Source organism: Leptodactylus fuscus, chromosome 7 (assembly GCF_031893055.1).
Source record: "Leptodactylus fuscus isolate aLepFus1 chromosome 7, aLepFus1.hap2, whole genome shotgun sequence".
Lineage (NCBI taxonomy): Eukaryota > Metazoa > Chordata > Amphibia > Anura > Leptodactylidae > Leptodactylus > Leptodactylus fuscus.
Genome location: NC_134271.1, coordinates 45,206,778 through 45,350,956, shown reverse-complemented (window position 1 = coordinate 45,350,956; position 144,179 = coordinate 45,206,778). Strand labels below are relative to the sequence as shown.

Below are 144,179 nucleotides of genomic sequence, written 5' to 3'. Positions count from 1 at the left end.
GGCAGCCAATGACTTTTTCCAATTTTTTTCAATGCCCCCGGTGTCGTAGTTCCTGTCCCACCTCCCCTGCACTGTTATTGGTGCAAAAAAGGCGCCAGGGAAGGTGGGAGGGGAATCGAATTTTGGCGCACTTTACCACGCGGTGTTCGATTCGATTCGAACATAGCGAACACCCTGATATCCGATCGAACATGTGTTCGATAGAACACTGTTCGCTCATCTCTAGTGGCATCATCTAGTGAGCATTCAGAGACATACAGATTCCTTCCTGTACTTTTAGTAAACTTGAGAACCCCTTTAAAATTAGCCCCTTTTCAAGTGTTGCTTGACAGCACTAAAAAGTATAGTCATGGTGTCCTAAACTGAATGACTAGTTTTCCAACATTCTACATGACAGTCTAAATGACAGTCTACATCTCTGTGAAGGTTCTAACCAATAATTTACATGTGGATTAGACCACACGATCTGCCTACAGTCCAATGAAAAAGTTTGGGCACCCCTATTAATCTTAATCATTTTTAGTTCTAAATATTTTGGTGTTTGCAGCAGCCATTTCAGTTTGATATATCTAATAACTGATGGACACAGTAATATTTCAGGATTGAAATGAGGCTTATTGTACTAACAGAAAATGTGCAATATGCATTAAACCAAAATTTGACCCGTGCAAAAGTATGGGCACCTCAACAGAAAAGTGACATTAATATTTAGTAGATCCTCCTTTTGCAAAGATAACAGCCTCTAGTCGCTTCATGTAGCTTTTAATCAGTTCCTGGATCCTGGATGAAGGTATTTTGGACCATCCCTCTTTACAAAACAATTCAAGTTCAGTTAAGTTTGATGGTCGTCGAGCATGGACAGCCCGCCCTCAAATGATCTGAAAACAAAGATTGTTCAACATAGTTGTTCAGGGGAAGGATACAAAAAGTTGTCTCAGAGATTTAACCTGTCAGTTTCCACTGTGAGGAACATAGTAAGGAAATGGAAGACCACAGGGACAGTTCTTGTTAAGCCCAGAAGTGGCAGGCCAAGAAAAATATCAGAAAGGCAGAGAAGAAGAATGGTGAGAACAGTCAAGGACAATCCACGGACCACCTCCAAAGAGCTGCAGCATCATCTTGTTGCCGATGGTGTCACTGTGCATCGGTCAATGATACAGCGCACTTTGCACAAGGAGAAGCTGTATAGGAGAGTGATGAGAAAGAAGCCGTTTCTGCAAGCACACCACAAACAGAGTTACCTGAGGTATGCAAAAGCACATTTGGACAAGCCAGCTTCATTTTGGAAGAAGGTCCTGTGGACTGATGAAAAAAAGAATGAGTTGTTTGGTCATACAAAAAGGCGTTATGCATGGTGTCCAAAAAAAACAGCATTCTAAGAAAAACACTTGCTACCCACTGTAAAATTTGGTGGAGGTTCCATCATGCTTTGGGGTTGTGTGGCCAATGCCGGCACCGGGAATCTTGTTAAAGTTAAGGGTCGCATGGATTCCACTCAGTATCAGCAGATTCTTCAGAATAATGTTCAAGAATCAGTGACGAAGTTGAAGTTACGCCGGGGATGGATATTTCAGCAAGACAATGATCCAAAACACCGCTCCAAATCGACTCAGGCATTCATGCAGAGGAACAATTACAATGTTCTGGAATGGCCATCCCAGTCCCCAGACCTGAATATCATTGAACATCTGTGGGATGATTTGAAGCGGGCTGTCCATGCTCGGCGACCATCAAACAACTGAACTTGAATTGTTTTGTAAAGAGAAATGGTCCAAAATCCCTTCATCCAGGATCCAGGAACTGATTAAAAGCTACAGGAAGCGACTAGAGGCAAAAGGAGGATCTACTAAATATTAATGTCACTTTTCTGTTGAGGTGCCCATACTTCTGCACTGGTCAAATTTTGGTTTAATGCATATTGCACATTTTTTTGTTAGTACAATAAACCTCATTTCAATCCTGAAATATTACTGTGTCCATCAGTTATTAGATATATCAAACTGAAATGGCTGTTGCAAACACCAAAATATTTAGAACTAAAAATGATTAAGATTAATAGGGGTGCCCAAACTTTTTCATAGGACTGTATGTGCTATTTCTATGATGACCATACAATTCCCAGCATCAATGATTTGTGATTTGGCTTCTCTGCTCCCATAAGCAGTCACCCATGTGGACAATGTGATTAAATAATACTCATAGCATTCAAATATTGGACAAATTCTTCAATTATTTAACAATAAATAAATAAATAATTGGGTGAGTCGGCAGCTCGGAGGTCTTCCTCACAGTAGTCACAATAATTAGGGCTTCCATATGTTACATCTTGGCCCGGAACAGTCTTTGTCTATGCCAAAGCAATTTTATTTTCTCTTTTGTCCTAAGACTTAAGAGATTTGCAGATGATAGATAAAGATACCCTTGGGCTCTAAGCACCTGCTACCTAAATATTACTCTTTAACATTTCTCATCTAGTGATAATTTCATATATCCTTACTTCAAACTTTCACTTGACGGCTTTTCATGCCAGGGAATGTAGGTTGAATATAGAATATCAGACCTTGTCATAATTTCTTCAGTGGTGCCAGTGGCATGACCAAGGTGACCAAAGTCATCTCATGGGCCTACCTTTAGATATGTCTTCTCTATAAAAGTGTGCAAGCATGAACATATCTTAACACTGTGGAGAATGCTGCAGATTTACTCCTTGCACTTCAAGGATTGAAACCAGTGGCATACATGGGCAATTCAAGGCAGCAGACTACTAACGGTGGCCCAGACTACTGACAGAGTCCCAGAATACTGACGGTGGCCCAGACTACTGACATGGGCCCAGACTACTGACAGTGGCCCAGACTACTGATATGGGCCCAGACTACTGACAGGGGCCCAGACTACTGACGGTGGCCCAGACTACTGACATGGGCCCAGACTACTGACAGTGGCTCAGACTACTGACAGGGGCCCAGACTACTGACGGTGGCCAAGACTACTGACATGGGCCCAGACTACTGACATGGGCCCAGACTACTGACAGTGGCCCAGACTACTGACGGGGGCCCAGACTACTGACGGGGGCCCAGACTACTGACAGTGGCCCAGATTACGGGTGGCGGCTCAGACTACTGACAGGGGCCTAGACTACTGACATGGGCCCAGACTACTGGCAGGGGCCAAGGACAAAAACAATCAGAAGCAAGGGCAAGGCATCAAGCTACTACTGAAAATATTTAGCAATTTGCAAATGAGTATCAGATAATATTTGCATGTAGCTTTTTGCAAAAGATGCTTTCAGAAAAACTTTCTGCTGAATTTCCATTAACAATTCTGCCATTTTCTGCAGTGGATTTTGTATGTGTCAGATTATACTATGCAAAACTGACAAGTGTGAACATGCTCTAACGTGTCAATGTCCTTGATTATTCCTATGTAATATAGTTGTCAGTCATGTCCTATTTAGAAGTCTGCCTGCTGACCTGGGAGTAAAGCCTGATTTCCAAATAGAAGCAGATGGCTAGATATATATCTTTGTGACGCTAGGTTCACACCTGCGTTCGGCACTCCGTTCTGTGGTTTCTGTCTTCTTCATGCAAAAAGATGGAAACTACAGACCGGGTCCGGCCGTGAGTGGCGGTGAGCGTTTTATGCTCTCCACCGTGAAACCGTTTTTTAAAATCCGGACACAGAGTACTGCATGTCCGACTCTGTGTCCGGATGAAAAAACCCGGTTTCACGGCAGAGAGCATAAAACTCTCACTACCGCTCACGGCCGGACAGCTTTCTCACCCATTCAAATGAATGGGTGAGAAAGAGTCCTGCAGGTTTCCGTCTCCTGCCTCTGTTTTATGCAGGAAACGGAAACCTGGAGAACGGAGACCGGGCGCAGATGTGAACGAGCGCTAACACTGGCACTGCAGGCCAAGCTATTCAGTTTAAAATATTTTAGGAAAGTTTGGCTGGCAGACTCTCTTTTTTTGTCCAGCTTTGTAGAATACAGGCCTCCATTATCATAAATTTAAGCCCTGGGTAATTGTTGATTGGTGTTTTCCCTAGTCTGAAACATAACATTCTGGCCATCTGCAGCTGCCACTAGAGGGAGCCTAGGAGATTACTGCATGCTATGAGTTCAGAGTATGACAGTGGTGGTTGCAGCCTGAATGCTGAATTTAAATCTATGTCCTTGCAGGCATTTTGAAGCTTTGAATTGGAAAGAAACCAGTAAACATGGACAAACCTCTCAAGATTTGTTTCGCTTTGGGTGGTTCGGCACCAGTATTTGTTTTGCACTTATCATTGTGGAAGGCACGATGTATCAACACAAGTATGCATCTATCCGTGCCGATCATGTTCACCCCTACATGTGAATTGTTGTTCCTCAGGATGATGGCATCTACCAGCAGGACAATGCGACGTGTCATAAAGCTCGCAGTGTATGTGTGTGGTTCGAGGAGCACCAGGATGAGTTTACCGTACTCCCTTGGTCAGCAAATTCCAATCAAGAATCTGTGGGACCACCTTGATCGGGTTGTTCGCGCCATGGATGCTCAACCATGTAACCTAGCACAACTGGCCACGGCACTGAAGTCGGCATGGCTCAACATCCCAGTGAACATCATCACAACATCCCCTCTCTTCCTGCACGTCTCGCAGCGGTCTGCTCTGCGAAGAGTGGTTATTCTAGATTTTGACAGGTGGTCACATTAATGTAACTGGACTGTGTATTACAAAGTTTCTTATATTTACTGGGTACTATTATTTCATGAAAAAATGTGTAACTAGCAGTAGTCTATAACATAACATATGGACAGAGGTCATTCGCCTTATTGTGCCCTGTTCTTACAAAACCTCACCAATAATGTCAGAATGTAGGCCAGTTGTATATAGGGCGCTCCCACATTTAGGGAATAATCACACATGACAGATTTCTAGTAGAAATTTTAAATAACCTGAATTGATTGTTTTTGGATGAATGCAGACTCCAGCAGATGAAATCCATATATGCCTCATGATAGTGTATATAATAAAGTCAGAGAGATGTCCCACACAAGAGATCCCAATGCATTTTCTCTCCAATTTTTAGGAGGTTCAACAGGAGATTAGAATAAAAATGACGCATAGATAAATGGATTAAGATATAATGCAGCCCTAGAGATAAAGGGCCAAAGTTATTAGCCCCTTCAACTATGGAACACTGAAATGGATTTGGGATAATTAATTTCTAGGGTGACCTTAAAGCTTTGGACTTCATTTCTTTAACCAAGAAATCCCCTGGACTGATTTCCGACTCATAAAACAGCAGACACCAGGCGGCTATGGCGGCCGCCCGCCTCCCGAGCAGCTGCCATAGTTAAACACCTGGCATCCGCTGTACTAGTACGATTAATGTCGGGAAGGGGTTAAGAACAAAGAAGCCCATGAAATGTGTTTTTCTTCTGAAAATATTAATATTCATCAAGAAGGAACATCCTTTGGGGGAAGGTCCCTTCTCAAATTTGAGATTACCATCGACAAAAATGCCTCCTATAGGAGACAGAACCCCCCCGGATGTGTTCCTCATGGTAGTGACTCTTGAAACCTAGCCTTTCTGACAATCTTTCCCATGATGAATCTCTAACACTTACTGTAGGTCTTTTACATTATTCTAAAGCCTTCTGACAAGGGGGGAAATGTGCTGGTTCTCAATAGGGACCAATATGTGTGGATGTGTAGAACCATCCTCAGGGATACCAGTGGTTGCAAACAATTACAGTCTAATTCTACAGCAGCATTTAGTGTGAAGTTATGAGACAACCTGTTAACAGCCAAATCCAACAGATTCATATCAGAGACTGAATTCCAGTTTCTTCTCCCTCAATATCCACAACTTGTCATACTGTGTTCTACTGTGTACTGAACTCATTTAAAGGCCGCCCAATCGTATCAGGTATCAGGAGTCTTACCCAAAATGCCTGCCTGTATTGCATTCAGATTCTGCGGCCATTCGTGGCCGAACGTCTATCATACGTCAGAGACAAAACTGATGTTCTGCTCAAGCTGATGGGAATCATCCGTGAACCTGGCACTTACCTGTCAAGCCTTGATGTCGAGGCACTCTGCAGCTCCTTCCAATATACCAGGGTATGTGAGGCTGTGGCTGTTGCCAGACATAACAAGTTTACAATTTCCCTCCTTAAGTTTGTGCTTGAACATAACTATTCAAAAGTTCTTTTAGCTCAGAGGAGTGGCCAGGAGGAGCCCATCTCTACCTCTCCCTGAGCTGGTGGGAGAAATCTGTGGTGTTCTCTGAACGTCTTGAGCCTTGAATGGCAACACCAGTGATCTGGTTGAGATCATTGATGACATACTGATTCTGTGGCAGGACACCGTAGAAGGATTCAGGCAGTTGGTCGATACCTTTAATGTGAATGACCTTGGTCTATATTCCACTTATGAGATTGACGAGTCCACAATATCTTTTCTCAATCTCAGATTTAGCAAATAGACTGATAATCATTCAGAAACAACTATCTACTGAAAAAAGACATTGACCAACAGCCTATTAAGTAGGTGTAGCTGGCGTCCCACTTCATTGTGCCGGAGTATCCCTAGAGGTCAATATCTTTTGGCCCAACTCAATTGCTCTCAAACAGCTGATTTTTAAAAAAGCAGTGAACAATCTAAGACATCGGTTCCAGATGAGGGGCTATCCAGACAACATTGTTAGAGATGCTATCACCATGCTAGAACACAGGATAGACAGTTACTGATAACACCAAGAGCCTGGGAGCAATCTATATAGACCTGCATCATTGGAACATATAACTGTTCATATCAACAAATGCAAGAAATCCTCCAAACATATTGGAGGATTCTCCACATAGATCCATGTGTTGGCCTCATTGGAGGAGACCACTCTTAGATTACATTTAGGAGGGGGTCTAACCTCTGTGACCAACTTGTGCACAGTAATATTTTACCTGTAACCTGTAACACCACATAGTTGGGAGCAACCAACCTCACTGGTATATCTAGATGTGGATTCTGTCATGTATGTGGCCTAGTGGATACATCCAAGACCTATAACAGGTGTATATAGGTGGATGGGGACCTGATACGGTAAAAGGCCAATTGTCGTACTAAGGTGGTGATATATCTGCTATCATGCTCTTGTGGTGCACAGTATGTGGGCAAGACCATCCACGGGTTTCAGATACTAGAACATGTTGCAGATATCAATAGTGAGGAAGACACCTCAGTGTCAAACCAAGTAATACAACAACATGGCAGCATAACATCTATTATCAAATTTCAAGTACTGGAGGTAATGACACCCTCACTTCGAGGTAGCAACTTTGATAGGAAGGTATTACAGAGAGAATCAAGATGGATATATTGTTTACAAGCAATAAAACCTTTCGGTCGTAATGACCAACTTTCATTCGTTTCCTTGATTCTCTCATATATATGCTAACATCACTAGCTCACCCAATTTTGTGATCAAGGAGGATTTTGGATAGACCCACACGATCTGCCCAAATACCGGGACCAAGTGATTCCTACTCCCCTTTGTCACTTTGGGTTTGAACAGGAATTCCATACATGATAAGTGTATGCATATCATCTTCACCTCTATTTGATGGCTATGTTTGGGGTATTATCCAATGGGCATGATATAAAAGATAGTTAGTATTAGGTTGTTGGGAGGTAAGCACAGATACCTGGGCCATCAGATAATCATCACAACAGCGTTACATATAAAAAGTTGGCTCTGATGTCTAGTTTTGAGATGGCTTCTAATATAACTTGTTTATTATGTGACATACAATACCCCATTTTTATACATTTTATTTTATTCATTGAACTGTCTTTTCATTTGGTAGTCATATCTATACCTACTATTCAAGAACTCAATACCCTGTGTGCAGACATGTACAACATACAACACAGTGTACATAAAAGTGTAGATTATGAATTGGATATGCAGTATGCATATTGACTCAGATATGTTGTATCATACAGATATGATTTTTGAACAGGATTATGTTTATCCATTTAATGTGTGCACATTATCAAGGGACAACACCATAACACCACTGATATGACAACATGGTTATCCATGGTCAGATAGAGAGGAGCAGATCTTATCAATTAATTTATTTATTTTTTTACTAATTAATTTCTACCAACTAGAAATGCTACTGTCTTATGCGTATATTTTAACGATGAGAATTTTCTATATACAATGAACTAACAAAGGAACCTTAGCAGACGGGCTACTCCCTGCACCAGGTCCATAGTGGTTATTTTTACCATAATAAAGTACTGTTACAATGTAGATGCTATAAATACATTTGTGAAACATCCATGATGAACTTGTATTGCAACCACTCAGGGTTGCAGACGGAGGACCTCATAGACATCCACTTTGCACCAAGGATAGATGAGATGTGGATGAAATTGTATATGTATGCCGCACCGCAATGAAGTGATTGCCACAGGTAGACATGTGTGGTATCTTTCCAGTATATGTGGTACCCTTCCAGTAAAGATATGATATGAATACCCCAAGATACACCCACCTGTGGGTTTTGATTCTGTGCCTGACATGTATTCCCTCTGTGCAGTATATACACAGCTCCAATCACCCTATGAGCATATGCAACACCACATTCACGTGAATGCTGCAGGTGGACACTCATGGTACTCATCCAGTAAGGAAGATTTGCCATATGAAAATGTACATATATATATATATATATATATATATATATATATATATATATATATATATCCATGCCCAATATGTCCCTCTGTGAAACACATACAGTGGCCCAATATATATGCTTATACAGCCTCTACATTGCTGGGTCACCCCATGTGCCTATGCCTATATACACAAACCCAACGTAGCTTTTAGATTCTCAGTGACTGTGCTCCAATTTCGGATAACATACTGCAGCTGTCTAACTCTTGTTACCCACTCTTCAGGGTTTAGTGATGTTTTGGTTGTCCGAGGGTGGTTACAATGATTATATTAGCAGTAGATTGTTATTTAGTGCAACCGACGCAATTTCCCATTTCTCACAGGTTGATTTTTTTTATTAGTATTTTTACTAGCATATTAAAAGTTACATTTTAGATGTTCACTACTTTCATGTCCTTTGGAAATTCAGTTTGTTGGTTTCCATCAATGTGTTCATCATTTTAGAATGTTGTATTTTGTTTGTCATTTTTTAAGGAATGCATGGCAAATGCTCCTTAAAGAGGACCTTTCACCCCCTGGAGCACATGCATCTATAGCGCTGTAGTGTGAGAGGTGGGTCTCCTTACCGGCCAGGGATGACGCTGAGAAGTGAGAAACGCCTCCCCTACTCCCGATAGTTCTTCAGCGGGGGCACAGAACAGAAAAGTCGATAGTGCTCTAAATTCAGCGCACTGTTGGCTTTCTAGTGGTGTATTATACCGCATGTGCCCCGAGGACGTGAAAGGTCCACTTTAAGGAACCTTCAATGCAGATGTGAACACCATTATCTGTAAGTCAAAACTAAGATGAGATCCAAAACACAACAGAGGTAGAAATCTATTATATGTTTTCTCTCTGTAGGTACCCTCCTGGTTTTGGCTTACAAATATTGATACTAGTCATTGACCCAAATATTGCCATGTGATAATAACCTTGAACAGAGTCTATGACTCTGTAATATGGACTTTTTGGGACTTGGTCAAGGCTCACTTACACCCTGTTAAATTTTAGCAAAGCAAATGGAACACAACTCTCTATGCAGCATCATCCCAACATCCTAGGGAAAAAAAGGTTAATCTTATCTATTTGGTGTGATCATAATGCTGTAATATCCCATTCTATGTTTTCCCAGCTAAAGGGCTTGTCCATATAGACACAGCCTTTGATTTTTCTTTGATTCGCTGTCCGTATGAACCTGCATCCACTCCTATGCCTGCTGTGGTTGAACATTTCAACATAAAGTTAAAATAAAATATATAGGTTGAATATTACAACACTTGCTGCTATATACTCATGAAGGCAATGACATAGATGTATTAAACAATGGATAGATCGATCGATCGATCGATCGATAGATCAATAGACAAATAGATCGATAGATAGATAGATAACATTATTTTATACTTTTACACTTATTCATTCTTGTTTTATTCCTAATCTCCCAGACCTGGTCTGAGTTTCAGTTTGAGGTTTGGAAACGTGTCCTCCAGCTGAGATCTCTCTTTTAGATATGCAAACTTCCATGTAGGACATTCGTTATCAAGGCTCCTGTTTGCCTTTTATGTAGCAACTCCGCGTTAGTGTTCAGCATAAACTACACGGACGCCCGCTAGATTGACATTTCTTCATTCATGCTCTACCTTAAACAGCATGCGAGGACTTCAAAGCAGAGCAGATGGCTTTGATGTAACAAAATGAAAAACGCCTTATGATTTGTAGAAACTGAGAGAACTTTGAATCTGCTAGGTTTTCCGCTCTTAAAGGGACACTCTCACCTTCCCAACGGACAATAGGAGAAAAAGGGTAAAAAGCAAAAGAAAAAAGAATTTTGTGCTCAGCTTTTATCCAACATAATGTATTACAAAACCTTTTATACATATAATGAAAGATTCTGATTGAAGAACTGAAGCGCTGACCCTGTTAAAGCACCATTCATCTGCTGAAAGGATCGGAGATGTAACAGGGTTTTCATGGATTGTATAACAGTAATAGATATTTGCTCCATATGATTGATATTATAAACATAATAAGAGGCCACTGCAGAGGATTATAGGACAAGACAAACTTTGAACTAAAGACGGAGAATCACCTTAGTCAATTAACTGACTTTTATAGCAATTTGCAGTCTGTTATTGGAACGTTTCCTTAATTCTGATAATATCTGTTTTATTAGTAATTCTGCTGTCCATTGCTGCAGGATCCCTAATAACAAGCCTTCTGCAACGAATGAGAGTTGTCCAGCAATATACCTATAAAAGACCCTTTATGTTTACCCAGTAGCATAGCAGTCATGGCCACAAGGTAGACCGCTCTAAAGCTAGTGTGAACATAACAATGATGGTGTCACATACATGTTCATGGATAATGAGGACATGGCTGTGCAGTTGTACATGTGGTGTAATGTATACCTGTATTGTGAAAATCATGTAAAATCCATTTAAAAGGGAAGGGGCACTGCCTACATATGGCAAAAAAAAGGGTTTACTCTCCAGAGGTGACAAGGCTTACTTACCTAGTGGAATAGGCCCTTCAGGAGTTGGTCACAATAGAAACAGAATACAAAAGGCTTTACATAAATGTATAGAATGGAAGTATTTCCTTTTGTGGTGCATTGGCCCATGCCTTATTATATTTTATTTATTATCAAGATTTATTTAATTTAAAAAAGTTCTAAAGTTAACTCTTCCTTTCATCCTCTGGTTTTTACACTGTATTAATTTTGTGGCTTTGCAGGGTATTGCGATTTTTCTGCAATATCTGGTGTTTTTACAGAAGAACTGCGGGCCTTGCAAACAAGGGTGATGGGGGTGCTGAAAGACAGTCCCCTGCCATTCTAATATTGATGGTTTATCCTAATGTCAAACCATCAACATTGTAATCTGAAAAACACCCATAAACCTCTTCCAGATTGCCCATAGGCTATATACGTAAAGGCGGTCCCTCTCTTGTTCTGCAAGGACATACTAGTATGACCTTGCAGTTTTCAGCAACTGCACAAAATCGTTCAGCTATTGAAATGAGGAGCCGGCTGTGACTACAGCCGGAGCTCCCCTAGAGAAGGCAGGGACGATTTATTACCATCCCTGCCAGCGCTCAAAGAGCGCTGTATACACAGCTATGGGGCGCCACCATGATGTGACTCCCCTCTGCTGTGATCTGCCGGGATCAGAGTTTGTTAGAGCTGATGGGTCCTACAAGACCCAGATCAGCTCTATAGTAACATGCAGAAGGCTGTATACCTCCTGCAACAGGGACTAAATGTAGCAGCCCACGTTACAGGGAGAATCTGCCCTCTTCCCCCCAAAAAAGTGTTCAGATGTTCCCAAAGGTCCTTATGGATCAACAAAAAAAAATAAAAAAAAATAGAAAACTAAAAAAAGAAATGTAATTAAAAAATGAATTCAATAAAATGCTGATAAAACTCTATTATTACAGGTTCTAGTTCCAGCCCCGACAACACCATAAAAAAATAAAATTAATGTAACAGTGTAAAAACTATTTTAAAAAGTTTTTTAGTAAAAGTGAAAAACAGGCACATTTCCCCTCACTTTTTGTTTATATTTCTCCAGATATAACAAAAATTAAAACACATGCAAAAATAAAAACAACATAAAAATAAAGACCTATGTGTCACTGAAAAAAGACAGAAACTAGTTGAATAACCCAAATGATATAGCCCTCAAAATGGAACACACACAAAAAAAAAAAAAAAAAAAAAAATGAGTCTGGTCCTGAACCACAAATTGGCCTGGTACAGAAGTGGTTAATTTCAGGCAAGTATGTGTTATTAATTTCTGGGACATTATGTGTGTTATAATTTCCTAGGTAGGATGATGACTTTGATGCCTTCTGCCCCATTATCTATTATAAGAAAAACAGGGGAAACATAAGATATCCTTGGGGTCCATTCACACGGAGGAAAATGGTGCGTTATTTGGCGCTGAATTTACAGTGCTGAAAAAAAGCCTCCCATTGATTTCAATGGGTTCCACTTGCTTTTTTTTCCACTAGCAGAATTTTCCGCTAGCAGAACCCATTGAAATCAATGTATGGCAGGCTTTTTTTTTAGCGCTGAAAATTCAGCACCAAATAACGCAACATTTTCCTCCGTGTGAATGGACCCTTATAGTCTGGTCTATCTTAGGTCTTAAGATGTTATCTTTTTTTCCATTGTTGAATTACAAATGTCATAACATCTTTATTTCTCCATTGACCAAGACATATGGGGGAATTTTGGTGAGATGAGTTGTTTTGTGATTTTGAGGTATTAATAATGTGCATTATTTTTTTCTTTTTTTAAAAAAAAAACAAAAAAAACATACACTATGCAATATAAATAATATGTTGATTTTATTCTTCAGGTCACGGTACAGTCGCCTGGATGTATTTACTCTCTGAATATAATAGCTTCACATAACTGTGCCCCTAAATAAAAACAACAAACTACTGTCCCCAATTTGAGAAATTCTCACGCTTTGACCTTAAATGCCCCCACTGTGCACCTAATAAAAGAAAATATCTATAGTGTATCCTTTAGTTAAAACTTTTTTCTCTGAATAAAAATACCCGCATTGTGCCCATGGTTTAGGAAAATGTCCACTTTGTACCCACTAATTAAGAAAATAAAGATAATGCCCCTATCTATCTATCTATCTATCTATCTATCTATCTATCTATCTATCTATCTAGCTATAGAAGCAGGGGTGTAACTACCGTAGAGGCAGCGGAGGCTGCTGCCACAGGGCCCGGGCCATTAGGGGGCCTATTTACTTGCTGATCCTGGCAGGGCCGGGATTGGTAAGTGACACCGCGGGCCCCACAAATACTATCATTATACTCAGGGGTCTTTGCAGACCCCCGAGTATAATGATCGGCGGTCCGGGAGAGGTAAGGGAACGTAAAAAATACTGTTACTTAACTCTCCACAATCCTGCCAGGCCTCTTTCCTGACGTCCTTTCTGACGTTTCTGATGTCACATGAACCCGGTCTGCGTCCCAGGTCATGTGACGTCTGACGTCATTTCAGAAGGACGGCAGCAGAGAAGGCAGCGTAGGAGCCGGGGACAGGTAAGAAACAGTAATTTTTTATGTTTTTATTCCCCCGGGTCTCCGATTATTATACTCTGGGGTCTCACACTTTGTCTCCTGAATCCCCCGACTATAACATTACCCCCACTGTGTTTCACTTTGTACCTTGAATGAAAAAAATATCCATATTACATCACGTACTGTACAATACTCATTATAGCTAAAATCCAGACATATTGAAAGGGTTCACTTATTTTCTCCACAACTGCTGCTTTGTAAGAATACAGATAGGAGAAATCTTCACAAGTCTTCTTCAATAATTTTAATCCTGGTGCGGATAGCTTGCCACTGTCTTCTGAAAGAGACATCATAGCTGTGGGGTCACTTGTTGTTTTGCATATATCTAGTAGCACTAATGCCACCAAAAAATGAGCACATTGTTTTGTGTCAATCCCTTATACAGTGTTATTATACTTCAGTCTTTGTGACAACTGTTTTTAAATAAACTTTAATTTAAATTTAAATCCTAGCGCTGTTATTATGTCACAGATGTGATGTCACTCAATGTTTTGCATATATTTAATAATTGCTAGCAGTGCTATCCAACTACAATTGGAACAGTTTTTTCATCCACTGTGCCAACCTGTCGCACATTATCAAATATCTATATTACTAACCTGATGAATACATCCATCATGTTACATATTGTACCGCTGTCTCTTCTGCCGCGCATCTACTGCCTTGTTTTCTTCACTTGTCAGGGCAATCAAACACATGCTCATTGGCAAATGTATTGGTGATGATGGTATATATTTTTGTTCTTTAACCACTTCCCACCATCTGCTGTACCATTAACGTGGATGTTGGTGTTTAAATATGGAGACCACTCAGGGGTTGAGCAGCTGCCATAGCTACCAGATCTCTTCTGTATCATTCAGCAAAGACACAGTGGCAATGCCCATGATCAGTGCCTGAAATGCCTTGGTTAAACCTCATGTGGGTGCCACCATTTTGATGTGAATTGTAGAGATGAGCGAGTAATATTCGATTGAATACCTCCCCTGCATAGTTATTGGTTTAAAAAAGTGCCAAGGAAGGTGGGAATTTTTGCTGTTTTTACTGCGTGGTATTCGATCGATTACACTAATAACTATGCAGGGGAGGTATTCGATCGAATACTACTCGCTCATCTCTAGGGAGTTGCCATCTCCTAGATCCAGGGACAGCAATCTGTTATTGTGACAGCCATGAGCCATTGGGGAGTATTATACTGTGTGGGGCCACTAGGTTGCATTATACTGAGAGGTGGTGTGGTCACCATGGAGCATTGTATTGCGTGAGGGCCACAGAAGAACATTATTCTATGTGGGTGCCACTTGGTAACATTATATATACTGTGTGGGGCCACTAAGCAGCATTATACTATGAGGAGGTCACCGTGAAGCAGACTTTGAAGCAGAAAATCTGCGGAGTAAACCTCTGAAAACTTTCTGTGCAAAGCACTGCAGGAAGAATCATGATGTGTTGCTGCTGCGGTTTTTGCCCCACCACTTTTTTTGCTGTGGGACGCCAAGTGGGGGCTTAGCCTTAAGGAGCGTTTCACTAAGTGGCGTCTTAGCCTCAGTACAAACTCTGAATTCTGAAAGGCTCTGCCGTTTCAAGAAATGCCTATATGAAGATTTGTTCTGGGAAGTGTCAGTGAAGCAGAAAAATAACCACAGGTCACACAGTACAGCATCACTTCCACATAATCATATTTTCTCATGTAATTATATAGCTATAATTACAATGTAATTCGCAGCACATTTTCAGTAGTTGTTTATAATATGCCCCAATGGTCTTACAACAGATAAAAGTGTGCTCTTAGTGGTATTGGAGGCTTTCATCAGACATTGAACTGACTTCTTCAGATCAATCTGTTCATTAAGGCTCTGACAATCCAGTATCCTTACACTTGTATTCCTTGTCACAGTCTCTTAAAGATATGCGATTTTCCCAGCAGTCCCTGATACGATAGACTGGTACTGATGCGTTAAACTCTGACTGATGTTTTCATTTAAAGTACAATTTGCTGAAAGGAGAGAGAAATATATCATGTACAGAAAGTCCAAGCAAAGTTCTTGCACAAAAAAAGGATACAAGACCACATTTCATTAAAAAAGAAAAATCAATTTTTGTAACATTCTTTTGCACGGCACATTAAAGGCTGTTGCATCAATTAGGCCTAATTCCTCTTTTTTCAGAACCTCTTTGTAGAAAAATCTTATATTTCAGCAATTTGCATTATCCACAAAATCTGCTTTGAAGTTCTAAGTTATGGCAAGAGAAGGATCCACTTATCAGCACATAAAAATGTTCAAAGCTTATAATTCCCTGAAACAGATGTACATTATCATAGGATTTTCTTGTGTGTCTTTTGGGCTGCATGGGTAATATTGTATCCTATCCCCATTCACACCCCCTTTTTACAATCTTCTCTTTACTGAAAGATTTAGCCTGCTGTGCCAATCCACACTTCAAAGATTTCTCCCTATCTATTAGAGACAAAGCACAAAGTGAGAACATATGGCCCTTTTTAAATTTCCCACATTTAAGTCAATATCATTTCTTTTCTTCTTCAGCAAAAAGAAACAGACATAAAAAGGTTTATCTCCTCCTACCCTAAAACTAGTGTCTATATCTAATGTCCGTACAGCAATTGCTTCATTTAAGCACATCACAAAAGAAAAGCAGGGGAGACATAGAATATTTACTGTGTAACCCATGAGCAATTTATAGGTTACTGCTGTTTTACTCACTCATCATGTATTACATGTTATGCTATTCCCACTGTTCACCTCTTAGCCCTGTGATAAAATATAACAGCAGAACTTTTTTATGTGGACTAGTTTTTATACTATTCTGGCTCTTTTTGGTAAAACATGGCTAGGGAAACAGACATTTACGTCGCAGACTTTAGATAGCTGTTGAATGACCGCTTACGTGATAGACAAATAGCTTCCCCAACTTCCCCATACACCTGCATGCACAACCTCCCAACAGCTGGGAAATGCATGGTGAGGAGAAAACCATTTCCCGACGCCTCTGGCAGCACTTTATCGCCCAAAATGATAGGGTTGTTGAAATCTGCCCAATCCTTATTTCTCATGACATCTGCTGTTGGAAAAGAATTGCCCATATACATATTAGATGGCCCATCAAAATGGGCAGGCTCGATTAATACATCTCTAATGTAGATGAGCTACTTAAAATGAATATATCTATGTCAAGTCCATACAGCAATAGTTTCATGTAAGCATGTAACACAAGAACATCTGTTAAATTACGTTGTATTGGTTCCACTGCTTATCTCATAGTCTTATGATAAAATGTACTGCTATAACAAGTGCACTTTTTGGAAAAAAAATAACGCACCAAAAAGGAGTTGTTGGAATCAAATGAAACTTTCTATGTGTGAATGATATGATGATATATGTAAGTGATTGCAATATTAGAGCAAAAGGATGAGTTTATTGGCGTCATTGGATCCCTAACAGAATCTGGATTTGTCAATAAAGACAATGTGGTTCACACAGCAGTCCAGCTGTGTGAACCACTTTTCTCCTTCACAAATCCGCTGCAAAGAAGGGCTGTGATGGCTGTTTGTAAATCGCAGGGCACAAGATAAGATAAGATCAGATAATCCTTTAATAGTCCCTCCATGGGGAAATTCAATGTGTTACAGCAGCATAGATAAAACAATATAGAGGCATTGTATAGACAGCATGGACACCATGTGGCATGGAGGAGAAACCTACATGGAAGTGTGGACTTCTTCTTTTCAAGGAGATGATTTTTGGAGTCTATTGCTGATGTGTTGTGAAGATGCCTACAGCTGACTGGTATCTCTTTCTTTTACTGTGGACATGTGGGACTCTGTTACAACCTGGGAACCTACCATCACCCACCTACCCATGTGTTTATGGAAGCTTGGCAAGAGAGCAGCACCCTGTCTACCTGGATGGCTTCAGACCTCTCTGGGCAGTAGAACACAGTGGTAAGAAGAAAGGAAGAGGAGGGCTTGAGATTAAGGATATTTGGGGCATTTTTTTGTGGTTAATGGACAATAGCGCTGATGCAAGATACTGAACTATCAGCTGTGAGCATGAGATCTCACCACCTACCAAAGGAACTGCCACATGTTATCATGATAGCTGCATATGTCCCCCACCTCTCCAAAAAAAGTTTTTTGCCTGTTATATCTACATGCTGTGACCCCCCCCCCCTCATGTCCTCCAACCACAGTCGGGCTGTATTATTATTATTAACATCACTTCACACAGAGAACTAAATGATCCTGCAGTGTGTCTGTGTTTCTTTCTTTTTAGTTGCTATGATTCCTAGGATTTCTCTATCTGCCATGAGCTTGTATGTGTTTTTCTCTCTTGTTATATACTACTGTACCATCTATGAAACTGTATTACTGAAATTTCCCCATTGTGGGATTATTAAAGGATTATCTTATCTTATCTCTTGTAGAGACAGTACGTACAGATAAAAAAAGTAAAGGTGAAAAAAGGTAATAGAAGGGATATCACAACTTAAAGATCTTTCAGTTCTCTGTATGGAATGATCTCCGCTTAGCCCAGTGTTGATTATACAGCCTAACTGCAGCGAGGAGGAAAGACTTCTAATAGCGTTTCTTCTCACCCTTGGGGTGAAGCAGTCAGTCACTAACAGTACTGCCCAGTGATATCACAATCCCATGTGTGGGATGTGAGTTATTCTCCCGCATGAAACTCACCATGGACAATATCCTTCTGTCTCCCACCACCTGTACTGGGTCCATGGGGCTCCCCAGGACAGAGCTGCCTGTCAAGTCTATTTCTGTCCCTGCCTGGTATGCTACTCCTCCAGCAGACCACTCTGAAGAAGATGGCTGATGCCACTACAGAGTTGAAAAAGGACCTAAGAAGTGCCCCCTGAACTCCAAAGGCCCTCAGCCTCGTGAGCAGGTAGAGCTTGCTGTGACCCTTTCTGTGCAGCATATCCAGGTGATCAGCCCAGTCCAGCTTATTATTGAGGAGTACACCCAGGTACTTATAGCTGTTGACTATTTCAATGCCCGTCCCCTGGATGTCCACTGTTTTTGGATAATAATAACTGCGCTTGCAAAAGTCCACCACCATCTCCTTGGTTGTCCCAGCATTAATCCTAAAGTGGTTCCGCTGACACCAATCCACACAATCCCAGTTCAATTCCCTGTACTCTGTCATCTCTATCTGTGATAAGGCCTACTATTGCAGAGTTATCAGAATACTTCTGTAAGTAACAGCTAGATGAGTTGCACCTAAAATCTGCAGTGTAAATAGTGAAGAAGAAAAGAGCAAGAACTGTACCTTGAGGTGCTCCTGTATACTGGTCAACACCTGACAATAGTGAGTGGCATTGTGAAAGAGCAAAACACAGAAATGACTTTCAAAAACTTCCCCAAGGAATGATGGTACCATGACCTGTATCAGCCCAAGTGACATCACTTAACCCCTTAGCGACCCTTGACGTAACTGTACGTCATGGGTCGCATGGGGATGTATGGAGCGAGCTCACACGCTGAGCTCGCTCCATACACGGCAGATGCCGGCTGTATAATACAGCCAGGACCTGCCACTAACAGCAGCGGTCGGTGCCCGAGCCGATCGCTGCTGTTAACCCTTTACACACTGCGGTCAAACGTGACCGCAGTGTGTAAACGGCGCCGGCGGCATGGGCGCCGCCATGTTTTGCCGATCGCCGCCCTCCTGAACGTCACAAGAGGGCGGTGATCGGTTGCTATGACAGCCGGAAGCCTATTGAAGGCTTCCAGGCTTGTCTCTGCACAAGATCTATTAGACGATGCCAGAGGCATCGTCTAATAGAAGTGCTGCGATTTTCCTATTCACTGCAATACTGTAGTATTGCAGTGAATAGTATGAGCGATCAGACTCCCTAGGTTTCAAGGTACCTAAGGGGTCTGATCATAAATGTAACAGAAGAAAAAAAAAAGTTTTTAAAAGTATTAAAAAAATAAAAAAAATATAAAAGTTCAAATCACCCCCCTTTCCCTAGATCAGCTATAAAAGTAATTAAAGAACATTAAACATAAACATATTAGGTATCCCTGCGCTCCAAAATGCCTGAACTATTAGAATATTAAAACATTTATCCCGTACTGCGAACGGCGTAGCGGCAAAAAAAATAAAAACAGCCAAAAAGCGTTTTTTTCAACACTTTGCCTCCTATAAAAAATTGAATAAAAAGTGATCAAACCATCGGATCTTTCCCCAAATGGTATCAATAGAAACGTCATCTTGTCCCGCATAAAAAGACACCACAACCAGCTCCATACATGGAAATATGAAAAAGTTACAGGTGTTAGAACATGATGACACAAATTTTTTTTTCTATTTTGCAAAGTTTATCATTTTTTTAAAAGTATCAAAAAATTTCAAATACTATATAAATTTGGAATCACCGCGTTTGTACTGACACGTAGAATACAGGTAACATGTCATTTGTACCAAACAGTGAATGCTGTAAAAATTAAACCCATAAGAAAATGGCGCAAATGCATTTTTTCTCCAATTGCGCCTCATTCTGAATTTTTTTCCAGCTTCCCAGTACATTGCACAGCATATTGAATGGTGCCATTACAAAGTACAATTTGTCCCGCAAACAATAAGCTATCATGTGACTCTGTGAACTGAAAAATGAAAAAGTTATGGCTCTTGAAATGTGAGGAGGGAAAAACGAAAATGCGAAACCAAAAAATGGCCTGGTCCTTAAGGGGTTAATATTTACACAATGCAAGGCATACATAGCCACATAGTACAAAATGCAAAACAACCTGAGTATCAATGGCTGGTGAGGCCAAGCCATGTCACCCTGCGATTAGGCCTCGCGTGGTCAAACCACTGATCAGCAGTTTATCTTATGGAAAGAGGATAGATGGTTGTTGTGATGACCCTTTTCAAAAGGAAACCCATAAATGAAAAGAAAATGACTGGGATGTTTCCAATGCCAGTACCCACAGCCATTGACCGAGTAAAGGGCACTTGTTTGGGAGACCGGATGAAGGATGGCTTCATTGCTATCAATGGGGAAGAATTATTATACTGAAGAATTATTAATAATTATTATTATCCTGTATGACAACTTTTTCGCAAATCAAGTTCCTCTAAAATTTGCTACTCTTTCCTTTCTGTGCCACCTTTGCCACTTTCCTGAAAAAGGTGGCTTGGAAAGGGTGTGCCATGAGCCCTTTTAGATTCATGATCATTTATGCTAGAATTTTGCTGGGCCATGTACTCTTCATTAATGAAGTGCACCCTCCAATGACTCAGGTGTTATGAAGACTGGCATTAATAAAGGTTGGATAAACGCGAAAGTCCATAGAATTCAAACTATAAAACTACCAATTTGTTCTAGACATTGTAAAAAAAAATAACCCATATATAGTTACATATATATAACCCTACAATCCCCTACAGTGTTGATCCAGGGGAAGGCAAAAAAACCCATAAGGCTCATGCCAATTGCCCTATTTCAGGGGAAAAAATTCCTTCCCGACTCCAAATCTGGCAGTCAGTATAAAACCCTGGATCAACGTGTCCTTAAAATCTAGAGACCATAACCCATTATATTTTTCTCTTCAAGAAAGGCATCCAGGCCCACTTTGAACTTGTTCAGTGAATCCACCATCACCACTTCCTGGGGCAGAGAGTTCCAGAGCCTCGTTGTTCTTACTGTGAAGAATCCCCTTCTATGTTTCTGGTGAAACCTTCTCTCCTCCATACGTAGTGGATGTCCTCTTGTCACTGTCACTGGCCTAGGAGTAAAAATATCCTTAGAAAGTTCTTTGTATTGTCCCTTCATGTACAGTCCTATGAAAAAGTTTGGGCACCCCTATTAATCTTAATCATTTTTAGTTCTAAATATTTTGGTGTTTGCAGCGGCCATTTCAGTTTGATATCTCTAATAACTGATGGACACAGTAATATTTCAGGATTGAAATGAGGTTTATTGTACTAACAGAAAATGTGCAATATGCATTAAACCAAAATTTGACCGGTGCAAAAGTATGGGCACCTCAACAGATAAGTGACCTTAATATTTAGTAGATCCTCCTTTTGCAAAGATAACAGCCTCTAGTCGCTTCCTGTAGCTTTTAATCAGTTCCTGGATCCTGGATGAAGGTATTTTGGACCATTCCTCTTTGCAAAACAATTCAAGTTCAGTTAAGTTTGATGGTCGCCAAGCATGGACAGCCCGCTTCAAATCATCCCACAAATGTTCAATGATATTCAGGTCTGGGAACTGGGATGGTCATTCCAGAACATTGTAATTGTTCCTCTGCATGAATGCCTGAGTCGATTTGGAGCGGTGTTTTGGATCATTGTCTTGCTGAAATATCCATCCCCGGCGTAACTTCAACTTCGTCACTGATTCTTGAACATTATTCTCAAGAATCTGCTGATACTGAGTGGAATCCATGCGACCCTCAACTTTAACAAGATTCCCGTTGCCGGCATTGGCCACACAGCCCCAAAGCATGATGGAACCTCCACCAAATTTTACAGTGGATAGCAAGTGTTTTTCTTGGAATGCTGTTTTTTTGGATGCCATGCATAACACCTTTTTGTATGACCAAACAACTCAATCTTTGTTTCATCAGTCCACAGGACCTTCTTCTGAAATGAAGCTGGCTTGTCCAAATGTGCTTTTGCATACCTCAGGCGACTCTGTTTGTGGCGTGCTTGCAGAAACGGCTTCTTTCTCATCACTCTCCCATACAGCTTCTCCTTGTTGACCGATGCACAGTGACACCATCTGCAGCAAGATAATGCTGCAGCTCTTTGGAGATGGTCTCTGGATTGTCCTTGACTGTTCTCACCATTCTTCTTCTCTGCCTTTCTGATATTTTTCTTGGCCTGCCACTTCTGGGCTTAACAAGAACTGTCCCTGTGATCTTCCATCTCCTTACTATGTTCCTCACAGTGGAAACTGACAGGTTAAATCTCTGAGACAACTTTGTGTATCCTTCCCCTGAACAACTATGTTGAATGATCTGTTTTCAGATAATTTGAGAGTTGTTTTGAGTAGCCCATGATGCCACTCTTCAGAGGAGATTCAAATAGGGGAACAACTTGCAATTGGCCACCTTAAATACCTTTTCTCATGATTGGATAGATCTGGCTATGAAGTTCAAAGCTCAGTGAGGTTACAAAACCAATTTTGTGCTTCAGTAAGTCAGTAAAAAGTAGTTAGGAGTATTCAAATCAATAAAATGATAAGGGTGCCCATACTTTTGCACCGGTCAAATTTTGGTTTAATGCATATTGCACATTTTCTGTTAGTACAATAAACCTCATTTCAATCCTGAAATATTACTGTGTCCATCAGTTATTAGAGATATCAAACTGAAATGGCCGCTGCAAACACCAAAATATTTAGAACTAAAAATGATTAAGATTAATAGGGGTGCCCAAACTTTTTCATAGGACTGTATTTGTACATTATTATTAGATCTCCCCGTAGACGTCTTTTCTCTAAACTGAATAACCCCAAGTTTGTTAATCTATCGTTGTACTCCAGTCCACCCATTCCCCTAATCATTTTGGTTGCCCGTCTTTGCACTTTTTCAAGTTCACTTATGTCTTTCTTGTATATCGGGGCCCAAAATTGTGCACAATATTCTAAGTGTGGCCGTACCAGTGATTTGTATAGAGGCATAACTATGTCCTTGTCATGAGAATCTAGACCTCTTTTGATGCATCCCATAATTTTATTTGCCTTGGCAGCAGCTGCCTGACACTGGTCATTAAAGGTAAGCTTGCTGTCCACCAAAATCCCTAAGTCTTTTTCATTGACAGTCTTACCCAGTAATTTACTATTTAGTACATAGTCATACATTTTATTACGTTGCCCAAAGTACATTACTTTACATTTGTCAACATTAAACTTCATTTGCCAAGTCTCCGCCCATGCTTCCAGTTTCCTTAGATCCCCTTGTAATATTCTACTATCCTCCTCATTATTGATTACCCTACAAAGTTTAGTATCATCTGCAAATATAGACACCCTGCTTTGTAAACCCTCTACCAGGTCATTAATAAAGATATTAAACAAGAGAGGACCTAATACTGACCCCTGCGGCACCCCACTGGTGACTGTGGCCCAATCTGAATATTTACCATTAACAAGTACCCTCTGTTTCCTATCAGTGAGCCAGTTGCTAACCCAAATGCATATGTTTTCCCCCAGTCCCAACAATCTCATTTTGCATACCAACCGTTTATGTAGAACAGTATCAAAAGCCTTTGAAAAGTCCAGGTACACCACGTCTACTGCATTACCCATGTCCAGTCTTGAACTGACCTCCTCATAGAAGCTGATCAGATTAGTCTGACAGGACCGATTCCTCATAAACCCATGCTGATTTGGTGTTATAAGATTATTTACATTGAGATACTCCAGGATAGCATCTCTTAGAAAGCCCTCAAATATCTTTCCCACCACAGAAGTTAAACTTACTGGCCTATAGTTTCCAGGTTCCCTTTTACACCCCTTTTTGAAAACTGCCACCACATTTGCTATTCGCCAATCCTGTGGAACAGACCCAGTCATTACTGAATCCTTAAATATTAGATACAAGGGTCTATCTATGACCATGCTTAATTCCCTCAGAACTCGCGGGTGTATACCATCTGGACCGGGCGATTTCTCTATTTTAGTGTTTTGCAGGTGGCGCTGCACTTCTTCCTGGGTTAAGCAGGTGACATTTAATTGAGAGTTAACATTAACCCTAATCATGTTGCCGGCCAATGGATTTTCTTGTGTAAACACTGTAGAGAAGAAGGCATTTAATACTTGTGCTTTTTCCTCATCCTCCTCCACCATTACACCCAGATTATTTTTGAGAGTGCTCACATTGTCAGTTTTTATTCTCTTATTATTTATGTAATTGAAGAATAATTTTGGATTACTTTTACTTTCCTTGGCAATTTTTCTCTCAGCCTCAATCTTCGCCTCCCTTATTTGTTTTTTGCACAATTTATTTTTCTCCTTATAGTTTTTTAATGCTGTGTCGCTACTCTCTTGTTTTAGTAATTTAAATGCTTCCTTTTTATCCCTCATTGCATTCTGTACTGTTTTAGTTAGCCATATTGGTTTTCTATGATTTCTAGCCCGCTTATTCCCATAGGGTATGTGTTTTCTAGTGCTCTTATTTAGTATATTTTTGAAGATGTCCCATTTAGTTTGTGTTCCCGTCACGTTGAGGACATTGTCCCAGTTTATGCTGCTAAGCTCCTCTCTCAGCTGGTTAAAATTTGCCTTCCTGAAGTTTAGTGTTTTTGTACCCCCTCTAATGAACGTCTTCTTAATGTGTACAAAAAAACTTATTATGTTATGGTCACTATTACCCGGATGTCCCCCAACCTCCACTTTTGATAGTGTGTCAGGTTCATTTGTTAAAATTAGGTCTAAAAGTGCCTCGCCTCTTGTTGGGTCCTGCACTAGTTGCGATAGGTAATTGTCTTTTATTACTGACAAGAACCTGTTCCCTTTGTTGGATCTGCAGGTTTCTGCTTCCCAGTTGATATCTGGGTAGTTGAAATCCCCCATAATAATGACTTTATTCTGCTTTGCGGCCTCATCTATTTGTTTTATTAGTACATTTTCAGCTTCTTCCATTATATTTGGAGATTTATAACAAACCCCTATCAGTATTTTATTATTTTTTGTTCCTCCCGTAATCTCCACCCATAAGGACTCCACATAATCATTTTCCTCCCAGATGTCCTCACGCGGGACTGGCTTAAGGCCAGTTTTTACGTATAAGCAAACCCCTCCCCCTTTCTTATTTGTACGCTCCTTTCTAAACATACTGTACCCTTGTATATTTATAGCCCAGTCATAGCTAGAGTCCAGCCATGTCTCACTTACCCCCACCATGTCATAATTGTCTTCCAACATCATCACTTCTAGTTCCTCCATCTTGTTAGTAAGACTTCGGGCATTCGTATACATACATTTCATAGATTTATCTTCCCTACTCTTCCACTGCCTACTGACTGCTCTAACTCCACCCCCTGCTCCACCCCCAGTTACAGTATCTAGCCCTCTTTCCATTTCTACACTATCTTGCCCTCTACATCTGTTACCCTCCCCCCCAGTACCTAGTTTAAACACTCCTCCAACCGTCTAGCCATCTTCTCCCCCAGCACAGCTGCACCTTCCCCATTGAGATGCAGCCCGTCCCTAGCATAGAACCTGTAGCCCACAGCAAAGTCGGCCCAGTTCTCCAGGAACCCAAACCCCTCCTTCCTACACCAACTCTTGAGCCACTTGTTTACCTCCCTAATCTCCCGCTGCCTTTCCTGTGTGGCTCGTGGAACAGGCAGTATTTCTGAGAATACTACCCTGGAGGTCCTTGCCTTCAACTTGCTCCCTAAATCCCTGAAATCATTTTTAAGGACCTTCCACCTACCGCTAACTTTGTCATTTGCGCCAACGTGCACCATGACCGCTGGATCCACACCAGCCCTACCCAGTAATCTGTCAACCCGATCCGCGATATGTCGAACTCGAGCGCCAGGAAGGCAACACACCGTACGACGATCCCGGTCTTTGTGACAGATTGCCCCATGAGACAGCCAAATGTCCTATCAGAGAAAAAAAAATATTTTGAGCTACAGTTATGACAATTGACCTAAGTCCCTGGATCAACATCCACCGTCTCACCACTCTTACTGTATAGAAGCCCTGCCTATGACTTTAAGGTATAAGATATCCACTTCTCATGGTTACAGGTCTAGGTGTAAAGATTTTTCAAATGTGATTTATATTTTCTGCCATTACATTCTGACATTACAATAAATACAATGCAGTAATAGTCATAGGAGATGTCTCCCCACATTTCCTGTCTCTTCCCTTTGGACCGCCATGACCACTTCTTTCAGCTGTGAGTTGACTCTGTAAAGTTTGAAACACAGAAATCTTTGACTCCTCACTTCTCCACACACCCAACCACTATATACATATATATATATATATATATATATATATATATATATATATATTTATATATCCCACAGCGGCCCCTGCAGCCTATATTGTGCCCCACAGTGGCACATTAGATTCTGGGGCATAATAGAGGTTGCAGGGGGGTCGCTGTGGGGCATAATAGAGGTTACAGGGGGCCACAGTGGACCCTTCAAGCTCTATTATTATACTCAGAATAGCAGAGTTGAGTGGGAGCTATTCCGGAGATGTAGCAGTGCTGTGCGGCAAACGCTGCTACATCTGAGATATAGCAGAGCTCTGTCAACATCTGAAATCGGACCATAATGGAGACTCCTTAGACTCCGCCTCCTCTGGCAGAACCAGCGTTGACTGGACGAATGCTGTACACTGTACGGCATTCGGCCAATCAACGCTGGCCAATGCTTTCCTATGGGGGAAAAGTCAGCTGCCGCATTATTAGTGGCATAATACAGGGACTTTAGCGTGTTAGATGCCCCCAGACATGCTTCCCCTGCTGTCCCAGTTGTATTCCCGAGGTGTTGTCATCATTTGCTGAGGTGTCATAGTGGACTTGGTGACCCTCCTGAGTCGAATATTGGTTTCCCCCTAAACGAGTATTTTTTCCCCATAGACTATAATGGGGTTCGATATTCGTTTGAACAGTCGAGTCTTGAGGGGCTACTCGAATCGAATATCGAACTTCGAACATTTTACTGTTCGCTCATCTCTAACTATCATATGTAAGTGGAGGCCCAAATGATGTTGGAGGCCCAAATACGCATTCAATAATTGACTAGTCCTGCTAAAATTGATGTATGGAGCCTTTAGACCTCTAAAGAAGATAACCATACTAGTTGAAGGCAGTGGCATAATTACCATGGTAGCAGTGGTAGCAGCTGCCACAAGACCAGGGACATTAGGGGCCCGGCGACAGCTGCTACCCCTGCGGGTTTTTTCTCCTTAATAGGCTCCTTAATATCCCCACTCCCTCAAGGGCCCTATACCTTCCCTACCGGCAGTAGACAAATCACTGATAGATGCAGGGCTGCAGATGCTTCTTGTAAAAGCTTCCGCACACCGCAGCTTCCTGTTCCGCCCCACCCCCTCCTCAGTATCGGAGTGTGAAGGGAGACATCCTGTGCGATGTATCTGCTCTCTTCACTGCTAGACAGAGCTGCACAGCCACATGTAAGTATATTTTTGGATAAAATATGTATAGATGTGTATATGTGTTTACATTATGTGTCTTATATACTGTGTGAGTCCTGTATGTGTGTAGATAGGTGTGTGTATATGTTGTATATGAATGTATGTGTGTGAGTAGATGTGTATATGTGTAAATATATACAGAATATCAATGTCTATCTATCTCCTATCTATCTATCTATCTATCTATCTATCTATCTATCTATCTATCTGGATTTGCTTCAATACATGTCTACCATTATACATACTAGAATTGTATTTTATAATTTGATGTTTAGGCCCGGTTCACATCTGCGTTCAGGTTTCCGTTCGTGTAGTCTGCTTGGGACGCCCCAAACAGAAACCTATACGCATTAAAGAGGACCTTTCATCAGATCGGGCACATGCAGTTTTATATACTGCTGGAAAGCTGACAGTGTGCTGAATTCAGCGCACTATCGGCTTTCCCGATCTGTGCCCGGTGTAAAGCGCTACCGGACCCGGTAAAGTAGCGCTTTACAGTCAGAAGGGCGTTTCTGACACTTAGCCAGGGACGCCCTTCTGCCCAGCAGCGCCTATCGCGCTATGCTCTAAGACTGGGGAGGAACGCCCCCTCCCCTCCTGATAACACTCGTCTATGGACGAGCTGTGTGAGCAGAGTGAGGGGGCGTTCCTCCCCGCTCCACAGTACAGCGCGATAGGCGCTGCTGGGCAGAAGGGCGTCCCTGGCTAAGTGTCAGAAACGCCCTTCTGACACTAAAGCGCTACGGTACTGGGGCCGATAGCGCTTTACACCGGGCACAGATCGGGAAAGCCGATAGTGCGCTGAATTCAGCGCACTGTCAGCTTCCCAGCAGTATATAGAACTGCATGTGCCTGATCTGATGAAAGGTCCTCTTTAAAAAGCGGTTACTTTCAGGGTCTTCAATTATTATACTCTGGGGTTTGAAAAGACCCCAGAGAATAATAATTGTTCATGGGTGTTCATTATGGGGCATAATGGTGTATGCATGGGCCAGTCGAGGTCTTTAGTGTCAGTCAGGAAGGGGGGGGGGGGCATGTCAAATCGCTACGGGGCCCTGCCATTCCTAGTTCCTAGTTACGCCACTGGTTGAAGGTTAGTTTCTGATAACTTACATTGCAATCCTCTTTTTTATATCTTTGCAGGTCTGTCTTGTAATGACTACATAAAAATATGCCCATACACTGTATACCTTGTTTCTCTCATTTCACAGTTTCATATGGAATCATAATCAGTAAGGAAAAAATTGTATATTATGCATGCAAATACATAGAGGTAGTCCTCCTATAAAAGAATGAGAGCCACAATACAGCTGCACATGATGTTTCTATGGCTTTCCCGATCTGTGCCCCGGGTAAAGCGCTATTGATCCCGATACTGTAGCGCTTTACAGTCAGAAGGGCGTTTCTGACAGTCAGTCAGGAACGGCCTTCTCCACAGCAGCGCCTATCGCGCTGTAGAGTGTGAGCGCGTAGAGTGTACCCGGGGTACAGATCGGGAAAGCCGATAAGAAAGTCGGCTTTCCAGCAGTATATAGAACTGCCTGTGCCCAATCTGAAGAAAGGTCCTCTTTAAGTATTCAACTTTGCGTCCCTACTGGATATGATTTATATAGTTAAAAGCTATTGATCAGTTCTGTGCGATAAGCTACTGCAGTAATTCATACATAAAATAAAAGCACTGCTGCATATAAAACACCAGGGGGCAATTTTCAAAGGTACATAAAGTCAAGGAAGTTCTAGATTTGGCCTTTAAAATCTTTCTCAATTTCAACTTTTAGGTTATTTTTTAATGTAATGAGCGGCAAAATGTTCCGTGGGAAGCCTGATCTGCATATCAATCACTTTCCATAATTGATATAAATTCTGGTATTCAAATATATTATTTAAGATAATAATCATGCGCAGCGACTCCGCTCATCTCATGTGTATTATTGCATCAGTTGCGTATTTTATTTAGTACATTTAAAGTGTTATAAAACGAAAAGAGGCAATTAACTAAAAGGAGGTTTTCTGGCCCCAAACCGATTATTCATAATGATGACCTATCCAAAAGATAGGTTATCAGTTTGTGATCTGTGGGGGGTCCGACTTCTGGCCCTGCACAGATCAGCTGTTCTAGCAGCCTCCAAGTGGCAAAAGCTTCTAGTGGATGTGGAGCACAGCCAATAAAAATTGCCCAGAAGCCCTGTTGAAACCAAAAGAGTGATTTTTTTTTTTTTTTTTTAGCTTTGCTCCTACTGCATCTGGCACTTGGAGATTGCTGAAACAGCTGAATTGTGCAGTGTCCAAGTGTCTTAGGCCTGGTTCACATCTGCGTTCGGTAATGCATTCGGGGAGTCTGCATGAGGTCCTCTTAAACGGGCAACTGAACGCACTGGCAAGCGGTGTGCAGTGAAAGCACGCGGACTCCATAGACTATAATGGGGTCTGTGTGCTTTCTGCGTGGTGTCCGCACGGAACATGAGGACAGAAAATTACTTCACAATCGACTTTCCTGTCCGCATGACCCATACGGATACCTCCCGGAAAGCACACAGATCCCATTATAGTCTATGGGCTCTGTGTGCTTTCACTGCTCACCGCTTGCCAATGCGTTCGGTAGTCTATTCGGGGGGGAGTCCCCATGCAGACTCCCGAAACGGATTACCGACAGAGATATGAACCAGGCCTTATCCTGTATAGTTCATCAGTAAGAAAAATCATTTTGGGGCTAGAAATATCCTTTAATATACAATTTGTGCATAGCCCTATGGATTATTTTGCTATATATTTTATTTATCTGGAATATTTCACCTTTGCCAAATGTGTTAATGGCTTAATCTCAGTATAGTTGTGTTAAAAAATTTACATAGCCTGGTAGATTTTTTGTTTTTTGGCCTTTTTACAGAGAATATGATCTCAATATCATTGAGCCACTCTGGGGAGATCTCAAGCATAAAGTACATGCAAAACAGCCCAGAAATTTACAGGAACTTCAGACTTTTTGCCAAGAAGAACGGGCAGCTTTCGGGTAAGTTCACATGGGGTTTTTTGGTCCGGAAACTGAGATGGAGGCAGCCTCAGGTTCCGGACCAAAAAACGAGTAGCCGCGACTGAATGCCAGTGCACTGCACCGGCATCCAGTCGTGCACTCCGCTCCGGATTAGGCCCAATGAATGAGTCTAGTCAGGAGGAGGGAGTGTCTTCAGGCTGAATCGCGAGGGAATCGGCCTGAAGAATGAGCATCTCGCTTCTTTTTCTGATTTCATTGGGACCCATCTTTTTGGTCAGGATTTTGAGGCCGTATCCACCTCAAAAAAACCAGTGTGAACTTACCCTTATCATCTGGGAAAATAAAGAGCCTCATCTGTCATTGATGTTAGAGGGGGCAATACATGGTATTAAGAACTGGAGTATGTGAACTTTTGAACAGGGTCATTTTAATGTTTTTGTTTGTCATTATGATTTAAAAAGAGAAAACTCAATAAATGTCTTCACCCAACTACTAACCATGAGTGGAGAAAAAGTTGTGTTATCATTCATATTCTCTGAAAAAAGGCCAAAAAAACTAAAGAAAACTGCTGGGGTAAGTAAACTCTTTAGCACAACTGTAAATTAGAATGTATTTGTCGTCTCACTTCTTTTGTTATTGCAATATATTTGTAATATACTTTATTAGCCTATTCTACTTTCTTTTAGCAGAAAATAAGTTCTAACATGCTTCCCAGCAACTAAGGCTGAATTCTCCATAGCAACTAAGACTAAATTCACACTGAGTTTCTCCGGTGCCGATTATAGTACAGTACGTCACTGGGAGGCAGGGACTCCAAGAAGCATAGATCACTATGATGCTAGAAGTCTTGCTCCTGGCATAAAGGTCAGGCCAGTAAATTTGGCAAATACATGGAATTTAGCCTTAGCATTGCTAGGACAGTCCTTCCCCTATATGTGTCTGTATAGACAATATATATATACATATAGCAAATGCCAAATGGGGTGTCACTTCAATTTGCTGAATCTCCGGTTTTACACTACCTAGGAAAGTGCTGTGTACTGTGAGCACACAGTAAGGCTCACAATGCTCTTTTCGTTAAAGCTCAGGCTACAGCCATGGACTGACACAAATACTCCGCACTGATGAGTGGTCCTGGTACTTGCTAAAAGAATTCTGGGCAGAAGACCTGAAATGCCCAGGATACGGGTGTGACTACAAGGTGCAGCACAGTAGCTCAGTGGTTAGCACTGCAGCTTTGCAGCACTTGAGTCCTAGGTTCAAATACTGCCAAGGGCAACATCTGCAAGGAGTTTGTATGTTCTCCCCGTGTTTGCGTGGGTTTTCTCCGGGTACTCTGGTTTCCTCCCACACACCAAAGACATACTGATAGGGAATGTAGATTGTGAGCCCTATGTGGGACAGTGACTGACAATATCTGTAAAGTGCTGTGGAATATGATGGCGCTATATAATTAAGCATAATAAATAAATGAAATAAGGTATCAGGCTGTAGTGTGCAAAGGTATGAAAAAGACACCACCCACTACACAGCCAATGGGCACAATCAGGATCTGCCAATTTGGAACAATCATCGCACCGCTCTCTTTCCAAAATATGCTAGATCAAAGAACGTCAGAAAGCATCATATGAAGCTATGCAATTGCGCATTTGCACTTCTGCACATCCTAGTAACATTACGTGCATAGATCACATGAGATTGCCTGTGTCTACTCATGCTCAGTAGTGAAACTAACACTGGCATATGTAGGAGGGAGCAGGAGACCAGAGGGAGGGCTGGAGGAGCCAATGGGTGTGAAGGGAGGTGGGGAAATGCTAAGGAGATCCAGGAGTATTAGAGATCAGTAGAACACTGTCCATTAAGAAAGAATAGAATTAGAATATGTAAATGGGGTAGCTTAACGTAACCTGTCAGTGGTGACATAAGCAGCTAAGTATAGGGGAGAGTGATAAAAATCAATCAATATAGAGATAAAAGCAAGACCAAGAACCAAAGGACCTTAAATTTGAAATTAAAGCCAATATTCATGCAGATATTCCAGGTCTTCCAGGCATCTAGAAGAAATAAAGTAAATAAATAAAGTATGAAATAAAGTTTTTTTTTGAGTTTTAACCTCCTCTGAGCTGCAGATCCTTCAAACTTTGTTTGAATCCTTTTATGGAATTTTTTCTCATCATTTTGCTCCAAGAGGTCAAGGAGAACAGGGTCGTGCACCACAGGAGGATAAGTGAACGGAAGATAGGTGAGCTACTTCTCTATTTTTTCTAAAAGTGTTGTTTTTTGAAGAAATAAAAGTATATTATTACAGAGAGTACATATTATCAAAACAATTCTATTATATCAAATACATGATGCTTTTTTGTGCTCTCTCTTAAGACCAAGGGGTTCCAGTATTTGGAGCCGATGAATCCAAAATGCTTCCCCTATGTTCTATCATTTGGATTTGGTCCCTGCCTCTATGGGGTATGGGAATGTGTTCCAGTACCTGCTATTTCAATAGGGCAATCGTGTGATATTGATGAAATGGGATAGTATTGGGAGAAGAAGGTTGCGGCAACCAATATTTGATTAATTCTGTTTTATGCAGTCTCACACATGCTGAGTAGTTTCCCCATCATATGCGAGACTGCACGGACATTTGACAAGTTAGACCACATAAGAGGAATTGCATGTGAAATAACTTTGTATTTTGATTCTCTGTCCTGTCTGTGGATTACAATGTCACCTTTCGTTACATTTGAGCATTGTAAGCATGAGAGACATGGAAATGTTCCGTGTTTGGGGATACTGAGGAATCTTTGTTTTGGTGTAGTAAATGTAGATCTGACATCTGATTTTACTAATCTGTCCCTTAGATTTTTTGGTCTCCTGTAAGAAAGGTAAAAAGGTGTTTTGAAATTCCTGTACACTAAGTAAAGTATTATGCAGTTAATGCATTTATTTTGCATTTCTTAGAATCTTTGTTCATGAATCAAAGATGAATCGACTTTCCTAGATACCCTAATAAACTGGAATTTGGGCAATGAATTTTTTTGTGGCCGGTGGATGGAAACTTTTATAATGTAATATACTATTTCTGTTGGTTTCCTTGGTGTACAAGTCAGAATGAAGTATATCATCATCTTTCTTGATGATTATTGTGTCCAAAAAAATTATTTTATGCTGATCCTGGTGTAGGGTGAACTGGAGTTCAGACCAGATATTGTTGAGATACTGGACAAATGACAATAATGACTCTATATCGCCCGTACATATACAAAGTATGTAATCTATAAATGTCTTCCAATTTAGGGCATGTGTCTGAAAGGCATTGTTGATAAACACATAAGTATCCTCAAAGTGGGCCATATAACAATTTGCGTAGGGTGACGCCACATTCGAGCCCATCATGATCCTCCACTTCTGGACATAGTACGTGTCTTCAAAGAGAAAGTAATTCTCTTCTAGCACACTTGTTAATAGGTCAGTACATAGATCTGTGACCTCCTGTTCTGTGTTTGAGTCGATAAGTGTGTTTCGGACTACCTTTATGCCCTTCTTGTAGTGGATGGATGTGTATAAGCTAACAACATCAAGAGTGACCAGGATGGATTCTGTAGGGATAGAACTATACTACGGATTAGAGAAAGAAACTTTTTTGTGTCAAGTAAGAATGATTTTGTCTTTTTCACTAGTTGTCAGAATCCTATCTACAAAAAGAAACAAAGGGGATACGATGAAGTCGGTAGATGTGACAATTGGTTGTCCAAGAGGTTTGTTAAGAGTCTTGTGTATTTTTGGTAAAGTGTAGAAAACTGGTGTGATCGGGTGTTGTTTCGTCAAGTAATTAATTGTGTCTGTAACATCTCTGCCTGTTCGGGTCACTGCACCACCCTCTGCTTGCATGCTGCGGCGCAGGAGGCGTGTGCAGTTTGAGAATCTGCTTAAAGTTTTTAGTTGCACTGTGTGAACACGGCTCTAGTCCTTAATTGGATTTGCACCACACCCGTCTTCTGCCAAGGTTGCCTCTGTCCATTAAGTGGTTAATCTGGCCTTGCCCTGTGATTGACAGCTGCCTTTCTGTGAACTCCATGGGCGGGTTCTTCCTCCCTATTTAGCCTTGGTTCCCATTCACACCAATGCTTGTTATTGCCGTGCGCATACCTGCTCTTACTGTCCCTGTTTGCTTATACTATTATACTTGACCTTTGGCTTTTCTCATTGACTATTCTCTTGACTCCGATTTGGCACTGCATCGCTCTCTTGTTACCGAACCCTGGCTACCTGACCTCCCTTTGTTGTTGTACGTCTTGTCTGCGTTTTGTGTTTCACATATTCAGGGAGGGATTGTCCTCGTGGTTGTCGCCTATTACCTAGGATAGGGCCTGGCAATAGGAAGGGAAAGCGGGGGTCTTCAGCTTAGGGCTCACTATCTATTGTGCCCCTCCCAGGGTTTAACAGTTCTGGGAATTGCTGTCTTAGCAATTCCCTTACATAATAACAAGCCCAAATACCTACATCCATTGCTTCCCTACAGACAGCATGGATCCTATTCAGTGCTTTGCAGCCAAGTTGGAAGGTTTGACCGGCCTGGTAGCTGAGCTAGCTAAACAGGTTCAGACCCTAACTGACGCTGCTGCATCATCCCCAGCTGTTTTGGCACCTTACAAGGTCAAGATGTTACTCCCGGATCGTTTCTCAGGGGACCGTGACAAATTTGAAACTTTCAGGGAGTCTTGTCGCTTGTATTTTCGGATTAATCCACATGTGACTCAGGCCCAAATGTTGGGAGTGGTTATATCTCTGCTACAGGGGGATCCACAAGCTTGGGCCCTTAAACTCCCTCCTGATGCTGATGAGTGGTCTGATGTGGAAAAAATTTTTAAGTCCCTGGGCTCTATCTATGCTGAGCCAGACCACATTGCGCTTGCGGAATCTCAACTCCTCACCATGCGGCAGGGCAAACGCTCTGCAGAGGAGTATTGCTCTGAGTTCCGTAAGTACAGTGTAACCGCAGGTTGGTGTGAGTCCGCGCTAAAGGCTCACTTTAAGCAAGGCTTGTGTGATCGTGTTAAGGAGCTCTGGGTTGGTCACCCAGATCCCCTGACTCTTGAGAAGGCCATGACTTTGGCGGTCCGTATTGACCGGACCGCAAGATCCGAGAAAATTTAAAAGAGAGAGTAGGGTCTGTTGCCTCCAAGTTTTCTGTCTCTTCCTCTCTCTCCTCTGAAAAACCTACCTTTCCTCCCATCACTTCTGGTGAGGAACCCATGCAACTGGGAGCTATGGACGCCAAGACACGACGAGAGCATCGTCTCAGGAATAACCTGTGCCTGTACTGTGGTTCCTCTGGTCATGTCATCCGAGACTGCACTATCAGACCCTTGTCACCTGCGCAAAGACTTCAGTGCCTGAGTGGTAATTGGAAGAACCACTCAGGCAACCAGGTATTTGGTGGAAATAACAATAAGATGATGTTATCTGTGTCTCTGTCCTCTGGGGACAGATCTGTTTCTGGCAAGGCCCTAGTTGACTCTGGGTCTGCAGCAAATTTTATTAAATATTCAGTTGTTGAATCTTTGGGCATTGAGCTTTTGCCACTTGATACACCTATGTCTGTTACTGGAGCGGATTCTACTCCACTGGCCAGGGGTAAAGTCAGGTTTAAAACCCCCTTGATCTCTTTGCAAGTGGGTTCTACACATTCAGAGGTCATAAGCCTTTTTGTTATGGAGAATCTCTCTGCTGATGTTATTTTGGGGTTCCCCTGGCTGAAGCTCCATAACCCTATTTTGGATTGGGGTAAAAGGGAGTTGGTAAAGTGGGGAGATCAGTGCTCATCTGACTGTATTGATTTACATTCTGTTGATTGTGTCACTGTGGAGAAGGTCTCAGCTACCAAAAGTTGGGAACGCTCCTCCGGTATTAAAACCTGGTGGTATCAGAAACGCCGGATGAATAAAAAATGTTTGCCTGGTTCTCAAGCGTCTGTGGTTCAAGCAGAACCAAAATACAAGGCAGGGAAAACTCAGAATCCCTCTAGAACTGGTTTGTCTGGTGAGGGTCCGGTGGCCCCTCATAAAAGGGGGGGTACTGTAATATCTCTGCCTGTTCGGGTCACTGCACCACTCTCTGCTCGCATGCTGCGGCGCAGGAGGCGTGTGCAGTTTGAGAATCTGCTTAAAGTTTTTAGTTGCACTGTGTGAACACGGCTCTAGTCCTTAATTGGATTTGCACCACACCCGTCTTCTGCCAAGGTTGCCTCTGTCCATTAAGTGGTTAATCTGGCCTTGCCCTGTGATTGACAGCTGCCTTTCTGTGAACTCCATGGGCGGGTTCTTCCTCCCTATTTAGCCTTGGTTCCCATTCACACCAGTGCTTGTTATTGCCGTGCGCATACCTGCTCTTACTGTCCCTGTTTGCTTATACTATTATACTTGACCTTTGGCTTTTCTCATTGACTATTCTCTTGACTCCGATTTGGCACTGCATCGCTCTCCTGTTACCGAACCATGGCTAGCTGACCTCCCTTTGTTGTTGTACGTCTTGTCTGCGTTTTGTGTTTCACGTATTCAGGGAGGGATTGTCCTCGTGGTTGTCGCCTATTACCTAGGATAGGGCCTGGCAATAGGAAGGGAAAGCGGGGGGCTTCAGCTTAGGGCTCACTGTCTCTTGTGCCCCTTCCAGGGTTTAACAGTTCTGGGAATTGCTGTCTTAGCAATTCCCTTACAGTGTCATTGTCTATGGTGTCCTGCTGTAAATGTGATTGGAGGGTGGTTTGGATACTATGTTAGATAGAGGATATGATTATGAGACACAATCTCATAGACATCCAGGTCTTGCAAATATATATATATATATATATATATATATATATATATATATATATATATATATATCTCTCAGAGATCTAATCAACCCTATCCATGACCACTAGGGCACCCCCTTTGTCAGCCGGGTTTATGACCAGGGAGGTGTCCTGTGTCAATGACAGCAATGCCTTGCAGAATTTGTCCACATCTTTACATATTACGGAGATGACTGTTCATCTACCTTCAGACATATATTATTGAATCAGTCATTTTATTACCTAAAATATGTATTTAATAACTTCATTTTTGAAACTATACAGTAACGTTATGACTGCAAGTGAGGAAGAGATTATAAAGTTACTTGTGTAGTGCGCACAGAACAAATAGACATGTTACATAAAAGTTCTGTACATGCTGTATATACAGTGATATGGGGTTATAGTCAATAATTTATTACGGGGAGTTTTATGTGGTTAATACCCATCCGAATATTCACACATTTTATGCAGAGCAAGAATTTCAGATCCTAATGGGGTGGAGATCAAAGTTAGAGCTTGTTCAAATGCAGACTGACTTGCTTTGAACTGACTTTAAACTTTACTGTTCCCAAAGGAATCTGCTCATCTGGCACTGATAGTGTTAAACTAAGCACTCCTTCATAAACGTGTGGAAATTGCTAAATTACATTTGATAAACTGAAACCAGGGATTTAAATATTTCTCCTTTCATTCTGACGGTTGTATCAATTGGAAATCCCATCCTGACTTTGACTATTTAGGAGAAATACATTATTAACGTTATTGCCCAGGAGTGATCAAAATTGTTTTTGGCCATAGGTAAAAGGGTATTTTTTGTTTTTATGCATAAAACTGTTTTTATAGCTGTGGGTCTACCTTCTAGCAAATACAGTTCCCTTACGTCCTACCAGCAGCACAATGTGGGGGTTTTCTGCCCCTGTGTGCTGGTAGGACAGGCGAGACTTTTAATTTAAATAATGAATTAGATATTACCCACCCTATAAGAGGACAAAGGAGACATCCTTCTTTCTCTCTTTTATCCTCTCTCTTTTTTTCTTTATTCATCCTTTGCTGTCTTCAGCTTACTTTTCTTTTTTTTCTCCTTCAACCTGTGAAGGGAGAGAAATATTTTTAATATTTAGGTTTGTTTGTAAGGAGTGCTATCTCCTTAGCTTCTCTTCTTGCATCTATCTTCTGTCTGCAACGGAGGCCTGATTTCTCTGCCACCGTACAGCTCCATTTTGATGGGGCTTTGTCTGGCTCTGCCATACTGTGTGTTTTTTCTGTTGGAGGGAGGAAAACTGCTGGGTTAAAGTGGTATTCCCACGTCGCATACTCACCAGTCTTCACTGCTGTAAAATCTTTTTTCTTCCTGGTTTCTTGCATCATTTGGTGGGCGGGGTTTCACATGCAACCTGCCATTTAGCTCCACCCCCAAATTAGCGTGTAGTTCCGCCCACCGCATAGCGTGATCCTATGGGGGGGCTGAAGGGCCTGTGATGTCATCAAAGGTCCTTAAACACGATATGCACAATATTGGACTATGAAGTACAGGCAGGAGTAACTCCATTCTGTGTTACATACAGAGACTGCCTGTCTCTGCCATAATGAACACAATTAAATTAGCTAGCCTGATAACTGGGAGAACAGAAGACGTTCAGAAATGAAAGCAGCTCCTCTCCCCTATCTGAGTGCAGGACCTATGTCACGTGGTGTAGACACAGGAATAGCTAGAAACACAGGCTCGCTCCCGTGCACTTAGCCCCTCCTCCCTCCCCCCTGAGAGCAGCAGATACATCACTTGACTTTTGAGCAGATAAGTCAAGGGCTGTGTCAACAATGAATTGAATAAAGTAAGATAGTGGACAAACAAAGCAGTTTTGCTGAAGCAGTGTATTTAGGAAAAGTCTTACATCCACATTAACAAGCAGTATAGATAGGATCCTTGTGATGGGACAACCCCTTTAAGCAGTGTGTTCTTCTCTCGACATATTCTGGTGCGTACGGCTCTGGTCACACGCTCCAGTGCCGGAAGCAACGTTGCTTCCCTTCCGGCGCTTGGAACTCCTTCCTTTACTGGAGCTTTTTCTCTTATGTTAAGGGAAGTCTTGCTGCTACTGACATAGCCTGGGTTGTCTTTGCTGCATTATTAGATTGCTGCATTATATATATATATATATATATATATATATATATATATATATATATATATATATATATATATATACAGTGCCTACAAGTAGTATTCAACCCTCTGCAGATTTAGCAGGTTTGATAAGATGCAAATAAGTTAGAGCCTTCAAACTTCAAACAAGAGCAGGATTTATTAACAGATGCATAAATCTTACAAACCAAAAAGTTATGTTGCTCAGTTAAATTTTAATAAATGTTAAACATAAAAGTGTGGGTCAATTATTATTCAACCCCTAGGCTTAATATTTTGTGGAATAACCCTTGTTTGCAATTACAGCTAATAATCGTCTTTTATAAGACCTGATCAGGCCGGCACAGGTCTCTGGAGTTATCTTGGCCCACTCCTCCATGCAGATCTTCTCCAAGTTATCTAGGTTCTTTGGGTGTCTCATGTGGACTTTGATCTTGAGCTCCTTCCACAAGTTTTCAATTGGGTTAAGGTCAGGAGACTGACTAGGCCACTGCAACACCTTGATTTTTTTCCCTCTTCAACCAGGCCTTGGTTTTCTTGGCTGTGTGCTTTGGGTCGTTGTCTTGTTGGAAGATGAAATGACGACCCATCTTAAGATCCTTGATGGAGGAGCGGAGGTTCTTGGCCAAAATCTCCAGGTAGGCCGTGCTATCCATCTTCCCATGGATGCGGACCAAATGGCCAGGCCCCTTGGCTGAGAAGCAGCCCCACAGCATGATGCTGCCACCACCATGCTTGACTGTAGGGATGGTATTCTTGGGGTCGTATGCAGTGCCATCCAGTCTCCAAACGTCACGTGTGTGGTTGGCACCAAAGATCTCGATCTTGGTCTCATCAGACCAGAGAACCTTGAACCAGTCTGTCTCAGAGTCCTCCAAGTAATCATGAGCAAACTGTAGACGAGCCTTGACATGACGCTTTGAAAGTAAAGGTACCTTACGGGCTCGTCTGGAACGGAGACCATTGCGGTGGAGTACGTTACTTATGGTATTGACTGAAACCAATGTCCCCACTGCCATGAGATCTTCCCGGAGCTCCTTTCTTGTTGTCCTTGGGTTAGCCTTGACTCTTCGGACAAGCCTGGCCTCGGCACGGGAGGAAACTTTCAAAGGCTGTCCAGGCCGTGGAAGGCTAACAGTAGTTCCATAAGCCTTCCACTTCCGGATGATGCTCCCAACAGTGGAGACAGGTAGACCCAACTCCTTGGAAAGGGTTTTGTACCCCTTGCCAGCCTTGTGACCCTCCACGATCTTGTCTCTGATGGCCTTGGAATGCTCCTTTGTCTTTCCCATGTTGACCATGTATGAGTGCTGTTCACAAGTTTGGGGAGGGTCTTAAATAGTCAGAAAAGGCTGGAAAAAGAGATAATTAATCCAAAGATGTGAAGCTCATTGTTCTTTGTGGCTGAACTACTTCTTAATACTTTAGGGGAACCAAACAGAATTCTGGTGGTTTGAGGGGTTGAATAATAAATGACCCTCTGAATAAACTTTTCACAATTTAAAAAAAAATTACACAAAGAAATAACATTCTTTTTTACTGCAGAGCATTTCACACTTCCAGGCTGATCTACAGTCCAAATGTCACAATGCCAAGTTAATTCAGAATGTGTAAACCTGCTAAATCTGCAGGGGGTTGAATACTACTTGTAGGCACTGTATATATATATATATATATATATATATATATATATATATATATATATATATATATAATGTTTGACAAGCTTAATCACTTTACCATTCTTTTTCAAGGTAGTATCTACCTTTTTTGGGTTTTTTTAATAAGTTTTCTTTTATTCAGTATAATTCCCTAACTATTGTTTATATATTGTAGATGTCTTCATGGTGGTAGCGACTCTACTCACAGGAAGAGTTCCTTCAAGTGGAAGTGGTTCACTTGATGATTGTGACATCCCTCTTCTGGACAGTTATGAATATAACCGTTGTCGCCAATTCCGTGGCTCTCCATCCAAAGAACCATCTTTTTGGAACGTGGCTATGTGGGTCAATGAATATGAAGAGATGGAATGAACAGTATTATAGATCACAGACTGACACTTGCTATTGACTCACATTATAAGTTTAGCAAGCATTTGACTTTACAACAAGGATAATGTATTGAACATTAAGTTCTCCTGTAAAATACATATAAAATCATGTACAGTTGATGGATATCGTGTGATTTCATTTTTGTCTCCACTTTTTTTTATTTTCAGCAACTTCTGTAAATGTATTTAGCCAAATACAAGTAAGCTACTCATCTAATGACTAAATCCCTTTTACACTGGCTGACCTTTGTGCCTGCTCATTGCTCCTTTTATAGTCCCGCTATAGGGAAATTCAGTGTGTTACAGACGCATATAATACAGAAAAACAACATACAAAAAGCTCAGAATAGTAAAGATAAAAAAGAAAATAGGAGTCATAGCAAAAAAACAAACAAACTTCAGGATCATTTAGTTCTCTGTGCAGAGTGCTCTACTCTGGTGTTGATTATACAGCCTGACCACGGTTGGGAGAAAGCGCTCCCTGTCACACTTGGGGTGACGCAGTCGGTCACTGACAGTACTGTCCAGTGCTATCAGATCTCATGCATGGGATGGGAGTTATTCTTCAGCATGGAGCTCACCACTGTACTGGGTTCAGGGGGCTCCCCAGGACAGAGCTGGCCCCTCTAACCAGCTTGTCAAGTCTGTTTCTGATCCCTGGCTGGTATGCTACTCCCCAGCAGGCCACTCCAATGAAGATGGCTGATGCCACTACAGAGTTGAAAAAGGCCCTAAGAAGAACCTCCCATTACTCCAAAGGCCCTCAGCCAGTTACAGTGGAAACTCCTGAGAACTGACCCCATTTTGGAAACTACACCCCTCAAAATGATTTATTGGATCATTAATATTAAATTCATATAGTTTTGTTATGTTTCATAGCTTTAAAAATATTTTTAAAACTATATAGATTTCTATAAAAAATATTATATTTATTGTGGGGAAGTTAGCTCAGTAGAAGAAGTGGTGCGGACCCAAACAGTCAAGACAGGGACATAAAACGTGCAGCAAACAGGAAATAAATAAACCTTGACTTCAGGCATAAAATGAGTAAAACAAAATACCGCCTTAACTTCAGGTAAAAAAACTAAAAATAAAAACCTGCTCGTCTGAGCGACTAGCTATGTTAACCTAACTATACGTGTGGCTTACTTCCAGCAAACAAAACAGGAGCAATATTGTCTCACCAGACTCAGGGTTACAGGAAATAAACACACATCTCCTTTCACCTCATGGAACTGCCATGAACTGCAGGATCTGCAGCCTTTTATGGGTCAGTAATAATCCCAGGATCTACATCTGGGCTGAGGCCTACTCCAGATCCACCCTGGACCACCCAAAGGTCAGAAACCTGGGGCTGATATACCTAAAATCCAACACTTTGCCTGTTACCTTTTCGCAATGTATATAATAAACCTTACACAAAAAATGATCAAATATGCTAAATAGAGATGCGTCCCTTATCAGTTATCACAGGCAGCAGGAGGGAGCCAGAGAGAAGGAATGCTGGAAGATGGATGAGTTTTTGGGCAATCAGGATCAAAGGGAAACAATGCTCATTGATGGCTCTTACAATAGCCTGTCCTGCTCACTGTCCCCAAATGGAATGAGACAGGGAGAGTGGAAACACTTATTTTAAAGTAGCTTCTTAAGCTATGTTTAGTCTGCAAAGACTGACCAAACACATTGATTGTAGAGGGGAGGGGGTAACATTTTCAGTTCACTCACTACTGTCCTACACAGCACCAATCACTACATTTCCCTTTGTCCTAATGGCCACTTTCAGACTAATATTGAGAGACCAATGTTGTAGTTTGTATAATAAAAAGTTATACAATGTTCTTTATCAATTCCTCACAGCTTTCACAGTCCATGGTCATGTGATGGACACAGAGGTGCTGCTCGTTATGGTCCCAGCACAATAATCAGACTTCTGCCTGGTAACGAGCTGTGCACCTGTGCGCTCATCACATGACCATGGGCTTATTGTATCCACTGGAAGTAACAGAATTACAGCAATCAGAGATCTACAAAACTGTAAATTGTTACAAAAAGTATAATGGAAAATTGTACAACTTTTTTATTATACAAATAATAGCATTTGTCTCTTCATATTGGTCTGAAAGTGGCCAACCCATTTAAAGCTTTGCCATACATGTATGCCAAGTTATGGGAACTACTTTCCAGCAAAATCTGTCTGCATTACCTAAAGCCGTGATAGCAAACCTATGGCACGTGTGCTGGAGAGGGCATGCAGAGCCCTCTGTGTTGAAACGTGCGCTGTCACCCTGATTGCTTACTAACAGGGAATCCGGTACAGGTAAACCTGTGTGGGGGCCTACTGAGGAGCATATAATACTGTATGGGGGGCCTACTGTGGAGTATATAATGTGTGGGGGTTCTACTGTGAAGCGTATACTATTGTGTGTGGGCCAATGTGCAGCATATAATACTGTGTGGGGGCCCACTGTGGAGAGTATAATACTGTGTGGGGGCCACTGTGGAGAGTTTAATACTGTGCGGGGGTCAACCGTGGAACATATAATACTGTATGGGGACCACTGAGCATATAATACTGTCTTGGGGCCACTGTGGGGCAGATTGTACTGTCTGGTGTCCCCTCACTATTTACTTCACACAGTATGTGTTTTATAGCAGATGTGATATTAGTACAGGCTGTAATAACATTGCACAGTCACTATAAAACAGATCTGTGTGATGTAAATAGTGAACATTAATTGTTCAAATTACCAAATGCAGAGACCTTTATCTTTCAGTACAAAGTTGTTTGTATTATTGAAAGCTCTGTAAAGCCCCATTTACATGACTACAATTTGTGGGTCCATAACTGTCCACAATTGTGAATATGCACAGTATTATGGTTAAATTGCCGTGTTGGCACTTTGCGATAATTTAGTGGGTTTTGGGTTGCAGTTTGGGCACTCAGTCTCTAAAAGGTTTGCCATCACTGAGCTAAGGTTTTTCAAAAGAACCCGTCTGCTCCGGACATGTTGTTTTAGTAGATAATTGCATTTCGGATAAAACACCAGTTCTGGAGGAATTTTAGTAAATGAATTGATAGATTGGCATTAAGGTCATCCTTAAAGGGGCTCTATCAGCAAAATCATGCTGATAGAGCCCCACATATGCCTATTCAGGCACCGTAAATGTTATATTAAACTACCCCCCCCCCCCGTTTTAAAATAAAACCCTAAAACAGAATGTGATAAACTTACCCATCGTGCATGGTGGGCGGGCATTCAGGGTCCGCCGTCTTCTTCATCAATGCCTCCTCTTTCTGCGATGTCCTCTGGTCCAGTCTTCCTCCGGCGCTCGCGAACTGACATTGCTAAAAAAAATGGCCTGGGCGCATGCGCAGTAGCATGCTGCTTCTACTACAGCTACTGCGCATGTGCCCAGGCCATTTTTTTTTTAGCAATATCAGTTCGCAAGTGCCGGAGGAAGATGGGACCCGAGGACATCGCAGGAAGAAGAGGCGTGGATGAAGAAGACGGCGGACCCTGAATGCCCGCCCACCGTGCACAATGGGTAAGTTTATCACATTCTGTTTTAGGGTTTTATTTTAGAACCGGGGGGTAGTTTAATATAACTTTAGCGGTGCCTGAATAACCTTTTTAAAGGCTATTCACGCATATGTGGGGCTCTATCAGCATGATTTTGCTGATAGAGCCCCTTTAACCATCTCACCTTCATGCACATATCATTGGGTTTGGTCCACTTTGCTCCTATATATGGCTATAAGCCGTTAAGCTCAGAGACTGAATTGTAACACACATTATCATGTAAAGATTAGATAAGTATACCGTATATTATATTTGTATTGCGATATTCCATAAATATACTAGATATTTTATATGCTTACAGATTTAGACAAGATTCCTTTATCAAGCCTTTATCAAGTTAATTCCGTCTGCTGTATATAAATACATATGAAGACTACTAACTCTGACATATCTATTCACACAAGTATAAAGTACAGTAATGCCAGATTTAGCTGAACTATGCTAATAGCTGCTCACCTCTTCTTACCCTGAAAGCTATAAATGTGTTACCTTAGGTGACCATTGCTTTTTATAAATACAGCAGGCATTGCAGAAATGCTTTTAATCCACGTCCAGTTTTAGAAGCACATTTCATTTGCCTTCTCCAGAAAATATTGCAAAATGTTATGAATATAATAATAATGATCTATCCCAATCTTTAGAAACATGATATGGACATATGTAGATAAGGCTGAGTTTTACTTATACACTGAACTTTGCTGCAGCCTATATAATAACTGTAGAGATACTCACTATAGAGGCAGCAAAACCTAACATTATGCGATACTGTGGCACCGAATTTTAACTCTTTCAATGGCTTTTCAATGATTTTTCTCGTCTTTTCTGATAAAATACTTCAGGAAGCCATCATATTGCAGAAAGTCATGTTAAATATTGCTACATCTGTAAGTCTAAATGGGTTTCTTGGAATGTAAGCTATGGTAAAATAGACCCTAAAAGTATTTAATAAATACGATTAAAATGGCCCGTACATTATTCCTTTTGTGGCCTGTAAATTGCCTTACTACTTTGTTCCTGACCTCGGCTTGTTATCTGACTTTATCCCCGCTTACTGATTGTGACCTGCACCTTTATTCCTACTCACTCACTAAATTACCCACTTAGTCAGTTGCAATATAAAGAATTATTGAATAGAAATGAAAAACTTACAGTCAGCTACAGCGCCATGTCTATGCCTGTATCACTGCTTCTCAGCTATGGGTACATTTCATTTGGTACTTTAGTCAGCTTACAGTTCATCTCGGGAGTAACAGAGTGATTGCTGAATTTAGGAAGGGGGAGAAAAATGCATGACTTTTGGATATGGGATGTCCCTCACTCCTTCCTAAAACCACCCAAACTACAGTAAATATTAACTTTGGAATAAATGCACAAAACACTTTAGTTTGGGTGTCAAAATGGCCACAGCTTTATTAAACTCACAGAAGTGAGAAACTCACATGAATACTGTGAGATCCCCAGCTGCCTGACATACAGCACCCGGTCAGACAGCAATAAATAAATAAAGGGGGTGGCAATTGCAATTCTAGCAGAGCCAGTACACTTTAATGGCACCAACGACCCTGTGCTTAACCCCTGTGCCCGCCCCTGGATGACGTTACTAATACAACATCCTTCAGGCCGGCCATTTCCAAAGCTCAGCCTATTCACCACCATGAGGTTTAGCCTCCTTTATTAGTTAAAATAAGTCCACAATAACTTGCCTGCAACTTCCATCTGACTCCTCAACCACCACCAAAAAGGCCACTTGACACCTTAAATGGACTCGACCGCCATCAAACTGATTAGGAATGCACTAGCCTCTAGAAACCTTATATACTACAGGTCCCCATACTACCTCCCCTACAATACTAAGCTATGAATGTTGCTGAAAATGCAGCTAAAGTGATATGGCTGTAATCAGAAACTAGTAAGGAGAAATAGACTATAATACTGGTTTATGGCAATTATCCCTCCACACCAGGTGGCCATACCTCTGATGGTTACCCTGCACTGGGCTACACCCGAGGTGGTTGCCCAATTACTGGCCAAATTATAAGTAACTTCAAAGACCCATTCAAAACATATTTAATGTCAATAGTCCAAATTATATTGCACAACAATAGCTATAGTTTAGGATTACATTCAAGCTAAATTATTAAGAAAACACATTAGTAAATAACTATATTACATTCTGTTAAACATGTTTAATCAAGAAATTGCATAAACAGCTTGTTAGTGTATTGCAAACCACCTGCCGTTACATAGTGGCTTGGAAGCACTTGTATGTGTCCCAATCCTGCCAATCCTTATTATGTAACCATGCCCTTTAGGGTTACATAATAAGGCAAGGCCAGTGATAGTAACAGTAAAACACTGACCTAAAAATTGGAGACCCAGACACACAGGGTTCTCTCTTACTTGTACTAGATCACTTAGCTCTAGCGTTAACTAGAGTTAGACATGTATCTATTGTACTTATGTTGGGACTATGCATGCAAATCCCTTTATATATATATATATATATATATATATATATATATATATATATATATATATATATATATCTATTTATACAGAATCATGAAATTAAAGGTGCCCTAAAAGAAATAACTTAAAAGGCTCACACTAAATACTCTATAAGCAATAATATTAAGTTATACAAGCTCCAGAATAATCCAGAGCCATGTAGGTAATAAGGAAAGACTTAGCAGTTGTCAGTGGGCACAAAATTATACTGTTATAAGACACCACTGAGAAATATCCCATCACATAGTATATGCCATAGTAATGGGACCGGCTGCATTATATGATGTAACATATAATAATGGTAATCCATATACTTATCTGAATACAGACTGTAAATGCTCCTAAATCACTGGCAAATGTGTTGGGTCCTAATACAGAGGTCATAAATAGATCATTAGCCACCATATAAAGGAAGAGGAAATAATAACACAAGCTCTTAACTTTTCCGGATACAAACCCCTTCTTCTTGAAGGGGAGGTCCTTGGAGCTACCTCTTGTGTCACCCCCTCTACCTCATAGATTGTAAGCTCTCTTGAGCAGGGCCCTCAGTCCCATTGTGTGAAATGAAGTTCTTTGTTATGTATCTGTCTGTATCTGAACCCTACAAATTGTACAGCGCTGCGGAATATGTTGGCGCTATATAAATAAAATGTATTATTATTATTATTATCTGTTCCACCACACCAAATTACCCCCAGCCACAAGCACAGGCTCAGGGGCACCATAACACCCAGAATGGCAGTTTCACCACATATAATAACCCAATCCCTGGGACACCCCCCAGCAGGAGCCCCAAGACCAGCCAGACCAAGATAAATAATCCTAGGGGAAACTAACCACCATGTTTCCCCACTTCTAACAATTTCAAACAACTCCAAAGACCCCCCCCCCCGAATTAAAAATAACCTGTATATAGTATGGGTATACCCAGTATGACCCGTATACATCCCTGAGAAATTACATATAAATAATTAGCTTTAACCTATCCCCAGCATGGTCAGTATTAGCAGAGCTGGAGGCATATACAGGGATTATCAATGTAGCCTCCATTAACATCACCATACTGTATCATGCTGTCCCTCTCTCACCACAGCATCTCCATTACGTGTCCTCTCATCTCCACCATAGAGAGACCCTCAGTCTCTAGGACTCATGAACAATCTGCGTTATACAACAGTCATCTATGATATATAAGCCATGTGTACAGTGTGTGAGGTAAATCCATGAGGGGACTCTATGACTGTATATATCCTGAGGTAATACTGCAGTATATATGATATATTAGCCATGAGTGCAGTGCGTGAGGTAAATACATGAGCGGACTCTATGACTGTATATATCCTGAGGTAATACTGCAGTATATATGATATATTAGCCATGTGTGCAGTGTATGAGGTAAATACATGAGGGGACTTTGTGACTGTATATATCCTGAGGTAATACTACATTATGTATGTAGTATCTATGATATATCAGCCATGCCTTCAGTGTGTGTGGCAAATACATGAGAGGACTCTGTGACTGTATAAATCTTGAGGTAATACTGCATCATATACAGTATAGTTGGTGATACTAAACTAGTAGTGCTGTGTAATGTGAATGTGGTCATGCCAGTGTTATGTGAGGTGATAAACCCCGGTATTATACTCCATGATACAGTAAACATGTTTCCTCCAGGTCTTGTGATAAGAGAAAGAGGATGAAGATGGATGAGACAGGAAGTGACATCTATTCCTAAACTCCTCCCATCCTACAGTATCACACTAAGTACTATATACTCCTAGAGCTGAACATACACAGATATATACTCCTAAAGCTGAATATACACTGATATATACTTCTAAAGCAGAATATACACAGATATATACTCCTAACTCTGAATATACACAGAGATATACTCCTAAATCTGAATATACACTGATATATACTCCTAGAGCTGAATATACATAAATATATACTCCTAAAGCTGAATATACACAGATATATACTCCTAACGCTGAATATACACAGATATACAGTATACTCCTTGAGCTTAATATACACAGATATATACTCCTAGAGCTGAATATACACAGATATATACTCCTAGAGCTGAATATACACAGATATATACTCCTAACGCTGAATATACACAGATATATACTCCTTGAGCTTAAAATACACAGATATATACTCCTAGAGCTGAATATACACAGATATATACTGGTAGAGCTGAATATACACAGATATATACTCTTAGAGCTGAATATACACAGATATATACTCCTAAAGCTGAATATACACAGATATATACTCCTAGAGCTGAATATACACAGATATATACTCCTAAAGCTGAATATACACACATATACTCTTAAAGGGATTCTACCATTAAAACCTTTTTTTTGTGGATAAGACGTCGGAATAGCCTTTAGAAAGGCTATTCGTCTCTTACCTTTAGGCGTAGGCTCCGCTGCACCGTACCTTAGAAATACCGTTTTTTACCAGTATGCAAATGTGTTCTCTCGCAGCGATGGGGGCGGGCCCCACCGCTGCCAGAGAAGAGTCTCCAGCGCCGCCTCCTTCTTCATCCACAGCGTCATCTTCAATGTCTTCTTCCGGCGCAGACTCGTAACTTCTAGGCCTCGGGCTGTTTGAGCGCTGGGGCCTGCCCCCATTGCTGCGAGAGAACTCATTTGCATACCGGTAAAAAGGGAACGGCGCAGCGGAGATCACATCTAAAGGTAAGAGACGAATAGCCTTTCTAAAGGCTATTCTGATGTTTTATCCACAAAAAAAGAAAAGGTTTTAATGGTAGAATCACTTTAAAGCTGAACCAGTCTGCATAAATCTACACAACTACTGCACAAAGAAGAAACTGCAGGAGTTATTGGTTCCCCCATCCCAAAGTCATGTCCCCTGCATATTTTAGGCTAAAGGCCCCACGGGACATCTCGCAGCAAAAAAAGCACTGTGGGAAAAACCACGGCAGCAATGCATTGTGGTTCTTCCTGCAGCGCTTTAAACAGAAAGTTTGCGGAGTTTTCCTCTGCAGACTTTCTGTTACAATTTTATGTATGGGGAAACCGCCAAGATTTCCATAGGTATAATTGACATGCTGCGATTTCCGAAACCGCGCTGGATTTGGAAATCAAGGCATTTCCGCACAGCATTTTTTTTCTGCAAAGTGGGCATGGGATTCGCTACAATCCCATCCACTTTGACTGTACTGTAAAACACCAAAACTTTTCCTGTGACATTTCCAGCGTGGGCAAATTGCAGCTTTTCGATTATTTGGGGTCCCGGCCTTAAGCGTATTTGGGGATGGAAACCCCAAGTGGACACCAGGCACAGATGTGAACCTAATTTGACCATTTAAGTTCTTGCAGCCCTTTCTCCTTTATCTTTGCTGGCTCATAACTTTGCACAGTTTGCTCCCAGACCTGGTAAAACTTAACCTAGGCCTAATTTTACGGGAGAATCCTATTATAAAGAGTCTCTGATATGTCATAAACACACATGGAAGAAAATGTTGTGAAATCTGTGAACAGAACAACCACTGATTTCCACAATGAATTGGCAAGTTAAAAGATAGAGAGAGAGAGAGAGATGTCTTAGGGTACGTTCACACAGAGTTTTTTGGTCAGGGTTTTGGCATTGTCAAAACCGGACTGGAAAACGCATGAGGTTTCCTGAGGCGTTTTTTGGCATTTGAAGCGTTTTTTGAGGCTTTTTTCGACGAGTTCTCTGATCCGTTTCCTCTTGGGATGTGGTTAGGAATTATATTTTAAAAACACCGCCTGATCAGGTTTTTACCAAAAACATTTCAGGTTCCGCTTCAGGTTTCTGACCAAAAAACGTGAACAGGAAAAACCAGCTCACATTGACTTGCATTGAAGCCGTGAGCTGGAAAATGCTCAGGCTTCAAAAAAGAATGAACATCTCGCTTCTTTTTTGCCGCTAGCGGAAAAGACTCAGACATTTCTCACCATTTCTGCCAAAACCCTGACCAAAAATCTCAGTGTGAACTTAGCCTTACTGAAAATGTAATGCAACACTAAGGCTAGGCTCACACAGAGGAATCTGTCACAGATTCGGGAACGGATTCCACCCTGAATCAATGTCAGATTCCGTCCCAAATCTCCCTCCCATTGCTTGAAATTGGACGTAGAGATGGCAGCAGGACATAGAAAAAAATCTGTCCTGCTCGATCTTGCCGCTAATTCCACAGCTCAGTCATTTGTAATAATTAGGCCCATTCATCTGAGCCAAATAAGCAGAGGAAAGCCACAACCGAATGCCAAAGCAGGGACATCTGCATTCTCTTGTAGCAATCCTGCAGCCAAATACGGCGGTGGAAAATGAATAGATATTTCTCTTCATTTTCTGTTGTGTGAACCTAACATAAGGGTTTGTTCACACAGCGGAATTTCACATTTATTTTGAGAGAAATTCTTCCCTTAAACTGCATTCCGCTGAAAAAATAAGAGCCCTTCTGGACCTTGACACAGATTCTGTGGTTGATTCAGCTGCAGAATCCGTGGCACGAGCTACTCATTCATCTGAACCTATTCAGTGGGCGATTTGGCTTTCTGCTGCGAGGAGCTAAAGAAGTGGAGATGGAAGAAGTATTTGAGTCGGAAGTCCACCCCAAATATCTTCCATTTCTGCCATGTGATCATGTCCAGAGCTAATGACCCCTCTAACCAGTGACCTTTGTTTACAATGTTGTGGAAGATTTCTCGATGTGTCAATGAAATCCGATTATTTGGATTTACACTATAAAGCGTTGTACACTACACAATCATAACATGACTGCATTCAATTCATTTCATAACACTCCAATGTGACAAATCTGTAAAAGTATAATAAAAAGCATTTATTTTATTTACAACAAATTTACAGCAACATGACTGACATAGTTGTTATGTCCAGAGAACATCTGCAATAGTGGACAATGGTAGCAAATGTCTTGGTAAGTTAAAAATAATTGTGGCAGGTACACATGATCGCCACCTAGTGGTCAGATTATCAAACAATTTCTTTAGAACAGTGTTAATTTCACAAAGCATTTCCATTTGAACAATTACACTTCTAGACTGTGAAGTAGATTTAATATGCATATTCTTTTTGAGAAAGGTAAGAAAATTGTATGTACTGCTTAAAGTAATGGCTAAATCACAATTTCACAGAGCACACATTGACACAACATTGCTGAATTATAGGTTCATTAGGTTTCTGGTGTTATTGATACAATTTTTGTCATAATAAATGTATACATTATGGCTTTTCAGATCATTGGGCAACATGTAGGGGGCCAAATAATGCCCTTTCGGTTCCTAAAATTTCTTAAGGAGAGCTTAAAATACAGACTGGATTCTCTCTTTTTAACCATTTGAGTTCCACATTTAAAATTAGTTTTAGCATGTGACATTAAGAGCAGCTAAGGTTACATTTCCTACTTTCCACTGGTTATAAAATAAGTCATCTTGGTATTAACATCGGTGCCAATAAAAAGTCACTGAACTATTTTTACAAACTAAAACTGGCAGAGGATATAAAAAAGATTTCTTTACATGACATCAAGATAAACAAGATAAATACTCAGAGAAAGCCAGATTTGCCATTAAATAAGAACTACGGTTTATATATTACATAAGGTTTGTGAACATTCACTGTCTACCCCAGTCTAAAGCAATGCTCTGCACATTGACTACACTAATACGGTTGGTGATCCATCATTCAGTATGGCACTCATGGGTATTGATGGTAGTCCAATGGTAAAGCTTCAGACGCACACAAGACTCACTCATGCCCAATTGCCCTAGTTCCCTTTCTATGTGGCTATTGTGTGTGTATTATGGACCCACAGCACCGTCTACCTACTGCCATGAATATAACCTTGTATTCACATTACTGAATTTTTGGTCCATATCAGATCTGTCTATATTCTGCCAAAAACCAAAGGAAAGGTTATTCAGCTTTCCTGTGATGGAATATTATCTAGTTATTTGTAAAAAATAAATGGACCTCACCTTGTTTTCTTAACTATATCACCTATTGAATGCATTGTATGTCTGAGACCTTATTTTTACGAAAGCAATTTCTAAAACAAACTATTTTTAAATATTAAAGAAAAAATATTAGAATGAATGTAGTTTAAAAGTTTAGCTTATATTTAGAATTGTCACTTAGCTTATATTTCATTTAAAGCCAAATTCCTTATTAACACCTACAATTGAAAAAAGACCGACCCTCCTTGTTATATGGACAGAAACCTTTGCATTTGGAATCAGAAAAGGGTAAATGTTGTAATAAATCTGGCACTTCGATTTTGCATCTGTGCACCAGTTGGCAAAAAATTTAAAAAACTTACAATGCTTATGATGCAAAATGACATAGCATCAGATTTTGTACAACATATGAAGATGTTTTGTTTTCCAGGGTATAGACATCTGAGGAAGAAGAACTACAGGGACCTTGTTTTCCAATATTTCAGCACAGAACACCCCCCTTACGTCTCTCTAACAATCCCTCGGTATCCGTGTTAGCCATGAAGTTTATTAGTTTAGGCATTTACTTTCAATCTAGGAGACAGCAGAAAGCTGTGGTTACGGTGATAGAGCCCTGCGACCTACTGGACACTGGTGAAGTTGCAAAAGTTGTCGTTATGATATGTCCACTCCTATTGTTTTCCATCTAGCGGATGTAATACTGAAATGTACATATACTGGAGCTCATTGTCCCTGAAGACATGTTATAGAATGGGAACATTTTGAATAAGGAGTCACTTGTTAAATCTAAAGATGTACAGTACACTATTGTCACCACTTTGGAGACCCCCTTCCATCATTCAACTCCTTGGTTCATGATCAGTCTTTCACTACTCTTGACATGTCTGAGCTGGGATCAATCATGTGACTTACAGACTAATTCACTGACATTAAGATGAGGGGGGGGGGGGGCAATACACTACAATATGCTTTCCATAAAGAATGCAGGATAACTGTGCATGTCCTAAGCACAATACACACCCTTTGCCTATGTGGCTTATATAAGCCTATTGGGAGTTTTCTATATTTTTCAGTGGCTTATTATAGTACTTGGCCATTCTGCCTATTCTAACACTATCTTTATCACATGCAGTACTGTTCTTACTAAATCTAATGACTAAACAGGTCACTGTCTCCCACAAGAGGATTACACTCATCTTCTGCTGCTGGAATCATTCCAATAAAAAGGGTGTAACAGTGTTTGTCCCTTCCCTTTAAAACAAAACAGGCAAAGGTGTAACATGTAAATTTCCCTATAGCAAAATACCTATAATACATATATATTTTCCCAACTACATACCTTCCAGTTAAGTGTTTTGGATTGAACATACAATGTAACCTGACTTTCATACCCATTTCTAAAATTCTGCCTAATACACAAATGACATTTCCTAATGACTTACTTAAAGTAATAGTCACCTTGTATAAATCACAGACAAACTTGCCAAAACCTAACATTTAATAACTAATTCAATATTTATCATGCTTCACCCTCTAGAATATTTATTCCTCAAAAGAACCTATACCAGATACAAACATATATACAATCGCTTCCTTTAATGTGTTGTTATGTATTGTACAGTGCTTTATGTATTATATAAATTATTAGATTAGAAGGAGCTATCTTGTTTGGTTGACTGTAACATACAGAGACAGATGAAAATTCGACAAGTGAGTAATCGGGTCTCCGTAGTACAGTATATATATATATATATATATATATATATATATATATATATATATATATCTTACAGGATAGTCAGGGGTTTACCAGGAATGGAAGGAAACGTTCTGGTTTTTGTGTCTACAACAGTGCGATTTTTGCTCCTTGGGATTTGTTTGGTATCGCGGACTTGCCTTAGTCACTTTAATAGTGGTAGCCTATAATGTCAGACTCCTACAATTGGTTTTTTTCAATCATGGACAACACCTTAACTTTTGTATCACAGTAAAGACATATATATATATATATATATATATATATATATATATATATATATATATATATATATACATAAAATATTTCCACTTTTATAAGGCCTACTAAAACATTGAAAACCTATTATTAGGATAGATCATCAATATCAGAGTGCTGCAGATGTGTAACTGATATAAGGTAATCACTGAGATTTCCGGGTTTGGACTACCACTGCTTTCATGGCCTATGGTAAGTATATCCGATGGGTGGGAATAACCTTTCATGATTTTTAGAATATTGGTAATATTTTCATAGCAGAGCTTAGACAAATGCCATAAGCATGTAGAGCAAAATCCATGCATATCTAGCAAAGTTAATGTATATTAAAGTAAAAATATAAATGAAAATAATAACTTATAATGTAATGTATTAATAGATATTAATGCATTAACTTATAATCCTATTGCTGGGGCTGTTAATGTAGGGATATGTGGACAAGTATTTTAATTTAGAAAATATTTTGTCATTTTATAAAAGAATATATACGTAAAGGGGGAGGTATCGATGGAGGTCTTTGCGCAATACCATGAGGTTGACCTCAATAGTGAGTTGGTGAGATGGAGCAGAGAAATAATAAGTTGCATAGACTTGGTATAGTAAAATGACTGATTTGAAATTATTTTAATGTTATTTTATGTTCAGGATTCATGTGAAAGATAATCTGATATTTATTTTTGATGCTGGTATAGATGTTAACAACTGCTGCTAAGCCCCAGGCCTCCTAAATTTTGTGCCTGATACAAAAAGTTGGAGAATGTACATGATGTACATGACATTTATCCATTCTCCTTGCTTGTGCACTGTTCACCAAAACCACAAGAAGTTTAGTAATACCCTTAGGATAGCAATTCACAAAGGGCTCAAGGAGAATGAGAATAGTCCTTGAAATCATTAAAATTTAGATTCAATTTAATTCACTCCTTGCAAGGAATTTGATTTATGTACATGGATCACTTTATCACTAGACTGAATGTTGGGGGAAAACAATAACCAAATACTTAAAATTAAACTCTAATAAAAATGATGGTTCAGTGAAACCTCCATTTTTAGACTCACCGACAAAGCAGAACCTTAAATTTACAGAGCAACCATTTTTATAATCAGAGACCAGAGACCATACTATTCCACACAGAATAATAGATCTTTTACAGAATCATACAGGTATATCTTAAGTAGGGACAAAGTGCAGGAACCACCTTAAACCTTGGAAATTTCAGATTTTGAGGGAGCCGGGGTGGAAATTACAACTGGAGTAAAGGTCACAAAGTCACGATAAATAATCATTTCTGGGATGTAGCATCTCTTCGGTTTGGACATCTACTGAACTCCCAATGATACTCTCTTTTAGGCTAAAGCCCCACATTGCAGAAACGGCACTTTTCTTGTTGCTGATTTTCTTGCATTTTTTTGCCAGAAGTGGACTGAGCAAAAGGTAGAAGTATAAGAGTTTCCTATACATTTCCCAATCCTTTGGCTTTGGCTCAAAAAATGTTACAAAATCAGCAAAAAAAAAAAAAAAAAGCAACGTTTCCGCAATACGGTATAAAACCGGCAGTAGGACCATTAATACTTGACCTTCTTGGGGTCAACGCACAGAGTTTTTTGGTGCTGATTTTGACGCTGAATCCGTCTCAAAATCAGCCTCCAATAAAAGTCAGATTTTGAGGCGTATTCAGCGTCAAAATCAGTGTTAAAAAACTCCATGTGCACTGACCCTTAGGGTTAAGCCGATCTGGAGATTTCAAGATCGATTTCAAAATCTGATTTCCGATCATTTTCCAGCCGATCTCGATCATGAAATTTGCTTGATCGCCGATCGAAATCTGATCTTTTCCGATCCCAATCGCTCAACCCTACCGACCCTTCAACTTATCTCGCAGACTCAGGGAACATGCATTCCATTATAGAATATATAAAGAACTTTTTTTTTACAGATGTAGCAGAGGGTAATGTTTTTGTCTATTTAGACAAGACTCATACAATATAAACCCTCTTAATATAAAGCCTCTTCATGTAATTTTAGAGAACCCCATTAACTCCAAGTTCCCCAACCCGAACCTCATCACAATTGTACGATATGTACAGAAAACAATACTGTCTGCTACAAACCAACTATCACATGAGGTGGACTATTGGCTGAACATAGGATTCCAAAATTTTAATCCAATAAAAGAAAAAGGATGACATTTTCTGGTTTCATAGGTTCAAAGCTTGCACGGAAACAGAGTATTTAACGCTTTTTCAGGTACTTTTAGTCTTTTAGTAATGATTATATGAATACAATGATAAAACACGATATGTAAAAAAAAAAAAACCTAAGCAACTCGGAAGGTTATCATAAACCCAAAGATTTCAGCTCCAGTTCTATAGCACCTTGCATGCGACATCACCAGGGGGTAACAAAACAGGTGGTATTAATATGTATTGCAAATTTTAATAACGTATGCCTTTTGTCTAGACGTAGAAGAAAAGAATGTGCGTCATACCTTCATAAGGTTACTAGCTCTTACTTTACTGACAGTTTGCAGATCCACAACTCATTCACTCCAAAATATGATTGCCCTTACTATGCCCATATATCTGATCCACTTTATATCACATCTCCATTACCAGCTGCTCCTGTGTGAGAGACAGTAACCTGCATAACAGGGGCAGTCCTATTATCTGCTTTATTTGCATTAAGTTTAACATTTAAAAAAAACACAGAAAAAAAATTAAATATACTCCTTCACAATTCAGCTTTTTTTCTTTAAAAATTGGAATTTTGCCCTGAAAACAGCAAGATTCTTAACACAAGATTCTGTTATAATACATAGAAACTCTTTGAAATAAAATAATAATTATAATAATTAAAAAAAGAACAGAATGCTACAAATAACCAAACCACAGATTTGTTTAAACGCAAAAAAGTACCTGAGTGTATATATAATATACTTTTATATAGATTTATATATATTTATACTATATACCTGATAAAGTTTAAAGAAAAAAATTGAAAAAAAAAAGTTTTGTCTATAAGGAGTTTCCTTTTCTACTTGGAAATATTAAAATACTGGAAACAGTACGCAGAGGAACTTAATAAGTCTCCCTATGATGGGGGTCTGAGGAGGGGGCTTAAGTCATGTGATCTCATGATCATAAGGATGGTCTGCAGTGAAGGTGCCAGCGAAATGCACCTTTACAACGAGCCCATAAAATCAATTATGGTCATCAATTTTCTATGGAAGCCAGCAGTCTCAAAGAGTAAAGACTCAAGGATCTTGACTGTAGCTAGTAAAGGGGCGTCCGTAATAGGCCCAGACAACCTTTTTTTCAAGACACCTCTTACTTTGACTATTGATGACACAGAATACCTTATTATTTCTACCTGTTAACAGTCTTCAATTGGAAAAAGACAAATTAAAATTACTGTACATATAAATATCAACAATGACTTAGAACAGTCCCAAAAAGTGAAGAATGTCGCCTTTTTTGTGTCTATAAACAGGGATAAGGTAAACAATTAACAATAACATATATATATATATATATATATATATATATATATATATATGTATGTGTGTCACTGAAGTCTACCCGCCTCAAAGTCAAACTAAATATAGTAAAATAGTACTAGAGGTAGTGTGCTGTTTGTGGGGATTTCTGTTATTTATTTTCTGGTGTCCAAAACCGATCAGCGTTGTCTTATTTAGTTAAAGGCGAGTGTGCAAACAGTCTAAGATGAATAATCACTACTTAACGAAAATCTTCCATGGCCGGTCCAAATTTTAAGAAGTGCTTGGTTGAGTTCGATATACATTTAGCAGTATCCGCCAGTGGGTTTCTGGGTCCACTTTGCCATTTTACAATAATATTGTTTATAAATTGTATGTCAGACAAATTTTTTTTTTTCTAACAAAGCAACTTCCTTTTCAGATCAGGCACCAAATTCTGGAGTTCTTAGGATTTGGAATAAATGGTCTGAATTATGTTTGGTAGAAATGATGATAGTGGTGGTGATGCTCATGGTGATGATGATGCTCATGTCTTTGTATTAAGTGTCCACTGTGGCCATCATACAATAACATGCTTGGCAAATCCCGCACATGCTCTTTTTCTACTACATTAATAGGTGACTGGAAAGCTTTGCACATCTGGTGGCCTTCCTTGCTTTTCTGCTTGCTCTTCCTATGAGGTTGTTGTGGTGGTAAAGGGTGGTAAGGATAGCTCTGACCCATAAGTGCAGTTGGCGAAGTCACAGGAATTTGCACACCATGAATGGGTTTGCTCCTTGTTGTCCTTCCTGGCTGACTGTTTAATGCCGTTCCATTCTTACTTGTGGATTTGGGGCTTCGGACAGAATGTTTGTTGGATTCTTGACCCCGTTGCCTTTGCTGAAGTTCTACCATCTTTGGATGAGACGGGTCTAATAGACTGAAATGTCCAGCATCCAATGCTTGAGACCTCCTCTGGTGCAGGTGGAGAGTTTCTGGTTCATGAGAACGGGACCTCATTTGATTAGAGCTTTTTGTATGTGAATCTGGTTTTTCAGCTGAAGATCCTGTGAAGTACAGAAACAAATATTCAGCATTTCCCTGGGAGATTTATTTTTAACAAAAATTTGTTAACTAGTTATTTGTCAAACAAGTATAAAGTATCATTTGTCAATCTACATTACCACATTAGTGGCCTTAATGTATGTTCATAAAGTGGATTTTTCCATTGGATAACCTGGATTTGCAGTATGACACTCTGCAGACCACCATGGGAATTTAACTTATTCAATGGTGCTAATCTGCATGTGGTCCACCAGCTCTGGTTTCTGTGCAGCATCAGTGTCAAGGCATGTCTATGCTCTTTGTTCTGTGACATGGCTATAAAATCCATGGTGGATAAATCAGTGGTTTATGTTGCGGAAATTAATCTTTTTTTTTTCTGAAGATTTATCTGTGTTTTTTTTTTTTAGCCGAAGCCAGAAGTAGAAGTACTCCCTATATATCTCCCATCTTGGCTTGGCTCAGAAAACCACAGCAAAATCTGCAGCAAAAAAAGCTGCATTTTCACAACGTAGGGTCTCATTTCCACATTGTGGAAATGCAGCATTTAATATTCTGCTAAATTCATTCCTGGCTTTGGCTAAAAAAAACAGCTTTTCTGCAACGTGAAGCCTTAGTCTTATAAGGAAAGAAACACTGCAGAGAAAAATTCTGCAAAAATGCAATGAAAATGCTGCGTAAAAAAAACACAACATGTTTTTGATGCATTTTTCCACACAGTTTTTTAAAGGTGACTCACTGCGTGGGGCTTTAGCTTCAAAACTCAACTTTCTGAATATATTCACTTTAAACCACTTTGTAGTACATGCAATGTATTGTAGAAATAAACATATAATGTTGCAAGTCTACTGCATGCTTTATAACATGTAAGACCTGCCTGTAGGGGGTACTATCACATTAAATACTACCAATGATAAGTAAGGATACCTCTGAGTCTGTAGATAGGTCTATTATTACAGATAGTCATATAGAGAAATGTTCAATTTTGTATTATCCTTTGACTTGTGGTAAAATGATTGAAATGTCTTATTTTATTATACCTATATATAAAGAGATACAATAATTGGGTTTTTGTTGCATATCTTATGTAAACAAAACTGAGTTCTTTGAATATATACTTAAAAAAATTATCATTTGTTAAGATAGTCTATAAGTGAAAAAACAATACAATGTACTGTAAGGCCTTGTATGTGAATGTAAGTCCAAAATTCAGGTATAATGAGGGGAAAGCTTTGAGGTTTACTAATTTGCTGAAAGACAATGTATAGGCAGAAATACACTTGTCCTTAATTCATGGGAGGCCAAGGCGCTTAGGCCTCATGTAGTTGACCGCAGTTTTGATCTGCAATTGCAGATAAAAATATGGACCCATTCATTTCTATGGACCCATACATGCAGCTGTAGTTTTTGCAGCTGTGTGTCTGTGCCATATAGAAGAAAAATATGAAGCATGTCCTAGTTGTGCCTACAATTGCAGCACAGACAAGTGTAGGGGATAATACAGGACCTTTTATGAATACATGTTTGTGGATGACATACTGATATGGTTTTTATGGATTGCAAATCATTATTTGCAGATAGTAAAAACCACTCATTGTGTACAGGAGGACTAAGAGGGGTGGGAGTCATTTTAGCACAGGACCCATCTAATAGAGGTTGTCCTGTTGTTAGCAGATGGGCTTAAATACAGTTTGACCAAAATGTAAAAACCAAGAACCTCATTTTCATGTATTTTTGGCACAGCAGGTATAGCATTCTCTCAGTTACCCAGATGTTTCTTCCCTTTTCCTGTGAATTCTCATCTATACTTAAAAACTTGAAAGGGTGTACAGGGGAAATTGTGTGCTGAAACCCAACAATATGAAATACCAGCATTTATTTCATAAAGAAGGTGACCACAAAAGTGAGTACCCAGTGTAAGGGTACGTTCACACGATGTAACGTGCCGCGTGATATGGCATGTATAAGGCGTGTGAGAGTTTGCGCGCCGTATACGCTCCCATTGATTTCAATGGGAGTTAGGCCGCAAAATCAAGGCTGCAAAATAACGCGGCATATACGATCCTAACTCCCATTGAAATGAATGGAAGCTTTTACGGCGTGCAAACTCTCACACACCGTATACGTGCCACATCACGCGGTATGTTACATCGTGTGAACTTCCTCTAAGTCACCAGAGGCATACAATGAAGCCCCTGGGCCTCGATGCAAAGTCTGTACCAGGCTATGCTCCTAACTAAAAAGTATCATCATGTTCTCACATTGGAAGAGACACATCTTACAGGCCCCCTAAGGCTCCTGGATCCTAATGCCGCTGCACCAACTCAAGTTACACCCCTGTAAGTTACTGGAGGGCAGTGCTTTTACCTATATGGAGGTATAAATCAGCACGTGCTGTAATGAATAATTTATAGAGGATCAAAATCCAGAAATTGGGCCAAACAGAGCAAACTCTCTCATAAATAATAACTTAGGGAAAAAACAATGTCCATGGATATTCCCTAACTCCATAGAAATCATTGATCTCTTTACCCCACATCCGCTCCTTTCATGTTTTCTGGCAGTAAAATCTCACCCATACACACCTGGCCCAAATCTTGATGTGTAGTTTTCTATTCCAGCAAGATCCAAGTAGTGGTTTCTCCGTTCAATGTTCTCATCCACACACTGCCGGAGACATTCTGTCTGTTCTGTTTCATTTTCAGCTGGGTTATGTCTACAGGAGATAACAAAGAACAGGATACATCTGGGAACCACTCACAAAACATCTATAAACAGATTAAAGCATCTGCAGAGACATTATTTTTTACAAGCTGGAGGATTTTTTTTCTAGCATTCTGCCATCTGATCATTTCTTTTTTGACTTTGCCTTAAACAGTGACTTTTCTCCCAGACCTTGTTAGAATATAAGATTCGGCATGTGAAAGCATTATTGGATGACCGTGCCGCTCTCTGATTCTCATATTATTGTTTCTGAAGTTTCTAAGAGGAAATACTTCACATTTAAGGTTAGAAGTAGTTCTTACAGTGTGGAATTTCTTTTCTTAGGAGTCATGAAAAACAACCTTAATTTTTTTTCTTCTTATATGCGGTTTTTGCTATTTTTTTGCTGAAATTAAGACTGCTTTGAAAAGGAAGAGGAAATATATAGGACACTCCTATACTTTTTTCTTCTGTTAAATCTACTCCTGCCTTTGGCTGAAAAAAAACTAAAAAATGCAGCAAAACTTATAACAAAAAAAAGCAGCTTTACCCTCATGTGGGACCTTAGCCTTAAACCATTTTCACATATATAATATGGAGCCAATGTTAGCTTACATTCAAATGACTGGAGGTGAAAATAGCCGTGAAAAACGTCCATTTTTCAGGGTTGTATTGCACCCGAGGGGCGTCTGTTTTCAAAGATCCCTCACACATTGTAGTGTATGGAGGAATCCATGCAAACAGCCAAAGATAGAGCATGACGTATATTTTGACAGTCCATTACAATGCAGTCTCAAAGTATCAGTCATGTCAGGGGCCACATGGTGGCTCAGTGGTTAGCACTGGAATCCTGGTGTTCAAATCCTGCCAAGGGCAGAACACCATCTGCAAAGAGTTTATATGTTCTCCCTGTGTTTGTATGGATTTCTATCCCATATTCCAAAGACATACTGATAGGGGAAAAATGTACATTGTGAGCTCTATGTGGGGCTCACAATCTACATAACAAAAAAAAAATAGTATCAGTAATGTCAATAGCCCCCATTCACAGATGCGTGATGGGCATTACAAAAACACAGACGATATTCAATATCATGTGAATACAGGGTTAGTCTAAGGTCTTATGTTATATGTTTTTGGTCTTATGTTAGCTTTACTTTTTGAATGGCACACAGTCATTTTAAAACCCATGAAAGTCTATGGGTGTAGTCTCATGTCTGTTTTTGCGCCATTTCCATCACATTACCATTTTTCACGAAGGAGACTTATTCATCGGGGTATATAATCTGTACTTAGTTACAATGTAGTTTGCATTACTTTTATCTGCAAAACATGCCTTTAAGTCTAGATGCAGAACATCCATATACAGTATAATCCATATTGGCTCAATGTATTGTCAGTATTATATCTGCATGGTATCTGTATTTCAAAGAGGACTATCTGATGTGCGTTGTCTTCCCTCTTTGTAGACAGTCCATTAGGGGTCGTTCACATCTGTGCCCGGTCTCCGTTCTGCAGGTTTCTGTTTCCTACATGAAACTGGGCAGGAGACGGAAACCTGCAGTCATTTTTCAAACCCATTCATTTGAATGGGTTTGAAATGTGTCCGGCCGTGAGTGCCGGAGAGCGTTTTATGCTCTCTGCGGCGAAACCGTTTTTTTTTTTAACTGGACACAGAGTCGGACATGCAGGACTTTGTGTCCGGTTTAAAAAAAAAATGGTTTCGATCTGGAGAGCATAAAACGCTCACCGGCGCTCACAGCCGGACCCGGTCTGACAGGTTTCCGACTTCTTCTGAAGATGGAAACCTCAGGACGGAGATCGAACGCAGGTGTGAACCCAACATAACACATATTGGGAATGTTTAAGCTACATGTTGACATTTATGTATTTTAGAACATAATACAGTGCTCCAAATGGAATTTAATAGTGAACAGTATTTTTGTTGTAGTGGTTTTTGAGTGCATGCACTTGAGCAAGCTGCAATTTTTTTATTGCATAGTTTGCATGAGAACGAAATGAAGACACTAGTATCTGGATCCATGTGGTTCAGATCCTGTGGGTGCATGAGGTCTTCATCCACTAAAGTAAAGTATTATTACTTCAGAGGTGTACTCATCTCACTGAAAAAAAAAGAATCGATCCAGCACCACTTGTATATTGAAAAAATTGCTAAAACATAGCTTTTAATAAAGACGAATGAATAAAAAGCAACTAAGAGGTGGTAACTGCGTCAGCGGCTTCTATACGTAATGTAGGGCTCGTCTTTTTTATGTCGTTTTTTGTTTGATATATCATCTAATTTTTTATAATACTTCTGCACACTGGTGTTTTTGTGAATGTTTTTTATTCATTCATCTTTATTAAAAGCTATGTTTTAGCAACTTTTTCAATATACACGTGGTGCTGGATTGATTCTTTTTTTCTGTGGTTTTCATACTTTGCCCCCGGTCCGGAGGGGGCTGATCCGTGCATCGCAAGATTGCATCATACTATAGCAGTTGGCTGTGGACAGACAGTGTTTTTGTGGACTACTCATCTCACTGCTTCACTCTCGCCTGTGTTTGGACTGCGAAAACCATTAAATAATAAATATAATTATATACCCCTTTAACTTTTAAATCAGCTGTGGAAAGTGCAAAAAATAAAAAAAATTCATACTTACCTGTCCCGGTGCTACGGTGTCCTTCAAAAAATCCAAAAAACACTGCGTCGCTATCTGGGGCCTTACTCTAAAAGAGGAAATCTTCTAATAGTGCATGCATGTTGCCTATTTATTGGTATTATCATGCTGAATCTTGAGTGTAGATGAATTGTGTTGAGAATCCTCCAAACGTCATCGGAAAGCTATTCACAACGCATTTCTTTTTCCCAGTATAACATTTTTTGACTTTCAGTCATAACACTCCCTTTATCGTCTTCTTTATCTGCTTTCACCTTCCATATATCTTGAACACAGTAAATCCCATGACTGTCTGCTGTAGCTTCTGAAGGCCATGGGACACTTTTATCTCAGAGGAAAGACTAATCCAGAGCTGGGAGCCTCTCCACATAGAGACCCACTGCAGACATGAGATCTACAGCCATGCTTGGAATGTAAGACAACAAGGATCTGAAGACATCAGCTGCTGCCAACATAAATATTCTTGGAGGGTCTTGGGACCCTCACTTTCATCTCAGTAAACTACTAGATCTGTTATGCTATAAATCTTTGCTAAGTAAGATATCATTACTCTTCAGTAGTTCCACATTGAGCTTTTTGATGTCCTGCCTCTTTCAACCAGTTTGAATGGCAAAGCTATATACATGTATTAGCATGACTTTAAATGGTTAAGTCTTTGGTACATGTGTAAAAATGCATTCCCTATCATTTACCTTGAAGAACTACGCTGTTTCTTAAGATCTTCATTCACTTTGCTTTCACTTCTGTATCTTCCATTCTGTATCTCTGTAATTGCAGAAACTATCATTTATATTATTTATACATCTAGTTATCATCTACAGAGGTAAAATACATAACAATATTACATGAAAAAAAACTCACTATATATTCTTCTAATATTTTATTAAAAACTTCATGTAATGGACCCTCGTGAGTCTCCCATTACTGGAGTACCTTCATTTACAGAGGTTAGTTGCTTCCATAGTATATGAGTGTGTAAAGGAGACCTGTCTGCTCTCTGGACATTTGTGTTTTAGTAAACACTTATATTTAGAGATGAGCGAGTAGTGAAATATTCGATATTCGTTTCGAGTAGAGCCTCAATATTCAACTACTCGATCAAATATCAAATCCCATTATAGTCTATGGGAAAAAATGCTCGTTTCAGGGGAAACTACTATTCGACTAAAGGAGAGTCACTAAGTCCACAAGTAGCAGGAGGAGAGTGTTTAGGAGGAGCGCTGTGCAGATAAAGCGCACGGACCCCATAGACTATAAAGGGTCAGTGCGCTTTAACTGCACAGCACTTTCAGTTGCGCTGATATTCCATTTGGGGGGCGGGAGGCAAGCGCTAATGTGAACTTACTCGTCCTGCAGAACCAGCATTGATTGGCCGAATGCTATACAGTGTATAGCGCAAATAAAGCACATTTGTATAGCATTCGGCCAATCAACACTGGTTCTGCAGCAGGCTCTTCTTTGCTAGTCGGTAGAGCTGGCAGCTTGCGGGTATGTGGGAGCTGACTTTTTCTCATAGGAATGCATTGACCAGCGTTGATTGGCCGAATGCTATACAGTGTACAGCATTCGGCCAATCAGCGCTGGTTCTGCCGGAGGCTCGTCTGTGAGGAGGCGGAGTCTAAGATCGGACCAAAGCAGTCTTCATTGTAGTCCGATCTAAGACTCCGCCTCGTCATAGACGAGCCTCCGGCAGAACCAGCGTTGATTGGCCGAATGGTGTACACTGTATAGCATTTGGCCAATCAATGCTGGTTCTGAATCGAATCTTTACTGCGAATAGGAGTAGTATTCGAACAAGTATGAGTATTTTGAATACCGTAGTATTCTATCGTATACCTACACAATCGAATACTACTCGCTCATCTCTACTTATATTCCCCATAAAGTAACAATTCTGGATCATCTTTTCTGTTATTTTGACAATTGGTTGTGTGAGTGTTGTAACACACTGACACAAGTGGTAACACCCAGCTATCAATTTATTCATAGTTTTCTAGGAGGAATAACAGAGGAACAGCATGATGCATATTACAATGTTCTAAGAAAATACATTTTGGAATTATTATTTTATGGGGAATAGAAGTATTTACTATACAGACATGTCATTTTTAAAGAATATCTTAAAGCAATATACACTTTGTCCCAACTACTTCTAGGGTTATAAATGGGGATGCTAAGTTATACCTGTGTGGTTGAGCAAGACAGTCCTCTTCTTCAAAGTGGCATCTGGCGCCACCGACAGCTTGACCCTCAGTGTTTTACTGGAACTGGAGGAGTGATTCACTGATGCATCGAATACTTCATAGATGGTGTGTAGTAAACTTGTAATGTCCTACATAAACAGAGGTTAAGAGTTAAACTGTAAAAAAGTAGTTGAATTACTAAAAAACCTGCATAATAGTATATTGGCGGCCCAGAATTCTTTTCATATGAAAAGTAAGTAAGGTAAAGATCTCCAGAAACTTGTGTCCAGAATGGTTACTTTCTGTTATTTCTAATATTCTGACAATTCAATTATTCCTTGCAATTCTAAATGGTCTACTCTCCATAAATGAGTTCTTTGGCAATAAGTCAATGAAGTTCATTGAAGGCATTTTAGGATATTTGCAATATATTGTCCGTAATATATAAAGTGTCACAATTCAGATCCTGCAGTGGCATTGAGGAATGTCCCAAAATGTAAGTAAGTAATAAAATCTTTATGTATATTAGGTGTTTCAAGTCAGACTGATCTTCAATATGCCTAGTCTAAATAAAGCATCTGTCTAGTCTTACCCAGTTACACCTAAATGCAAGTCCATGCCAACACTTTTACAACCTAGTTGGGCTTATGCATTTCTCTACTGGCATTTACACCAAATGGTATTATACTTTTTTTGGGGGGGATGTAGATTGTGAGCCCCATATAGGGCTCACAATGTACATTTTCCCCTATCAGTATGTCTTTGGAACATGGCAAGAAAGCCATGCAAACACAGGGAGAAGACACAAACTCCTTGCAGATATTACTCTGGGCAGGATTCAAACCCAGGACTCCAGCACTGCAAGGCTGCAGTGCTAACCACTGAGCTACTGTGTTGCTCTGGCAACATCTTTTTTCTATATTGCAAAGTCACTGTGCCTAATGGAGCAAACTATAAAAGATCCTCTCCATAATAACTACACCAGACAGTAACCACAACTGGTACAGTAGCTGTTTCCACCCCATGGTACACATTGTGGCCCCTTTTCTTACAATTCAACCCATGCCTCTATGGTTATCTATACAAAACTCTTGATCATAGTATATACATAAACATAGGGCCATGAAACAACAGTCTCTAGCACAGGGACCCGACTGATGTATATATCATATCTTATCATATTGTAAGCCTTAATTGTATGGATATGATTCTCGTGATTCTTGTGTATGAATCTGTGAAAATCTAATATATGACTATGACGTATAGAGACAGAGGTATAACCATTTGTAAAATAAACCACTTAGATACCAGAAGGAATTGAAAAGAGAAGAAGACTGAATCTTTGTATGTATTTATAAAGAGTTGCAAGATCCTTAGCATAAAATGATCTCTTATTTCGTATATACATGGAAAGGACAAGTATATTAGTGCGACTGAAGAAGTGGTTAATAAAGTCAGCAGCGGATGAGGGTGATCTAGGCCTTTCAAACCTCAAACACTTTTATAACACTTCACGGATCACAAAACATTAGTTCAATTATCACAGTCCGATTAGCCGTTCTCCCGACAAAGATAATTACAGGGCAGCCTGTCAGTTGTAGAAAAAGACCTCAAGTGCAAAATAAATTGGACTGTCAATGGAGGAAAACACTCTATTAGCTAATTCTTTTCAACAGGAGTATTAAAGACTTGCCGTTATCTTAACACACGCACAAAGAGAGGACTGAACGGCTCATCAAAGCCATCAGAAGCGGGGTGTATCCTACACGGACTTGGCAATAGAGTCATGGAATGTGTCATCCTGTAATGAGACACTTCATATGCTGCAGTCTGACAAAGAGAATACTATACCATTAGAAGTTCAGACATTATAGGGTCACAGTTGGGGTCACCACTATTATGCACAACAGCATTCTTGAAGGAAGTTTGTCTGTCCCATTCCTGTTTTATTACATCAGGCTTTTTTGTCTAACAAATTATTAACATTAATAAAAGTCAATAATGTCAAACTGGTGAAAGAGTGACATCATGCAATATGGATTGTTAGACAGAAAAAGATCCATCTAAATCTTCTCCAGCCCCATTAATATGCATTGTTGCATGTCAGTTCATGTAAGTCACTTGTAAAGCAAGTATTCAACCTAAAGCCCATTCTTTCAAATGATGAAAATGCTTTCATGGGAATATACCTCTCTTGTTACTCTTCCACTGTTGTCAAAGTCATACAAGGTGAATGTCCACTCCTGGCGGTTATCTTCTTCCACTGAAACATCACACTGAAGTTCCTGAATATTACAGTGGAATACAATATGCATGTATTAGTATCCTAAAGGTGACATTTTCTATGTGCTATATAGAAAGCTATAGATCATGATAGAGTTATTTATGAAGGCTGTCAATTTTAGTGACTATAGAAATCAATGAAGGTGCTTTTAGGACCTATAAAAATGATTACAGTACATCTTGGCAGTGTCAACATTTACTTAAAGACGTATTCCAATCTGAAACCATAAGAAATCATATATGTCCACTGGATGTGTGGCCCACTTTTGAGATGTACACCTAGTCCACCAGCTCATGTCTTGTGGCCCCATGTGCACTCTCTATAAAGTTTTCTGGCCCCTATTCTTCAAATTGGTGAGGGCTCCAGAGGTGGGACCTGCAACTATTGTTTAAATATACCAGATGGGAATGTCCTTTTAAAAGGTACCCTGGGGTGGAGGTATATAAAAACCATACATATAGTATTATGGAAATGTATTATCTATAGTTTACTAATTTGGTGAAATTAGAAGATGACATCTATGGCAAGACTTTTTATATCCAGACCAAATTTTCCGTGACAGATTTTCAGTTCTGTCATACACACTGTAGCTGCCAAGATTTTCATCAGTAAAACTGGGACACTTAAGCTTTGCCCTGGGACTCCCCCCTCCTCCAAAATTGCTCAGAAATATCCACTTTTAGATGGAGACAAGTAAAAATTAACCATATTGTTAATGAAGGGGAAGTTGGACTGGACAGTCCCAATAATTTCACAATTAATTTCACAGATTTGATCAAATCCTATGGCTACTGAACATATATAAGACCATTTTTTGCTGAAGTTTTGTTAGGTTGTCTCAAAGAGGTTCTACTCTAAATTGCTATTGACCGAATCATTTCAATAACAATAGGAACTATATGAAAATGATTGCGATATCCATAAAGCCCGGTCATTCTGTTGTCCTGGACATGAATATCAGTCTAATCATAGTATACAGAGCAATAGTATATAGTATGCCTCCCATATGAAGGACAACAACAAAATCAGCACAACTGCTAAAAATAGTGTGAAATACAATATCACAGGCTGGTCTGCTCAATTTCTCAATTGCTTGTACTAGTGAAGCATTTCTAACATTGTGCGAGGGAATATCCAAATATTCCAAACTAAAGGCAGTGTTTAAGGGTGAAATAAGAGGAATTAATACAAACCACACATGGAAACTATAGAATGACCTCAAACATGAACATCTGCAAGTTGTACAACCAACAAGGAAGGCTAGCCTGTTAGCTACTTATATTGTTCTGAATAGCGAGACGGTGAATGGGTGCTTAAAATACATCAAGTTAAACCCAGCAAAGTAAACCGCTGAAAATAGCCCACGGTTGTGTGCAGCCCAGTTACCTGCTAGATTTGCTGACTGAAATCCATTCCCTCTGGCAGTTCTAAAGAGTCTGTGTCCCCTACTGAGTTCAAAGCCTCCTGACTGTAATAAGCCAGCCTGAGATATTGCAAACGGTACCAGTCTCACATTACATGGTACTCGCAACTAGGCTGATTCTCTGTGAGAAGGTAAAACAGGAGCAAGAGGAGGAGGTCTGGATCACAGATAAAAAGTGTCTGAAAAAAGGCCTGCTTTAAACTATCAGGGGGACACCGAAAGCATTAACAAGATGTCTGTGATGGAAGCAGTGAATGTGCCACACACTGAATGCTCAAATATATCACTGTGCATAGCGCACAATTCATGCATTATACACCTGGGTTCTCCTATCACCATGACTTTATGGGTAGACTTATATTAGATTGGGAGATTTACTGACTTTTTACACACTTTATTCATAGTAAATGCTTTATCAGTTTTGGCTTTGACTACCACAATTTATAAAAAAAACTACAGGCCTCTAGAAGACAATCCCTTTTATTAAAAAATAAAGAAGAGGTGATCATCAGACTGTCCTAAGTAAGATTTCTTTATGTCCCATGTTATAGAAAGCCACGTCTGGCTATACAATAATCCTGTTGCGCTGAGGACTTCTAGAGAGTGAGTAGTGAGGTTAACCCATGCATGTAGTGCAAACTGTACAGCACAGAGTACAGTGCTGGCAGCTGCCTGCTGGTCTTTCTCCTTTCCAAATTATATTAAGTTTGCTGCCTGGGGAAGAAGGGGTTACAAGTGCCACAATCAGTGTCTGTGAAGAATACTTTAAGGGCTTGTTTAAGGGCGGCGTTAACGCGACCGCAAACATGCACAGTCAAAATCGTGGCGCAAACGTCCCGTAAACATGGCACATTGTGTGCCACGTTTACTCCGTGTGAACAAGCCCTAAGTGAGAACTGTGAGAACACTCTTCACTGACACTGAATTTGGCACTTGTAACACCTTCTTCCCCAGGCAAACTTATTACAGTATTGCCATGTTTCTCCGAAAATAAGACAGTGTAATAACAATGAATTAGTTTGCAAGTGACAACTGTGATTAGAACATACTTCAAATTTCAGCTGTTTCTTGACCCGTCCATCTGAATCTTTGTCTCCCGGCTTCTTTTCTTCACAGGTAAAAAGACCTTCACTTTTTTCAGGAGGGAGAGCAACTATAAAACATAAAACATAAGAAAATCAAATTATGACAATAATATAGAAAATTATTTTAACAAAAACATCCACAAGGACATAAGGTGAAGATAGGTTAAAGTCTGGTTAATGAACCTACAGGGACAGTTGGATTGTTTCATAGACAATAGATTGTCAATTAATACGTGTTTTGTATGGCCAGCTTGTCACTACCTTTACATCTATGTTTGTTATATATATAGGTGGCATTGTTAGACCATGCACGTTATTGCTTTGCTTTTCGAATGGAGTCTGTCAGGTCCAAAATGCCTACCAAACCAATAATAGTGGCATATAAAGGCCTTTGTTAGAAGGAGAAACATACGTTTGTAACTGCGAATTTATGAAGCGATGTAGTAATATAAATCAACATGTATGAATATGCAAATTAGTCTTTAAGTGCACTGGGGGTGGGGCCCAATTTCCCAGATTCCCCTCTGCAATTGGTTTCCAACGCTGCCCTTTCAGCTTACATTTTAGCATTACATTCTCAGCCTCTGCCTGTGTCCCAGCTATCTGTAGACATATCTGGAAAATCAGACCTCGCTCCCAGTGCATTTGCAGGCTGTTTTACATAACCATAAAAAGATGATCATCTCTGCAATGCTTTATTGGTTTGTACAAGGGTGTATTTCTACTCTTTTTAAAGACCCCTACACAATATTGTTATTGGTTTAGAAGACATTCTGGATCTGCCAGACTCCCATTAACTCAAAAATGATGTTTTAGTATATTCAGCTTCACCAAATATATGAAATATGAATCTCAAGACAATATAGAATATGCAGTATTTGCTCAGGAAATAAAGGATCTCCCAAGAACCAAAGCTTAAGTGACTTGCAGACCTATGTTCTGCAATATATTTTTATTTATATAGATAAAATGAGACATTACAAAGTAATAAATCAATTCACACAAGCGGAGTGAGGGCTCTGCCCTCAAGAGCTTACAATCTATGATATGGGGTGACACAATAGGTAGATTGGTGACACTCTTAGCTCCTGTACTGATACAATTACATGGATACATTTATACTCCCTCTACTGGTTCCTGTAATATTTAGCAGAGTAGAAATTACCCTTTTCGCAGTGGAACCCAAGAATGTCAAGAAAGCAGTTAGAAAATCCTCTGTCAAGAAGCTAAGAAAAAAATTGGTGATGGGGCAAGTCGCTCCTAACCCTGGAAGCAAAATCTTTCATCATTTGCTCGACAACATACTTCAACAAAACTTCTTTTTTGCTTACTAATGATTTATAGTATTAGACACAGAAGTGTGATATGAAGTGTTATTTGTATACAGTATCCGGGTGCTTTTAACCAAAGAAGTTTTCTACTTCCTACATCTTATTAAGTCCAATGAACTGGTGCCCCAAAGACATTACAACTTAATTGTTTGCTTGGTAAAGATGCTGGCACTCTTCCAGCACTGAATAGGTTAACACCCCTGTTCAGACCATCTTAAACAGCACTTTGAAGTTCTTTTTCTCAAGGCTCAAAATACCTTGTTGGACGGAGATCAGAGCGGTATTAAACAGAATCGCTAATTAATTAAGCAAAGTTACATTTTTAAACAGTGTTTGTTGTGTTAGCCAAACACCCGTATGGAAAATCTTACCCCCCTCTATCCCTCCCTGAAAACATCAAAGCGCTCTCTCCTTCACCAACTATAAAAAGATGTGGGATCTTATCAGCTTTAGACTGGATTCTATGTACAAATAGCAGCAAGATTCGCTTTTGATCAGTGAGGATGTGAAAATTTTAGAGGAACAGTGGAATCCACCAACGCTGCATATTTTAAAGCGAATTACATGCTAGCTTGAAACAAAGACAAATCTAATACTTACGGATGGAGCAGTCAGACACATTTCACATCAAATATTATACATATATGGTATAAGGATATTAGATTGTGTTATCTTTACAAGTCAGAAAATACATCTGACACCTAAAAAGCAACTAGAAATAATGATAATAATGAAAAATATAAGTCCTAATAAATACGTTTTAGAAATCACTTTAATCTATTTGGGATTTTGTTGCTAAATATTGTTATAAAAATGAATTACTATAGGACATAATAAATAAATATCCTCAAAGTTTGGAAAAACACAGTTTACACAAAAAGCACTGTTTGTTTAAATAACAGTGAACAGGTTCTTTCTCATTCATACAGACATGTGTTGCCTGTATAAACACACAAGCGCACACACAAGCGCACACACGCAGACACACACATTGACAAAAAACAATCATACACCAAGGAGTTGTTGGAATGGAATTACACTTTATATGTGTGAATTTAATATTAGAGTGAAAGGACTATTGGAGCAAACTATAGAACTGATAGGAGGCTCTAATACCCTATTGGGCTGCCACCAGCCTAGTTACAAGATGAGATACATCTGGGCCTAGAGAAATTAAGGTTCCCTATGATATCCTGCTGCACAATGTTGCAGCTGAGCCTGTATATTCTGCACACTCATAAGTTGCTAAAGTTGGCATCCCAGCTGGTCCCATTAATGCTCGATTGACTTGCTCACTTGCTAGATTTATCACCAAAGACGTATCTGGCAGAGACATTCCTGGGAAACCCTTGCTATGTATGAGTAACCATTATCTGCTCATAAATGCCAGTTGGAAGTCCTGCCATGCAAGCATGCCCTGCACGTATCGCAGAGTTGTTAGTATCCCTTGTATTACTATTAGGGGTGACTGACTGTCGTATGTAATGCTCACCAGATCATCACTTCAGAAGTTGGAGCAGAGTGTCATTTCATAGCAAAGGCTATGGGAATCATGGGGTGTTCACCATGATTCCTCCATACTTGAATCAGACTATTGTCAAGTCCCAAACAGAACCTGAAGTCTATATGCTGCCGGGCAATAGCAATCCAGTTTCTAATTGAGGACACCACAATGAAATGGACCCTGGCTATCTGTCAATTGAAGGACATATGATAAGTGACATGACACCAAATTTTCTTCTGCTAAGTGTCTGGAAATGGTTCGGGCAGAGAATGGGAGTGTGTAACTAAAGAGCCACATGTGTCTGGTCTGCATGGTGGACAAGGACACAGTGGGAGCTACCTGTTCTTGTCAATGGATCGAACAAATCCTCTCTACTGCTGGTCTTTTTGAGCCATTTGGAATATGTTCATCTGTAACCTCTACTCCCAATATCTCCGAACGGAAAGGTCACAATGGCCTAGATCAGTAGTTCTCAACCTTTCCAATGCCGTGACCCCGCAATACAGTTCCTCATGTTGTGGAGACCCCATTCAGTTTGGAACACGCGTCCATAATGGCGTGCGTTCCAGCTGAATAGCGCTGCTGCAGACAGTAGCGCGGCTTCTCAGTGGCTAAAGCCATCGAAAATATGTATTTTCTGATGGCTTTAGGCATACCTCCCAACTTTTGAAAATTAGAAAGAGGGACAAAATATGCGGCGCACGGAGCGCGCCGCGGCGAATTTAGCTCCGTCCACTTTTATGTTGACTCCGCCCATTCTCATTCATTTTTCATGTGCTCCCACACAGTATAATCCTCCTACAGTCACCCGTACATTATATGCCCCCTCGCCATCTCTCCCCCAGTTTCATATAACCCCTTCATCTGCCCTCAGTTTCATGTCCCCCTCCATCTCTGCCCCCAGTTTCATGTCCCCCATCTCTCCCCCAGTTTCATATAACCCCTTCATCTGCCCCCAGATTCATGTCCCCCCTCCATCCCTGCCCCCAGTTTCATGTCCCCCCATCTCTTCCCCAGTTTCATGTCCCCCCATCTCTGCCCAGAGCTTCATGTCCCTCCATCTCTGCCCCAATGTCATGCCGTCCCCCTTCCTTCATCTGCCCACAGTTTCATGTCCCTCCATCTCTGTTCCCAGTGTCATGCTGTACCCCTTCCTTCATCTGCCCACAGTTTCATGTCCCTCCATCTCTGTTCCCAGTGTCATGCTGTACCCCTTCCTTCATCTGCCCACAGTTTCATGTCCCCCCATCTCTTCCCCAGTTTCATGTCCCCCCATCTCTGCCCAGAGCTTCATGTCCCTCCATCTCTGCCCCAATGTCATGCCGTCCCCCTTCCTTCATCTACCCACAGTTTCATGTCCCTCCATCTCTGTCCCCAGTGTCATGCTGTACCCCCCTTCATCTGCCCCTTCAATATGTTCCACCTCAATGTTTAAAACAAAAAAAAACCCACTTATACTTACCTTCCAACGCTCCCCCGTCGCTCTGTCCGCAGTCTCACTCACACATATAGTTGTAGGCGCGATGTGACATCATCACATCGCGGCTACACATACAGAAGCCGCAGCGCAGCGTTAAAGCAGGAGCTGGCTGTGACAGCTCCTGCTTTAATCGCCTGTGTGTTCAACTCATCGGCATCCTCCAGGCGCCAATCAGTTGAAACCGGGATATACCTCCCATCGACCGGGATGGTTGGGAGGTATGCTTTAGGCGACCCCTGTGTTTTGGTTGTTCGACCCCCGCTGGGGTTGCGACCCACAGGTTGAGAACTGCTGGCCTAGATGGTGCCCAATTCATTGAGATGACCATTCTGCTTCCCTCAGTCCAGTGATACTGGAAAAAAATGTCTTTGAATCTGTCATACAGACGTGGCACTGGCTAGTGATTTTTTTTTTCCAAGTTTCAGAAATCTTTTATTCTGAAATGTCTCTCTTTAAAGCAGAACTAGCCATTTAATAAGTGACATATAGCTCATAAGTGACATATAGCTCATATATGATGTTCTGTGACATATGATTACACATTTTAAGGTATAATAAACCCTCCAGAGCTGCTTAAAAACCTATCAACATGTCTGGTTCTGCCCCTCACTGGCTGTAATCAGATTAAGAAACTCTAGAATTTAGTTGGGGTGAATAAAATACCCTAACAATGATCTTTCACAAAGAGGTACGCTACCCCAAATTAGCCTCATTATAACCTTTTAATACTGCAGTGGGAGAAGCATGTTGTGCCCTCTTGAGGAAAAGCACAGGAGCATGAGGGCACTTTGGTTGGCAATGTTATGTGAGCACCTTGGTTGCCATTGTTATACTCATATTTGGGCACCCACATCGCTATGTTATGGTATTTATCCAAGGTGCTGCAGGAGGAATGAACAGGAGGAACGAAGACACCAAACATAACTATGCTAGAGCAAAAAGATGTCTCTGAATTACTTTAAAAAACCTTAAGGTAATACAGACCTTCCTATAAAATTCCTCAAAATCTCACAATATGAAAAACTTTCAAATAGACTCTCACTGTGTATCTATTTTTTCACAGGAATTGCCAGTTATAAGCACAGCCAGGATTGGGAGTAGCTGAGGCTGGATATAAGTGTGCTAATCCCAATAAGATAAGAAGGTTGTCTTTCATAGGACACCAGAAGCACTGTTCTATGTTCTAAAATGCCAGAAATATAAGCCTCAGCTTATATTTATATTCCGCCTTATACAACTGCCATATACCTGTTCACTGTCATAGAATAGGACAGATTTCAGCTCTCAAGGGGAAGAATTAAGAAGTGTAGGATTTCATAGAATGTAGCCAAAATTTGCTAACAAAGTATACTACAAAATGTACTAATGATGCAAATGCTCTCCGAGAATTGAAAGTTGTTAGAAAGTTTAGTTATGCTGTATCTGAAATGTTTCACATTATTTACATTTATGTGCATTTGAGGGCTCACTAAACAATTCTTACAGGTTTTATATGTTAATGTAAAAGATCCATAAGCATTCATAGAAATTTTCACTTTCCTTCCCAGAACTAAGTTATGAAATTTTTGATGTCCCGCAGCCACCACTAGAGAGTGCTCATAACATATGGATCATCAATGAGTGTGTATGCAGAGAGCCCTCTAGTGGAGACAGTAGCACTTAGAGAGATAAAAGTGATTGCCCTTATGTTTCCCCCACAGATTGCAACAGATTTCAGCCTCCATCTTATTAGTAAATGCGCCTCATGTGTAATAAGGCCGTTCCAGAACTTGGCTTTCCATCATTCTAAATATAATATCGCACTATTCTGCATTGAGCAATTATCCTTTTAGTTTTACATGTATTCTAATAAGACGTTTACAGGTCCTCTTGTGGGGACATAAAAGCAGTGTGAACCACAGAGCAGTTTGTAAGTCTGTCCATTTGCTTTAAATTGAAATAAACCATTGTTCTCATGGGTAAATGTTAATACTGGGTCTCTATAAACAGTTATACATAGTGACGTTACTTGTATTCCAGTCTCTGCGTGCTGCAGCGGGCACAAGGGGAGCAGCACTTGGTGAATTCCTTTCCACAATAGTGATTATCAGTGTTTTGTTTACATTCATTAGGCTGAATTCATTACCCAGAGGAGGAAATCATTGTAACAGTAATAAGAATATAATGACATCGCACAGAGCTCATGGATGTCTATAGAATAGCAGGAGTCAGGGGCTGCCAGGGACACATACAAGGTTATTACATCTTCACCTAATGATGGAAAAGCTGTGTGCTGGAGGCTGTATACAGGCACTATGGAGTTATATCCAATACATGTGACAATGTATGGTGATCTGTGATGCACCGTATTACAAGGTTATACAAATCCTATAAAAATGAAGGTATATCATGGCACAGAGAGGCACACTCATTTTTGAGTAAAGTACACAGGTTGTACACAATTTTCATCCGGTTATGTGTATGAACTCTTCAGCCAAGATCACATTTGTTTTTTTGTTTTTTTAAATACTCTTTAGTATCCAGATGTTACATGTATGTTAAGATTTAGTAAATAATATGTTCAATATAACTTTTGTTAACAGTCTGTAGATATGCAGAGGCGGATCCAGGGCCAGGCGAGCCGGGCAACTGCCCGGGGCCCCGCTCCCAGCGCGGCCCCGAACTAACAAAACGATCCCAGTCGGCGGAACGTATGTCCCATCCTACGGACGCAGATGAGCTGAATACATAGGCGATTAAAGCAGGAGCTGTCACAGCTCAGCTCCTGCTTTATCGCTGAGCTCCGGCATTTGTAGCTGTGATGTGATGACGTCACATCGCGCCTACAACTATGTGAGTGAGTGAGACTGCGGAGAGAGCGGCGGGGGGAGAGAGGGAAGGTGAGTATGTTTTTTTTTTGTGTTAAATATTAAGGTGGAACATAATGAAGGGGGCCCATGAAACTGGTGGCAGATGAAGGGGGAGGGGGAGAACGGCATGACACTGGGGCAGATGAAGGGGGGAGAACGGCATGACACTGGGGCAGATGAAGAGGGGAGAGCGGCATGGCACTGGGGCAGATGAAGGGGGGGAGAACGGCATGACACTGGGGCAGATGAAGGGGGGGGTGAGAACGGCATGACACTGGGGCAGATGAAGGGGGGGAGAATGGCATGACACTGGGGCAGATGAAGGGGGGTAACGGCATGACACTGGGGCAGATGAAGGGGAGAGAACAGCAAGACACTGGGACAAATGAAGGGGGAGGGGAGAACGGCATGACACTGGGGCAAATGAAGGGGGGAGAACGGCATGACACTGGGGCAGATGAAGGGGGGGAGAACGGCATGACACTGGGGCAGATGAAGTGGGGAGAAATGGCATGACACTGGGGCAGATGAAGGGGGAGAGAACAGCATGACTCTGGGGCAAATGAGGGGGGGGATAATGGCATGACACTGGGGCAGATGAAGGGGGAGAATGGCATGACACTGGGGCAGATGAAGGGGGGGAGAACAGCATGACACTGGGGCAGAGACGGGGGACATGAAACTGTGGGCAGATGAAGGGGGGGAGAACGGCATGAAACTGGGCAGAAACTGGGGGACATGAAACTGGGGGGACATGAAAGTGGGGACAGAGATGGAGGGGGGACATGAAACTAGGGGCAGATGAGGGGTGTATATGAAACTGGGGAGAGATGGAGGGGGGACATATAATTTATGGGTGACTGTAGGAGGATTATACTGTGTGGGAGCACATGAAAAATGAATGAGAATGGATCAACATAAAAGTGGGCGGAGCTAAGTTTGCCGCCCAGACCCCCCCCCCCCCCCCCCGGTAAGTAGGGCCAGCCAAAGTCAATTCCCCAAGGCCCCGCAAAGCCTGGATCCGTCACTGTATATATGTGTACGCAGGTCAGTGACTGGGTGACTCAGCTCAGTCAGCTACACTATCTGACAGTTCTATGCAGTCCCTAGGTCAAGCGGAAAGAAGAGATGTGGATCACAAGTTGATATGACTACAGGACCAACAAACGCTGACAATAATACCGTAATCCAACGGGACAACACCTAACCCAGCTTATAACATCCGATGTACATTGGCAAAATCTGCAGATTTTAGTGGGTTTCAGCTGACCATATGGTATATATGGGATCTTCCTGAGATAAGAATTGAACAGCTGGATTTCAATTGACTCCTCATTTTGTTTTTGGGCAAATAAGCCAATGGCCAAGGTTTCTGGTAGCAGATTTCTCCTCTCTCTCATTCATACACATGCACTGCGAGCTGACTGCTCATATACAGTATATACGGAGTCAGATGGGATATCTGTCAGAACGCCAACAGCTGTCTTATAGCTATAGCTGGTTTAGGGTAATTTTCTACCCCAGCATATCTATCTCTTCCACAGATCACACCTGAGATGTATAGTATGAGATAGGTTTGGAAAATTTGGATAAAAAATCTGTAGGTGGCATAAGGTCACAGTAAGTGCAATGTCTTTGGAGTGAAATCTGATGACAGAGATCAGTTGACTGGTACTCATTATGGTGATCTGCCCAATCATATGTAACATGATAATAACTCTGCTGCTGTCATGGTGTGTGGGTGGTCTGCACATCTAATGAGCAGGAATTACAACACAAGCGCCTGTTATCTCCTCCAGGATCTGTCAGATGTTCATTACTATTACTAACTAGTATGGATTGTATGTAGGCCTAGTATACAATATGGACAGGCGAGCAGCCTGGTCTGTGTAAGATATGATCATCTGCTGAACTGTAATAATACACTGCGTGTGGGCAAAGTACAAGACATGTGTATGACATGTGTATGGTAAAACAGAGATGGATGGAGCAAAGCTTAGACCAAATTCTAGGATTATTACACATTTCTAACCATTACCAAGTACATCCAAAACTCATTGAATTCTTAACCTTGATTCTTTCATGGTTTCATGAAAGCTGAACTTCTGCAATCCACCATTATTTGACATTTGTAGACCAACCATAGATAGTGTACAAAGTGGACTCACCAATAACATTAATACGTTGTAATATGTGTAATGTTTGACGTCTCAACTTTAAGGTCTCACCATAATTGTTACTATATGATAAAGTATGTTAAAGCATCCTGGGTGAAATTAAGTAGAAAACTGAAACAAAGGAAGAATCCATAAGCAATGCAAGAGGTTTTACTGTGGTAGTGGCCCCTCACCCACTGGACCCCCATATGCCACTGCACAGGTTGCACATAAAGTAAGTCCACACCTGACTATAGTTTCCATTCAACTACTACCTTCGGCAAGCTGTGAAAAATCCTAATGTCTAATCCGTACTTAATAGGATCAGTCAGCGCTGGAAACTGAGTTTATTAATGAGGTCTATTTTCACCCCAGTCCATTACATGGAGGTTCTCAATTTCCCCTACTCTTGTGTATTGAAATGACAAAGAACTTATGCCAAGCCTCAGCCATTTGCCTATACATTAGGGGTATGGAAGTGTCCTAAGTCAGGATCAGAGTCTGAGGCATTCAGTATATACTGATCCACAGTGCAGCCATATATTCTTTGCCTACAATCTTTGTACTTAGTTTTTTTTCCTTCTTTCATGAAATTTACATTACACGCCGTTTAGATACATTAATATATCCTAACCCCATAAACTACTGTAAGCTGCATGTTTGGAGTCAGTATCATTCTGATGAATGAAATTGATTTTTGATTCAGCATTTTTTGATGGTCCATTGTAAAATATAGATCATGTTCTATTTTTGTCCATTTTCCTGGATCCCTCCATACAGTCAAATGTATGAAGGAGCCCTGGAAATGGCTGTTTTGTACCTCGGTTGTGTGAATGTAGCCTTATGGATATGATCCCCTGAGTATGAAACGCTGCAAACTTTCTGCAGCAGAAAATCTGTGAGTTTTTACAGGAAATCCAAAATATAATGTTTTCTGTGAATTTGGTTGCAGAAATAGTAATTGCATATTTGCTGCAGATTGCAAAGGGTGAAATCTACATTGAAATTCATATGCTGCAGATCTGAAATCCACACCGCAGATCAATTCACATGCAGTTGAGCTACATTCACATGACTGTGCTGCAAAACGGCTGTGAAAATGTCCATGACTGTGTATGGAGGAATCCATGAAAACATCCAAAAATAGAGCATGACCTATATTTTGATGGTCTGTGACAAGGGACAGTTAAAATATTGGTCATGTTAATAGCGCCTATTCACAGAATGAAAGTAATGTGGCGTGTGACAGGCTTCAAAAAAATGTTTGTGCGAATGTAGGCTTAGTCTAAACTTTTAAAGGGTGGTCGGCCCCAAATCGAATTTTTAAAATTATAACCTATCCATAGGATAGGTCATCGGTATGTTGGGGTCCATCATCTAGACCCTGAACACATCATCTGCTGTGACAACCTCTGGCACCAAACATGCCGCCTATCCACTAGTACCTTTTGCTACCCAGAGGCTGCTAGAACAGATGATCTATGCGGGGTCCAGGTGTCGGCCCCTGACAGATGATGTACTGACGTCCCATCCTGATGATCATCAGTATGAAAAAACTATTATGGGGGCAGAAAACCCTTTCAGTAAAACTTAGCAGAATGTTTCATTATACAATGAAATTATTGACAGACTAGGTAATCCATTTAAACACATTCTCAGTATATATCTGAAATTCTTACCTTCTAGACGAAAATGTTCATCACCGATGTTCTCTTTACAGATATCTCCTGATGGATCCTGCAAAATAGGAAATGAAGAAATACCATTAATAATATGAAGATGAGATATCATTAAAGAAGTTTTCCCACCAAAAAACACTGAGGATAAGTGTCTGATCGCTGGGGGAGGATCGCGAGAATGGCATCTGCAAGTGTTCCATGTGAATACAGCAATGGTTCATATGCCATGTCAAATTGTATATATGCTATAGATGTGTTATTCCATATTGTTCCCCTTAGCTCAAAATATTCTGAGATAAGTAAAAAAAACTTTTATGTTACTCACAATGACTAGCAGAGTAAGGTAAAAAATTTCACAGCTGGTCATCTTATGGCACTGACTTTAATTTCTTTTACCCAAACATGATAATAATAATAATAATAATAATAATAATAATAATAATAATAATACATATTTTTATTATAGTAAGATGTCATCACTTTGATCCATGGGGTATAATCCCTAACACTCCGATGATTCTGCTTTATAGTGAATGTTCCTCATTCTTCTGTGCCAGATGTGGTAACAGGAGAATGGATGGCATTCACCTTAAAATTCATGGATGCCATCTTTAAAGGTCATCATTCAAGAGACAGATGGAATTGGTAAAGGGTATCCAAGATTTTGTTGAGTTTGGCCATGTGCTATTTAAAATTGCTTGAGTTGCTTCTGTGACCTTGCAGCAGAAGGATTGCTGGAGGAAGGGTATTTCTTAGGCCTCATTCACATCTGCACCGGTAATCTGTTTGGGGGAGTCCGCAGTGAAAACACATGGACCCCATAGACTATAATGGGGTCCGTGTGCTTTCTGCACAGTCTCCACACGGAACATGTGGACAGAAAAGTAGTTCACAATCTACTTTCCTGTCTGCATGACTCATGCGGAGACCACTTGGAAAGCACACAGACCCCATTATAGGCTATGGGGTCCATGTGCTTTTGCTGCACACCGCTTGCCAATGCGTTCAGTAGTCCATTCGGGGGGTCCCCATGCGGACTCCCCCGAACGGATTACCGACGCAGATGTGAACGAGGCCTTACCTACAAGGAGATAATATGTAAAGGTACTGTTTAGCTCAGTGTAAAAAAAGCTGTTGTACAGGTAGTAATAATTGTTATGATTCATTGAGATTGTCATTTCATACGCCAATAATAAAAGCCCAACTGGTTTATGGCTTCAGCCTCTAAATATATCGGGCTTACATCCATGTGCCACAATTGGTGCAAGCCAGTCAGAAATTCCTTTATAACTCATATCAGAAAATGATAATTATAATAAATAATTTGGGCCGGGTGTCCCCACTTTGGTCTGCCCCACTCTGTCCATATTCACAGAAAGTGGTGAGCGATGTGCAGAATGAGGGAAGTGTTGTATATTTGGCGCATGAAAGGGTTTTGCACCAAATATGCTCCATATTATCACCTATACACTCCAGATTGGTTAATAAATTCTCCCCTTGTATTTTGAGAAATCATAAGTATCATTGCCTATTCTCAACGACAAACCAAACCAAAAGAAATGATAAAGCTTGAAAATTACAGTATAATTGACATTGTTTACCAAGCAATTGTCCTGTATCCTTAGTGATATCTGTAAATGTAATATAATACTTGTCTGACATTCTCAATGCCTTTTTTCCCATAGTCAGGGGATAATCGTACACATCAGGGAGAGTGTGTGCCTACATAGGCAGTACGGAGACTTACAAGTCATTCCTGCTCCGCTAGGGATTCTGGGTAAAAAATATGCAAATCTATTCTCCAGGATGTAATTAGGAGAACAGTGCACTCTGTACGCCACCCTATAGAGGGCAGCATCCTTAACATCATGAACGACTCAGTTATAAAGTCTTTTTAATCATAATGTGGATTTAATTGCTAAATCAGTATTTCTGTCTCCGTACTGCCTATGTAGGCAAACACTCTCCCTGATGTGTACGATTATCCCCTGACCCTGGTCTATAGTCTCTCACTCTGCCAAATCAGTATTCCTACAGTATGCTGAGGATGGCCCAATAGGCCGAAACAGCGCTGTCCATAGCTGGGAATCTGTTCCTTTTGGGACAGAAATACTGATTTGGCAATTAAATCCACATTATGATTAAAAAGACTTTATAACTGAGGCGTTCATGATGTTAAGGATGCTGCCCTCTATAGGGTGGCGTACAGAGTGCACTGTTCTCCTAATTACATCCTGGAGAATAGATTTGCATATTTTTTTCCCATAGTCAATCTATCTACTGTAGGATTATTGGACATTTTCATCACATCATTTATATGACGACTTTTTCGTACTGGCAAGGCAAAATCTAAGGTCACATCTGTAGCATTTTCTGCCATTTACCATACATATATATAATGTCACTTCCAGGCCATAGGCAATTGGTTAAATACAGAGCCTGCAATACCGGTGGGTAAAATCTGACAGCTGGGTCATTACATGCGATTAGGAATAATTGTGCTAATTACAGTAGGCTATAAAATAATTATTCGGAAAAAAAATTCTATTTATGCATTTGAAAGTATAACATATAATTAATACCCATTAAAGTGAATGGGGAAAAGATTCCTTCCTATACAACAGATAATTATAGTATATAAACAGTTTGGAAAGACTCTAACCCGTGACTAAGGAGATTTTGAAAGTCATCTCTTAGTTTCCAGGAATAGCGCTCATCTTACAGTAGAGTTCACTGGTTACACCTGCCGAAATCCATCTACCGAAAGACACAACATTCTCAGTATATGCGCTCTGAATATTGCTGTCACAGTACCACCAAACACATGGATTCTGGGTACAATAAAAAAAATTAACCATTTTGCTCAAAAAGCTTTGCACTAAAATACAGTAAAACACCTTCTATACTTTAAATAACATCAACAGTCAACAATATCAATGCTATTGATTTTAGATTGGTATCATTTTAGGTGTATTAAGTTATTAATACAGAACACGCATGGTTCACAGCGAAAGAATATGCATATAAGACTTCCTTGACTGAAAACAGGAAAACTATTCCTCTAGCTCCACCTTTTAGGAGACAGCTCCCTACAGTTGAGTGCCTGGCTCTCATGAAGCCTAATGATGTGACCTGGGATTAAAGCCAAACTAGAATATCTCCTCCAAGAGGAAGAGAAACCCTTCTGAAAAGTTATTGCCCCTCATCAGAGCAAGCATTACCAGCATATTATACACATGTATGACTGTAGCTTAAAAGAGTGGCCTTCTTAAAGAGACATAGTGCCCCTCCTGATTCTGCCACTACAGTGATATATATGTCCAAGGCATAGGATGACTGTTATCTGATGGAAAAATATAAAGACAATGTAAACTACTTGCAGATACTGCACAGTCCAGATTAGAACCCATTGGTTCCAGTGTTGCAGCTCAACACCAAAGCTTACATTACAGTAAACACAGTGGATGGAATACTTCAGTGGATGAAAGTCAACAGTTGAATGATGGCCCTAGTTCGCAAGATCGCAGGTTGCGGCTGTGTACAGCAGGCTTCGGGTATCATGGGGGATCACTGCCTGCCAATGGAGAACCCATTATTCTACTTACAAGTGCCTCTAATATGAGTCAGTTTGAGGTACCACTTGGCTTACCACATATCAAGCTGCCCTCCACTACTACAAGCATTCATACTCTTCAAACTCTCCTTAAACGGACCTTTCACCACGTCCAACGAGTCCAACTATTGTTCTGTTTACAAGCAATCGATGTGTTACTGATATGCTATTTAGTCTCTGTACTGTCAGGAGGACGGTGTCAGGCAGGAACAGGCAAGGGGTGTGATTCTGAGCTCTGACATTGGCTACCTCTGATTGATGTCATGCCCCCTTGTCTGACACTGAACAAAAGAAATCCAACTTGCTTTATCCCTGTTTCCCATAGATCTACAGCACAGTTGGGAGACTCCTAAACACATTACATCACTCAAACTTCATCCCACAAACATTCAGTATCCACTGAATAGTTTCTGGGTGGGGAAGAGGCGGGTGGGATGATGTTTAACATTAATATTGTATTTTAGAGTCACATGTGAAATATGAAAATATCCATATATATTTATGTCATTTAGAATCTCCAAATTTAAAAGTATGATTTAATAGTTCTAGGGATTTTTTTTTATTCACCAAACCCATCAATGTAATATTTTGACAGTAAGAACACAATTTAAGGTGGAAATCACATTTATACAGTAGTTTTGCTGTTTTGTTTTTTGCCCGGTACCTCAAATCTTATGGCATCAGCAAATGTCAAATTTAACTGTATGTCCTCCTACGCTGCCAGTGACCCATAGTATGTATACTGTACTTCAAAGGGGTTATCCAGCTTCCAAAAATTATCTGCAAATACATCTACATGCAAATACTCAGTGTTCCCTTGTGCACCCTTTGTTTGGGTTTATTTTACTTGCTGCTCCTTGTATCAAAGCTATTTACATGCAATGAATCAGTGGACAAACTACATTTCCCATGATTCAACTCTGTGCATCCCGCCCTACTCCTCTCTCCCCTGCAATGAAATCACAGGCAATAAATCACTCCCACATCTGAAGTCACATGATGCTGTGATGTTGTTTGTAAACTCACTCACCTCCCTGTGAGTAGCAGGTACAGATAGTGAGAGCAGGCAGATGGATTATGGGAAATGTAGTTTGTCCACATATTCACTGCATTAAAATAATAGTGATACAATGAGCCTCAAGTAAAATAAAACCAAACAATGGGTGCACAAGGGAACATTGGCACTGCTGTCGATGTATCTGCAGATAATTTTTGGAAGCTGGATAACCCCTTTAAAATTTGCATGTGATATTCATTTTGATGGAAGATGCTCTTGAATTCTGTTGGTTACATCTTATTTGTAGCATTGAAACCTTAATGATACAACATGTAGTAATGCTGTTTGTATGGTACAACCACAAGCTAGTGCAAAATCCGACAAAATTCCCCTGTGTAGACTGAAGATTGCAGGAAATATTTACTAAATGGGCTCCTTCAAACAAGCTAAAATTAATCCTGGGCATATGGATTTTTTACCCTCATATGCAACGTAGCATAAACCTGGTTTCTATTACCATTCAAGTTATTGTAAAAATCCTTCACGCCTTCTTTTAACCCCTTTATGTTTAGAAAAAGGGCTTCTCCAAATTGCTTCACGGTCTGGTCTGCCGTACTTCTCTCTTCGTGCCTACATCATATACATTTTTACAGGAATTAACATTCTTTACATTCTTTCTCTATATTTTTATCTCCTGTGATACTAGAACGACTTGTCTCTTTTCTGCTCTCCCCCTGTTTTGCTGCTCAGTCTTGAAGTCCAAACTCATAACACACTTCCTGAGTCTAAAAGAATTTCTTAATTGGTTTAGAAGGAGGTGTAGGGGGAGGGATGTTGAAATTCAGCAGATACAGCAACCAGCGGTAGCAAAAATCTAGTTACAATTTCAAACAGATTATTTTAGAAAATTGTAAAATATCCATTAAAATAGATTGTATCAAAATTGGAGAAATCCATAAAGGAACCTAAATAAAGGTAAAGCCATGACCAATTATTGATGATATTTTGTGCATATAATGCAGTACGGTATATACAGAATGCAATTCCAGGCTGGGCACACATTTAAAGAGAACGTGTCACCTCTTCTGACATGTCTGTTATTCCAACTAAAAATGCATGACTTAATTGAAAACTGTGTGTTACCATTCTCACTTTCAAGAGGGTGTGTCCATCAGCACTAATTGGAGAGTGTTAGGCCAGGTTCACATGGGGTTTTTTGGTCCGGAAACTAAGGCAGAGGCCACCTCTGTTTCCGGACCAAAAAACAGGTAGCTGCGATTTGACGATTTGATGCCGGTGCAATACACCAGCATCCAGTCGCACACTCCGCTCCAGATTAGGCCTATGAATGGGCGTACTCGGGAGGAGGGAGTATCTTCAGTCGTATTCGTGAGGCGAATCTGCCTGAAAAATTAACATGTTGCTTCTTTTTTTCCGGGAGCTGGAACAAACAGCTCCCGGAAAAAAAGAGCTGACTGGCTCCCATTGATTTCAATGAGAGCTGTCTTTTTGGTCAGGATTTTGAGGTGAATTCGGCCTCAAAATCCTGACCAAAAAACTACGTGTGAACTCAGCCTTAGGGTGCATTCACACTTCGGAAACGCTGACTGATTCTGAACGTTAAAACACGTTCAGAATCAGCGTGTATAAAGCAGATCCCATTCATTGCAATGGGAGCCGGCATACGAGCGCTCCCCATTGAAATGAATGGGCTGCTTTTTTCACTATGAGCGCTCCCATTGAAGTGAATGGGAACTGCTTTATATGCGCTGATTCTGAACGTGTTTTAACGTTCAGAATCAGGCAGCGTATCAGTAGTGTGAATGCACCCTTAGAGTGTACACACCCCCAACTGGTAAAACCCAGTTGTCAATTTATTCACATATATCTAGGATAAATAACAGAGGAACAATGTAACCTACAGTTCTAAAATTGTTATATTGTGAGAAATACAAGTATTTACTAAAACAGGCATTTATCTTTAAAAATAAAACCACTTTATCATTCACATTATATTGACATCTGTGCTGCCCTAACAGTTGTTCTGATCTGTCAAAGGACCAAAAGAATGGAAGAATTAAAAGAAATGGATCAGGGAAATAATAAAAACAGATCCCATTGAACCCCATTTTTTTTATTGAAATTCAGGCTTGCAAGATTTTTTCTGATGGATGAATGCCCAATGCAGATATAAATGGTAAACGTTAGAATACATATAACACATGGCTATTGTGCTGGGCTAAGAACTGCATGGTAAGCTCATGCATGCTTAAAATGTCTTTCACCTGTATAAGTGATGCGACCAAAAAATAAAAATAATAAGAATAACTAATTTCAAATGCTAAGTAAGGTAACACCGCACATCTTGCCACAAGGATCTCTGCTCTATGGCACATTACCACCAGGCAATTGATTAACTTTTTTTTAGTTTTTCATATAATTTCACACAATTTCTTTTAATATGCCTGCAATGCTGCTTGGAACTTAAAGGGGTTACCCAAATCCTCTATGCATTTGCTAACAGGCTGGAAATAGTGCTATAGATACAAATAACTCACTTTTTACAGGTCCTACATGACTGCTGAGGTCATGTGCCTGTCATCATGTGCCAATTGTGTATAGTGTAAGACGACCAATCACCGGCCTCGGCAGTGACCTGAGCACAATTTGATCATCATTAGTAGATGTCAACAACCTGTAAAAGTGGAAATCATGGCAGAGGATCCGTATAATGCCGGCAATTTTTTTTTTCCAGCCTATTAGCAAATTTTTAAATCAGTTGGACAAACCCTTTAAATAACTCAGCAGCATACATGTGCCATTTATGGTAGCCTGTATATTGTGATTGGATAGCTCTAAAATGGATTGCTTAGTTTAGAAAAACTATTTTAAACACCATATTGGGATTGGTTGTGCATCATCCTTTTTATGGTTGTTGGCTTGTAGGTAGGTGTAATGTATAAAAACCGTACAGCCGTAAACCACATAAAACACAGGGCAACCAGTAATCAGATTATTTTTGGAAGACTCTAGGAAATGTTCCTAACGGCTTCTATGGAAAACGGCGTCGCCGCACCACATGCAGAGCATACTATAACTTAACAAAACTGCAACACATCTTTCAAACAGCTTTGTGAATCCATGAACAGCGACATGTGATATACCCAAAGGGTTCATCTCATAATGAAGGTCCTTCTCCATATAAAGGAACAGCGTATATTTACATGCTGCAAAAATCAGTTCCATCTATTTCAATAGGGCTGTATATTAAAATATGTTCTTTCTATAATAGGAACAATCTTCCAGATTAAAGTAGTCTGTGCTTTGTTACCAATTATTAATCTGTAACTAATTAAACACAGATCATCTGCCTGGGATTGATGTCTTTTCAACCATCTGCAGCAATCGCATTAAAAAGTCAGGTGTGAAATCTCTATGTTCGTTAATCTGCACAACCTTAGCCATTAAAATAAACATTAAAGGGACCCCAGACCCTTTAAACTCTCAAGTGATTGTGAAAATAATTCAATGGGAACTCATAACATAACACTTCAATGGGTTTGCGTAGAAAGCCAGCTTTTGTTTTTTTCCCTTTCAGCCAAATGAAGTGACTCCTAGGGATTTTATTTGTAACAGGATTGCTTTTATTCACCATAGGAAGTCTTAGCACAAATCTGTTCAGTACACTCTTTCAGCTGGGGTAGAATACAAGTGGCTGGAGAAGGTATAGAGAGAAAGGCTTGTCTGCATACATTCCAAGATGACAGTGAGATAACTAGGTCTCTGTACTTTTGTTCCGATGGCAATTCCCCTTATTAGTTGCCTTTATGGCTGGATATGTTTTGTTTTGGAGTACATGACACAAAGAGGTCTCAATTTTTTTGTCCAATGTGATAATGGGCCATAATTTAGGCCCTTTATGAGCACATGACTTCCCATAACCAATACTGTTGGATATTACACCAGAGACTTCCCATCTTATTCTAAGAGAAGCAGTGGCATAACTGAAGACTTGTGGGCCCGGGTGCAATCTTTTGTCCGGTACCCCCTACCTCTTCCCTACAGTGAATTCTTGATAGTGATGGTTATGGGTACTAAGGAGTTTAATCAACCTTAGTGTGGTTAGGGTAATCTGTGGGTCTCCTTGGTTTATGGGCCAGATGGAAGCTGCAATCTCAATACTGATGCCAGTGCTTATGGGTCCCCTAAGGCTCCTGGGTGTGACTGCACCCTCTGCACCCCCTCAAGTTACACCCCTGAAGAGAAGTAGTCTTACCCACCATATGTATTAGTAAGAATACATCCAATATAAAAAGCCTAAGCAGATTGTCTGTTTTATATACTCCATAAGGACACACTGGACTATTAGATTGGGGTTTACTATTTACAACCTTTATCCTTTGCTGCTCTTTTTTTTGCAAGCATTTACGCTGCAATGTATAATATATACACAGCTGTTTACTGAGGAGGGGGAACCCCACAAATACTAATGGTATGCAAAGTTCTTGAATATGTCTGATAATGCAAATAGCTCTTTCCTTCAAAATGAAGGAAAACTATCTATAATGCCACCTAGCACCCTAGTTACCCTAAAAGTCAATGCCCAATACTTTAAGACCCTTGTTACATGACTAAGGATAAGAGTCAAACCATAAAAAGTAACCCATCCACAGACAGCAGTTTAAGGGTTCTTATCCCCCATCATTATAGAGCTGGGAACTTATTGACTGACTGAGAGATCATTGAAGGGGGTCTAAATGGAAAATGTTTTTTTTTTCTTGTGACGCATGCTGACCAAAAATGCTCCATAATCCTGTAGTACCCAACTTGGAGCTGGAAACCCTGCAAGACAAGTTGGATAAGGTAATGGGTTTCTCATGTTATCATCATAGGGAACAGGGAGGCTGCCATTTGACAAGTTCTCTGTTATCTATGTCCTGCATCAGACACGGGTCGGATAGAGAATAATTCTTCTAACTTTGGCACAATAGGGTATGCATGTCCATATAACCACCACCAATCTGTTCATCATTATAAGTCACAATGCCGGACATGCCAGAAGAAAAATATTTGGATGCTTAGAGCCTTGAGCATTCTTCTTACACACCAAAAGATCTAACCCAACGATAATGCAGCCGAATGTATTCTCTTGATAGTGTCACTTGGGTGGTCCAAGTGTTAATCCCAGTTTCAGTTTTTTTCTCAGTAAAAAGGTAGCAAATTCCAATAACGCCAATTACAAGCAAATAAATATCTATTAAAATAAAAAATGCAGCTCAGCTCCTGTGGTTTTCCTAGACCTTGGAGAAAGCTCGTGATGTCCAAAAGAAACTTCAAAGAACAATCACAGTCTTGAGTAATGTACCAGTTTTTGTTCAACTTTCCAGAATGAGCTTTGTGTTGTAAGAAGATTTTCCAAGAGCATTTCTATTTACTATCATAAAATAAACTAGAAATTTTTGTGCCTAGGCCAGAAATGATGTAAACACATGTTGGATACTACATGTCACTTGAGCTTATTATTTTTTGTTATAATTTTGCAGTTGTGCCAAACCTCATTATAAAAACTGGAACTGCACCTTTAAAGACAATAAATCTATAATATCCCCTTCTTCAATTTCATCCTCCTTCACATTCCTGTGTCCTCCCACCCTCTCGGTATCCTATCCTCCACCATACTGGCATCTGTGTTTGTAATCAGCAGGGCCGCAGTTAGCCAGGCAGATGAAAGGAAGAATTGTCTCAGGCTTCCTGGATAGACCACTCCACTGATCAAAGGAAGAAGGCACCGCTGTTTACTTTGTGTTTCCCTTAATAAAGCCCCATTAAGTGATCCCCACACATCTTATAAACACAACTTCAATTCAGCATCCACACAAAGAAGTTTTCACGCTTTTTGACACTGTCTCCAAATGTCTACAAGCTACACCTCACTTATCATCCATGTCATGCCAAATGAACAATAGATTTACGGCAGACACCTGCACTAATGTCACAAACTGAAATATACAATTATAAAAGATAATCCCAAAGTAATATTTCTCTTTGTGTCCATGCAAAAAAAAAAAACAGTTTCATGGCGGAGAGGCTGCATACGGATACTGGTGGTTTGCTTTAAAAACCCATTGAAATGAATGGGTTTTAAACAGACCATTGGCAAGCTGTCCCCAAGCTGGCAAGCGGACAGTGGCACAAGTGAGAACACCACATAAAAATCTTCAACACAAATGTGAATAAATTGAAGTAGTGATATCCTAAGACCCATGGCAGTACATTGTAAAAATATGTATAAAATATAACATTCCTAAAATTTGATCAAAAATGGAACCCCAGCCATTTATTTGTCTTTTCATGGCAGTGTTGCCATTCTCATCCACAGGGCAATTGCCCCTATTGTGAACCTAAAGTCATAAGCTGGTAAGATATATATCCTTAATAAATGGATATATTAGAATAAATATAGTCATAAATAAAAACAATGTGCATATTTAATGAAATGAGAAATTAATTATTCTGTAAAACAATTCAATTAGCTTCATATGTCAAAGATGAAAAAATAAGCCACTAAAAGCACAAAGGGGAAAAAAGAGCTGATGACATATTGATAAAGCACTAATCTCTAAATCTGGGTGTCAGTAACGGGGACATGGTATGAAGATCTAACTCTGCATACCAGCAATCCGCAAACACAACGACAGATCTCATTGATCCAAGGCCAACAATTACTGGCTGGCGGCCCAGAGCCTATTTCAGTATCAGACTCTGGACGGCTATCAAGACTCTACAAATGTGTGTTCACTGTCCAACTCGTGTGAGGCCATGATAGTGTGGCAGGTGTGTGTCTGTGGGACAGCTAATAGCTTCACATTGTGATCGACTGTCAAAATGTTTTGCTTCCAGCAGATGTAGTGTTTGTGCAAACAATGAATATCATATGGTGCGTCTAGAAGGAGGTGGAGAGGATGTCTTTATGACATTTCTGTTGTTATCTCCATAATCCCCCACAAAAGTCTTTCATCTTATTTTCTATACTGAAGTTGTCACACAGGGAATGAGATTTTATAAATTCTTAACACCTACCCTGCTGAGATGAAAGGTCACAACTGATCCCATAACCCGGGGTGCTAAAGCGCATAGCTTGCAATTTCAATCCATAGTACTTGTGGGACAATTATACGATTGTAGGTCAAATGTTCCTTCTAAAAGACTATCATAGACGCAAATCCATTTTCCCAAAGACCTTGCCAATCATTTTCCCGTATTGGAATGTTCCTCTGTTTAAAACGCATATGTAGGGATGTATTGGATCATACCATTATACAGCTCGAGGAAGGCCTGTGAGCGGAAACATTTCTGTAATTTGCTTTTGTGCTCCACAATAAAATATTGCCAGATATATTATATATAATGTGATTAGACCCTTCTTGCATATTGTATTATACTACGTACAATTATGACTTTTCCAAGGTACATATATTCATCTTATTGTTGTCAAAAGGTACAATTATGGCAACTAGCAGTGGCTAAGAAAAAAAGTCAACCATGTCTAATAAATTTTACAATCTCAAATTGTCAGTACAACAGAATTACAAATGTACATTTTAACATGAAAGATATCAGTATTGGATAACTTTGTTCTTTAAAGGGATCCTATCATTGGATACCCTTTTTTTCTCAATAACATGTAGGAATAGCCATAAGAAAGGCTATTCTTCTCCTACCTTTAGATGTCTTCTGCATGCTGCCGTTCGGTAGAAATCCGGGTTTTCTTCAGTATGCAAATGAGTTCTCTCGCAGCACTGGGGGCATCCCAATGCTGCAGGAGAACTCTCCAGCGACGCCTCTATCTTCTTCTGGAATGCCCTCTCTCTGTGTCTTCTTACCCATCCTGGGTTTCAATCTTCTAGGTCTCGAGCTAGCTGACTGCGCATGTCCGGGCCACAAGAAAATGGCCGCTTACTCCAGCTTATTGTGTAAGCGGCCATTTTCTTGTGACCTGGGCATGTGCAGTCGGCTCTGCCGAGGCCTAGAAGTATGAAACCCAGGACAGAAGAAGATGCAGGGAGTGACTGTTCCAGGTGAAGATAGAGGCATTGTTGGAGAGTACTTTTGTAGCATTGGGGACAACCCCAGTGCTGTTTGAGCACTGGAAACCACCCCCAGTTCTGCGAGAGAACTCATTTGCATACTGAAAAAAACCCGGATTTCTACCGAACGGCGGCGTGGAGAAGACATCTAAAGATGTTATTGAGAAAAAAAGGGTATCCAATGATAGGAACCCTTTAAAGTGACCACAAATTTAGGATACCAGCGAGGATAGATTCACATAAAGAGTACATTTATACCATGTGTTGGTCTACAGTAAGACCGCCTCAAATACAGAGCTAATTGGGGAAAAGTCTACATGTAACATGTTTATTGTTATTGTGGATTTGCTGTGGACAAATCTGTGGTATAAAATTTTTCCATTTGTGAATCTACCCAGTAAATATAATTGAAGGTAGCAAACCATAAAAAGGTCTATGTGACGTGCCTCAATTTCAGAATAATAAAAATAGGATTTACATCAAAATGAAGCAGCGATTCTGCCAACAAAGTACAGCTTTGTGCACTATAAGGTACTGTGGTTGGTTTAATGACATTTTTCCCACTGACAGACTCCCATTACTTTTTTCTGCATTGGTTGAAGGACGAGTACAATTATATCACCTGGCTGTGTAAACTTTCCCATATGATGAAAATAGCTTAGAACTGAAACAACAAATCACATCTGCTGAATTAAATATTACAAATACCGATAATAAATCCCGTGGTATGTTAAGAGCACACATTGTAATGATTGATGCTCATATTCTTAAAAAGACTGCTGGCATACACCGGCACATCTGATGGCAATGTGGATTTCTACAATAGATCTGCATGAGTGGCTTCCAAGCCTGAGAGTTGTTTATTTCAGCTGGAACAAAGCAGATGATTGTAATACCAAGTGTTTTACTTCTATAAACTTTCCCTGGGCAGAGTAGTGGAAATCCTCCAATACATGGAATATACTGTACTTTCAAGAACAGGCTGAGAAATCCAGCCATCAGAAATAGCAATGCAATGCTCCCAAGTATTGAGTGAATGTTCAATGTAACCACTAATCCTTAAGCAAAATACATTTTAAAAGAATAACATCACATCCATATACATGACCTTAAATAATCTTTGCAAGACATTTTTGTATCGGGTAGGTATACAGATAAATATGTTACAATTATAAAGGTGGTCTTACAATGGAGAACCCTATACATGTAAGATTGGTGGCAGATCTTCCAACATTCATTGATTGCATATGGACAGCTTACACCTGGTTTATGTTCTTGGGGACCCAAAAAAATGAAAACGCAATCTACTTAAAAAGTAGTAACCTACAGAACCCATTAGACTATAATAGGGTCTGCTGGGTTTTAGTTCTGTTTCCATCCAAAAAATGCAGAGAGAAAAGTCCTGATTGCAAAGTGGGTGACGGGATTCCCGATTGCTCAGGACAGGTGAGGGCTAGTGAAGAAATACCAACCGTGCTTAAATCAGTGGAGCAGCACCAATTGAAGGATGTAAAGAATTAAAGTTGGTGGAAGTGGTGAAAGACCATCTTTGCGTAAAGGCAATGCAATGGGCACCCATTCAAGCTCAGCCCTAACCGATAATGTGAAAACTTGAGGGATCTAAAATTGGTTACTAGGGATGAACTGTATAATATTCCAATATTGTGGACTTCATGCCTACTTAGGGGTTTTCTAGAATATGCCTTCACTTACTGCGCCAATGTCAGTGGAACAACACCTATTGAGGAATGCAAAGAGTGGGAGTTGGTGGAGACGGGGACAGGTCCTCTTTTAAGAGATTGTAATGATTGACATGTAATTAGAAAAACATTACTGCTTTCATCCCCCTGTACAGGGTGACGCTATTTTTAAGAAGAAACCATCCATGTCATTATGACTGGGAACACCAGCAATCAGTCTGTGACAAGATACTCTTGAGGATATGCAGGTGCTTAAAGTGATACTTTCATCTGTATAGTCTGTATTGTTAGTTTCACACGTCATATACTTTTGGAGGTTCTTATACGTAAGATGAATTTGTGATCATTTGGGCCAGATAGTTATCTGCCACTCCTGTCAGTAATCCCTAGGAAAAACAATACAGCCAGCCTCTCCCTAACCAAAGTAATACTAAGACACGAAGACGTCTTTAAGGCTTAGCGCCTATATAAAAAAAATAGTGTTGAGGGATTGGATTTCACTTCAATAAGATGTTCATACACCTTTAATCAGCTGTCCTTCAATTATATACAGACACAGCAGCAATGGCATAGCTATACAGGTTGCACCCTGGAGGCTAAGGGGTTCCCAAAGGCCTCATGGAGCATAACAGGACCCCAAGTCTTAAACATAGCACAAGGTAAAGGAGGGTCCTGTACAGAGTGTGCATCGGGGCCCCAGGCCTCCTAGCTATGTCTCCGCAGTCATATTAATATATGATATGCCTGTCCGTGACAGTTTCCATTTTATATGGCATTAGATTAGTAATGATGTGAATTATGGCACATCTGTGTTATGTGTATCCTGTTATTAAAAGTGTCTGACACCATCCGATCCAAGTTAACTAGGACAAGCGTTACATCTGTTCCAGCAGATCAAGTGCACAATGAGCTTCCCCCTCCTAATGTATATTAAAATTGCACATTCCACAGTGGCCAAGGGACTGCACATGGCTACAAAACCAGAGATGTCATACAAACAGGAAACGTGCCTCTCTTTGAACTTCTCCTACTGAAGAGGCCTGGGGCAGTGAATTGAGAACAGCTGCTCTTTCAGCTCTGCTCAGTTCACCACACAAGTCATGCCCTCTTGAAATGTCCTTCCCCTCCCAATCCTCATCACCTCTGATGAAACACAATTCCGTGTGAAATCTGGCAGGTGAGGAAGTCCTGCAGAGCCGCTCAGTCTGTCTATATTAGGGAGGCTGGTCTGCAAAGCGGTGGGGTGATTTATGCCAATGTATAGTCATATTCTATGGAAATATACAGTAGGTTTCTTCAGATCGTGGGTATTTGTATCAGTGGCATAGACCACTAGCAGAAGTCTTAGCTGATGTTCCCCGGGTCCAATTCAAAATACTGTGAGAGTAGATTTACCAGAATTTTACACTACAAATCCATGGAGGAATCTATATGTCTTTCATGTGGATTTTCTGTGTATTCAATGCAGAATTGTGCATTTTACCTTTTGCATTGCAGTGCAATGTATTTCTTCTGGAAATTTGCATCTAAGGGTCCATTCACACGGAGGAAAATGGTGAGGAATTTGGTGTGGAATTTCAGCGCTGAAAAAAGCCTCCCATTGACTTCAATGGGTTCCTTTAAAAATTCCTCACCATTTTCCTCCGTGTGAATGCACCCTAAATCTGTGTCAACCTTCCCATGTTTAGATTTTGTAGTAGATTTGTCCGGAGCGTAAAATTCAGTGAAGCCACTCCAACAGTGCACACAATAATTCACTGGTCTCCTACTCTTTTTATATAGGGAAAAGAGACCTTCAGGCCCATCAGGTTTGAGGGCACACTCCATAGTTGTGCTCTAGCCATCAAATATATACACCAAAAGTAAAGACACTAAATATTCCTAAATAATGCTTCCATAAGGCTATGAAACAGGAAAGTAATACCACCATATCTGTTTGATAAAGTATACATTCTCTGGGGAAGGTTGTTAATATATCTGCATTCTGTGGGTTTTTGGTTAATATATAAGCTGATAGTAATGCATGTTCTGTTGATTGGTCGTGGCGCATAAACAGTTAATCAGATTTTTTTTCCTTCTTAAGAAAAATCTAATTAGTAGACATCAGTTAGAGCTGCGATAAAATAGCAGCATCTCCCCGTATTGTCAACTCTACGTCTGGGACTAAAGCCACAAACATGAAAAAAATGAAAGGCAAAAATCCTTCATAATTAAATTCTTTGTTCAACGGCCAATGGAAAATAAGACGATTTTAGCGTATTACAATAGCAGCATTCATTCAGTGAAAAAGTAGGTGTTCAAATAAAAAAAGCACCGTCTTGCAAGGTTAAAAGATACAGTGTGGGTGCTTTGGAGACGTCTTGGTGAGTGACAGATCTGACGTGCTGTCAGAAGAAAGGCTATGCTTTTTAAAGGAATGGGAAAACATATTTTTTAAACTATTTTCATATCTTTTATCATTTCATGTAAAATTAGGCACATGGGACAGTGGCAGCATCTTGTAAGCACCCGAGGGCACATGTAAACAGTATATCTACATACCGCCATGTCTATATCAGGTATAGTTGCTGCAATAGTAATGATCTGGTTGGTGGCTGTGTATGGGGTAATAGAACATGGGAAGAATATGCAAATCTGACTTCCATGATGTAATTAGGAAGCCATTGCCTCAAGAATGCACACCAATAGAGGGCGCTCACTGAGAATGTGCAAGTCTATCTTCCATGATGTAATTAAGAAGACAAAGTCTCAGTCAAGCAAACCAATACAGGGCGCTCCCTTTAACATCATGCCGACCTTCTCAGAGGCCTTTGTTTGCAATGATGTTGGGATTTTACCAGGTACAGTCTCTCAACCAAGGACAACTGTTTCGATGTTCTTGCATCTCATCAGCTTGGCGCAGAGAGGACTGACCTGGCAGAGGTGAGAGGCTTAGACAGGGTTGAGGGGAACCAAGCTTCTCCAGTCCACCAATGATCACATATTGATTATTTCTATACTACTGTGGGACCAGGAGTCATATATACTATATATAGCTACATCACAATTTCTCTGATGTCATACATGTAGTCATACATACAGTTTCTGTCTTAGTGTAGAACATTTGGGTGGTTGGCTTGGGCTAAGTACATCTTTTACGTTCGGACCCAAGCAACATTCTGAATCCCTTTTGTTATATCGGTTCTAGGTAAGGACTCTTATTCAGGTAGTAATTTCCTACACTATTTGGTATATGTCTTTCCCAGTCAATATAAAGAAATATCGACATCTCCAACACAGAGAATACTAATACAGTACATATTAGAGTCCACAGATGTTCACCATGACAAGAACACCATACAATGATGCAAAACCTTCTTGTGTTAACTTCTAAAGTCTTTCATACTTTTTGCTCACATCTCATACAGATAAAACTGTGTATTACGTATATATAGCATTAAAGCTAGACATCTAACTTGTGATGTCTGACTGTTCGTAGTGTTTGTAGAATGAATGCCTCTACAAAGGAGTCATTTCCAACATGCCAGTCTCATTTTGTGTGCATACGGCATGTTCACTTTGTGTGACAATTGTGTGACACACCCTGTCTGCCGTATAATGAGCCAAGATTTTCATAGTAACACCAGAATTTAAGGAAGGAAAGGATGGGAAAAGGAAAACGTAGGCAAGAAGAAATTATATTTTAAGGAAAATGAAAAAAAGTGCGTGAACTGGGGAGGAATATGAAATTCATGCAGCGCTCTCTTGTAGATCAGAGCATTTTGCTTGATTTTTCAGTCACTTTGATTTGCAAGGTACATATACTCACAGAAGCCATTTAATAAGCTATTACAATAAGTCTATTGATCTTTTCCATATATTCTGTCCAACTCAGGATAAAATATTAGTCTTTCCTATACCATGCACTAATAACTCTGGCTGGGGACCATATTTGCTTTTCAGATTTCAATCATATCACATATCTTCCATAGACATATTACTGTTAATATAAGCGTCTATGTTATATGTTATGGTGTTATTAGATACATATAATATTACTAGAAAAGCTAAGGTAGCAGATCTGTAGCTGGATCCCATTACTTTAATGAGCTGCAAACAGATGCTGAAGGCATCTGAAGGCATTTTGGCATCGGTTTCAGGCGGCTTGTTGGATTTCTTCAAGAAAATTAGTGCGAATGAGACTTTGGGCTACTATTTTGGATCTCTTTAATGGCCGCAACACCCAGACCCATGTGACAAGAATGTTTTCATCTAAGAAAGTGTGTACATGCTTGAAGTCACCACATTTTGCAATCATGATATCAGATGAATGGACATAAGGATCCTATATCATATATCAAAGCCACTATCTGCTTCCCTCATAACAGATTTATGGTGGGGGTCCCTTAGTTGAAAATGATCTATTTTCCTAGGCCGGTCTAGACAACAATGGTCATTTTACTAATGACTGTGAAACAGAAATAAACAGTAGACGTGCTATATGTAATGTTACCAAAACAGAAGCTGTCACCACTAACAAAACCAATTTTATAAGTCCCCCTATGTCCTCTGTATAACACAATGGTACATGTGGAAAGAGGTAATGGAATAATCAATATATAGTTGGACTATCTTTTATTACTGTTGCTAAATAAAGTAATATCAGTAAATACCAGACTGTTATAGTATATAGCATAGTCATAAGTGACTACAGTAATGCACTAGTGGCCCATCCGGATTACACGTATATAGTCTCAATAGCGAGCTTTTGGCCAACAATTACTCCTCCCGATTGCCTTTTTCCCATGCATGCTCGGCTGAGCGCGCATGTGTTCTCAGTAGTGCGAATGGAATAAGCTTGTGCCAAACATCTCTAGCGGAAGCTCATCTCCCAAGGGAACAAAAGGATCATACATGTTAAATGTCAAAATGTCCGACCTTTATTTACCCCAAAGTAGAGGGGTACAGGGTGGCACTCAACTCCTATAACTTAAAAATACAGGTGCACATTCACTAGGTAACTGACAAAACTCCCAAAATTAGAACTATCCAAACAACTACGAGGTTGTATCTGCATAAAGTATTTGATACCAATGCAATGTTTAAAGAACACGTCCCTTCATCAGGCATTTGTCCAAAGGAGGAAAATGTGGTACAATGTCATGCGTGTCGCTGGGGATGAACCATTGGTGGGTGGTGAGAAGTGAAGCTACTTCGCACCACCTACTGATGGTTCATCCCCAGATACTGCGTGACATCGGACTGCCACATTATCCTCCTTTATTTACCCCAACATCATTTGTTGGAAAAAAGGCATGACTCCCTCTCATCTTATACTAGTCCCAGCAGATTCAGTATGCTTGGCCAAATTTACTCTGTATATAGGCACCATAAGAGATCATCAATAAGACTGTGGCACATACTAGGGCAGTAAGGCCGCACACACATGGAGGTGCCCTATGACATCTACCGTACATAAAGCTTGGCGGATGAGTGGAGCCACAAGTCATCCTATGCTTAAGGTCAATGGCTCATACCAAGTCATATATTTATTTTTTTAAAAATGGATAAAACACAAAAAGAAGGCATTGGTGATCGACCGAAATACAAATTGCTTCTATTTTTTAGGGTAAGATATCAGTTACAATCAAGTCTAAATGATTGCAAAATAAGTTTGTCTTAACAATCTCTTTGCTCTCGTTTGCCAAAAACTTCTCAATCCCATCAAAATGAACTCTTAAAAGATATTTAACAGAGCAGCCTTTGTGAGTGGGGTTTGTCTATGTTAGAGTAGCCTGGATGTTTTTCCTAAAACACAATAGACGTCAAAGGGAGAACTGAAAAAAAAAGAAAAGATTAGCTTTCTCACATCCAAACAAGCAAAACAAAAAGGATCTCCATCCAGGGCTCTGCATTTTTTGCCGTCTGTGTAATGAAACGGGCTCAGAAAATAAGTATTTTATATGGCTAGGATTCACGACAGAGCTCAGAAGAATTTGGCAGAGTTTGATGCCAGGATTTCAAAAGTCTTTCCACATTTCTAGCAAAGATCTGAGGAACAAGAAGTTCAAATCCTTTTGGACCCTCCGTGACATTATAAAAAGATTGCAAAAATGTGCTTGTCCCCGGGACTCACATAGCTAAGCAAAAGTTTCTACAGAATCAATATTGTGAGGGTTTTTTTATTGAAAGCAAAGAGACTAACATTACGAAAGGACCAAACCAGATGTAAAAACAAATTGATCTGTTATAAAATAGTCATGAGGGAGAAATCCACACAACTCTCATACATAGCAGATGACCTTCACACATCTGCTTGCAGCACTAGGGCTATGTTCAAACTTAGTGGCAGAGGCCAGGCAGGAAGCCACACAAGTACCGCATCATGAAAACCAGGTTATATAGCTTTGAGTCTTAAAAAAGCTCCAATCACACAGATGAAAGAAATAATGCATGACTGTTTGAGTTCGGAAGCCTACAGATTGGTGGTGTGGATATTCAGATGTCTATAGGGGGAGTATTGCAGACCCATATACATGACTATGTGAAGTCATGTTCAACAATCACATGGTCTGTTTTCTGCTCTGACCATTTATTTAATGGTCTGACCTGCAATACCAAGCACAGCCATTTTAAAATGGATGGCATTGTGCTTAGTTTTGTCTGAGTGCCGTCTCTTCAGCAGGGCCCGAGGTGTCAGACCACTACCGGTCTTCAGTTGATCTATCCTATAAGTATACGTTTTCAGTTAATAAGCCTGGAAAGCCCCTTTAGGCTGAGGATCTACATTGCTGAAATGCAACTTTTTTTGTTGCACATTTTGTTAGGTTTTTTGAACCAAAGCCAAAAATGGTTACAAAAGGAATAGGAAATATATAGGAATCACTTATGCTTTTGCTCTATCTATTTGCTGAAAAGTACCAAATAATTGTTCTATTTCCACTCTGTTAACATGAATGGGTTTTACAGCTGACCCCCGGGGAAGCCGTCCCTTGTCCAATTTCGCCGGGGCTTAGGATGGAAACTAGGCCGTATGACACAGGGTGGACACCCGGGCGAATGTGTGAACGCCCACTCAAGGATTTATATACGAAACAGTCCATTATGTAATGTGGGCCATTGTATTAATGAGAAATAAAGAGATAAAAAGAAACAAAATTTACTTGTTTTTGAAGACCGTGTTCTAACACAGTGGTTCGCCACATGTGATACATATACCGCAGGTGTTACATCAAGCAGTCTCAGGCGGTATGTGCCATGGCTGAGAAACACTGCTTTGTATGTGACAGATTTAGTGCTCATCTTCCAAGGTGCTGGGGAACTAGTGATGCCCAAATCACCCACCATATTCAAATCCTGAGGCACAGTGGCTACCAAGTAGAGGCAGACATCGGGTCAGGTCTCCTCTACAGCAGCCAATGGTCTGTGCTGAATAGATAGACAGCTTCTGATCTGTCTCATCAGTGAAAAGCTGAAAGACTCCCAGAATTTTTAGTGTGTCCCTGCCATAGGTACCCCAACAAGTCAAACGTTTTGCTTGTCATGTTCTCCATGCCAGTTTTTCTGACTCACGACCATATGCATTGGGTACTTGGTTGGAATTTTCCTACACAAGGAGATTCTTGACTTGAAAAGGTTGAGAAACACTGTTGTAACGGATCTGGAAATATGGATGGGCAGATGTAATACATCCGTATTTACCACAGCACAAGCATAGACCCGTACATCCAGTCAGCTCTACAAAACCATTTCCAAGGAAATAGAGTATTGGGTTATATAGAAAAAAAACTCCCTTACATTAAAGTTATAGATTCCATATAGTGAGGCTGCCACAGTACACAAAAACCTGATCTCTGAGGCATCTGAGACATAGGGTTCATTTGTTGTAGAGTTCAGTGATCACAAATTCTTTCTACACAATACACTCACTGGCCACTTTATTAGGTACACCATGCTAGTAACGGGTTGGACCCCCTTTTGCCTTCAGAACTGCCTCAATTCTTCGTGGCATAGATTCAACAAGGTGCTGGAAGCATTCCTCAGAGATTTTGGTCCATATTGACATGATGGCATCACACAGTTGCCGCAGATTTGTCGGCTGCACATCCATGATGCGAATCTCCCGTTCCACTACATCCCAAAGATGCTCTATTGGATTGAGATCTGGTGACTGTGGAGGCCATTGGAGTACAGTGAACTCATTGTCATGTTAAAGAAACCAGTCTGAGATGATTCCAGCTTTATGACATGGCGCATTATCCTGCTGAAAGTAGCCATCAGATGTTGGGTACATTGTGGTCATAAAGGGATGGACATGGTCAGCAACAATACTCAGGTAGGCTTTGGCATTGCAACGATGCTCAATTGGTACCAAGGGGCCCAAAGAGTGCCAAGAAAATATTCCCCACACCATGACACCACCACCACCAGCCTGAACCGTTGATACAAGGCAGGATGGATCCATGCTTTCATGTTGTTGACGCCAAATTCTGACCCTACCATCCGAATGTCGCAGCAGAAATCCAGACTCATCAGACCAGGCAACGTTTTTCCAATCTTCAATTGTCCAATTTCGATGAGCTTGTACAAATTGTAGCCTCAGTTTCCTGTTCTTAGCTGAAAGGAGTGGCACCCGGTGTGGTCTTCTGCTGCTGTAGCCCATCTGCCTCAAAGTTCGACATACTGTGCGTTCAGAGATGCTCTTCTGGCTACCTTGGTTGTAACGGGTGGCTATTTGAGTCACTGTTGCCTTTCTATCAGCTCGAACCAGTCTGGCCATTCTCCTCTGACCTCTGGCATCAACAACGCATTTCCGCCCACAGAACTGCCGCTCACTGGATGTTTTTTCTTTTTCGGACCATTCTCTGTAAACCCTACAGATGGTTGTGCATGAAAATCCCAGTAGATCAGCAGTTTCTGAAATACTCAGACCAGCCCTTCTGGCACCAACAACCATGCCACGTTCAAAGGCACTCAAATCACCTTTCTTCCCCATACTGATGCTCGGTTTGAACTGCAGGAGATTGTCTTGACCATGTCTACATGCCTAAATGCACTGAGTTGCTGCCATGTGATTGGCTGATTAGAAATTAAGTGTTAACGAGCAGTTGGACAGGTGTACCTAATAAAGTGGCCAGTGAGTGTATATGTGAATAGGGTTGCTTCTCCAGCATGTGTATGGATTTTTACAAACCCTGTTCAGATCTATGGATCTGTCTGCATCAAATCTGCCACGTGAACATACCCCAAGTATCTAGTAAGCAGGTACACGAGTATCCACCAACTTCAGCAAAAACACTAATATTAAAGTGAACACCCCCTCTACCTTCTCCATAGACTGTAATGCTTTCTGCACAGTCTCCGCACGGAACATGTGGACAGAAAAGTAGTTCACAATCTACTTTCCTGTCTGCATGACTCGTGCAGAGACCATGCATAAAGCACACGGACCCCATTATAGTCTATGGGGTCCGTGTGCTTTCACTGCACATGACTTGCCAATGTGTTCGGTAGTCGGTTCAGGGGGGTCCCCATGCGGACTCCCCTGAATGGATTACCGACGCAGATGTGAACGAGGCCTTAGGCTGAATTCACACATGCTGATTTAGCAACATTTTAGAAGTGATTACAGTTTATGATGCAATTATGTAAAGCTGATTCTATGCCTATCCATGTTCACTTTCCATTTGCAAGCCTGTTAAGTCACTTGGGTTTCCAGAGAGTCACATGCTTTTTTTTGCCTCACCCAGGCACCTTCTTAGGTCAGCCAGTGATTGGCGACAGGTCTTAGTAGAGAAAATATCCAGATTCCTATTTTATTATTATTTTTTTAATATTCCTACATCAGCACTACTGCAGAAGCATGCACCGATGCAGCACAAGGACCACGTACAATATACAGTGGTGACCCTTCCTTTTCTTCACATTTCATGCCAGAAAGAGGAAGAAGTAACACAACAGTCCCCAATTCACTCCAATAACAGAACTGTAGCTGAAGGATTGGGGCCACTGCCTGAGTTGTATAAGATGTGTAGGGTACAAGAGGTGCAAATAATTGAAAAAAAAAGTAGGGTATTTTATTCATCCAAAGTCTATGCAACAATTCCTAATCTGGGGCCTTTCTCAAACAGCAATATTGTGCAGAAGTTGAGATAACTCACATATAGTGACATCTTTATATATATATATATATATATATATATATATATATATATATAGTAATATATTACAAATAAATGTACACAAATGCAATACAAATGTAAATACTGTACAATTCATCATCATGATATCATATCAAAGCCACAAAACATACAAGAATGAATATAAAGTCGCAATTCAATAGTAAAATTTAAAAAGTTGATGAATAAATCTTCCACATATAATAATACACAACTAAGTCTCAGTTCACATTTGCGCCTGGTCTCCGTATGGGCATTCCATTTGCTTCTCCGCATTTTTCACTGAACAGAAACTGCGCGGGCCCCATTATAGTCTATGGGATCCTCGGGTTTCCTAAGGTAACCACTTTTTCATGTGGATTAGGTTTCCGTTTTCAGGGGTCCCCAAGCAGACCGGAAACCCGTGCGCAAATGTGAACCAAGCCTAGGCGATAAGTAGGCCTGCCACACAAAAGTCACTTTCATAGTGGGCTGTTTCATCTTATTCTTACTTTTTTATGTCCATAATCTCACAGTATATTATCAATCTTGATTTATCCCAAAAAATGATCAATAGTCAAAAGTGGAATCTAAGAAGACCAAGTAAGACAGGCATGTCTTTACAAAAAAAAGCAAACAAAACGTTGCTCTTATTTATTTTTACAGTGCAAAGGCTTCACCAGGAGCTGCTGATGTTATTTTTTTAACATGAAGGAGACCACAGAGGTGAAGTCCCGACCCCTTCCAAAACTGCTAACAGCCTTACATGAAAGGCAGAGTCTAAAAGAGACGACTGATTGTCCTACACACTTTAGTCCTCCTCCAAGTCTTTATTGGCTACTACCTCAAAGCACCCTGGGAGTCTGTATTTATTCAGCTACTTCCTTCCCAGTCTGTTTATGTGTTTCAGCTGCAGCATTAACCCCTTTGCTGCCATGTACGAAACCTTAAAAGTAAATCTTCCTCTCATTTATCTTGTGGGAATACAGACATGAGTCTGAAAATAGGTGAAAGAGGAGGTTGCAGGAGAACTAAGAATACATGTCATAACTACAGTATGTCTGATGTATTCTAGTGTTTCAAAAGCATTTAGTTTGCTAATCTAATTTATTCATCTGAGATGTATCTTTTATTTTATAATGTCATATATTGGAATAATCTGGAGCAGAGTCCAACCTCTCAAACAATTTATCTGATGTGTGTGGACATAGCCTTAAAGGAACACTAAGGGTAAGTTCACACGGGGTTTTTTTGGTCAGGATTTTGAGGCCGTATCCGCCTCAAAATCCTGACCAAAAAGACAGCTCCATTTAAATCAATGGGACCCGGTCAGTACACAGCTTACAGTGTAAGCGGCCATTTTCTTGTGGCCCAGGCATGCGTAGTTGTCTCTGCCTGAGGCCTAGAAAATTGAAAATCCAGGATGGAAGAAGACGCTCAGAGAGGCGGGTTCCTGAAGAAGATGGAGCCATCGCTGGATAGTTCTCTCACAACATTGGGGACGCCTCCAGTGCTGTTTGAGCACTGGGGCCCGCCCCCACTGCTGTGAAAGAACTCATTTGCATACCGAAGAAAACCCGATTTTCTACCGAATGGCGGGGCAGAGAAGACATGTAAAGGTAGGAGACAAATAGCCTTGCTTAAGGCTATTCTGTCGTGTTATCGAGAAAATAAGGGTTTCCAATGATAGGATCCCTACCTAGCAGAAACCCGGCAGACCCCATTATAGTCTATGGAGTCTGCTGGCTTCATCCACTAATTGCTTTTTTAAGTGGATTAGGTTTTTGTTCGTGGGGTCTGCTTGGTGAAACCCGGATGCAGGTGTGAACCTAGTGTAAGGCAGAAGCCCCATGTTGCAGAAAAGCCACTTTTACTTTCGTTGCAGAGTTTTCTGCAGATTTTTTTTAGCCAAACCCAAGAGTGGCTACAGAAGTAATGGGAAATATAAAAGAAGCACTTAGCCTGGGCCCCACAGGTCAGAAACACCGCAATTTGCCTGCAGCGGAAAAGTTGTGGGAAAAATCGTGGCATTTTACGGTAATTGCAAAGTGGATGGGATTCTTGCAAATCTTATGCCCCCTTTGCGGGTAAAACAGCAGCACGGACATGCTGCAATTTCCAAAACCATTGCGGTTTTAGAAATCGCAGCATGTCAATTATATCTTTAGAAACGCCAGCAGCTTCCCTGTAGATATAATAGTAACAGAAAGCCCGCGGAGGAAAACTCTGAGAACTTTCTATTTTAAGCGCTGCGGGAAGAATCGTGATGCATTCCCGCTTTAGCGCTGAGGATCGTCCCATGGGAACTTAGCCTTATACTTCTTACGTCTGCGTAATACACTCTTGGATTTGATTGAAAAAAATTCAGCAAAATGTGCAACAAATAAAAGCAGCTTTTCCGGAATGTGGGTGGGGCCTTAGGCCTGTGCATGGGCGGCACATAGGGACGTCCCCATGTTCCCTGTGTGCAGCCCATGCTTTTAGTTCAGAGCAGGCTGGTTGCAGCACGATCGCCTTAGGCCCCATGTTGCAAAATGCAGCATCTTTGGCTTCTGTGGAAACACAGAAAAAAAATGCTGTGTTTTAAAGTACCAACAACAAAGTAAATACATTTTCATTAATCTTATCTACATATTGTGGGAATAAATTCCCCTATTGTTTTTTTTTTTTCTGCCGCAGGTATTTTTCTTCAACATATTGATGGGATTTGCTAAAATCTTTGCAGAAACTTTGCAGGGACTGTTTACATCATATGAGCTTCAGCCTAAATTTATAGGGAAAATATGAGCGTTTACGCAGGTAAAATTGACATGCTGTGTTTTTGGAAATGCAGCTTTTATGCAGCAATTTTTTTCCGTAGTGTGTGGATGGGATTATCTACTGTAGAATCTCATTCACTTTGATGCTATTGTAAAAAGTAGCACTTTTTTCTGCTGCTTTTCCTCAGCAGGAAAAACTTGGGGCCTTGGCTTTAGGCCGGTTGCAGCACAGTCGTCTACGGTGAATTAAAAGCACAGGTGGCACATGGAGAACGGAGAGCAGGGGCTTCCACGGCTCCTTCCATTAAAATAAATAGGAGCATGGGCCGCAAAATAGGACAGGAATAGGACCTGATCTATATCTTGTGGCCCGGACTGTCGACTCTCACACAGGACCGTGAAATTCACGGTTGCGTGTACGTGCCCATAGAATAGAATGGGTCAGTGTGCTATCACACACTGACCACGGACACGGTTGTCTGCAAGGGACACCACCACCAACTCTTCCTTTAATATATGAGACTTCACTGATTCCAATGCAGTTGGATTTTTTTTTGAGTCTCCACCATTCATGAGTCTGTCACAAAAATGGAGTAGGAGTAGGACCTGCTCCATATTTGGAGGATTATTTCCCTGGACACTGTGCTGTGAAAACTATGAATGTTTGTATGGGACCATAGAAAGGAATAGGTCCACATGCTATCTGTAAGTAATTCCCGAAGTGTGCGTAGGGCATTAGCGTTTTCTATCTTTCACAGTTTTACTTTGACATAGGAACTAGGCCTGCATCATGTTCTAGAATGTAGGCAGACTATTATAGATGGTACTATCCAGGTGAAAAGTATACGTAAAGCACACACTGAGGCAGCTGGACATCCGTTTTGTTTATAGCAGCTGGAAATCCAGATGGTTCACTAACAAATTGTCAGCCAATGCATCTGCTTTGTGTCAGATCCCAAAATAATGAATTAATGGGGAGGGGGCTTAGTGTCCCAAACTCTGTACATAGGGCTGAACCAAGCTTATGGAAGCAACTGGTATCGCTCAGAGATAATTCCTTGGAATCCGGCTTTGTTACATTGCTGGCAGCGCAGCTAATCCCTTCATTATGTCACAAGAGCATTTAGTCCCTTTAAAGGGGTATTCCCACCAAGAATTAGTAAGCAAACAACATTGACAAGTTTAACCACTTTGCTGCCAGCCGACCTACACAAAGCCTGACTATTGAAAAGTAATATAGGGACATCAGAGGAAAACATGGAAGTAGAAATTTAAATGAGGCTTTAACTTTATCTACTTTTCCATATTGTGCAATGCCCAGAAGGTATCTCGGCCTGTCATTTGGCTATTTTTGCATGGTGGCGCTTCTGATTTTGATACTTCAGTTCTATTTACAGTGCGCTAGATGTTCAGATTTAGGAGGTCAGTCTTAGTAACTGATCCTTTATAAGGGAATTCCACCATTCATTGATACCACATATAATATCAGATAACGTTAGCAGGATATCATTGAGATTTTGGTTATTGTTAGAGTATCTTGTGGAACGGTCTTGAACAGGGGTGGGGAAGCCCAAGTGACTTTAGTCATCATATCATCAGTGTTGAAGAGCAACGAAAAAAAACATAGGTTATAGAAAGTCTGTGCATGGAGAGTTAATTTACATGACAGTAACGGAATTTAATAAACGTTCAAGAAAGCCTACAATTGTCTATATAGAAAGCGAGCAGCTGGATACATTACTTGCACAAATTGTTGACACTTCTTTTAATACTTACCATGAATTCTAATTAAACTGCCTTTTAAATGGACATCCTGTTGGCTCCTGCCAACTCGCAAACACTTAGGGCTCATAATACTTAAAGTTAACTCTTATATACCAGTATTACTACTTTCTCCTATTATTAAAGCATTGCAAAGGCCCAGTTATATAGGATGTTCTGCTACTGTAATGACAAACTTTCTTGTGTTCTCTCCATTTCTATTATCATGTATGTATTGGTCATTTAACTCATTGTTAAGAGAGAAGAACAAGAAACTATTCTAGAATTGTCTAGAACCACTGTCCTTTGTCCTATAACGTCTAGAAATCCACTATAATTTCTAATCCAATTCTGTCAGCAGACCACTACTACTACTACAGTAAGAACTTGATCATCATGAATAAACACTAAACTACCAGACCCAGGGGCATTGCTATAGGGTGCAGTGATAGCAGTTTCTTCCAAACCCTGGACCCTCAGGGGGATCCAAAGGTCCCTCTACTCCATAATATATATTATAATGATACAAAATAAGTAGGGGCCCCATTATACATTTTGCATTAGGACCCAGGAACTTCAAGTTACACCTCTGACCAGACCCATAGGAAAATTTCTTCACTATAGAACCCTGCTTCAATGTGTCATCAAGAATGTTAGGCTAGTATATTTCTTCATTCTCTTCAGATTTTAGAAATAGCGAAGCATATAGTAGTAGTAGGAACTCACCAAAAAACATAAATGTAAAAAATGGACCCCATTATAGTTTACAGAATCTGTTGAGTTCCATTCATGTTCATTATTTGTCTTCTGCGCCTATTCTTTGTTCTGTTCCTATTACGGAACTAAAAAATGGAATTCATTCTGAAGATGTGAACCTAGTCTAAGAAGGAAGGTATGGCTCTGATGTCTCAAGAATAGGCTCTTATCACAAGACAAGTGAATGCTATAGCCAGCCAAACTGTAGTCATTCAACTGAACCTCTAGCCTGGTCTTTAGCGAGGGGCCCCAAACAGGATGACTTACATATTCTGTTTTAGGCCATATGGATAGGAGTTGACCCAAATTATAACAGAGGTTTTTAACTTATAATTTTCCATGTATTTTTCCTAAAAATGTCTAGCAAACTTATAGTAACAACTGGCAGTGCAAGAAAGCTGAATTTACATCCAACGTTGAACAATCCTATGAACTAAGCTTTTAGCAAAAGAGCATAAACCGTGTGCTGACATCACAATTTTTGTTCTTTGTTACATTTTAGCATATTCTTTCCTGCAATGATTAAAGAATATGGAAGAACAATTTCACCATTAATCATTTTCTTTGTTAAACAAAAAAGAAAAATAAATCCCTTTATTAGAAACTATAAACATTCTGTGAACAAGAACATCAAAGAAAGACGAATTGCTGCAGGAGTCGTCCACACGCTCCTTCTATTAAACAGAAAAAACAGTTGCAGCAAATATAATGTAAGCATTATAATCCCTCTGCAGTCAGAAATTCCACAGTCTAAGTGCTCTGCACTTTCTGAGACAAAAGTGTTACAAGAACAAAGGACTTGTTGAATAGATGATATACTGGTAGACGGTGATGAGATAATTGCCAGGAATTTGCCCGTTTACCGTTGGCCAAACCTTTCTATAGTGCGAGGAAGATGTAAAGGCTGCACCTTTAAAGGTGACGTCACATGACTAAAAGAACCACATAGGACTGGGGTCTAGAGATAAGGCCTCATTGGCTTATGGAGAGAAACGAAAAAGTGGGGGCATTTGCCATATATGTATTTTCGACAATTTCGAGGGCTTTTACACCATGCTCATCACTTAGATTTTTTTTGTTGGGGAACATAGATGTGGCATATTTGGGGTAACATTTTACAACGTATTTATGAAGTACCCCTTGGGTGCAAAAAGGGGGCAATTGTACTTCAGTACATGGTTAGTGTAAAATAAAAACAACATTTCTTAGGCTTGGTTCACATCTGCGTTGGTAGTCCGTTCAGGGGAGACCGCATAGGGACACCCCGGAATGGACTACCAAACGCATTGGCAAGCGGTGTGCTGTGAAAGCACACGGACCCCATAGACTATAATGGGGTCCGTGTGCTTTCCATACGTTCACCGCATGGAACATGCGGACAGAAAAGTAGTTCACGATCTACTTTCCTGTCCGCATGACTTGTGCGGAGACCGTCTGAAAAGCACATGGACCCCATTATTGTCTATGGGGTGCGTGTGCTTTCACTGCACACCGCTTGCCAATGCGTTCGGTAGTCCATTCAGGGGAGGGGGTCCCCATTCGGACTCCCCCAAACGGATTACCAATGCAGATGTGAACGAGGCCTTACAACCACTAGGTGAATTTTGTGCAAATTGTATCATGTAATTGTGTCTTTTTAGTAAACTAGGTGCATGAAATGGCATAGCATAAAAAAAAAAAGTGCATGCCAAAAAGGGGTAAAAAAATTGTGCACATCATAATTAACCCCCAGTAACTTCATTATGTGAAATCATGCAAGATTTAATAGAAATAGTCATATTATTAAGTATAAAATGGCACAGACATGGCGCATCATTGTATTTTTTGGAAAGGAATATAAGAAGTACCGTTTTGTACTATATGTGCATGGCAGACCTTACTTAAACTTGCAAATTTGCCATTTTAATGAATGCATAAGGTATTCCTTAGTCGAAAAACTAGGTTTTTGTAATACTGCACTACAACACTATAGGAGGTGTGGAAACCAATCTGCGACTTTATGAGTAGGCTCACTTTTTTAGTTGATCCGTTTGACCCTGGTGATATGTCCTGTACAAAGAATGATAGCATAGTTTATGATGCAATTTAAAGTGGAGACATACATGTTCTCTAGTGGAAGAAGGGGCACAAGGAATCATTTCTGGGGTGTCCAATGTGTCTTATTCCGATACTGTTTAACATGTACTAGCTTGTTCATTGGAAGGATCCCTCGCATCTCCGTAAGCTTATAATAGGGTTAAAGGCACTGACTAGCAAACTGTTATTTATCCCTTTTACAAAGACTCAGTTAAGTTATATGAAAACTTTAAAATCATTGCTAAGCCTTAAGACACATCAACAGTGAGGTTATACTTCAAGTCTGCAGTCATTGCTTAATTCTTTGGGTTTTGATCTAAGCAGCTGGCTCATTTCATAGGCACCTGGTAGTTATCTGGGAATAGTGTGTGGACTTCTTTGCCAGACACTCATAAGTAAAGAAAGAAAACATATGTGCCGATGGCTATGACCTTCCAAAATGGCTGCGTTCCGTGCTCATGTCAAGCCATGTGAAACTATCAGGCTCATCTCTGCATACAACAACTGACACCTTTTATTTCCTTAAGAAGATAAAGCAAACAAGTATTTCAAAAAGCACTCCACCTCTATGATCTTTCTGTGAAATCTTTTGTTGTTGGGTTGATCTATTTTCCAGCCCTCAGATAAACGTATTTGCTTTATCTAGGTTCTGAAGTGCTTAGAAAGCTGTCATTAATCAAACAGATGAATGGAGGGAGCTTATGTGCTGAAATGAAGGTTCCCGCAGAAGAGTGACACATAGTTGTGCTCAGAACAGATACAAAGTAGTAAAACAGGATTTCATCTTACTGGTACACATCTGTATCAGCCTTTCGCTTGCACACTCATGGGCCGCATTGCCTTCTATATTGCGCTAGTCTGAGAGCAAATGGGTTAATGCGAAATGGAACAATGCCAAAAATTGAGAACTAATGCCAAAACCCACATCTTGTGCGACCGGCAGTCTCCAAACACTACTAACACGTACGAGGAATATTATCACTTCCCAAGCAAATGAGCATCACTCAGAAGAGCTTAAGCACAGTCAGTCATATGATTGAAATGGGAAAGGTTATGTTCTGCTAACCAATAGGATTGAACTTTTTTAGTGGGGTCTCAATAAATTCCTACAGATCCAATTTATGTATAACTGTGTCTATCAAGTTTCCATCGGGGTCCCATTTTAACAGCAAGAAAAGCACTTCAAACAACTCTTTTCTTGCTGCCAAAGAAAACTTAAAGGAGAGAAAGTTCCAATGTGAACAGATTCTAAGCCATATGCACTATTTAAAAAACTTCTCATAGACAGAAAATGATCTGCTATGAATTATTGGCAACGTAAGCGTAATCCTGTTAACATTATACATTGTTACCGACATCATTGAACACAACTGTACTCACTTCTGTGAGCTGATAGTTCAGCCCAACCTACTGTATAATTTATAATACCAGATGTCAAATGTCAAAAAGTATATTACCGAAATTGAACCAAGTACTTTATACTGTATAAACACTATCCAAATCCACAGGTATCAGTCAACTTTTTGGAGCTATATCATACCTTATGCCAGGTTATGTTTGTGAAGAGATTATCTCTTACAAAGTCAAACACTTATCAAGCCAACATGGCCTCTTTCTAAATTTCTTGCAAATAGGATTGAAGGTCTGGTTACCTTCCATTTCAATAGAATTATTTATTTATGGAACTAAACCAATAACCATAGAGAAAGTTTTTCTTCAAATTCATATGATACGCATTTTACTCAATGACTTACCCGCTTAAACCCAGATTTGTGACTGGCAATATTTGAGGACTTCTGCTTGGCAATCCAGTCTTCTATACCTTTCCGGGCCAAGCAAGCATTTACTGCAAAGCTGTCACCTACAGAAAGAGGCGTAAAAACTGTGAGTTGTCATCAGAGGCGAAGACTCAGCTCACTGTTCCCTCTATCCCATCTCATTCTGTAACATTAAATTAAAATCTGCATACAATTATTGGTAAACTGCAATTACTGGCATCCATTTGATAAACCACGTAGAATAATAATAAAAAACAACCACAGACCCCAACACCATGACAGTACAGATGCATGGTTGTCACTGAAAATGACAAAGTATAGCTCTGGCATCGAGCATGACCTCAATCGAGATTCATAGCAAGCAAAGTTATTAAAAATGAAGTTAGAAACCATCTCGGAGTTGACAAAAACACTTTGACCATATCAGTGATCTAAGGCATTCCAGGGAATTAGACTAGATCACAGGAAGCTAGCATTTCAAAGATCGACTTTAAGTATTGGCAAAGCCTAGTTTATGGGGTCACTGACACATGAAGGGATTAGACAAGGACTGGTCACAGATCAAACACACTTAGGCAGACACAAGTCCATCACCAGAATCTTTAAACCCAAGATAACCAGTCCTAAAAGTTTGGCCATAAATCAAACCATCACCATTAATAAAAAATATATACTGAACCTTAGATTTAAGTGTAGAGTCCAATAAACACATAAGAATACCAATGACTTCTGCATACTCGAACTCAAGTACAACATCTTTAATACATGGTAACTTTGAGATCTTGACAAACGTAATGGATATTCTTGCAAATATATGATGGATACTTACTACCTACTAGATGCAGAATATATAACGGCTGACAGGACAGTGATACATAACTAATGGGATCTGAGTTTATTAGCCAGGATTTACTCTCAACAAAGAGCAACCACAAGTCATATGGAATTGGTAAAGCAAGACTTATGTCATTTGTGAAACCAAATATCACCAAAAACTGGCAACCCAAAAAATGTATTACCAAAGAAGAGTTTGATCAACATTTATAACATGATCATATTAGGAAAGGTTCATAAGAGCCCATCTACAAACTGGGACCAATAGGAGGATTGACGTTTTGGAGAGTCTTTTTAGTAAAAAACATCATATACTGGCCTATAAATAGTTAATGACTTTAATAAGATATGATGGATACCATGTTGAGGATTATGTGGCCAGATGGAAAGTCCATGTACATGACTATAGAAATCTAATGAAATGTAATAAAGTCTAAGAGCTAGTTAAGGGCAAAGGCACACTATAGAAACATTCAGGTCTATGTCGCAAACTACAAACAAACTTTTTCTTTGCTTCAAAAACTTCCTGAACAAGTTCATATTTCATGCTCAAGTCAAATTGCTGCCTACATACAGAACTTCTATCCCAGCCGCCACCTCGGATGAAGCACAGGAACTTCTAGGTTACATTTACACATTGGGCACATGACTGAATCTGGCACAAGTACACTTAAAAAGGACCATATTACCTAACTATTCTGAGACACGCACCAAAGGCTCTGATGTGTCCAGGATAGAAAGGGATGTGATTGATCAAACAGTCACCAGTAAAACAACACATATATTAAACCAATACATATCAGTATACAACAAAGTACTATCCTATATATCGCGTGATAACATCTGGAGGCTGAGTGTGACATTGGGTAAGAAATGTACAAACAGCCATCTAAAAAGGACACTTTTACACTACGATGGGATTCAGATGGCAATTGGATCCCACAATATGCATTGGATATGTTGGATCAATCACAAAATTTACTCCACAAAAGTGCAAATCTGTAAACATAAAGCAAATAAGACAGACCGGGATGAGCAAGCTGTAAAGCGAGTAAGTCTGTGGGGGGATTTAATTTCCTACCTTCAGGGCTCTCTCTGGGTTTGCAAACTGCAGCTGCCAGTCAGGAGAAACAGCATGAAGTGCAGAAAAGAAACAAAAAGAGATGATTAGATGACTGACTGCAAGAACAGAGCCTCTATATACTATGTATCAACACACAGGGCACATAAAGCCCATCACTCACCATGTTTGGAATAAAGTTTCCCCATCTCTCAGCAGGAGACCCCCAGATCCTGGACATCAGATGCACATTACAATCCAGTGCGGGTAAAATCCATGTGATCTCCGCAAGGAATAGGAATCCACAACAACAGATTATTATAGGGAGATGTACCCCCCAAAATCCAGAGACCAGAAACAGCAGAGACCCCTAGAAGCAGTGACACCTCATGCTATCCTGTTAGAAAAGCTGCAGCTCATTCTGCCAGGCACACACACAGTCTACACAGAGTAAGGAGGAGTTAGGGGCTGGATGTGGGGGATGAAAGGGGAGAGCAGAAGAGGAGGAGGAGGAGGTGGTGGGAGAGGGGAGGGGATAGGAGTAAGGGTCGAGGAAAACAAGTGAGAGGAAAGAGAGTGTCAGAACTGAGGGGAGAATTGGGGAGCGCAAAGTCATTAGTGAAGTGATGTTTAGTAAATAGAGCTTTAATGAACTGCCTTTAAGAAATACTTAGGAAATGTAGAATGTGAGAGACGTAAAATCAAAGACATGCCCAAGACTGTCTGGTTAGAAACTTGCTTTTTACCTACGGCACAAGCATAGCCAGCTGCTTCACTCTCCTGAAAGTGAGGGCAAGACAATTATTCTGACACCAGACACTTAAAGTATTGTCCCATCAGGATAATCCTTGTCTATTCACCCTATTACAATATATGGACATTATAAAACAGGGTTGCCCAGCTTGGCACCACCTATATGAGCGGAGAGACGTGATCACAAATAGTGGCCTCCATCTTTGCAGGACTGGGGTTGTCCATGTGTTACATGGATGGTCATTCATCCAATCAGGTGACAGAAGCTTCTCCCATGGGTGTGTCGTGAGACGACCCCCTTAAATGAGTTGTCTTGTTTGAAGGACACCTTCTAAGATTCTAGCTCCCTATGGTACAAACTGGTAGTAGTAACTCTTATATCCTTCGTGATGATCATGGAGCATCAGTGTTTACTATCTTCAAGGAGTTTGTATGTTCTACTCGTGCTTGTGTGGGTTTCCTCCAGGTACTCCGGTTTCTTCCCACACTCTCTGTAAAGCGTGGTGGAAAATATGGCGCTGTATAAGTAATCTAAATAAATAAATAGTATTAACATGGCGCACACTTAAATTATACTCCAAAAGGGGATATTCAAACAGGGTAGAAAGGTATGGCAGCAAGCATGTGAAGAACAGGATATTAAAATATTTACAAAAAAATCAGCTTATTTTGACTATGGTCTATTTTTTAACATCTTCAAAGCCAAGAGCCATACCACCCTGACCCCTTTTATTTGCTCAGTATGCCTTGGTGACAAGTGCATGAAGAAATTGTCTCGAGCTGACCATACACAGCAGATAAATATCTGAAGGATGTGACAACAATCTAATGTTTGTGCAGGCATTCCAACCTCTGCTGTCTGGTGACTGACTTTAGGGCTCATCCCCCTCTCTGCAGTAATCTTATAGACGCATGAGATCGGATGATAACTATTGAATGGTTATTGACAGATCACTTCAACATCAATTTTCTGTTTCGCTACTAAAAGCTACTTTAGTTCCAGCACATTAAACAATTGCCTACAGCATAATCTATGAACATTGACACATATACTGTATCTCTTCTATATGCTCCTTAAAATCCTGATTTTTCAGTTCAATATATTTTTATTCTGTTTTAAATACTTTCTATAACTGTTTTTATTCCTAATCCAGAGCCATAATTCACCACATGTCTTGTCAAACAGAGGTTCATTATAATATTCCTGTATCTGACAGTTCGTGTTAGTGAAGTAGCAATGCTGTCCCTTGTGCAATGCAAATAAATGGAGCCTCGCTCTATATAAGAGTGTCAGTGTGTTTTAAATGACAAATTCCTTTGTCATATATAACAGCGAATTGAGGGGTTCAAGCTCCCTCCCCCAGAACAGATGCACCCCACCTCACCCACTCCTCTTCCTGCCCCCTCTGGATGAGTCTTTGAACAGAATATTTTTCTTTTCCAGCAGCTTTTTCCGCACAGAAACACAATGGGGCCTTTGACAGCAAGACTGTGGGACATCAGCTTTGATGTTGGGATCTAATAAGTTGTGTATGTCTGCATCTAAAAACAATGCTCTCAGGCGATCAACCCAAGGAGGGAGAGCAGGAATAGAGAGGGAACTGTTAAACTGCATTCAGTTGTGTAAACTGTGGCTAACACACGGCAGGGACAAAATAAAAATAAAAAAAGTCCCTTTGATGCTGAAGATTAGACCTACAATGAAGAGGATAAAAAGAGAGCTAATAATATGCCTAAATTATGGATTAAAATTAATGGCAAGACATATCATATATTTATTTTGTATCAGAGAAAGACTCATACTTTACTATTATTTTATGTAGAGCCATCTCTGAAGCTGGTTATATATTACATTAAGTCTACTTTGGTGCAATTGACTAACAATATAATATTTAGGATGACACCATGACCGATCATTTTATTACTGTAATAGGTTAGCATAGGCAAACTTTTCTAGCAGACATGAACTCCCTTCTACTCTTTTAATTAACACCTTAAAGGGGTTCCCCAACTCTTTATATTGATGGTCATCCACATCTGATGCGTAGGATAGGTCATCCACCTCGGTTTGGTGGTCCTGTAACAGCGCCAGACTGACACTCATTATGCCATCCTAGCTAGAGCGATAAACAAGGTGGCTAGCTCCCTGCTATGCAAGTACAAGTAACACTAGGTTCACACTTTGTCCCCCGTTCTGCTTAAAATATGCGGACCCGAAGAAAGGAACCCCTGAAAAAGCACACCAACACTTGCAAAACATGGCTTCGCCATGGTCTTAGAGATAGTTATTGGTTACAGCAGGACACCAAAGCAGTTCAAATAAGTTATGCAGCAGCTTTACAGCAGGGGTGCCCAATACGTCGATTGCGATCTCTCAGCCTGCACTGTGAACAAGCACTCCAGACACTTGCAGGCCGGACGGCATCAGCTCTGGGGGATGACGCGCTCCCCGCTCTTAGGGCTGGAGGGAGCCGGGGTGCTGCTTGTTCACAGCGCAGGCTGAGAGTAATCTACGGACACTGGCAGGCAGGGCTGCCGCAGCCCCAGCCTTCCAGTGTCCAGAGATAACTCTCAGCCTGTGTTGTGAACAAGCAGACAGCGGGGATCCCTGGGCGGCCATAGAACGCTGCTGTCTCCTGCTCTCACGCTCCGCCTGGCCCCGCCCACATACCCGGCCCGCCCACAGACATTCCCCGCCCACATGCCCGCCCCGGCCACGCCCACAAGAAGTGGGTAGTAGATCTTTGGACTTGGTCATGTTATAAAGTAGCTCACATGCTGAAAAAGTGTGAGCACCCCTGCTTTACAGTATTATCACAGAACACAGGTAACAGCTTCTTCAGACAGACGTGGTGTGACAGTAAAGCATCAGGCCTCAACTTCCAAAAGTTGCACCTTGGGAAAAGCAAAAAGCTACTGATTCTGCATGACCAGTAGGTAAAATGGAGTTTTGCATATTTAGGGAGTTAACACAAAGCCTCCAGTCCAGAAAGTTGATCAATGTCTCAGCAATACAGTTAAATTCATCTCCCAACAATATTGGATTCAGTGGGACAGTCCTGGATTCTGGGTGCTATCATGCTGTCCTGGTTGGTAAGAGGTATAACCTGACTTGAACTCATCTGCATCTTATAGATACAGAAGAGTTGAATACAATGTTGAACCAGGGAATCACTTGCTCCCTGTTTCACTATTTAGCCCTTGTCTCTGTGTCTGGCAACTTGGGATCAATAAGTGTGATGTGCTGACATTATCATCCCTGCTGTTCCCTGAAGCCTTATGGAGCCAGGAGAGAACAGCAGGGGAAGGGGCAAGGTGAGTATTAGTTTTTTTCAAGCATGTTTGATCCATTATACTGTGGGCACCAGGAGGGGACAATATATATACTGTATGGTCAACTGCAGGGGGACATTAAACTTTGGGGGCAGCTGGAGGGGGATTTTCTACTATGGAGGCAGCTGGAGGGAAAAAGTGAAACTGTGGGGATGTCACAAACTTCCGTCCTAGATCATGACATGGGTGTGGCTATCAGGGGTCAATTCACTCTACTCACTCAATCTTGTATTTACCATTTACTTACAGGGGTTGGCCATTTTCAGACCAATATTGACAAACAAATGTACAATAAAAAGATATACAATTTTCCAATATACTTTCTGTATCTATTCCTCACAGTTTTCTAGATCTCGGCTTGCTGTCATTCATTCTGTTACTTCTAGAGGATAAAAGTCTGACCATGGTGCACACACTATTATGTGTGGAGGGTGCCGGCCCCCTCCTTCCTGCTCTCCCAAGTCCTCAGCTTCCAGGTCTTGGGAGGCAGGCCGGAACCTCTGCAGCATTGTGGAGGGGGTTGCCGATCTTCTTCTGAACTGGTCGAGGGACTTTCAGGTTTTCAGCCTAGCGGCAGGCCTATTTGAGGAGGGCTCTGGCTCTGGACCGCTGCTAGCTATTCAGTTGCACTAACTTGTCCTGATAGTAAGAGTTCTCTTTGCCTGTGTACTGACCCTTTTGCCTCCTGATTTTTTGTTCTGTGCCTGCTCCTGTTTATGACCCTGGCTTGCCTTTAGACTTCTGCTTCCTGATTTTGTACTGCTCAACCGCTCCTGTTATTGACTTGGCCGGCCTGACTTTCCCTTTGGATTTCCCACTGTACTGCGTTGCCCTCTTGTTGATGACTCGGACCGTAGACTACGCTTTTCTTCTCTGCTGCCACCTGCTGACCACACGCCACAGCTTTCTGGATCCTTGGACCTACACCAGTACCCAAGACATCTGCTGTTAAAAGTTTTCAGTGTTTGGTTTACCGTGATTTGTGGTGTGCTGTGTGTTTGGCGTTTCCCGACCCATACTGCTCTGGCCAGCAGTACAGCCAAGTTCCCCCACCATCTGGGGCAGGTAAAAACTGCAGGAGAGTACAGTTGTATCTAGACCAGCTACTGCTAGACATTACTGTTAAGCAGAAGTGAAAGCAAGAGAATTTGTGATCAGTACAAAGAGAGACTGACTTGTGACATAGAGACTGTCTGTGATAGAGACTGTCCTGGAATGAAGTCAAAGTGTGACCTCTGTGTCACAAGTGTCAGTAAAATATCGCAGAAGTCAGCCAAGTCTATCACGTGTCATCAAAGTGTCACAAGGTAAGGCGTCTTGCAAGTCTATTCTGAAACTGTCTTAGATGTCCTATCTGAGAATATTGTAACCACCAGGCTTGTTGCCACCTGATGAGTAAAGATCTTCAGTTCACATCCTAAATTAGAGGCCCCTCTATTATCAAGGACCATTAGATTCTATACATTTAATAGGACACGCTATCTTTTTCTAATCCTTGTGTATATTGGGGAATTTCTATATATGCATCCCTAAAGTAAAAGCATAGTTGTACATCTAATTTATGCTATAGATCAGGGATTGGCAACCAATTCCATGCATGCCAAGAGTGACATGTGAAACATGTTTCCCTGGCACAGCAACCAAGCGGTTTCATTTGAACCAAGCATGTCCAAAACTAAACTGCTATTATTATAGGGTCTTTTTTCTTGTGCTAGAGGTTTCCGACCCTTGTTAGAGCTGACGCCAGTCTTCATAGCCCCATTGCTGGCAGAGAGTGCGTATCATATATGACGAGAGCGGAACTTCCCATAAATGAGGCTGTGCTGTGCGTCTGGAAGGAAATCTATAACAGGCCATAGCTGGCGTAGATTTCCAGCACTAGTAATGCAAGATTATTGATGTAAATAATAATAAATCAAAGAAAGTGTTGAGGGTGGTGCAAAATACAAAAAGTTGCAAATATTTTGCTTGAAAAAATAGTTTGCACAAAACTTGTGACTTCTGATGCATTGTAAGCCAGGAAACAGGCCTACGAGACACAATAAATCTGCCCCATATAGTCTTAGTTTATTCAAATTGAAAACATTTGTAATTAGAAATTCTTACAGATTCTTTATAGCCCGTGAAGAGTTTTCATATCGCTTTACCACAGGCATAATCCATGGGCAAAATAATGTATTGTGTACTTTGTCTTGTCTTTGTCCATGGAGAGACATATAAAGTAAATTAAGGTGCAAGAAATATATAGTATGTAAGAACTTGTACTTTTTCCTCCATTATCCATTACAAAGTAGCCAGATCTCTTTTCTAACACTAGAGCATTGTAGTTAACTTTATTCTATATAGCTTGACTGCATTTGTTATGTGGGTCATGTGGCTGATCGTGCAGGGCCTGGTTTTTGTAGCTATATGGGCATTGTGACTTACACTGGTATTTTGGGGTGCTTGTGGTACTGCGGTTGGTAATACATGAATTGTACCCAATGTTGTTATAGTTTTAAGTGTATGAGGGGTTTGACTTAACAGTGATCTCAGACAATGCTGTTACAGCAATACACAGGGACTTTACTTTCCTTTACAACAGTAGCACATACACTTGAAACGGTTGCAGAATACTAATGAAGGCACAATATGCTTGAGGATTTTCAGAGTACCCTTGGTGGCACCCCCAGAGCTTGGCGCCTGTCCTTCCATGGCACTATGGGTTACTGGTAGGTAACTTGATTTGGCTAAATGTAGGGAGTCTATCACCAGGAAACTCAATATCGGACCAGCTACAGTGCATCGTACAGCACCATCATACCTTTAGATAGTCCAGCTGATGTACTATTTCCTTGAAAAAGTGAATTTTATAAATATGGAAATGAGGTTCATGTACAATGGAGGTGTACCAGAGTGTCCAAGGGCTTTGTACTCAGGTTTGAAAATCTGAGGCTCTAGAACACCCCATTGCACTTGAGATCTTTAAATAAAAGGGGGTTCACCACTTGATTCCATATTGCACTTGGTGTGCAGAATGGAGAAGACTTCCTTAAGAAGGTTGCTTTATTATTTAGCACTTTCTGCATGTACAGTTCTGTTGGTTGCTAATAGAAACAGTCAAACTTAACAGACACAACAGTAACAACTAAAACTGTTGTTTATACAAACTTGACATCATTGTATAGTACAGGCAATTCTAACAATTTTTGGGCTATATCTTATCAGTAAGAAATGCCTCCTTCTGCTCTTCTCATGCTGTTTTTCTGTCCCCCTCCCTCTGCTAATCTGCTTTTCACTCTGAAAATCTCTACTTTCTCCCTCTTGTGACTCAGAAGAGTAAAGTCTATAAAGTCAATGGAGAAGGAAGGGTGGAAGAGTGATCAGGATTAGAGATGAGCGAACAGTGAAATATTCGATATTCGTTATTCGAATCTCATTATAGTCTATGGGGAAAAACCGTTCATTTCAGGGGAAACCACTATTCAACTCAGGAGGGTCACCAAGTCCACTATGACACCTCAGCAAATGATGACAACACCTCTGGAATACAACTGGGACAGCAGGGGAAGCGCCCAATATGACTTTTGGCCCTTGGAGTGAGTAGAGCCTTGCACCAGCAGTGTTTTATTTTTTGGCCCTTGGGGTTAGTTGAGCCTCGCACCAACAGTGTTTTTGGCCCTTGGGGTTAGTTGAGGCTTACACCAGCAGTGTTTTTGGCCCTTGGAGTGAGTAGAGCCTTGCACCAGCAGTGTTTTTGGCCCTTGGAGTGAGTAGAGTCTTGCACTAGCAGTGTTTTTGGCCCTTGGAGTGAGTAGAGCCTTGCACCAGCAGTGTTTTTTTGCCCTTGGAGTGAGTAGAGCCTTGCACCAGCAGTGTTTTTGGCCCTTGGAGTGAGTAGAGCCTTGTACCAGCAGTGTTTTTGGCCCTTGGAGTGAGTAGAGCCTTGTACCAGCAGTGATTTTGGCCCTTGGAGTGAGTAGAGCCTTGCACTAGTAGTGTTTTCGGCCCATGGAGTGAGTAGAGCCTTGCACCAGCAGTGTTTTTGGCCGTTGGGGTGAGTAGAGTCACTAACCAGCAGAGTTTGGGGAATCATGGTGTATTGAGACGTTAACCAGCAGAGTTTGGGGGAATCAGGGTGGATTGAGCCTAGCAGGAGCAGAATTGTGCAACGCTGATGGTGGAGGAGTATGAGGAGGTGGAGGAATTGTAGAGGGTGAGCACACACAGGAAACTTCATGTCGGGGTGCTTGACACCGGTGGATATGAAAATGATGGGTCTATCCAGTGGCTGTTCATTCGACAGCTGACAGCTGGCTGCACTTATCCGTAATTATGCCACCGGTTGCGCTGAAGACCCTTTCTGATAGCACACTGGTGGCAGGGCAGGAAAGGACCTCCAATGCGTACAGCACAAGTTACAGCCACAAATCCAACTTGGAGACCCAATAAGTGTAGGGTGCAGATGGATCGGAGAAACAGGGCTGTGGTCGGCCAGGTACTTCCGCAACATGCGCCTATACTTGTCCCTCCTGGTGACACTAGGCCCCTCAGTGGCAGTAGTTTGGTGAGGGGGTGCCATTAACGTGTCCCAGACCTTGGAGAGTGTGCCCCTGCCGGGTGGGGACCGGATGGCAGTTGTTAGCCTGTTGGAGGAACTCCCCTCTCTGCCACCAATGAGAGTTGATGGAAACATCTCCATCATATTCTGCACCAGTTGCTTGTGGCAATCACTAGAGATGAGCGAGTACTGTTCGGATCAGCCGATCCGAACAGCATGCTCCATAGAAATGAATGGATGCATCTGGTACTTCCGCTTTGACGTCGGCCGGCCGCTTAACCCCCCGCGTGCTGGCTACGTCCATTCATTTCTATGCGAGCGTGCTGTTCGGATCGGCTGATCTGAACAGTACTCGCTCATCTCTAGCAATCACTAATGCGACTGGCCCTCCCCTCTACCGGAATAAAAGTCGAGATATTATTTTTATACCGGGGGTCGAGGATTGCAAAAATCCAGTAGTGGTTGCTCTCCAGGATTTTGACAATGCGTTTGTCAGTGGAAAAACACCCCAACATGAATTCAGCCATGTGTGCCAGAGTGTTACTTGGCATGACTTCGCTGCCCCCACCAGAATGGTCACTCTCCATTTCCTCCTCTTCCTCCTCCTCCTCCATTTCACTCCATCTGCGCTGCAGCAATGGGACGCAATCTATTCCCCGCTAGCCTCCTGTGTGACAATGACATCATCTGCCACTTCGTCATCCTTCTTCTCCTCTTCCTCCATCAACATACGCTGTGAAGCGGACAGGAGTGTGCACTGACTATCCTGCTGGGATGGTTTTGCTCCTATGCCCGACTCCTCAGCGTACAATGCGTTATCCCTGATGGCGATGAGGGATTCTCGCATCACACACAGGAGCGGGATTGTTACACTCACGAGTGTGTCATCACAGCTGACCCTCTTGGTGGACTCTGAAAGGACACGCAGTATCTCGCATATGTCTTCCATCCATGGCCACTCATGGTGCAGAAACTGCGGGAGCTGACTCTGAGGAACCCTAGGGTTTTGGAGATGGTACTCCATCAAGAGTCTTTGCTGCTCACACACTCTGCTCAACATGTGGTATGTCAAGTTCCAGCATGTGGGGACGTCACACAACAGCTGGTGTTCTGGCAGATGGAGGCGTTGTTGGAGTGATTTGAAGCTATCAGCAGCTACTGTAGACTTGCGAAAGTGGGCGCACAAGCGCCACACTTTCACCAGTAGCTCGGTTAAATTGGGGTACGTTTTTAAAAACCGTTGCACAACTAAATTGAAAACATGGGCATGGAATGTGTTGGAGGTTGGCAAGCTCCAGAGCCACTTCCAGGTTCCGGCCGTTATCACACACGACCATGCCTGGGCCCAGGTGCAGCGGCGAAAACCATGTTGACGTCTCATCGAGGAGGGCATCCCTCACCTCGGAGGCAGTGTGCTGTCTGTCCCCCATGCTGATGAGCTTCAGCACGACCTGCTGATGTCTCCCCACGCCTGTGCTTCAGCATTTCCAGCAGGTAGCTGGGGTCGATGTGATAGCGGAGGCGGAGGAGGAGGAGGGTGGTGGTTCAGAGCCCCTGCCAGGAATGTTGGGTGATGAAATGAGGTAGACCGCCCCAGTTTGTGACCCGGTCCCAGCCTCAACTACATTCACCCAGTGTGTCGTCAGTGAAATGTACTGTCCCTGTCCGCATGCACTTGTCCACGCGTCGGTGGTCAAGTAGACCTTTGTGCAAAGCGCGGAACTTAGGGCCCGCCTGATGTTGCGTGACACGTGCTGGTGCAAGGCACAGCGGGAGAAATAGTGACGGCTAGGGACGGCATAGTGAGGTGTAGCACTTGCCATCAGGTCACGGAAGGCCTGAGTTTTGACAAGCCGGAACGGCAACATCTCCTGGGCCAGGAGTTTGGAGATGTGTGCGTTTAAGGCCTGTGCATGTGGGTGGGTAGCACTATATTTTTGCCTGCGCTCAAACATCTGGGAGATGGTGGGTTGCTGGAAAGATGCGCATGATGGTGCAGAGAGGGTGCTGAGGCAGGAGAAGGAGCTGAGGCAGGAAAAGAGGAGGATGAGGGAGAAGTCTCCAAAGTGGCGGAGCTAGATATGGAGGTGTCCTGGCTGCTGGTCTGGACTGCAACGAGAGGAACTGGCAACAGTGGGAAAGGCAGTGGCAGTAACGCTGGACGACGATTGTCCTGCATTTACTCTTTTCAGAGCCCCTACTCAGTTTTGAGTTGCAAAGTGTGCACACCGCACTATATTTGTCCTCCGCACATACATTAAAAAATCTCCACACCACCAAATACCGTGGCCTCGATGTGGGAGTTTTTCTAGGCTGGCTAGAATAGGGAACATTTTGGGCCTTGCTGGCTGTGACCTGGCCTCTGGACATGCCTCTGCCTCTAGCCACCCTCTTTGGTGCTGCACTTCCCTCCACATCTACACTGCTTTCCCCACTTGAGATCCCCCCCTGTCCAGGTCGGGTCAGTGTCCTCATTGTCCACCACCTCCTCTTCCAATTCCCCTCTCGGCTCCTCCTCCTCTTCCTGCACACCGACCTTGGCAACAGGCTACCCTGATGGCAACTGTGTCTCGTCGTCGTCCTCACTGAGGGCGGATTGCTGGTCAACAACAACAACAGGAGATAGCGGATGCTCCAGTGTTTGGGCATCAGGACATAGAAACTCATCTGGTACCTCCTGTGATTCGGGACTTGGTGGGACAGAGAGAGGAACAGTGAATGGACCTGAAAACAGCTCCTGGGAGGTGTGAAAGGTGGGATTACTTTGCTGCGAAGATTGGGCAGGAGGAGTTGAGGTAGAGGCTGACTGGCTGTTGGAGAATGTGCTGGAAGCATTATCCGCCAGCCATTGTAACACCTCTTCCTACTGCTTGGGCCTAGTTAAGTTTGTGCCCTGCACCCTACTTAATGTGGACATCAAGCTGGGGACTGTGGGGAAGCGCAATGCTTGCTGCCGCAGAGCAGTAGGCACGGGAGACGCTGTTGGTTGACCACAATCTTGCTCCCCATCTGCATTTCCATGCCCCCGTCTTTGTCCCCGTCCCTTTGCGCTAGCCTTATGCATTTTTAGATGTATAGTAATGCAATTTTTATGGTCTATACACCGATGAAAGCTGAGTTGAGCATATCTAGCCAGACTGAATTGCTCTGTATCCCTGTTAGGTGTGTGGGGGGGCACAGTGGAAAGCTGGGTTGAGCGTATCTAGCCGGACTGAATTGCTCTGTATCCCTGTTAGGTGTTTGGGGGGACACACAGTGGAAAGCTGGGTTGAGAGTATCTAGTATCTAGCCGGACTGAATTGCTCTGAATCCCTGTTAGTTTTCGGGGGGACACCCCGTGGAAAGCTCGACTCCTCTCCCTGCAGTATAGCTCTGAAAAGAGCTGTTGTTTTTCTTCAGTTTTTCCCTGCCTACTAGAAGCTAATGCCTATCTAGCCCTCAGCAGATCTCTCTCTCTCCATATCTGTCACCGCAAATGACACCAAGATGGCGGCCGGTATTCTTATAAATCGGAGGTCACATGTTTTCGGCAGCCAATGGGTTTTTTCAATTTATTTCAATGCCTACGTTGTCGTAGTTCTTGTCCCACCTCCCCTGCACAGTTATTGGTGCAAAAAAAGCACCAGGGAAGGTGGGAGGGGATACAAATTTTTAGTGTGTTTGCCGCGTGGTATTCAATTGGAATCGAATACCTATTCGATTGAACGGCGTTTGTTCATCTCTAATCAGGATGTGTTGGATATAAGAAAAGAGAGAGACAGCTCATGCTGATGTTGGAGCTGAATAAAAACTTTCTATCAAAAGTACTTTACTGATCAGTACAAGTTGGCACTTCTCTATATATGTCCTGCTTGTTCCTGGATTTGTTTCTGAGAGTGATATAGCAGATTCTTCTCTCCTCACTCTGTGTGTTGTATGACAGCTAGTGTCTAACCACCATCTCAGAGAGAAATGCAAACTAAAGATATAGCACACAGGGTGGATACTGCTAAAACTGAAGACTTCATATAATGGCCATAAATACTGTTACTCTTAAAGAGCGTCTATCATTGGAATTTTAACTAAACCTATTTTCATGTAGCCTTTAATAAGGCTATTGTAAACATACTTTTTTGTTTTCTGATTGTTGCAGTAAATTTCATGCAAAACTCATCTGCTTATGCAAATCAGTTTTCTGGGAGCACAGGGGGCATCCCCCCTGTGCTCCAAGCACACCCGCGTCATCATCCAGGATCTGTGTCGCTGCCCCCTTCTTGTTTGCTGTTCACTCCTTCTCTTCTTTGCTTCCTTGTCTGCCAGTATACTGTGCAGGCACTTGTCTAAGAAGAAGTCCTGGATAACGTGCGGAGCATGCGCTGTACGCTCAGGCCCGAAACTGAAGTGGCTGAGTGTACAGCGCATGCGCAAGATTTCTTTTGCGCCAACGGGACAAGAAAGGAAAGAAGAGGAAAAGAAGTGAACAGCAAGCAAACAGGGGGTGGCGATGCAGGTCCAGTCTGATGACCTGGGGGGGGGGGGTGCACGGAGCACAGGGGGAACGCCCCCTGTGCTCACAGAAGACTGATTTGCATAAGAGGAAAAGGGGTTTTGGTGAAAACAGCTACAACGAGGAAACAAAGGCTATAAAGATAGGCTTAGTTAAAAACGTAAAATCCCAGTGATAGAATCCTTTCACTGTAAAGCCGTTTCCTGAAAAGTCATCTACAGGTATATTTTAGCTGAGCTCCATCATTACTGTTAGATTCCCGTTTGGTGCACTGTGTATAGAATATTCTTTCCAGAATAAAAATCATGGTGTTAAGCCAGAAACTAAACTGTTAAAAGGTGTTGAAAGGTGAATTTATACTTTGAGTGGTTGTCCTCCTGTAACATTTTCCTTAAAAAAGTTGCAATATATCCCACAATGCAATGAATTGAAGTAGATGCACTCTCAAGATGACCTTTCATGAAACTAAGTTTGAAACGCTAGACAGTTAAATAGTACAAGCATGTTGCGTCTGATTCGGGAACACAGCCCTTTAACTGAGGGTGAGGCTTCTTCAAACATAAAGCAGCATCTGAACTTTTCAACTATTTTCTGAACAAAGCTAAAGGAACAAAAAGATTCTTTTGTGGGAAACGCTAAAAGAATTACATAGCAGAGTTTTTATAGTTAAAGATCCACTTGGGATAAAAGGAATTTGAGGAGAAAGCTTTCTTTTTTTTCAAAAGTGACTGCAGAAATAGTTTTCATTTGAAATCATAGACTCAGTATGTGAACCTGTACATGAGAAATGGTCATGTGTTCTTCAAGATTGCTTTTATAGAGATCCTGTCTGCGTACCCTCCCAATCATTCAATGATGACACACCAAAAATGCCCTAAATTAGAAGGACTGATCCCGATGGCAAGTCCCATTTCACGTTTCAGGATTTTTTTTTTAATGTTATTATTGAACGTCTTGAAAAAAATCTTTCAAAGAAGGTACAGAATAAGGAATTAAGGGATAGAAGGGGAAATGATTTGGGAGAGAGGATGGTAAGAAATGTAATAGCTTTAGGATAAGAAGAAAAAATCATCTAAGAATCTACATGCCTTTCGCACTGTGTGGAAGAAAGAAATGCTCTCTCTATAGATATTGTGGAACGAGATAGATTCACATGTGGATAACCTCACACCACAGTAGTCTATGTAAAAGTAACAGGTGGATCCTGAAGAAGTATCCTTACCTCATACCAAATCATTACCCCAAAACGATCTTTCATAGTTTATTGAATATGATTTGGAAAAAATAGAGATTTTCTCATGGATTGCAAAAAAAAAATTGTAACTTTCTTTTGTTTATTTGTAAAACTGAAGTAAGTGATGAATAGGCCATGGTGCTTGGATATATGCAAATTTCCCTTTAAGCACCCCCTGATCAGTGGGGGCGCTGTGATTTAAACTCCCCACTGCACTGTAAAGAATACGTGATAAGTGGGTTCTTAAAGCAAGAATACCACCACCGGAGGCGTAGCTAGGGGATAACCATATCCGAGGGGGCTCCCTACCCGGGTATATCAATATCTTCACTATAAAGTAGACAGGGTCTTGTCAGGATAAGGTGAGATCTATATACTCTGCCTGGCCAGGAGGACACTCCACTAAAACTATACATAGCACTAGGAGATCCAGCTGCCCACACAGGACCTTGTTACCTAAAGCTTCCTGCATTGAAACTCATCGGAGGGACACTCCATCTTACTAATTTAAAGGCATTAGGAGGTCCACTTCCCTGACAAAACCCTGTCAACCAGAGCCTCTTTATGTCAGTGACAAGGAAAATTCTGGATCCTACTTAATTCTGATGGTGACATCTATCTTCAAAAGTATATTACTGAGTCTGAAGAAGGCTAAAATAGCCGAAACGTCACAATATTTGTTCTCTACAATCCTACGTGTACCAAATATATGTTAGGGAATAGCAAGATGATAATTCCCCAGAAGCTGCTGGCGAACCCTGGAGGAAGGGGAACAAGGGACAGTGTGCCCTAAGCTGAAGCCCCCAACTGTCCCTTCCTATTGCCAGGCCCTATCCTACGTAATAGGCGGCAACCACGAAGACGTTCCCTTTCTGTATAAGTGATACACAAAACGCAGACAAGACGAACAACAACAAAGGGAGGTCAGCTAGCCAGGGTTCGGTAACAGTCGAGCAATGCAGTTTCAAATCGGAGTCCAAAAGAATAGTCAGTACGGAAAGCCAGAGGTCAAGGATTAGCATACAAGTAAATAAACAGCAAGGGAAACCAGCAAGCACGAGGCAATAACAGGCACCAGTGTGAATGCGAGCAAAGACTAAATAGGGGAGGAAGAACCCGACCTGGACCTGACAGGAAGGCAGGCTGTCAATCACAGGCAAGACAAAATCAAACCACTGAATGGACAGAGGCAACAAGGGCAGAAGACGGGTGTGGTGCAAATTCAATTACAAAACTAGAGCCGTGTTCACACAGTGCAACTAAAAACTCTAAGAAAATTATCAAACTGCACACGCCTCCTGCACCGCAGCATGCGAGCAGAGGGTAGCGCAGAGATCCAAACAGGCAGAGAAGTTACACTATACCAATAAACATACCTTTTACAACAGAACCTCCTCCAATGGGATCTTGCTTCAATTTGCAGTCTGGGATCAACTTAACTTCAATAATTCTAACTATTCCTTCAGGATATATTGGTCAGCTGCAGAATAGTGACCAGTGGGCAGCTGCTACAATGCCATACCACCAAAGAGAGCTAACTGGGCAGAATCCTACTACATTCTGCGGTCAAACCTGCAAATTCTGTCTGCTTGCCCCAAGGCCACAAAGAGTGGTAAGTCAAGTGAATGAATCCACAGTGATGGTTGGGCGGTTAGTCATGCACTCCAGTTTTTGCCAGATTTGGGGTTCTTTATGATGTGTCATTGCTGGGTCAGGGTACACAGTAGATATATTTATATGGTATTCGCCTGGACTGAAACTTTGCATGAATTAATAAAGGATCTTCTTGCTTCATTTTACAACATTTGTTGTGCTTTCTGTTTTGACTTTTTGTTACTTCAGGATCATTTAGTTCTCTGTGCGGGGTGATCTTCGCTTGGTCTAATGTAGATTATGTAGCCTGATCGCGGTTGGGAGGAAGGACTTGTGATAGTGCTCCTTCTCACACTTGGGGTATAGCAGACAGTCACTTGCAGTGCTGCCAAGTGCCGTCACGGTATCATACATGGGGTGGGATTTGTTCTCTGCATGTTTATACTAAACAACCGTGGCTATCCCTCCTATGAAAATCCAGACCCTTGGACCCACCTACTGGATATCATTCCGGCCAACACATATACAGACTCATCAGGACAAATCTTAAAAAGCACATGAGATATTTTGTTTATACATTTTGTATTTTGGCCTTATATCTTTCCACATCTCTCTTCCAAACATCTTTAGATGAATAAAAGGCATGCACAGACAACACAAGGGCCTCATTTTGACAGATTTCTGGATGTCTCATGTTATACTTCAAAAATCTGTCCAAAAATCTGTCACGATAATGGGGTTCTTATTCCCCTTCATGTTTCAAATGCATCCGTAACTAGTTAAAGAGTTATAAGCCGAACTATAGAGTGTGAAGTGAAGAAAGTGGAGTTTCTAAATGTTCTCTGTGTTTCTACAGACTAGCTGCTAAACGTGAACTGCACTTTATTACATAGATCACATCCTACGTTATGTTCACACATTGTTTTGTAACATGGATTTTTGCGGAGTTTCCATGCTGAAATTCACATCAAAAGATACCCACATTAAAGCCCCATTGTTTACAATGAGAGTCAGTGACAGATTCTAGTGCTGTAACAAGGCATCAAATAATTCAGCAGTTTTTCTGTGGTTTCCTTGCACCATACGACAGTTTACAGTGGTCAATATAAAAAAAAGGGGTTCAGGAATTTCAGGGATGGAGGATTTTGTATTTTTCACAGGAAAAATTCAGCTTTTACAATAAAAACATTTAGGATATGTCCACAAATTTCACAATGAACTACTGTAGAGTGCAAAAGAATAAAGTATAACAAACCACAAAGCAAAGAAAACCTGTAGAGCCGGTTGCACACGACTGTATGCTAACCGGCTGCCGTGAATGAGCAGCACGGGCAGCGCACAGGGAAAGGCGGATTCAATGAATAAGATCCATGGAAAGGGGCCACAAAATCAGACAGGAATTGGACCTGTTCCGTGTATTGCGGCCTTGACTGTTGGCCTGCATACATGACTGTGTCATTCATGGGCCCATAGAAATGAATGAGTCAGTGTGCTGTACGGGAAAAACCCAAATAGCAACTTGACCAGTCATACGGTCGTCTGCAAGGGGCCTAAAGTGAGAGCTACACAGGGACTTTGGCTGCAACTTTATTCGTACAATTAAAGATTGGTGTGTCACTTTGTAACTCCTTCACTAATGTAAGTGATTGGGGTCTCACTGTAACTCTATGGGGGCTACGACTTCTACTTGGGAAAAGATCAAGCACATTTAATAGTCCCATTTGTAGCACTGCTGGGCTCACAATTAGGGCTGAGCCGATCTTGAGATTTCAAGATCGATTTTAAAATCTGATTTCCGACCATTTTTCAGCCGATCTCGATCGTGAAATTTGCTCGATCGCCGATCGGAATCCGATCTTTTCCCATCCCGATCCTCAACCCTAGTCAATGCTTCTCTATGGGAAAAATCACTCTTAGGGTTGAGCCGATCTTGAGATAACCTCTGTCCTCGATCTTGCTGGAAAAGATCAGGTCGGAATTCCGATCACGATCGTGAAATTTAGTCGATCGCCGATCGGAATCCGATCTTTTCCGATCTCGATCGCTCAACCCTACTCACAACCTGACTACATTCACTTACATTAGTGAAAAAAGTGACGGACGACACAGCACACGTAGTGAAAATAAAGACTTAAGCACAGCTGAACTGGAGGACAAATATCTTCTTCCAACTAAATTCATTATGTAGAATATATTGGGTCAGTTTTATATTTGTCTGTATTGTTTTACACCTCCCACTTTATTGTGTACTATAAGACTGCCATATTTATTCATTGCTTACACTTTTTCCCTTAGCACTGGTCATTCAGTCCTGCCTTATGAAATACTAGGATTTGGTAACCTACTAGTTAACTAGCTTATCCGCTTCTGAAAAAGATCAAGAGTTTGGGACTAAAGATGGTTTTCGCTCACTGTTAAGTGCAAACGCAATTAGGCCAGTGAGGATGAGTCAGATAGAGATCCCCTTTCATGTAGGAATATAAAAGGATCTGCATGGTTTTGTCTGAAATGACAACCAGAGCAGGTTTACTAATGGGTATCTAATAGAAAAAGAGAATTTTATGATGCTCATTAATTACAAAAGTGTCATGTGCTCCTGGCAGAGCGATAATCCCTCCCTTTAGATTAGGAAGCTTCCACAAAGGACTTCAAAGGGTTTTTCAGCCTATCCCCCTGGGAGATGCCTACTGCAAACCACACAGTCTAACCAAGAAAGGCTACAAGAAGGGCTTTGTGACCCTGCCCTACAGAGAAGATACAATAAAGTAAGTGTATAGCCTGACTGCACAACAGTTTGTACAGTCAATCACAACAAGATCTGGAGGTTTCTCTAGGTGAAAAGGTCACCTTAAAGTAAGTCAATAGCAAGGCCAAATGGTCACTTCTACTTCTTCCATGGCACTAAAGCTGGAATGTAAATTGGAGTGCGTATAAAAACAGAGTACCCTGTCAGGTTCATGGAGGCACTATGAAGTGTGAACCAGGGGTCACGCTCAAGGTCACTTATACTTTGGTTAAAACTAAGCAGCAATTTGTCTAAGTGGTTTGTCAGATAAAAACCTCACATTTCATGGGAACCTGTCAGCCACATTTTTATCCCCAAACACTATCAGTACCTCCTAGTGCCTTTCATGTGTTGTACTATGGTGTCTTTATAATGCCAGTCCACTGCTGCCATCTGTAGGAAAATGTCTTTTATTCTGTATCAGAGGATAATCATACATATTAGGGAGAGTGTGTGCCTACAAAGGCGTACGGAGACTTACAAGTCATTCCTGCTCCGCTAGGGATTCTGGGTAAAAATTATACAAATCTATTCTCCAGGATGTAATTAGGAGAACAGTGCACTCACACTTGGGGTGAAGCAGATGGTAACTTACAGTGCTGCCAAGTGCCATCAAGGTCTCATACATGGGGTGGGATTTGTTCTCCCACATGGAGCTCACCGCGGACAGTATCCTTCTGTCACCCACCACCTGTACTGGATCCAGGGGGCTCCCCAGGACAGAGGTGGCCCTTCTGATAAGCCTGTCAAGTCTATTTCTGTCCCTGGTTGATATACTGCTCCCCCAGCAGGCAACGCCGGAAAAGATGGTTGAAGCAACAACAGAGTTGAAAAAGGTCCTAAGAAGTGGCCCCTGGACTCCAAAGGCACTCAGCCTCCTGAGCAGGTAGAGCCTGCTGTGGCCCTTTCTGTGCAGCGTCTCCAGGTGATCAGCCCAGTCCAGTTTATTATTGAGGAGCACAACCAGGTACTTATAGGTATTGACTGTCTCAATGCATGTCCCTTGGATTTCCCCTAGGATCGGAGCACTTCTCCGTTTACTAAAGTCCACCACCATCTCCTTGGTCTTCCCAGCATTAATCCTGAGGTGGTTCCGCTGGCACCATTCAACAAAATCCCGGTTTAAGTCTCTGTATTCCCTATCGTCGCCATCAGTGATGACGCCTACTATTGCAGAGTCATCGTAGTACTTCTGTAAGTAACAGCTGGATGAGTTGTGCCTAAAGTCAGCAGTGTACAGTGTGAAGAGAAATGGGGCAAGAACTGTACCTTGTGGTGCCCCCGTACTACAGATCACAGTGTCAGACACACAGTCCCGGGCTCTCACATATTGAGGTTGGTTTGTGAGGTAGTCTAGTATCCAGTTGGACAGGTGGTGGTCCACTCCACCAAGGTTCAGCTTCTCCCTCAATAGCCCTATCAGCTTTCATGTTCTGTGCCCCAGGTAAAGAGATATTGGTGCCGGCACCGTAGCTCTTCACTGTCAGAAGGGCGTTTCTGACAGTCAGTCAGGAACACCTTTCCTCACAATATCGCCTATAGTGCTGTACTGTGAGAGTGGTGAGGAACGCCTCCTTCCCTTCCTGATGGTACTCATCCATAGACAAGTACTAGGGGGGCATTCCTCACCGCTCTTACAGTACAGTGCTATAGGCGCTACTGTGAGGAAGGGCATTCCTGACTGACTGTCAGAAACGCCCTTCTGACGGTGAAGAGCTATGGTACCGGAGCTACGGAATTCGGCCTCAAAATCCTGACCAAAAAACTATGTATTTTGAAGCTGATTTTAAGGTGGAATCCAGCATCAAATTCCACCGTTTGAACATACCCTTAAATATTATGTGTCCGTTGTCTAATAACTTCTTTATTTCATAAGTTTCAAATCTGTGGAAATGAATAGATTCACTTATTCTATATAAAATGTGTGCAAACAATAAAGCACAAGTGCCAGTGAGATATTCAGTAAAATATTATGACATTCATTTTTAATAGATTTCTAGAGTTACATAATTCACAGCTGTCCTTTTAAGACTAATACAAATTATTTTCAGTTCAAGCATTTGCCTTTAGCAAAAAGCTTTTGGGTTAAAGGAAATGTCAGTCTAATTTTATTCTATGTCCTTACACACACTATATATAATAAAGATAATGTCACTGAAGTTGTCACTGAAAATATATTTACATATTTTTTATTTTTTTGTTGTTTTTATTTACCAGCATAGAAAAACGCAGCTTCAACCTTTCAAGTACATAACCCTAAAAACAGCCCATAACACCCCACCCAGAATGAAAAATAAAAATATAAGAATATTTCTATCCCTTAGTGGTCAGCAGTAGAGATGAGTGAACAGTAAAATGTTCGAGGTTCCATATTCGTTTCGAGTAGCCCCTCAATATTCGACTACTCAAATCGAATATCGAACCCTATTATAGTCTATGGGGGGAAATGCTCGTTTCAGGGGTAGGCAACATTCGATCAAATTATACTTACCAAGTCCACGAGTGAGGGTCGGGCTGGATCCTCCGAGACGTCTTCTCCTTCCAGCGTCCCCGTGGCATCTTCCGTCTCTGAATTCACTCTGCCAGGCATCGGGCCTGGGCAGAGCCGACTGCGTATGCCCGCACTACAAGCGGACATGCGCAGTCGGCTCTGCCCAGGCCCGATGCCTGGCAGAGTGAATGAAGAGATGGAAGACGCCACGGGGAAGCTGCACGGAGAAGACTTCTAAAGGTAGGAGAAGAACCAGCGTGCATTGGCCGACTGTATAGCATTTGGCCAATCAATGCTGGTTCTGCATCAAACTTTTCCATTCGAATAGCGAGTGGTACTTGATCGAGTTCGAGTATTTCGAATACCGTAGTATTCGATCGAATACCTACTCGATCGAGTACTACTCGCTCATCTCTAGTCAGCAGGAAAAAAGGGGCCCCACGGAGTCTTGGGACTGCCTCAGCATTAAAGGGAGTCTGTCACTAAAATACAGCATCAACTCTGCCTGGCTGATAGATAAGTTAAGGTGTTTTCCCCCATTGAATTGGCATCTCCATTGCTGAGATATCAATTTTTTTGTCAACATGAAAGTGAGCTTTTAGGAGCAACAACAGCGAGTTATCGCTTATCTCTTTGGAGCAATGAGGGAGTTGTCACTTAGCTCTTTGGAGCAATGAGGGAGTTGTCGCTTAGCTCTTTGGAGCAATGAGGGAGTTGTGGCTTAGCTCTTTGGAGCAATAGCACCCAGCTGTTTAATAACACATTTCCAGGAAGAATAACAAAGAGACAGGAAACAAGCTTAAGGAAAAACTGCGCCTCTCTAAACTTACTTCTGCAATATAGTTTCTGTAATTTACCTCTTTAATGATAAGTTCATACAGGGTTTTTGGCCCGGAACCTGAGGCAGAGGCCGCCTCAGGTTCCGGACCAAAAACCGGGTAGCCGCAACTGAAAGCCGGTGCACTGCACCGGCATCCAGCCACGCACTCCGCTCCATATTAGACCCAATGAATGGGCCTAGTCCGGAGGAGGGAGTGTCTTCAGTTCGAATCGCGAGGCGAAAATGCCTGAAGAATGAGCATCTTGCTTCTTTTTCCGGGAGCTGGAACAAACCAGCTCCCGGAAAAGCGACCTGAGCGTGTGAACTTACCCATATACATCACAGAATGTCTCTATCTCTCATACACTCCAATTTCACTGTCAACTTATATTGCCATTAATGGATATCAGTGTCCAGATAAAAATGATATGTACATTATATTTTATCTTTTCGGTGTAAAGATTTTCTCAGACATTTCCATTGATATGGTCATAACTAATGGATTTGAGGAGCTTGAAGAATTTTGTATAAAAATGAAATACTGTTATATCAGTGGGGTTCATGGATTGCTCCTCTGCAGGCCGATTGCCCACTGGGTTGATGAATTTGGAGAGAAGATGGACATCAATCTTAATAAAATGGTTCAACTATATTTTCAGTTCTTTTGATCCTTGATAATCTTATTAAAGCTAACCATTTGCTTCACTTCACTAACAGTTGGCTTCCTGGATCACACTTCTAGCACTTTCAGAGATACAAATTTTCTTAATAGCACAAAAAAGTGGAAAATCAGATTTTTTTTTTAAAATAACAATTCTTATTAATTTATCTAGTATATCTCATTAATCTACCACCTGAAAAACTGCACCTTAACCATGAATATGCTGCTGTAGGGTCTATTAGTGGCATAGTGAACGTACTTTTATAGTGTTGCCAATAATCAACGTTTACGCTAAGGCCCAACATGTGAAATAGAGCTCAAAAACTATGGAAAAAAATAATCAAAATCACATCATGTTTTTTCTGCAGCATTTTTCATTGCATTTTTACTGCATTTTTCTTTGCTTTTTTTTCCTTCCGCTGTAAAATTTAAAGGAAAAATGCTCGCTATCCCACAGCTAAAACTAACATTGTCAATGTCTTTGGGTCTGTGAAAAATCAGTGATATATAGATGTCATGTGTTTTTTCTCATAGACCCATAGACTTGCATTAGCATGATGTACCTGTGATGCATCCACATTGGGAACAGAAAACAAATGCACATTTTTTTTTATGGGTAAGAAATATGCAAATCTATTCTCCAGGATGTAATTCGGAGAACAGTGCCCTCTAGAGGGCTGCATCCTTAACATCATGCATGACTCAGTTAATAAGCCTACTAACATGATGCGGATTTAATTGCCAAATTAGTATTTCTATTCCAAAAGGAACTGATTCCCAGCTATGGACAGCGCTGTTTCGGTCTTTTGGACCTCCACAGCATAGCGCAGGGATACTGATTTGGCAAGTGAAAGACTATAGACCCCATTTTTTTTATTATAGGACCTATGGTTTATGGAAAAAAAGACGTTTGAATGAATAAATAGAAATGAATGGATCTGTAGGATGCCCATGACATACGTGCACGAAGCCCTTGTGAATAATCCTTTACTGCAAAATTGCCGTTTATGAACATTGCTTTACCGTATTGTTGTAAAGATGCATTGTATAAAATTATACCAGGTATATCCTTTATAGGTATAGAAAACAAAAAACAAAAAAAAAAGAACAAAGAAATCTGTGGGGGAAACCCACATTAAGCTGTCTCCCTATTATCATATAGTATATAGTTATCATATACTATGCAATTTATTACTACTTGCTTTATGAATTATAGATATTAGGGTATTTTATATCTTTAGCCTCTTTATCTGGTTTTATTTTTTATTCTTGTCTTTTATTAAGTGGACTAATAACATTGCGGATATTTTTGTATATTCATGTTTATTTTCTTTGGGCCAGACTTGTAGGTTATGTTTATCCTAAGTGTGACAATTTGGATTTTGCTAAATGTTTTGTAGGTTTATGATATCCTTGATATCACTTTTCTTTCACCTGACTTTGACAATCTCTTGAGTGGAGTGGGAATAACTGCAAACGTCATAATATGGAAACTAAAATGTCTACATGGAAATGCAAATATCTAAACCTCATTGTGGACAATTCCCTGCCTGGTAACAATAGACTCTGTGTATGTTTAGTCATACCTTAAAGCTACTTTTATATATTTATACACGTATATTTATGTCTGCTCCTGCCTGCCAAACAAAACTTTACTGGCAATTAAACATTACACTCCTGTAAAGTCTGAAGAGAAGGTAGAATGGAAATTACTGTAATACTGTAATGTCGACAATGAAAAAATAATAGAATTCAAGTCCTTTCATGATCATGAAGAATGTTTGAAGCAACAGACTCATACTGTAGCTCCACAGCATGCATACCCACGCACATATAGATAGAAAATCAATAGGTGATATTGAGCCATTGTTGCTTCTTCACACTTAGATTTCACAATAAAGTGAATCTCTTACACTGA

At 40.9% G+C, this 144,179-nt stretch overlaps 1 protein-coding gene across 1 annotated transcript; it reads right to left on the bottom strand.

Moving 5' to 3' along the window:
- Positions 1-59,675: 59,675 nt before the first annotated feature.
- On the bottom strand, positions 59,676-119,995 carry NKD1 (NKD inhibitor of Wnt signaling pathway 1). The gene is made up of 10 exons (XM_075281883.1): positions 119,750-119,995; positions 119,587-119,619; positions 117,648-117,754; positions 84,009-84,066; positions 72,974-73,077; positions 70,407-70,502; positions 68,219-68,366; positions 66,727-66,799; positions 63,234-63,364; positions 59,676-60,653 (listed from the first exon to the last, which is right to left on the bottom strand). The coding sequence occupies exons 1-10, from the start codon at positions 119,772-119,774 to the stop codon at positions 60,079-60,081; spliced, it is 1,350 nt and encodes a 449-aa protein (XP_075137984.1). The 5' UTR covers positions 119,775-119,995; the 3' UTR covers positions 59,676-60,078.
- Between the last annotated feature and the right edge of the window lie 24,184 nt (positions 119,996-144,179).

Bases quoted from the DNA above. Each gene is read 5' to 3' on its own strand.
- NKD1 (XM_075281883.1), bottom strand. From the start codon at position 119,774: ATGGGGAAACTTTATTCCAAACATG. The intron at 84,067-117,647 runs GTAAGTCATTGA...CCTATTTTGCAG, and splicing joins ACAAATCTGGGTTTAAGCGG to GATCCATCAGGAGATATCTG. The intron at 60,654-63,233 runs GTGTGTATGGGT...TGTACTTCACAG, and splicing joins CACATCAAGATTTGGGCCAG to GATCTTCAGCTGAAAAACCA.